This window comes from Sciurus vulgaris, assembly GCF_902686455.1.
Source record: "Sciurus vulgaris genome assembly, chromosome: 4".
NCBI classification, from domain to species: Eukaryota; Metazoa; Chordata; class Mammalia; order Rodentia; family Sciuridae; genus Sciurus; species Sciurus vulgaris.
This window is the reverse complement of record NC_136464.1, coordinates 159,277,477-159,410,628: the sequence shown is the minus strand read 5'-3', so window position 1 is coordinate 159,410,628 and position 133,152 is coordinate 159,277,477. Positions and strand designations below refer to the sequence as shown.

At 39.9% G+C, this 133,152-nt stretch overlaps 1 protein-coding gene across 5 annotated transcripts; it reads left to right on the top strand.

The window, feature by feature from the left end:
- Positions 1 to 13,929: 13,929 nt before the first annotated feature.
- Positions 13,930 to 129,204, top strand: B3GLCT (beta 3-glucosyltransferase). 5 transcript variants are annotated; one of them, XM_079135892.1, is made up of 15 exons: positions 13,930 to 14,516; positions 49,452 to 49,491; positions 56,290 to 56,399; positions 71,901 to 71,977; positions 72,472 to 72,583; positions 78,595 to 78,731; positions 88,777 to 88,840; positions 93,417 to 93,536; positions 96,249 to 96,318; positions 103,286 to 103,399; positions 104,454 to 104,553; positions 111,312 to 111,431; positions 119,671 to 119,815; positions 127,709 to 127,889; positions 128,145 to 128,198. In XM_079135892.1, the coding sequence occupies exons 1-14, from the start codon at positions 14,094 to 14,096 to the stop codon at positions 127,874 to 127,876; spliced, it is 1,800 nt and encodes a 599-aa protein (XP_078992018.1). In that variant the 5' UTR covers positions 13,930 to 14,093; the 3' UTR covers positions 127,877 to 127,889; positions 128,145 to 128,198. The 5 variants fall into 5 exon arrangements, with proteins under 5 accessions (XP_078992018.1, XP_078992019.1, XP_078992017.1 ...); XM_079135895.1 differs by lacking the exon at positions 128,145 to 128,198 and adding an exon at positions 43,553 to 43,602 and having other exon boundaries at positions 14,297 to 14,516; positions 127,709 to 128,020; XM_079135893.1 differs by lacking the exon at positions 119,671 to 119,815 and having other exon boundaries at positions 128,145 to 129,204.
- The last annotated feature ends 3,948 nt before the right edge of the window (positions 129,205 to 133,152 follow it).

Genomic DNA, 133,152 nt, shown 5'->3' with positions numbered 1-133,152 from the left:
AAACAGAATGTGAGTCACAAATGTGAGTCATATAGGTCATTTAATAAGTTTCATAGTAGACGAGTTAAGAGGAAAAAAAGAGGTGAAAATAATTGTACTCTTTGATTTAGCATAATATATCTAAATTGTTGACAGATCAATGTCTATTCAATATAAACATTGAGATAGTTTATACATCTTTAACATGTAAATGCTTTGAAATCAAGTGTGCATTTTAGTCTTACAGCATATCTTAATTTAGAATACTCACGCTTTAAGGATTTCATAGTCCTATGTGGCTGTCCACATAGTATAGCCAGGTCCACTATAGGAGGAAAGGATGGAAGCAGGGTCACCTGGAGAGATTGTTCTTGGAAGAAGCATGTTGCACCAGAGGAGAGAGAATGGCAGAGAGAATGGCAAGGAAAAGCAAGACCAGGTGCAAAGGCACTCAAAGATGAGCAACCCAGAGAAAGAACCGCTTCTGCTGAGGCCTGGGGTAGAACCTGCTGGCCCTGCTCCCTGGAGGGAGAGGGAACGATGGTTAGGAGCAACTACAGGCTTGTCAGGTAACGATCTCATGAAGAAAATAAGCTGCACACACACCCAGCAGGCTCCACCGCCTCGTCACCCCTGGTTACCACATAGAAGTTGGGTGACCTTATCAGTACTCTTCCTCAGGCTAGGCCTGGGGTGGGGAGCTGGGAAGCCCTATCTTACCCCAGAGGCCAAAATTTTCTTATTTCTGTCCTTGCTTGTCAACCCAGATGCATTTGATGATCAGGTGGAGTTCAACCGTCTTTTCATTGCTTTCCTGAGGAAATGTTAGGGGAGAGTCCTGGGTGTTCCTTCTAGGGCTGCGTTTGGTCTTCCGTGGTCTTTACCTTGTGTCTTCATTGATCTCTTCCTTTATTAAAACTTTTTTTAAAAATATGTAATATCTACAAATTCTAAAAATATAGTATGTACGTGTATATGTATGCATATGCATGTATGTGTGTATACATATGCATATGCCTGTATACCTATACATATATACACACCTATGTATGGCTTGATGTGTAACAAGCACACTGAAGAGAAGAATCTGAAAGGAGACCTCCTGTAATCCTTTCCCTGTGACACCTCCCACCTCCAGCAAGCTCCACCACCTCTTCACCCCTAGATTATCAAGTCAAATAGAACTTGGCCATTCTTATCAGCACTGATCCTTGTGCTGTACCCTGGGGTGGGGAACTGGGCCTATGTGTGCTAATACGTTACATCCTCCTCTGCTGTGGTTTAAATGTGTCCTCTAAGAATTCATGTGTTGTAAACTTAACCCCCAAATTCACTTGCTGTTGGTATTGGAAGTACAGCCCTTGGGAGGTCACTAGGATAGATGAGGTCATGAGCATGAGGCCTCTACTGTGGCTTTAGTGAGTGGCTTTATGAGAGGAGGTAAAGAGACCCAAGATAGCATGCTCTGTCTCACCTTGTCATGCCCTCTGCCATGTTATCATGCAGCATGGAAGCCCTCCCCAGATGCCAAGGAGACGTCAGCACCTCATCACATTCTTACCCTTTCCATCCTCCAGAACTGTGAACCAAATCAGCCTCTATTTTTTTGTTTTTGTTGTTGTTTGTTTTTGTATCAGGGATTGAACCCAGGGGTGCTTAACACTGAGCCATATCCCCAGACCTTTTTTATTTTGAAACAGGGTCTCACTAAATTGAGTTGATGAGTTTGACCCTGAATTTGTGATCCTCCTGCCTCAGCCTCCCAAGCCACTAGGATTACTAAGCCTCTATTCTTTATAAATTACCCATTCTGTAGTATCCAGTTGTAGCAACAGAAAACAAACTAAGATACCCTTTGCTTCTTACATGTGACCATGCAACTTACTTTGACCAATTAAATGTGAAAAAAAAATGGTGTGTAGTTTTCTGTGTTTTTTTTTTTTTTTTTTTTTTTTTTTTCACTCTCTGCCACAGAAACTGCTAATGTTCCAGGAAGAGGCTACTCTGTTATCTGGGGTGGGTTCTGGAGTCAAGATGACATGAAAAGAGCTATACCTAATCCTTGATAGTCGTATAGCGTAAGAGAGAAATAAATCTTTATTATGTAAACCTGAGGGTTGTGAGTTCATTTGTCACTGAAGCATAACATAGCCTAACCTGACAGAAACATACATAACACAACCACAAACTCTCACAATTCTAAAAACTCTAGTACATCATAGAACTGGATATTATCTTTACTGGGGAAGGGAATTTTTTCAGATCTTCTCCTCATTTTAAGTCTCATTCCCCACAATGGGTGGAATATTTAGCCCATCTTTCTCCTTTTGCCCATTCCATTTAATTAATTCTTTCGCAGAAGGAGAGCTGCTGATCTGATTGATTAGACTTGAGACTTTCCCTGAACTGTGCTTTGCTAATTGTCTTAAGGGTCAGAACTGATGGGAGTCACATCCTTCTTTGGTTCCTGCCTGCACAGAGTCTTGCTTCTGAGGGTGTATATCCTTGCTGGCTACTTGATTATCTGGACAGGGCCTTTCCTCTGCTCCATGGAGCCACATCCTTTGATTTGGAAGGAAGGAGTGGGAAGCAGGAGTCTTCCTTCAAGACTCTTGGCCTCAGGGAGCCATAGTTATCTAACTTACAGGAGCCCAGCAACGTGGCTGGTGGGTGGTTGGCCTGCCTAGTTTTTGTTCAAGTAGGTCTTTGGCTACACTCGTTATATTACAAGGGTGTCTGACATTTAGGAATAAATCCCCAGAGGGAAGGGTGAATGAATGATCTCATTACCTCAAACCCTAACTTCCATAGGGAAGCTCAAACTTTTCCTCTCAAAGTTTAATCATTTTTGCCTGTTAAATAAAATTGACAATAGATTTAACAGGAGGAAAAAAAAATTTGTTAACCTGCTTCTGTGCATGGGAACCATGTAAAATCTGAAAACTCAAAGAAGAACCAAATGGTTGAGGCTTAAATATCCTCTCAAGAGGGGAGAGGAAAGAGGGGAGGGGTGATGCTGCAGGCAATTCTGGAGGGTCGTAAATTGATTTTTCAGAGAAATGAACGAGCCTGGAGAATACACCATGGCCTGAGACAAAGTTCCCTCAGTCTGGGTGTGGTGTTTGATTTCCAGTGGCTCCCTTGGGCTGAGTTTAATTTTTCTTGATTAATGACATTTCAGTAAGAAGAAGTGAAGGCAATTGTGTTCTTTGGCAGATCCAGCCTCTAGGTGGGTAAGGGGAAAGCTCCTCCCTTGATCTTCTGCTCCTGAGATGCTCCAAGGTGGCATATTTTGGTGTATCATTTTTTGATAACAGTATTCAAGACACATATCAATTTCCTTATCAATATGTTTCCCAAACAAAAGCAGCATTCCAAAGAGCCGACATATGTATTCATCCATATTCTTTTCACCAAGTAGCCTTTAGCAGAAACATCATGTTGTCTTCAGGGAGAAGTGAACAGAGAACAACAAAAAGAGTAAGTGCTCAGTTGAGACCTTTCACAGACATATTTCAAATTATTCTTCTTTATTCAAATTAAAAAGGTTTGTTTGGGGAATTCATTGGAGAGATGCTGGGCAATGAAGCTATAGTGCATGACAGTCGACACAGCCCCCCACGGCCACCGCGCCATCAGGCAGTCACATGGCAAGCTAGGATTTGGTCACCCTCATGGAACTCCCCCATCTAATTATTGACACATTCATACATTGCTGCCTGTGTAGCAGGGTAACTTAACCATAAGGAACACTGTGGAGGACCACAACATAATGGCATTTTTAAAAGATCCTATTTTCTACAAGAATTTCATAGTCAGATGATTCTCATAAGAAAGAGCATTGAGCCTTGAATGCTCAAACTGAATAGAATTTCAGAAATGGGAATTGAGACCATTTAAAGTGTATTTCCATTTTTTTTTTTTTTTCTCCCTTTGATTTAAGACCTACACAAATAACAGGGCATTTGGCTTGTTTGGGGAAAGACTTTCAAATTTGCAAATTAATAACCTAGCTGAGATGGTAATACCCAAACATTCTTTTAAAAAACAAACCCAGAACTGGATTTTTTTTTTTAATAACCTGAGACTGTGAATTGGATTGTCATTTTTTAAAATCGCATGCTGTTCAGAGTCATGTGATGAAATCTCCACCGTCCTGCCCCTCTTGCCTGGGACACGAAAACATCCCTTTGTCTAGCTTACCCACACTGTATGTGTTACCTGTCTGTTATGGTTTGGATGAGAATTGTTCCCAAAAAGGTGTCCCCTGATATTCTTGCTAATGCAGGGATATTCGGAGGTGAAAGATTAGATTATGAGAGCTGTAGCCTAATTAGTACATCCCAGTTTGAGTGGACTGACTGGGTGACAACTGTAGGCAGGTGGACTGTGGCTGAGGGAGGTGGGTCACTGGGGGCATGTCCTGGAAGAGTTCACCTTTCCTGTGGCCCCTTCTCCTTCTTCCCTTTCTCTGCTTCTTGACTGCCAAGAGAAGTCTTGACTGCTCTTCCTGGTACATTATGGACTCGCTGCAGTCTTTTTTAATGGGCTCTTAGATGAGTATCAGTCCCTCAGCAATGCAATGGTTTCTTACTGACCATGTGCATTTAGTATTTGTTACTGTAACAAATACTTGATAAAACAAATTTACAAAAAGAAAAGATTTATTTTGGCTCAGTTTGGAGATTCTGTTCCATAAAGAATTAGCCACTTCACTTTGGGGCCTGTGTTGAGACAACACACGATGGTGGCAATGTGTGGTGGAACAAGACTGCTCACCTCATGGCCAGGAAGCAAAAGAGAAAAGACTGGGCTCCCACAATTCCCTTCAAGGGCACACCCCTATTACCTAAAGATCTCCCGATAGGCCCCACCCCTTAAAGATACCACCACCTCCCAATAGTACCACAGGCTATGGTCTAAGCCTTTAACATTGGATTTGGGGGAACATTCTAGATCTAACTATTGCACTTTAGGAGAAATTAAAGCTTTGGAAACCTGCCATTCAAGGCCTTCACAATCATGGCTCAGCTTCCTTCCTGCCTCTAGTGTTATGTAGTCTAAGGTTTACTTCAAATATTTAAACAAACTGAAAATTGTTACCTTGTGTGGGCAATAGAAAGGAGAATATGTTGATTCCAATCATTTAAATTCTACACTTGCAATGTTTGTCCTTGTTCGTCTTATCTGTTCTATTCCCATTGCTCTCCTTCTGCTTCTCTGTATTTATTAATGGCCCCAAGTTCTTTCAATAAATCATGGCAGCTTCCATGAACAGCACATAAAGTGCATCTCAAGATTTGGGATTTTCTTATTTTTTATCATATGACTCCTCCAAAAGTAGTCACCAATGCATCCAGCAGAGAAACACAAAACAAGGTTTGTCTACTCTTGCTTGAGAGCCAAAAAATACCACAATTTAATTTACACAAGATAATTCCAACATTCACTTGACTTAATGCTGGTAAAATGCTCTTTTTGAAGACTGTACTTTTGTTTGTGAAAGACTGTGATGGCACAGTTATTTTATTGTTATTGAAGTTGAGAAATTATGAAGAAAATTAATTTTTAGGAAAAAAAAAAAAGACATAAAGCGTGCTTTGGCTCTAGCTTCTCCAATTAAAACAAACAATGTCTGTGTCTCCAAGCATTTCTGCTCCAGATGAATAGGACGTTCTCAAGGCCCTGTGACTTCCTTCCCTGAGGGCCTATGCGGCTGCATGCTCTCTCCCTGGAGACTTGGTCCCTCCCAGGGCTAGAGCCCCACTCTTGAGCTTGCTACTATCTTTTCCAGACAGCTTTCCTGCCCTTCTCCCCTGATGTCATCTTTGTTTGGAGCAATACTTTTCCTGACATGATTAATTGTAGTCACACAGGTCTATTTGCCCTCCTGTAAATCTCTCGCTTACTTTACTGACTTTTTGTCTCCTTCATCCTCCCTCCCTTTTTCATATCTGCCAATGTGGTTGCTTCCCTCATTTCATGACCTTTATTCAAATCCCATCTCTCCCCTGAAGTCATTCTTGATCATTAAAGCCAGAGTTTTCTTTCCCCCCATGAACACTGAAAACAATTCATCTGGACTTCTCCTGAGTAATTATTCGTGTGACTCCTGGGTAAATAATAAGGAGCTGTACAACAGTAAGCTGCTGTTCTTGTCCTTTTATCTTTTCAAATATTTCATGAGGTCCTGAAGGGTACAGAATAAATTCTCAGCCCTGCTTTCTGCCCCAGTATTTAGCACAGACTCTTTTCAGAGAGGAAATGGTTTTAGGTTGTGCTATAATTTGGAAGTTGACGTCTCACAAAGGCCAATGTATTGACGTCTTGGTCCATGGGTTGGTGCTATTGGAAGGTGGCAGGGTCTTTCAGAGGTGGGGTCTAGAGAGAGGTTTTAGGTCAGTGGGGGGGGTGTGCTCTTGAAGGGAATTGTAGGATGCTGGTCTCTCTGTCACTCTTTCCTTTTTGTGTCCCTACTATGAGGTAAACAGGCCTCTTTCAACGTATGTTCCCATTATGACTAGGCTACCACAGGCCTAAATAAATGGGGTCAACTGCTGAAAGACTGAAACTTCTGAAACTGTACCTAAATAAACCTTTCCACTTTATAAGTTGATATAGTAGGTATTTTGTTATAGTAATGGAAAGCTGATTAATGTAGGTTGGAAGGGTGGTGTGGGGGCAAGGGCAAGGTGATTGGCAGTACGGTGTTCACCAGTAGCCAGTTCTCCTCTGTTCTGGGCTACAGAGCATAGCAATCTTTCCACCTTTTGATGAAACAAAGTGACCTGTGACACTTCTACTGGTCACTTTTGATTACTGGTGCTTGGCTTTCCATTATACCCTGCCTGTGCAACAATGATTGTGAAGGAGGACTTAGTGAGATGGCCACTAGCCTGCTCGTTAACAATGGGGAACAACAGCTAGGCTGGAGGGAGACCCAGGCCTGCAGCAGACTTGGCCTGTACAAGAAGCCTTTGTTATGTTAAACTATGGAAATTTCAGGGTTGTTACCACAGTATCACTTTGTCCAGCCAACTGATTCTTTTTTTTTTTTTTTTTTTTTTAAATCTCTAATAACTGGGGATTTAATTAGGTGACTGCAAGCCAGAGTGGATTTCTTAAAAATCTGGCACCTAGACTATAACATCTGAAACTGAGCATGGTGTAACCCGGGGGGCGGGTAAGAGGAAGGGTTTGGGGTCAGATTGATCAGAGTTTTCATATTGGCTTCCTCAGTTTACAAGTTCTGTGTCCTGAGCTGATTCTTTTTGATGTTTTTTGGCCTCAGTGTCCCTTCACACCCTGAAAAATTAATGAGGATTCCACAGAGATTTTGCTCATGTGGGCTGTATCTATGAATATTTACTGTGTTAGAAATAAAAATGAGAAATTTCAACAGGTTTATTAACTCATTTTAAATGATCAGTAATAAATCTATCACATTAATATGTTATAGTTTAATGAAAATTATATTTTCTAAGAGGAAACCACTGACTCCATTGGTTTTACAACTTTGTAGATCCCTTCAATGTCTGGTTTACTAGAAGACAAATGGATTCTTACATCTGTGTCTTCATTTTATCTGTTGGGATAAGAAATAAATGAAGACAATCCAGCCTCACACAGATAAGCAGTTCATAAATATTTTAAGAGTCTTCTCATAGAGTTGGGGACATTCTTTGATACTACACCAAAACTTGGGACAATTGGGAGTTTGTTACAGGTTTGTTGCAATGTAGAATCTAAAACCATATTGGTTTCTGTAGGTATATTAAAATCCACTGTCTATCTTAAACTTTGAATGAAATTTTTACCCATGTCTGCTTTTGCAATATCATCCCTAGGTCATCTGGAAAATATTCCACCAAAGTATGTAGATCCTCCAAATGTTGATGCATTTCCTTACACAATATCTGGGGGAAAAAAAATCACATTTGTTAACACCACTATCCACCCAGGAAGCTGTAAAGCTCACAGCAGCAGATACAATGTTTTCAAAATTTTAATTTCACATGAAAGTTTGAATTTTATCATTGGCAACAAATTATATCAGTTGTTTCTTTGAAGTGACAGGCTCCCTTTGCCTTATACTTGAGAAAATGTTTGCCCAGATTCTAAGCCTGAATGATTGTGGTTTGTTGGCTTTTCTATCAATCAAACATGGTGTTCCCTGTACTAAGTAACTGTTTGATTTTCAACTCAAGCAAGCTCACAGGTGTTCTCCTTGAGACAATATCTTATTATGATATGCAGAATTGCCTTTATGCTTACCCCTCAATTCATCATGTAAACTATTAAAATGATGCATATTCAAGGGTCTAATAAACAGCAACATTTTCACTGCTTCATCAAGGACCCTCTTAAATGAACTCCCCTCCCCGCTGCCCTGCCACTACAGGTACAGTTTGGTGTCCTCCCTTGATTAAGCTGTGATTCCAGACAGCATTTGTATTCATGATTGTTTTGTACCATTGGTGGAAATTTCACAGACAGAAAAAAAGCATGAAGCATTTTAGCCTTGCTGTAAAAATAGTTTTGACCTTGAAACCTGGAGAGTTTCAGAGACCCTCTAAGAGAATTGCAGTCCTTAGTGAAGGTCCTTGACCTCCCTAAAATAGGGACGATACTAATAAAACTGTTTTGGAGAGTTAAATGAAAGATGACCTAACAGAAAAGAATGCATGCAAAGCACTTCCAAGAGTAGCCTGTACATAATAAGAGCCCAGACTGAGGCTATTAATCTATGGATATTGTGAGGGTATAGGTATCATTTGTTCTAGTAGTCACGATAATAATCTTTCATTTTTCCCCACCAACTCATTCCTCTGGCATATCTCCATTTTAATTAATTGCTTCATCGGTCTCCGTCTGTGATCTCTCTCTTTGCTCCAGCCGGTATTGATGCACAAGTACAATTGGTTTGGTCTCTGTCGCACTTTGATGGTGATCCTTTCCTTCTGTTTCACTAGTAGGACCTCTGTTAAAGAGTCCAATTTCCACAGTAGGCAGTTCCGGTTATTGGTATTTGGCTTGCCTGAGACTCAGTTTGCTAATGTGTAAAGTGGGAATAAGGATAGTTCCTTTGTGTTTGCGTGGGTGTGTTGAGTAAAATCGTATATTTGAATGTAATTGGCAGAGTGCTTAGCTATAGCATGTATTCCCATAATTTTTTTTAATCCAGTCTTTCTTCTTTACTTCCCCCTCTGTAATCTATCAGAACATGACTATCAAATTAATTGTTCATTTATTAAATCACAAACTGGGTGCTCACGGTGTGACTTCAACACATGTTGAAATATTCTTTGTTCCTCTGAGAGTCCCAGGCAGGACTCGAGATAGGCCTTCAAGGTCTACAGTCCTAGAGTGGAGGACGGGTAGAGACTTGCTGAAACATTCTCCCCATCTCTCCACTGCTGCCACTCCCCACACTGGAAGGCCAGTCTGCTGTGGGCAGCACCTGAGGTCCTCCCCTATGGGGACCTAAGCTGCTTCCCCACATACAGAAAAAGAACTCTTCCTGTCTCTGAACAATTACGCCTCCCAGCTTCCATGCCAACACCCACCAGTCCCTTCTGCCTGGAGTGCCTTTCTCCAGAGGCCAACAGTCTGTCTGCAATGGTCCCTTCTCCATCCCTGCCTTCTCTAGCCCTCTGATGGATGCCCTTTCCCTCTCCCGGTCCTTCTGCCTAACTTTGTTCCTAGACTTCTTCGAGCACTGATGTTGTTTGTATCTGAAACATTTCTCAAAAGCTCATGTATTAAGGGTTTGGTACCCAATGCAGCAGTGTTCAGAGGTGGGGCTTTTAGGAAATGACTGGATCAGGAGGGTTCTAACTTTATCAGTGGATTAATTCATTGATGGAGTCAACATTTTCATTGTAAGGAGGTAGTAGAAACTGCAGGTGGTGGGACTTAGTTGAAGGGAGTGTATCCTTGAGTGCACGCCTTTGGGGATTATATTCTGCCCTTGATCCATGCCTTGTGCGCACGCCCGCTCTCTCTCTCTCTCTCTCTCTCTCTCTCTCTCCTTTCCAACAACTATGAGATGAGTGTCTTTGCTCTGTGACACCTTCTTCCATGATGCTTGGTCTTGTCATAGGCCCAGAAACAATGGAGTTAGCCAATCATGGACTGAAACCTCTGAAACTGTGAGCCAAAATAAATCTTTCCTCCTTTAGATTGTTTCTCAGGTGTTTTGTCACAGTAATGAAAAGCTGATTAACACAGGGACATAAATGTTTGTGTACATCTTGGTTCTCCTAACTAGTTGTGATAGCTCCCAGGAAAGCACAACTTCCTTAACCTGTGCCATGGGAGGATCTCACACATGCAGTTCCTTAGTTACATTTGTCCATAGATATACAAAAAGAGTTTTTATTTATTTTGTTAAGGGTATTAAACAGGATCCTATATCTGAAAGCAGCTGTTGTAAAATGAATAATTACTTATTGTCAATGGCACCAAAAACACCCACATTTTATGTCAGCTGCTGAGTGATCATGCCCCTTCTATTCTTGACGAAATCACATGCAGACAGTTCCTATTGCTTTGTTGATAACACCTGCGGTGAGTGATTCCTTATCTTTAAGAGGATACCTGACTGTAATGGGGAGAACAAAATAGCCAAGTAGATCATTTATTTCTGTCTACAAGTTTCTAGGCGACACCTTCCTCTCATGGAGGGGCTGTGCACTATTCCCTGTCTTTAAAAGAATGGAAAACCAAATTTGATGAATTCAGGTTTCTGGGCTTCTCTGTGGGCCTGCTGTGGTGGTGCAACCTGTGTTTTCTTTCCTGGATTTGGTTCAGGGTTGATAGTTTGGGAGAGTTCCCTGGTTAAGCCTCTGGGTAAAAATCTTAGTTGAAAATCTGGCTCAACAGTGGGTTTTGCCTGTGATTTCTTAACAGCTTTGGAAGCAAAGTGAACCAAGCTTCTTGAAGGCATTGGAGAAACCATGTTAAGTCGTCGAAGTATTTTTCTCAGCTCCTGAAGGGGGATATGGGTCCTGGATCTGCTAGGAGTGATGTAAGTTTTTGCTTGGTCTCTTTTCTTCCTATCTCACTTTCCCCTTTGGAAAATAAAGATCCCCCTGTTTTCTTAAAGGTTAAAGCATCAGGTGAAATGATCAGTTTGTCTCCTGTTGCCCAGGGTGCAGATTCTGGGGATGAGGGAAGGGTTAACCTAGGGTTGAAGTGCTGTATTGTGGGTCTGGTATCACAATGACCTTAAGCCCCAGAAAGCCAGTTTCAGGTATTCTATTCTACCATCAGACTCTAGGCCTGATTTTAGGTCTGGGAGATAATTCTCAAGATCATTCTTAATTAAAAACTACTTCTCACTGTGGGAAGAGAATGGTTCTCCTGGAATGTTTCCGTTGCTAAATTGCTTTAGGTCTGAAACTGAGAGGGCCCAGAGAGGGTGGGAGAGTTGGAACCTGGTTCTTGGCCTTTGTTAGAACCAGGTTCCACATCACAGGTGAGAGGCAGCAGGCCGGCAGGAGCCAACCAAGAAGCTCTGGCCACGCTGCTGTCTCTCCTCCAGCCTAGCATGCTGCTTTGGCCTGATTTGCCATGTGCTTGCTGCGACTCTGCCTGGAATTGGATCCCTTCATTTTCTCAGCCCAGAAATCTACTATTTCTCCTTGAAGACCTTGCACTAAAGTTGCTTCTACTTTTCTGATTCATTCCAAAGATTCATTTTTCTTCTTTGTGTTTCCATCCACCTGTGTGTAGCATTTATTGCACAGTAGTAAAGTCAGTTATGAACATTTTCTCTCCCTAACTGGACTATGAGTTCTGAGGCTCAGGATCATGGTTTATGCTTCTCTCTACCTGCCCCAGAGCCTGTCAATGGGCATGTCAGCCAGAAGTTCACCATCAGTTTTATGAGTGGAGTTCTGCGTTTTGGGTCAAAAGTTAAGTTGTTATAAAGTCAGAAACCATTCATATAGAAAACCTAATTAGATTATCTGGCTATCAATGACATCATGAATGTGTCATTATGTTCTCCTTCTGCATTTATAAAATTATTTAAAAGTTGTGAGGCTGATTGAATTATATTTCTGTAGGGTGTCCCAAAGAGGCAGCATCCTGCTACCCCCACTGTATGGGAAGTGGTGTACTCCCAGGAGCCAGTGTGGGGGCAACACCTGGGATTAAGTAAGTAAACCACAAGAAGACAGCTACAGTGTGCTCTTCTTCATATCCCAATCCTGCGAGTTTGTGAGATTTAGTTTTTCCTACTGAGAGTTGTCCCCTCACAGTGCCTTATTGTCTATCTGTTAATGTTCTCATGAGTGTGTTTGCTCCAAGAAACTCTCTAAACTTGTGATGGAGGGAAAGAACTCCCAGCATGTCCATTTATCATATGCCTAGAGTAACTGAGCAGTGATCCTTTCTCAAACCTGAGTTACAGAGATTTGTAATGTGCTGTTTATCAATGTCTACCATAGAAAGGAGAACACATGGCAAATTTATTACTTAGAGAGTGTGCTCTCTGTCATCCTTCGGGCCTAATTTTCCACACCTTGTTCTGGAATAAAATGATACTGTATCTTGAGGAATTTTGATGAAAACATTGATTAAGTTCCTAGAGTTACTTACTACCAAATGTGGAGTAGGCATTTGGGTTTGCTTTATTTTTAGACTGCTGGGTCTACTTAAACACATCTTGGTTAAATGTTTAAAATCTAACATAGGCAAAGGATATTTTCTTGGAAGAAAGTTAGAAACAATCTAGAACTCTGAACTAGGCGAGTTAGGTTTTAGAATTTCCCCAAGAAGGAAAAAGGGATCAAGGGTCAGTCATAAATTTTAAAAGCTTCAGTTAAAAACAAAATGGAAAGATTCCTACATTTCTTTTCCCTCCCATCAAAATGGTACTTACATGGGGCTACAAACCTTGACTGAATGGGAAAGAATGGCACTGTTGGCATTCACATAAAATAGTTAATGCAGGAAATACTTTCCAGTTTTAAGGAGTAAATATTAGCCACAGGGAGAGAAAACACATTGCCTCCAGACTTCCTTTTCCAGAATCTGGTTTCAGTGTGTCCTGTAGTACCAGTACCTGGGATGCTGAGGTGGGAGGATCACTTGAGCCCAGGAGTTCAAGACAAGACTGCGCAACTTAGTGAGACCCCATCTCAAACACAAACAACCCCCCCCCCCCAAAAAAAAAAAAAAAAACCTCAGCAGCTGTTGTGTGGACAGATGATAATTTCAGGCTAAACTCCCTAATGCCACTCAAGCTTATGGGGTTCAAGTCAACAAACATTTATTCACCACCTACTTCTTTATCTCTCCCACATCCTACCAATAACCCTGGGGCCTGGGGCCTCACTAATATTGAGCAAGTGTGAATGTTGAGGTTTGTGGAGAAGAGACTCATGGTAGTAGGTACTTGGTGGAGTGGCAGACACATGGAAGGTGTCTGAAATATATGATTAAATATGAATGAAGGAATGAACAATGCCTGAGAAGGTCAAGTTCTAAACTTAGGCCAGACGTGTGCACTTGGAGACATGTGAGTGAAGGCTTGAGGAAGGTCCAAAGGCATGTAGAAACATTAAAAGGGGATTCCTAGTTCCTCATTTATAACTGTTTTCCTCTTCAGTGCAGCACACAACAACTGGGTCAGCCTCCTGTTGGGACCATGACTCCTCCTAGCAGGGGAGGGAGTCCCTTGATAGTCTAATGGAGACAGGAGGGACTCCACTATTGAGGTTTTCTGATGTCAATCCACTGCTCTGTATTCCAGTTTATTTTCATCAGACCTTTTGAATAAAATCATACCCTTCCTCTTTCATGACGGTGAACGTTTAAAATTACAGTCACAGAAAATTACCTTACCACAAACATCTTTTAAAAGCAAACTCCAAGCCAGTGGTCAAATTCCATTTAGAAGAAGGTTATTAATATTAAGTAAAATAGTTGAGCTGATTAAAAACACCTTCATCAAAGCACAACATTGCTGCCAACAATATTAAGAGTTGAATTATTGATTTTTTTGTTCTTTTTTACAGCAGTCAGTCCATTATCAGGGAAGAAAAGTGATTCCTCCTGTAATAAGGAGAAAATAGTGACCTATTGTTGGGGACTCAGGCAAGAGGATGACTAAGGTGGGAGGGCAAGAAGGTAGAGGAAGGGATCCAGGTCGGGAGACTGTTGGGGAGAAGGGATGGAGACTGGTGCACAGAGGCAGCCGAGGTCAGATACCTAGTGGAACAGCGGGGCCACCTCTGCCCAAGCCCCGCACTGTGGCCACAGCCTCAGCCAAGCGCACCGGGACGCTACCGCTCCCGGCCACCAGAGGGCGCGACACGAGCCGGCATGGCGGAGCCGGAGAGGGAGGAGGGGAGCCGGCGGAGAAGGGTCAGCCGCGGCGGCAGCGGCGCAGCTCCGCTCCCAGTGCGTCTCCTGTCCCCGCGTCCAGGCAGGACGCACAGCCCCAGCGGCCGGGATGCAGTCCCCCGCCTGCCGCGCCCGCCGCCTCGCGTCCCCTGCGCTGCTGGCGCTCCTCGCGTGCTCCGTGGGTAAGTAGCGAGCAGCCCAGGCGCGCGCGGGCGAGGCGTGGGGCTTCCCGGGCACAGCCGCCTGCGCCCGAAAGGGCACCGGCAGGGAGGTGTTGGGCGGCCCAGCCGTGCCCCGCCGGCGCCGGTGTCCCGCTGCCCCGTCCTCGACGCGCCGCCTTCTCAGCAGAGCCGTCTCTCGGCGCCCGGGCGGGACCCCGGGCGTGCCCGCCCGGTGCCTTTCGGTCCCGGGTCCCCGCCGCCCGGCCGGGCCCCACACTCGCGGCTCTCCGCCTCCTTCCGCTGGGAGCTGGCGGGCTGGCGGGCTGGCGGGCGGCCGAGCAGCTAGGGCGCAGCGCCCACCCCCACAGGAAGCCGAGGGGAACTGTGCAACTGCGAGAAACTTTGAAAGATGGCGACGGTCCCTCCCCCCTAAGTCCTGCCCGAGTTCCGAGCGCCCGCGCTGCGCCCTCGCTGCGCCCTCGGGATGGAGGCGGCAGCGCCCGGCGCGCACTCCGCTGTCCGGCGTCCCTTGCTCTGCGGGGCCTCGGGACGTGCCCTGGCCCGCAAGGCTGTGTTGCCAACTTGGCACCCGCTCTACTCTGATTTTGGGAGGGGAGGACGGCTGTCGGGCTGCGCCTCAGTGTGAGCGGGCGTGGTGTGGGGACACCGGGGGAAGCTTTCGCAAGTCCTGGATCTTCCCCGGCAAATTAGAGAACCCGTCTGAAAACAATGCTTTCCGGTCGCCTGCTGTGGTGGAGGTTTTCCCAGAACACAGAAAAAGATAGCATGACTCCAACAGTGGCAGCGTGAATCGGATTCCTCGGAGTTCTGCTTCCCCAGATGTTGAAGTATAATGTCAGAGAAGCACGCCAAGGCAAGCATATATTAAGCAGATTTTATTTAAAAGTAGTAATACAAAGATGGTGGAATAAGACAGACATCATTGCCCTATGTACATGTATGCTTACACGAATGGTGTGAGTCTACATCGTGCACAACCATAGAAACGAACATTTGTACCCCATTTGTGTTCAGTGAATCAAAATGCAGTCTGTAAAAATAAAATATTTTTAAAAAGTAATAATATAGATGTCTCCTGGGAGGAAGAAGGGGGCCATGGCTGATGTTCTAGAATCCCCAGAAGTGAGCATGCCCTGCATCTTTTATAGGTTAGGGTCTCCTTTGTTCTTTCCCCCCTTATCTTGCGTTGCTGCTTAAGTGACTAGGCCCAGGAGATGCCAGTGACATAGCAAAAAAGGTGAGAAGCAGATGGCAGGGGAAAGGGCCACAGGGAGGATTCAGGCAGGTAGGGGCCCAGTGGGCATTAATTAGCAATTCCCTGCCTGCAGCTTTTTGGGAGGGGCTGTTAGGCAGGTAACCTTGGTGATCAAAAGGACTCTGGAGACATGGACATTCCAATCTCCCAGGGGCAGTTTCCAACTTCCCAGACTCTGATTGCCTCCATTCCTTGATTTGACCAGAATCCCTATTCTACACTAATTGCCTGTTCTCAATTCTGGCTTCGTTTCCCCCCCCCCCCCCCCTCTAGTTTTAGAAACTCCTTACTACCTTCAGGAAATGGATGATGACTGCTCTTATTTCCAGCTGGAAGAAGGTAGCATGGGGCAAGTTCCCTTTTAGAAATCGGGTCAATGGAGGGGTCTGTGGTAGAAGTCTGGTTGGGAAGAACAGGTTGTAAAGTCATCTGGGGCAAGTGCTTCTTTGAGAAAGAAACAAAAAGACATGAGTATTGAAATGAGATTAATACAAAATAAATGTTGCAGCATCTGGAACATGCCAATGAGTATCATGAAGATGACAGCAGCCAATGACCTTTCACCAGGAGGTGGAAGAACTGAGAAGTCGTTCCTATAACAAGACCTAAAAAAGGCTGGAGAGGACAAGGCCTTAATTTGGGAACTTTAACATTGTCAGAGTTGTCAGGAATATAAACATAATATTTAATTTCTAATGTCATTGATGTCCCTAGAAAATATAGTTAAGCTACTTAATGTCATCTGATTTTTGTAAAATATTCTTTTATTGGTATAACCTGTGTTTAGCAGAGATCTCTGTATTTGTTACTTAGGGCTAGATAATCATACTAGAAAACAGATTAAGCCTACCTGTGTAGGTGAGGAAGATCGGTAGACTTTAAACTGACTAAAAATTTCTGAGTCTGGCAGTTTCTCTTGTTATCAGGGACTCTTGCCTAAGAATCTCTCTTTTGTTAGCTTCCAGTCTTTACTTATTCTAGGGGGCTAACACAAGTGTACATCTTAAGTTTTTAAATGCCCAAGAATGGCTGTGTTTTGGTTTTAACTGTTTTGCTTGGTGTTTAAGATCAATCTGGTCAAATTGACCTGTTCCTGTCTGTTAAGAGTCAGCTGAGTTCTCACGGGGTCACTCTTGGAGAACTTGAGAGCAGCTTCCTAGTTCCTTTAGTGCCATTTGCTAGGTAGGGTCTCCTTGATGAGGTGGCTTCTTTTGGAAGCATCAGGGATGTCTCCCTTCTTTCATTGACCCTCCTCTGCAGCAGGTGCACTGATTGGCTTTTCGTCCTCCAGTGGTCTCATTAATCTCCCTGACCAGAAGATCATGTGGCCCAGAGTTGCAAAGCTTCTTAGAGAAGTTCTCTTGTTCCCCGAATTCAGGATGACATTTGGCAAGAGCCAAATGTGGGTTTTCTTGGCCCCTGTATTTTAATCTCAATCTCTAAGTCTGATCTTAAATATCCAGCAAGCTAGTGTCACCAGTCAAAAAGTAAAGAGTACTGGACTTTAACTTCAATGTTTATGACTTTACATTTACCCACTTTTATTTAATTGGGGTCTATATTACCTTATCTGCCCTACAGGTAATGATTTCTTATCTCAAATTAATTTAGGTTGTTTGCTCTTGAAGCAGTACTTCTGCAAAACATTAATCAGGTAACAGTTTTAGAGTTTACGAGGAAAATACAAAATGGAATTAACAACAGTAAAAACATATTTAATTTGTATAGTAGCTATCTTGAATTTTAGCTGAGCTATACATTATATCCCTTGTTGGATCACAGTTATTTTGCAACAAAAAAAATCTTTTGAATATAACTTTAAATAAGCTGAAGTCTGGCTTATTTTGGAGCCAGATATGTAGTAAGGTGGGAGGCAGAGCCTTATCTCAGGGATGGCAGGGCTCTTCACAAATCTTAGGTAAAGTGTCCTAGTTCTGAAGTTGATCTTTGCCTCCTCTTTAAATATCATTTTACTAAGTTTACATGTATTGTTTCCTGAGTCTACATGAATGTTAGTCAACACAATATGGCATTACATCTAAAACATGAATCAAGGAGAGACTGAGAGAGCTTTTAACTTTCCTTTTGTGTGGCAAAGTGGCAAAATGCTTTCAAGTTTCATGATACTAACCTTTAAACAGATCAGGCTCTCACTAACTTTTAGAAATAAGTTTACATTTTTATCCCAGTGTAGAAGGTAATGTAAAATTTTACATATATCCCATTGATAACAGGTCCTGTTATAAAACATTAAATGATATAAATAAGTCTCCATTAAAATTTGCTATTCTTATAAGTTTAAAATTACCATTACAGACAAGTTTAGTCTGGAGAACAGCAGCTTGATAAATTTTCTGCTTTAAAGACTTGTATACCTGGAAGGTATGAACATATTTAATATACAAAGAAGAGTGACTGAAAGGACACGCACAGTCTGAACAGAGTCCGAGCACCATGCCACACACCGGAATCTCACATGAGAGATTTGTTGTCAGTTGCACATGGGACCAACCGACAAGGCTGTCCCCCCCTGGGAAAAGCAGCAGCCTGTCGGTTCTCACAGAGCAGTTTTATAGCCTGCAATAGGAATTTTTAAGCATGTTTAGGGGTTGCATCATGGACTGGGGTGGGGTTGACCTCTGCATTTTAAGGGAAGCTAAGGGGCATTACCTCAGGATGGAAACTTAGGAGCCCATAGGTAAAATGGCAGATCTGATGCCAGTATTCCTCCCTTTTTGTTTTTATAGATAATGGGGGTGGGACAATGGTCTTTCTTCTGTAGCTTCTTCCTACTTGTTAGGGGTGAAGAGTCTCATTCCTATAAAAAGGGGATCAGGGAAGGCTTTAGGTGGGAGCAGAGTTTTGGAGCCAGAGGTGTCAATTGCCTGTAGGCAATTTAGCAGGCATGGTCCTGTTTAGGAAGATCTGTAAGCCTTATACCAACCCAAAATTTCTGACTCTGTTTCTCTTGATAGTTATCAGGCACTCCTTCCTGTTTAAGAATCTCTCAGTCTTTACTTATTCTAGGGGGCTAACATAAGTATGCATCTTAAGTTACATTTAACTATTGTTTCTTTTTTAAATGCCCAGAAATGGCTATGTTTTGGTTTTAACTGTTTTTCTAGGTGTTTAAGATCAAGCTGGTCAATTTGACCTGTTCCTGTCTGTTGTTAAGAGTCAACTGAGTTCCCACAGGAGTCACTCCTGAGAAACTTCAGAGCAGCTTCTTAGCTCCGTTAGTGCCATTTGTTAGGTAGGATCTCCTTGATGAGGTGGCTTCCCTTGGAAGCATCAGGGATGTCTCCTTTTCCAATGACCCTCCTCTTTGCAGCAGGTGAACTGATTGGCTTTCTGTTCTCCAGTGGTCTCATTAATCTCCCTGATTGGGAGGTCATGTGGCCCAGAGTTGCAAAACTCCTTAGAGAAGCTCTCCCATTCCCTGAGTTCAGGATGACTCAGAGGGCAAGAGCCAAATATGGGTTTTCTTGACCCTTTTGTATTAATCTTAATCTTAAACTTGATCTTAAACATCCAGCAAGGCAGTCTCATCAGTCTTAAAGTAAGAGTACTGGGCTTTAACATCAGTGTCTATAACCTTACAGTCGTTTACCCTTTTATTTAACTGGGTTCTATATTAATACTGGAAGTTACCATTATAAACTCTCTGTCCTGTAGGTGATGACTCATTATCTCAGGTTAATCTAGGTTGTGCGTTCTTGAAGCAGTACCTCTGCAAAACATTAACAGGTAACAGTTCTACAAAATGAAATTAGCAAGAGTAAAAATATATTCAGCTTGCATAATAGCTATCTTGAATTTTGACTGAATTATACATTATATCCCCTATTTGAGATTACAACAAAAATAAATCTTTTGAATACAACTTTGGATGAGCTGGAGTCTGGCCTACTTTGGAGTTATTCTAACATGCAGTGAGGTGGGAGGCAGAGCCTTATCTCAGGTAAGGCAGGGCTCTTCACAAATCTTAGGTAAAGTGTTCTAATTCTGAAGCTGATCTTTGTCTCTTAAATGTCATTTTACAACGTTTACATATCTTGTTTCCTGAATCTATAGGAATGTTAGTTAGCACAATATAACATTATATCTAAAACATGAATCAGAGAAAGTCTGAGAGAGCTTTTAACTTTCCTTTTGTGTGGAAAAGTGGCAAAATGCTTTCATGTTTCACAATATTAACTTAAACAGATCTGGCTCTCATTATCTTTTAGAAATACATTTACATTTTTATCCTAGTGTAGAAGTTATCATAAGGTTCAGATCCAGTTTCAGAACATTAAATGATATAAATAAATCCCTAATGAAATTAACTATTCTTATAAGTCTAAAATTACCATTACAGACAAGTTTAGTTTGGAGAGTAGCAGCTTGATAAATTTTCTGTCTTAAAGACTTGTATACCTGGAAAATATGAAAAAATATATAAAGAAGAGTAATAATGCAATTATCTTGATGTTTTTATATTAACCAAGTTTAACTTTTAAAGATAACTTTAGACTCTGTAATGTAGTATAATACTCTAACAGTTTTTATTTACCATAATTGTTTAAGCCCTAGTTTTAAAGATTAATTGTTAATAAAACTTAACACAGTGTTAAGAGTAAATTGGTGCTTTTAAGAAATCCTTGTCAATTTAACATATGGATTAAACTTTGGTTTATAGCAGTACATTAGTATTTGATCATAGGGAAAAACCTTAAATAGCTTTAACTGATTGTCTAACAAGCATATAACCAACTTAGTTACATACAAACTTGTTGAAATTTGCCCTTTACTTACACACAGACTTTCTTAGCACTTACTTAGACCCTCATGTATTTCTTACCCAGAAATGTTTTCTTTTCTCTTCTACTAAATATATTTCCCTACCTGGAACCTTCTATTTTCTTTCTTATCAATTGACCCCCTTTTTGTTCACATTCTGAAACAACCCTTATGAAATTTCTGAATTTAGATGAATAACTCCATTTTAATAAGATGAAATACTTTATGTTATTTACAGTACTCTAATTGAAGCACAGTTGAAACTTTTGGATCCTTTGTACATAGAATCACATCTGTTTGTTTACCAATTTATGAAAACAAACAATGTTCAAGTATATCACGTCATGGAATTTAAGAAGTTAAGAGTACTTGGTGTTATATTTAATAGTAGTATTTTAACTTTGTAAATTAATCAGATGTCTCTAATAAACACATTTGAGTAATCCCATATGTGTCAAATCTACTTATTTTACTACGAAAACCAAGATATCAGACAAGTATATTGAACAGTATCTACCATCTCTTTCCTGTTGAAGAAAAGTCCCGGAAACAATGAATTAGATATTTTATAGATATCAACATTTTATTGGTTTGACCACCTAGAGAGACTTGTGAGTTAAGTAATTTTAAAAACATTTTACCTTTGTTTACTCCATTTAAATTGAACCTTTTCAAATCATATGAATTAAAGGTATCTGGATCCATTTTTAATGTTAATTCATGAGCACTTGTTATGTCAATTTTGATAAGTACATGATATATGAATGCATGCACATATATAGACAGCATGATATACACATAACACAAAAGCAAAGGCCTTGTAGTTTTTATTGGTGAATCTCCATTGTAATGTAACAGATGTTCAAAAACTGTAGTTGAGTAAAAAATAGGACTGATCAAAAAAGTCATGAACTCAAAAAATACAGAATTTAAGGAAAAAAACCAGAGTCCTGGAAAAATGACACAGCTGTTAATTATTTAGTACAGCACCATACAACTTATTTTTTAGTTTAGCTTAGTTGGAGTTCAGGTAAAAGACACTTTTTCCTTTTTTTTCCCCTTGGGTTTGAGACTGGTCTACTGAACCTACAGGGTTCTTCCATTCACATTTCAATGTTAAGTCTTGACTGAGATCTGGAAGGAGCTGAGGGAGATTACTGGTTCCAGCAGAAACTTGATGCCTAGGGCATTTTAACTTTTTTTTTTTTTTTTCAGTTGCTAGTCAGACAGGTTTGCTTTTGAGAATGAAGCTACTATACTAAGCTCCTTATTGAGATATGCCATTGGCCATTGAGCTGGTTTGTTCATGTTTGCCTATCTAGTATTTTGGGTGAATATTTTTTAGGGTTCTTTTTCCTCTCAGTGACAAACAGGTTAAATCTTGTTCCATCCTAAGTATTGAACCTGTTGATGGCATAATTAAGTTTTCTTCTTTGAGGTATCATAACCCCTGTCATCTAAGAAGTTTAGGAACTCTGTCATGGCCTTTTGACATTCTTCCCAGGTGGAGGCACATAAAAGGATACCATCCACATATTGGCGAACAATTATAGATGTTTTATCTCTAAATTTTGCCAAATCCTTAGCTACGGTTTGTCTGAACAGGTGAGGGCTATTGCCAAATCCTTGAGGCAACTCTGTCTAGGTTAATTGGGATCAACTATCTGGATCCTCAAAGGCAAGCAGATATTGCAATTGAGAGTCTAGGGTATATAGGAAAAGGCATCTTTTAAATCTTACAGAGTAAACCAAGCAGCAGCTGGAATCTCAGATACAGAGTACGTGGATTAAGAGCTACAGGGTGGAGGGAAATTACTGCTTCATTAATTATTCTAAGCTCTAGGCTAGGCAGTTGGCTTTTAAACTCCTAAAATGGGTGAATTGCATGGGCTGTTGCAAGGCATTAAGTTTCTGTCATTTGAGGTTTCAAATGATCTTCAATAAGCCCTTTTTCTTGTCTTTATGCTCCCTTCCTTTCTTTTCCTCTTGATCTTTATTATAAAGAATGGAAGGTGCAAGCTGGAGGAGATCATCTAAGGATTGATCAGGGTCATGTGACAATTTTTGTAATTTCCTCTAAATATTTGGGACCGAGTGAATGATAAATTTATCTTTTAAAAGTAGGTGGCCCTCTAAGGATTCAGGATCTAGGGTGGTGTGTTTTCTTATTGCCTTTCTGAGTCTCTTCATGAAAATAGCAGGATTTTCCTGAAGGCCTCATAGAGTAGTTTTCTAGGCATCCTGCTTACCATTTGGATCCCAGTTAGGGTGGTTTCTGGGAACAGCCTATGCTCTAGATGGTTAAGTAATAGCATACTTTTTTCCAGGTGAAGTCAAATACCTGGCATAAGTTTTGAAACATCTCAATATATTTATTTGTATTCTCCAAAGACCTCCCTAAATTTATTTTTATCTGTCTTATGTTGGGGGAGCCCTTAATTTTTTCCTTAGTAGGTGATTCCTTAAGGCTTTCTCCTCTCATGATAGAGATTTTTGAGGCCAAGCCTGGTAACATTTGAAAGGCACTTTTCTTGATCATTTGTAATTTTGCAGTGTGCAGGCTAGTGGTGAACATGGCAATACTGTTGACATCTCCTGAGTTTGAGCTTCCATATGGTCCAGAAAAACCCATCTCTCACCACTTGGCTTTGTCAAAGTTATTTCTAGCCTTCTTTGGCAAAGTGCTAGGGTCCTAGTTTGCCCTATACTGGAGACTCTTGGAGGATTCAGACTTAAGGGCGTTACTGCTTTCCTCCCTGCCTCTAGAAACTCGTATTTATGAAAAAGCCTTGACAAAAGTAAAAATTGTGCATTTTTGCCTATTTTTTTTTTTTTCCCTGTAGACTAAAGGAATCTCCTGTGGGTGAGGGGACATATATTGGTTGTTAGGCGTATAATGTCCTTTTCTTGGAGGGTCTCACAGGAGGGGTTGATTTTAAATGTCTCCCTCTAGTAACTTCAAGAGAACACAGTGAGCATATTTAAGCACAGGAACAGTAATGGGGAGATTCTAGAGAAACTAGTGAAGGCTAACTATGTGAACAAAGGGAACCTGGGCATTTTCTTACTAATCATCCGAGACCTTTTCTTAATCCTACAGTTTGAATTCCTAATATCAATGAGGGAAGGGGAACATCCAGGAGGGAGTAGATGTGGGGGAGTGTTGTAAGGCCCAAACAGAGGCAAGGTAATTGGCCCTTTCCCTCAGTGTCATTTGTCAACTGATCATCCTAGATGCCCCTTAGGGCAGTCAGAAGGGGGAGTCCAGAGAAGGAACCTTTGGAATTCTCTTGGGAGTAGCCCAGGCCAGAAAGCCCCACAGTTGTTCCAACCCTTCATCTGCATCCTTGCATCCAAGGTAGACTAGGAGTAGGGACTACTGACGTCAATTGTGCTCTGGGCCTGGACAGAAAAGTAGGAAATGGTTTCAGCAGGACTCAACATGCCTGGTCTGCATAGAGCAGGTGATCAGGAACTGCCTGGACCGGGAAACCTCTCACCTGAGTCTCGAAGGATGGCGGCTGCACTAGCTGCATTTAAGTAGCCAACAGGTACCCCTTTGGCCCTCCAAAATAAAGAAATGGGAAGATGCACCTCAAACAGATATGGGGTGCAGGGAGAGAGAAGCTTACCTTGGTGTAGATCTCAGTGAAACCTCCAAATCTGATACTGCCATTTATCTGTGACGAGTTCTGCTTCCTCAGATGTTGAAGAATAACATAGAGAAGCATTCCAAGGCAAGCATATATTAAGCAGATTTTATTTAAAAGTAGTAATACAGACTTCTCCTGGGAGGGAGAAGGGGGCCATGGCTGATGTTCTAGAATCCCCAGAAGTGAGCATGTCCTGCATCTTTTATAGGTTAGGGTCTCCTTTGCTCTTTCCCTGGCTTGTCTCTCCTTGCTGCTTAAGTGACTAGGCCCAGGAGATGCCTGTGACATAGAAAAAAAGATGAGAAGCAGATGGCAGGAGGAAGGACCACAGGGAGGATTCAGGCAGGTAGGGGCCCAGTGGGCATTAATTAGCGATTCCCTGCCTGCAGCTTTTTGGGAGGGGCAGTTAGGCAGGTAACCTTGGTGATCAAAAGGACTCTGGAGACATGGACTTTCCAATCTCCCAGGGGCAGTTTCCAACTTCCCAGACTCTGATTGCCTCCATTCCTTGATTTGACTGGAATCCCTATTCTACATTAGCTGCCTGTCCTTAATTCTGGCTTCAAATCTTCCACAACTCAGTTGTAACATTGTTGCTACTTTGTAGTATAGAAATAAAATGCCTAAGCAGAAATACATATTACCTCATTTGAGAAACAAAGAACTACTATGTAGCAGGAAATTAACAAGACTATGTAAAGCTCTGCTCCCTACACTAAACGCTCAGCCTTTGAATAAGGAAGGCTGGATAAGAATCCACTGAGTCTCTGTTTGCACAGATAAAACACTGCTTCCTGCTGAATGCTCTAGTGCCCCCTGTGTCTGTGCAGAGAATCCTTCAACATTTCTTGTGGGCTCATCCTGGATATGGAGAAGGTGATTTCACCTCCCTTGTTGGGGTGGCCCTGGGATGCAGGGAGAGGTGACCTTGCCTGGCATCAGCAGAGTGATTGATCCACAGGAGACAAGCCTTCCTGGTGTGCCAGAGTAAGAACCCTGGGAGTACAAAAGGACCCTGGTCCCAGGAACCAGTGCAGGGAGCAGTATCCATGGGACATACAGGTAGGAACCCGGTTTCAAGAAGTAGACTGCCTGTAAGTGGCAGAAGAGGACACTATTCACCTCCCACAGTTGCTGGAATAGTCTTGATTGTTCGAGATGAGGGTCTGGAGACACATTTGAATGCAAGATGAGGGTCTGGAGACACATTTGAATGCGAGTAAATGGTGACCCAATGAGATGGGCTGAGCCTGAAGTGAGTGTGGAGTCCTGATCTGTGGTTCTGTGGCAATACTCCAACCTCTTAGGGCAGCACCAGGCTTTCCGAGAGAGCTGCTGGCCTGTTCCACATCAGAGGTTTATACTGACCTGCCAGTGCTAAGAGCTACCTGAAATCTCCCCACCAGGAAGACAGCTGGACATGGACAAGGCGATTGGTCCCCTCTCCCTACTTCCATGTGTAATTGTCATCTTTTAGGGGGAGAAAATGGGTCGTAAATAGAGCAAGCTCATACCCCTAGAGTGTGTGGTAAAGCTTTTTTTGTTGTTGTTTTTCTTAGTATATTTTTTAGTAGTAGATGGACACAATACCTTTATTTTACTTTTATGTGGTGCAAGGATCAAACCCAGGGTCTCATGCTACCACTGAGCCACAACCTCAGCCCTGGTAAAGATTATTTAAAAGGGATACTTCAGAGCCTATGGATTTAAATTGACTCCCAGAAGACTTCAGACCTTCTGTGAAATAGATTGGCCTTTGGAGTAGGTGGGCCGAGGGATTACTAGATAAAGAGCTACATGAGCAGGTGCCCAAATTAATTTGAGACCAGAGAAGGGGAAAGTGTCATTTTTAAATCCAAGCTGCTGTGGACATAAATGGTTGGGTTTTGTTGTTGTTGTTGTTGTTGTTGTTTAAATTTTTTAGATGTTAATGGACCTTTATTTTATTCATTTATTTATATGTAATGCTGAAAATTGAACCTAGTGCCTTGCACATGCTAGGCAAGTGCTCTACCACTGAGCCACAACACCAGCCCCATATAGTTGTTTTATCTGTTCTTGTGTTCTGGGATTCTGCCAAGTTCCTTCTTAGTGCTCAAAGATAGGAGAGACAAATGGAGGGGGTGTGAAAAGGCTGGCCAGACCAGGTCCTGGACCTCTTAAGGATGCTCAGGGGGTCTGCATTCTGCCTTTGGACAATAAAGGCATTGCCCTGAGATGCAGGGTTAGCTCTGTAATTTTCTGCAAATACCTGATCTGAGAGCCTGAGGGACTCAGAAATTTAGGGATGCCCTATTTCCTGTGGGGTTTTCCTCTTTGCTCCAGTTGGGCATAAAGTGGAACTGAGCCATGACTCTGAAATACAAGACTACACTTGGGAGGGTGGGATGGGGAAAAGTCCAAGAAACTGCCAGTTGAGGGGTTTGCACCTCTAAATGAAAACAAAACGAAAACAAGAAACTCTAGTCTAGAGAAAGAGGCTGCTGGCAGGGGAAAAGATAGTGCAATTCCCCCAGATGACCCTCTGAACCATATGTTAAAGTATTAGAGAGAGTTCTAAGATGAAAGGAAAAAAGAAACCAAAGGATGATATAACACTGTGGTTTATTTGGATCCTAAAGCCTTCAGCATTCCGGCTCAAACTTTAGGCCTCCTGAAGGCCCAGACTCCCTGACTTCTACCTCTGGGCATGATGCCAATAATCATGGAGAGGGGGGAGAATCTGAGCCAGCTGCAGTGGCTCCCATTTCTCCACCTGCTCTGTATCCTTTACTATCCAAACTAAGGAAGGAGTTAAAGCAACGCCAAAAGGGTATTCAGATTTTATTTTCTGGGGAGGAGCAAGACATGAATTGGAGGACAATAAAGGCAGCTTGGGAGTAATTATGGCCATATCATTTTTTTCCTTCAAAACCTCTGTCTTGAGCTCATGGTCTCTGTGTTGAATTTACATTTGGTCCTGCATGCCTAAATTAATGTGTTTTGTTCCAACTTGAGTTAGTCCTCTGTTTTTATTGTTGTCTTTATTCAGAGGTCAATTATTCAAAGAAAAGCTATAAAATCATTGTTTCTTGTTGGTTTTTACGTGTATTTGTGTGCATCTGTGTATTATATGTTGTGTCTACATATGCCATGTATGTGGTATCAAAATTGGCTTATAGATAAATGAGTAATCATAGATTTAATAAATGGATCCAAATACTTTTTAGTTCATCTGACTTAAGCATTTAAGAAAAAGTTCAATTTAAATTAGTTAGATAAAGAATAATGATGTCTTTAAAATAACACACACATTTTATTAGGTGGTCAAGCAATCAGTAGAGCGTTGGTTTCTATAAGATGTTTAAAGTGTAATATCCATTGCTTCTAGAATTTTTCTTTAGCAGGAACCAATGGCTTGTACTCTTAACTACACTTGTCTGATAGCCTAGTTTTTATGAGTAACCTAAAGGTAACAATTAAAAATGAATAAACCAGATTAAACATAAATGGGATTAGTTTTCAGAAATGTTTTTGTTAAAGGAGGCATTTGATTAATTTACAAAGTTAAAATATTAAAACATCAATTGCTAAGTATAATTCAGGTACTCTTAATTTCTTAAATTCATAAGGTAATATATATATATTTGAGTATTATATTGTTTTTATAAATTGGTAAATGAAAAAAAGGGGAGATTTAAGGTTGCTTTGTTTCTTCATCTTCACTAAAGCAAGATTACTAAAAGTTAAAGCTCTAATGCTCATAATTCTATATGCAAAGAGTATAAAAGGTTTCCACTGTGTTTAATTAAAATATTGCAAAAACCCACAAATATTTCATCTTATTAAAATGGAGTAACTTGTCTAAATTCAGAAATTTCATAAGGATTGTTCCAAAATATAAACCTAAATATCAGCAACTAAAAATATATAAAAAGTATGGAAATACATTTTAATATTAAAAATGTTTCTGGAGGAAAAAAAGTATTTTGTATGGTGAAATAAACAAGTGGTAGAGTGTCTAAATAAGTTGCACAAGGTTTTTGGAGGATAAATCTCAATAAATTTTGTGTGTGATTAAGCTGGCAATCATGAACACAATCAGTTAAATGTATTTAAGGGTTTTCTCTCTAAGGTCAAATATTAATGTATTGATATAAACCAGAATTTAATTCTCTCTGTGTTAAAGTAATAAGGATTTCTTAAAACATTGGTCTGCTCTTGTCTATAAGGATAATTTCTTGTGTCTTTTAGATTTTTTTATTCAGGAGAACTAATCTTAAAGGAATTAAGGTTTGTATAACTCTACTTAAACAAACAACTAGATTTTAGGTTATTACATTACATTACAGATTCTAAATTTTTCTTTAAAACTTAAACCTGGTTAATCTAAGGACATCAATGTAATTGTGATTCTGTTCCTGGCTTCTTTATATATCAGATGTATTTATGGCCTCCAAGTATACAAGACTTTTTTACAGCATTTTACCAAGCTAGTGTTCTCCAAAATAGAGTCTGTAATAATGGTCTATTTCAGACTTAGAAAAAATTACCAATTTAGTGATTTATTTATATCATTGATATTTTGTAGTCAGATAAAAATGACTGTCATCAATAAGATATGTACAATCATATATATAATGTTATGTATAATATAATACATATGTATATATATACATATACATATATATATATGATTTTTGTGTTACTCCTTACACTGGGTTGGGAATTTAATTATATTTTTAAAAGGTAATAAGGGAGCCTGTTGCCACTTTTACAAAAAAGAAAGTTGGGAGCTCTCTTTGTTTTTTTTTCTTTTAATTAATTTTTCAGAAAAAATGATATATTGTGTTAATTGATATTCATATAGCCCAAGCAAAAAATATGAAAACTTTATAAAATGACATCTAAGAGGCAGAGATAAGCTTCAGAAATAAAACAGTTTACCTAAGATTTGTCAAGAGACCACCTCACCTGTGTTAAGACTCTGTCTCTCACTTTATTCCATGTTAGGATGACTCCAAAGACGGCTAAACTTAAGTTCAAAAGGTGGATTTTTGTTGTAAAGATTATTGTGATCTCAAATAAATAAGGGATGTAATATATAACTAAGTAAAGGTTTGGGATCATAAAAATTGTGCTTTGTTTGTAGCTATTATACAAAGTACATGTTTTTGCTCTTACTAATTCCATTATGTATTTTCCTTGTAAACTTTATAACTGCTATCAATTAGTGGTTTACCAAAGTACAACTCCTAATAGAACAATCCAAGTTAATTTGAGACCAAAATGTCATCACCTATAGGAGAGATAGGACATAAGGCTGACTTCTAGCCCTAATACTAGTCTCAATTAAATAGAAGCATTAAGTATAAAATTATAGACACTAAAGTTAAAACCCAGTACTCCTATTCCAGGACGGGTAAAATTGGCCTGTTGGATATTTAAAACCAGAACGTGGAGACTGAAGTTAAAGAAATAAAAGGACTAGACAAAAGCAGCTATTATTCTGGCACTTTCATTTTAAGGTCATCCAGAATTCAGGGACCCCTCTATGGGCTTTGCACTTCTGGTGAGTCACTCTGAACTTCTGATCAGGGGGATCAAGAGGACCCTAGAGAACAAGAAGCCAGCTAGTGCTCATGCTGCGAAGAGGAGGGTCATTGCAGAGGGAAATGTCCCTAATGCTTCTGAGGAAAGCCACCCATGGTCAGCAAGATCCTGCCTATCCTGGCAGATGGCACAACTGGTAAAGGAAAGTAGAGGAGCTAAGAGACTTCTCACTAGTCCTCAAGAAAAACCTCCTGAGGAATCTCAGCTGACTCTTAACAGTAGGTAGGAACAAAATCAATCCTGACCAACTTAGTCTTAAATACCTGACAAGAAAGTTATAACCAAAGCTTGGGTAAGGTTCATGCTAGGCTGCTGCAATTGGTGGCAAAGGGGTTGAAAATCACCTGGAAGTTACAATAAGCAAACTGTGTCAGGAAACCCACCTACACTGGATCAACTGTTGCCAATTGCTATGTTAATGATTATGTCTAGTCCTACTAGACAGACAGGATTCTCTCCTTATGAGATTCTTTATGGGTGCCCTCCTACCATTATAAGAGCTATGCCTGAAGATCTAAAAAAAGGAAATTAGGTAACATTACTCTGAGGCAGCAGATGCAGGCTCTAGGCTAGAACCTGACAACTATACACCATTGGGTTAGAGAACATCTACCTGTGAGCCTGACCACATATGCCCACCTCTTTAACCAGGAGATGCTATTTGGGTGAAAGAATGGAATGTCCACTCCTAAAGCCCCTTTTGAGGGTCCATTCATTGTCATTTTGTCTACCCTAATGCAGTAAATGTGGCCGAGGTGGCCCCTTGGATTCATCACAGCAGAGTGAAACCAGCCTCTTATGATTAGGAGTACATTCCTAATCCGGCTGCACCATGTACACTGATCATCCAAAATAAGCAAGCTATACCTGAGAGGCCCCCAAGGACTGCAGCCCTGCTTTTGTCACTCTGGAAGCTGAGTAGTATAGGCATGGCAAAAGCTTGAGGAATCGACCGCCGACTGCGATAAATGAACCACGCTTATTTTCTATGTTGGTCTATGTACTGTGAGGCTTGGGCCCTGCCAGCCTTTACCCTCTCAGTTGCCACAGCCTTAGTTTCCACTGTAGGGTTAGCAGCCACTGCTCCATCCAGTTGGCACTGGGTTGAAAAGCTTCTATTAGCAGTCTTTTACCTCCTTTTGCCAGGATGCTTTGTTACTCTTGCTTGTGTTTGATCTGGCTCCCACTTATGGACTTGAGCCTCTCACCTATGACCCATGCTGTCACATGACTTGACCAGGCCAAGTGATAGCCACAACCCTACTTTATCATATCCATTTCTCCTATCAGGAAACTATTTTAGGAATCTGCAGGCTGGCTCAAAAGGTCACCCACATCCCAGTCTAGACCTGGAAAGGTTGGAACCGCAGGGAATTATTTGGAGGATGGTTTTCAACTTTGGAGGGAATTTAAGAGTCTTCTAAGTATTGTGGTTTTAATGTTAGGGGTCTGCCTTCTCCTGCCTTGCCTGTTACCCCTGGTTATAAGATCTGTTTCTAGTTTCTTAGAAGCTCTGGATAAAATGAAAACAACCACTCATGTCATGATATTGTGGAGATGTAAACTATTAAATCAGGATGATACTCTTTGACCCTGAAAGGATCTGAGCATCAAAATGGAGAATATGGTAGAGATTTTCTCAGGACATAGAAAAAGATAACATGACACCATCAGTATCAATGGGAAACTTCCCACAACTTGGTTGGAACACGGTTGCTACTCTGTAATGCAGAAATAGAAGGCCTAACCAGAAACATATTACTTCATATGGGAAACAAAGAACTACTGTATAAAAGGAAACTGACAAGAGTATATGAAGCTATACCTTCCTATGCTAAATGCTCAGCCTTTGGATAAGAATCCACTGAGCCTGTGTTGGCAGGAATAAATTCTGCTTCCTGCAGAAGGCCCTGGAGTCTGGTGTCTGGTGAGAATCCTGCAGAACTGCTTCCCTGACGTCCATTCCTTTTTCCAAACTCCTCACAAAGGCCTTTAACCCTACCTCTTTCTCATAAAAGGATGTGATAAAGTTGTTTAAAAAAATCCTTGTGATTGACTTTTACCATGTGATTTGTTCAAGTTGGAAACTTGGCTGAAAACTTATTTCCTTTCAGAGTGTTATAATGATACTGTTCTTTCGCCCAGGCTTGCTTGGGTTTCCAGGCTCTGAAAAGGCTGTAATTACAAATTTTTAGAAATGGCAGAATGTAGCAGTTTAGGAAGAGACATAGCATTATTGCACACTGCTTTTGTTAGCCACGGGAACCTTGACAATCCATTTTTATGTGGACTGAAGTTCTCCAAATAGGGGCCTTATTTGCTGCTTCTGTGTACCCCAGACATTTCTATAGGTGCTCAGTAAGTGTGGGAAAATCAAGTGATATTAGTTGGTAATTGTTCACACACATGATAAATTTGCTGACTCTAATTAAAAATGTTAGGGCACCTTGGACAGAGAAAGTTGTAATTGATCATCTTTGGTAGAAGAAAGTGTTGTTGGGTGCTAGCCCCAGGAGAAGGGGAAGTTGAAGATTTAGAAAATTGACTAAGTGACTGCTGGCCGTATGAGTTGGCTTATTGCCTGAAAGTTTTGCAGCTCACCAAATGAGTGGGTGATAGCAGAAACTGGCGTTCTATTTACAGCACTGCACTTAATAAGGCTGTACTGGGGATATTATGTTTATACATGATATACACAATATATATGCTGAAATATACATTTGCATTTCTATGCTTTTTATTACCCTTAGGGGAATATTTGCACTGTCCAAACTTGATATTACACTGAAGGACATTCAGAATGAACTAAAGTGTCAACATGTTTCTAGAGATGTCGATTAGCCTTGTGAAGTTGTCAGATAAGCACAATAAATAAGACATAAAACCCATTAAAAGGTCCCTGTGAAACATTCGGGCTTTGTGAACTAGCTTTTGTGGGTTGGTAGAGGCAGGAGGCTGTATTCTCTGGGGCCTGAAGTAAATCACAACTACGTTTTATTGAGGTTTACTTTGACGTTAGGGGAAGGGACATTGAAACATAGGAAAACAAAGAAACATATAAGGATATTGTGAGTGTGGACTGATGATTGTCTTAAAATTTTGCTTAAACAGTGTAACAAGAGTTCTGAGATGGGATCAATTCTGAAAGTTTGTAAATACCTTAAATATTCCCTTACAAAATTGGTCCAGCCAAGGATAGTTTCTTGACAGACTGTAGCTTATCTATCTATTTATTTATTTTAGAAAAGTCAAAGTAGAAACATTTGTTTTAAATCCATATATGTATACTGAAAAAATTCACTGCATCTTCTGTCCTAATGTCTGGCAACAGTTCTGAAGGCAGATTTATTCAAGCCTTTTGGTCACTACTTATTAGCTGAATGACTTTAATGCCTCATTTGGGGGCTCTGGATGCTTAGATAGGAGGATTGCAAGTTCAAAGCCAGCCTCAGCAACAGTGAGGCACTAAGCAACTCAGTGAGACCCCGTCTCTAAATTAAATTCAAAATGGGGCTGGGGATATGGCTCAGTGGTTTAGTGCCCCCCCACCCCCCCAAAAAAAAGCCTCATTTTCTCATATAAAACTGAAGGCTTAGATTGATTAGGAACTTGGAAACTTTGCTGTCCTTTACAGTTTTAACAAACTGATTCCATTGTAGCTAACTGCCTACCCAATAGCTCTTTGTCTCCTTTTTCTAATAAACCTCAATGGGATTATCCTGGGGTTGAGGGAAGGGTGGTGGAATGGTGTTAGTGGTGGCAATGTAAAGTATTTCCAGTCGCTGTTGCAAATGGGGCGCCTAGTGACATATCCATAAACATTATTGGATAGAATAATCCAATAATCCTGCTGGAATACAGGCCTTTTTCTCTTGTTTCATCCTCCTTCTCCTCATTTCCTGTTTCATGGATCTGATGGCTGGAGCTGGGGAGGCCATATTGTGGCTGTGCGATGACCTTGAAGACAGAGCAGTAGGAAGGATGATAGAGCAGAAAGAGAAGAAGCCTGGGTGCCGGGCAGATGTGGGGCATCATGCCAGTCCTGTCTATCACCTATTTCCATTGCGTGAGATTCTACACAGCCAAAAGTCCTAATTGCTACATCTGCGAAGAAGCTCATTCAAACCAATGGTAAAATAATAGGTATTAGCTTTTATCTTTCACATCCCGGTCTCCTTTCTGTGTGAGCCAAGATTGTATTTCTTAGCACCTGCCAAAATTGGGAATGATTTTTTTTTTTTTTTTTCGTTCTGAGCCAATTCTTGCTCAGATTCCTTTCATTGCAGTGAGTCAGAAGTTTTAAAACAGCAAGAGTCAGACCTAATTCCAGGCTGTTGGTTTTTTTCAACCCTCCCTTTATTTCTGAGGCAGTACACAGATATTACTGGTACAAATTTAATCTTATAGGTGTATTCTTTGTCATTCTTTGACCCAAAAGTTGGCGTAACCCCTTTGATCCTGAACTTGATCCATGGGGGTTTGCCTGCAGTTGACGGTCAACATCTGGGATGCAAGGATCATCTGCTGCAAGTGGGGAAAAGGGGTAGGGATAATATGTTTGTACCCTTTTTAAAATTTTCTTGGAGCTTTATGTTTTGGGCCCAATACTGGAGCATGCCCTGATAATGGACCTCATTTAAAGCACCAAGGTCAAGGAATTTTGCTGCTTCTTAGATACATTGTAAGCAAGTAAGCAGGCATGATGTCTAGGCATAAAGATACTACTTATAAGGAATTTTCAACTGTTTTTCAATTTGTACACATAGGAAACGATGTGTAATCTGCATTTGGCATTGTTCAGGTTCCTGCTTAAAAATAATGTACAGGAGTTTCCATAGGTTAACCCCATCTTCCCATGATGAAGGAAAAGTTGTGGTGAGTGTGAAACTTATTGTGCCTATTATGTTTGAGGGTCTCCCTTGCTACCATGATTTCAAAGTACTGTTCACTAAGCCACATGCAGAGAAATGCCATTCTTATTATACAGACTCATTTGAATTGCTAGATAAAAAGAACATTAAAAGAAAAAAACTACCCAAAGTTTTCTTCATTCTTTAAAAAGTAATTGTCGAGGACCTACTATGTGTCAAGCATTGGGATATTGCTGGATCTAGTCTGTCTTCCTCCTTGTGGAGTTGGCAGTGTAGGAGGGAAGGTGACATCAAACAGTAACTGCACTGAAACTCTCTGCAGCTTCTGGGGAAGATGCTTTGAGAACATGTTGCAGGAAGATCTATGACTTTTAGCAAGTCTGGGGTAGGGGTCTACCGAGAATGATCTTGCACCCCAGGGAACATGTGTCAATGTCTGGAGACCTTTTTGATGTCATTGGGTGGTGTGGCGGGTTGCTGCTGGCTTCTAGAGCCAGGAGTACAACTGGGTGACCTACAATGCATAGGACAGCTGTCCAATGAAGTGCAGGGGAAAGAACATGCCAGCAGAGGGACCCAGCTAGGTTGTGAAGGAATCAAGTGGAGAAAGGACAGAGGGCCAGAGAGTTTGAGAAAGGGGCGGGCAAGATCAGTAGGTTGGATAGGACTTGCAGGCTGGTTAATGACGTTGGCGCTGTGTTGAAGGGCTGTCATGGGACAGTGTATGACTTGGCTTGATGAAGCTCACTCTGGTTGTCCTGTGAAATGGGAGTTGGAGGTTGTCAGTATGGACGTGGAGAACCGTGAGGAGGCTGCCAGAGCAAACTAGTTGAGAGATGATTAAGACTCTCTAAGCCTCTGTGATGGATTGGGTGCAGTGGGCTGAGAGAGAGGGTGGGGGCAGGGATGAGTCATGGATTTCTGTCAGAGCTGTCGGGTGGATAGTGTGCTGTGTACTGACATAGGCACTAACGAGGAGGACCAGATTTTTAAAAAAGTTATTATGGTTAAATATGCAGAGCATAACATTCATTCAGCCTAATAAATCTTAGGCATACAATTTTGTGGCATTAAGTACCTAGATATTTTTTCTCAGATGTACTTTTAATTTTGGGGAAAGTGAGGCTGATCAGTTCTGGACAAGTTCAGGTTCATACCAGATGAGCTGTTAGATATTTGGGTCAGGAGCTCAGAGGAGAGGTCCTGCTGGAGAGGTATTTGGGAGTCCCTGCACTAGGTGGCAATGTAAGAAAAAAAAAATTATTATTTTTTTTTTTTAGGAGAGCCTTGATTGACAGAATAAATTCACTTAAGTTTTATTCCAAATATATGTGTACCAGAGATTTGGTAGAAGTTGGGGAAGAAGGCAGCCTTTTTCTGTATAGTGGAAAGCTGAGAATTCAGACAAAAAAAAAAAAAATGAGTATTAGTCTCATCAAAGAAGATTTGCATGGATTTGAAGTGTGGCAGGATCATTTCCTCCTAGGGATGTAACTTATCTTCACTCCTAAAAGACTATGTTAGGAAATGGAAAAGGTGATAGATTTTAGTTTACATCATTACTTCCTGTAAGAAGCTCAAGGCTTTTTATGCATCATGTTGAATTTATCTTCTCAGGATCCTTGAGGGGGTTTTGGAGGAGATTGTACTTTATTTATGAGATAAAGGAAGTTAAGTGGACAAGGCGTGCTATGAATATAGCCTTGTTAGTTCCCTCGAGCCCCTGCCTCACTGTCTGTCCCAATGCTAAGATTTTGTAGTTGGTTACATGAGCAAAGGGCTCTTCAGCTTTGAATGTACTGTTCTGAACCTGAACGTACATCAACTTATTTGATTCTTATTTCATTTTACCCTCTGCAGGGAGACAAGCAGGCTCAGAGAGTTTGAGTCACTAGCCTGCAGTTGCTGAACTACTACATGGCACAGCTGGATTTGAACCTAGTTGGTCTGAGTCTAGGCTCTGTGTTTTGGCCTTGTGCTGTTCCATATCTCATAGTCTAGCAAGGCTGGGGTCTTGGGTCTCTTAGACGGTGACATCTTTCTATTGCACTATGCAGCTTGAAGGACACAGTTCCTGGAAGGAACTTGAAAATTCCTTCAAGAACTATGTTCCCTCCTGCTTCTTTCCCTGCCTGGCCATTCCTTTTTGTCTTCTTATAGTTTTGTCCCTGAGATGTTGTGGTCCCCTGCCCTGATCTTGACTTGCATGCTGTACCTGCATGGACACACCCAATCTTGTGACTTTGTCCTTTGGTACTGTGGAGACATCATTACTGGGACCTTTTACTGCACTGCTCTGTGCTGGGCTCCACATCTGGAGACCAGCTGCAATGGGAGACTTCCACCTGAACATCATCAGAACCTGGGGAACCAAACCAAGCTTTCCCACACACCTGCTCACCCGCCCTTGGATTAGCCTGTGTGTGACATCCCCGTCAAGGAGTCCTCTGCCTTCCACCCTCAGCAATATGATTTGTGTCAAAGACTATAGCTTCTGTATCTTCAGTCTCAGTCATCTGTGCCTGGACATTGCCCCACCTCTGATCAGGCCTGGATCTGTCCTTGCCTGACTGCAGTAGCTTCTTAGCTGGCATGTTTGTGTTCTTTTTTGTCTCCCCACATTACCTCCAGAACATGTTGAGGACACACAGCTCAATATGGTATTTCCCTCTTTGAGTACCTTAGATGATTTCCCCCCACAATTTAAAACCAGATTCCCTAACACTAACTTCTTTCATGATATGGCCCCTGACACTCTCAGCCTCATCTCTAGTCCTTGTAAGCCCCCTTAGATGTTCCCACCCCAGTCACTCCTGAGCCCCAGGCATCCCTGTCATTGAAGTCCTAGGCTGTCGGGGGAGGGGTGGTGAATTCAGGGAACTCCAACAGATCAGGTCTGGCCACTTGCCTCAACAATCAAATGGAAAAAGTAATGGTGAAATAGGGAAGGAATTTAATCAGTATAGCAGGAAGCAAAGGGATCAAGCATCCTTAGTCCTGAACAGATAAGATTTTCGGGTTTAAATAGGGGAAGGAACAAAAGTGGGGAGGGGAGTGGGGAAGTATGCACAGTTAGGCAGCCTTGTTCAAACTGGGATCTGGTTGATCATTTTCTCAGGTCTGGTTCTGATGGCTCCAGAGAAGTCATTTTCACTTGAAGGGACAATCTGGTTTCCATCAGGAGCTGACTGCTCCTGCTGAGGGGGGCAGTCTTGGTTGCTGTCATGGAGTAAATGTTCCCCTCAGAGGGCCAGGCCCATCACGGGGTGATCTGTCTGCAAGGCTTGCTGTTCCAAGAATCTTGAAAACATCTTATTTCCTCTTATCTTGGTGCCTTCAGCCTTAAAGGGGGAGGATTATCAGCTCTAGACAGACACTTTTAAATAATTAACATGTCTACCTGCAGAGTTGAGAAGGAATCTGACCCACAGTTTAAGGCAGAAAAGAGACAGATACAAAATGAAGGCAGAGATGCCAAGCTTTAAATTACCCATCAGAGACGCCTTCAGGCCAAGTACGGAGTCAGTGCTTTCAGCAAAAGCAGCCTCTAAGCCCCTTACATCTGCACCCCAGCCACTCTTCTCAGGTGTCCCTGTCCCACTCACTTCCCCACTCAGGGGTCCCTGCCTCCCCTCAGCTTTCCTTTCCTGGTGACACCTTTCTTTTGCAAGTGTTCATGCCCAGGCACACTGGATTGTCTGCCCTGCTTTCTGTGCAGAGGTCTGTTTCCAGGACTCCTTGGCTTTGCACTTGAAGTCCCTGCTGTACCTGCATGGGATCTGCTGCCTCAAGCAGGGCATTGAGCTCATGCCATGCCCTGCTTCCCTCCCCGGCAGCCTCCCCTCCTTTCTGCCCCCTGCCTGGGGAGGAGCCCCTCCCCTCAGACTCCCTAGTACCTGCCATTAGAATGAGCTTCTCTCCACTTGGTTGTTGACTGACTGGCTTCTCTCCTGCATCAGCCAGTGAGCTCCTGGGGAGCTGCACATACATCTCCAGCTTTCCCACTTCTAGCATAATGTGTGACACACAGTACACGCAGTGACTCTTGTCTGTTGAACTCAAATGAAAATCTGAGTGAATAATGATAATGACAGCTGCTGACACCTATAGCACTTAGTGTGGGCCAGGCCCTATTCTGAATGTTACACTTGCTAAACCATTTGGTGCTTAGCCACCTTGTGGGCTGGTCCTGTCATTCAGCCCCAGCGTGGAGTGACAGGGTCCTCCACCCCGTGGAAGTGGATGGAGCTGCTCCCCTGTGGGTTTGCAACTGCAGGGTCAGTGGATGAAGGGAAGAAAAGCAGGCTCTATCCACTGTCATGGGGTCTCACTTTCTTCCTTCCGCTGTGGATTACCTTCAAAGCATGTAATTGGAAACAAGCAAACTGGTCTTGGGCCACATGTGCATCCTGGAGCTTAAGGCCCCTTCTGGAGGAGAGGACCTGGAAGTAAACCTGGATTGCTCCGGGGAGGGGGAGCCCCTGGAGGCTGGAGCTGCACTGGGTGAAATGTTTTGTAAGTAGGTCACAGAAAAGAAAGTGAAGCCAAGGGCTTCTTCCCACAGTGCTTTAGAAGAAAAAGTCTGTGTGGCATCCTCGTGAGAGCCAGAGTCAGGCTGGGGCACCTGCTGCAGGTTTCCAGGATGTGTCCCTGTGAGCTTTGGGCTGGGTGGCAGAGCCACAGCACTAGGTTTCAACCTGCCCTTTGGCTTTTATTCGGGGTACACAACCACCTGAACCCTGATGGGCTGATAGCCATTTTCCTGGTCATCTGCATGACCTCAGCTAAGTTGGATGCTGAGCGTTTTATACCTCATTTAATTTACAACTCCTCTGAGGTGGAGTTATTTGGTACCTTTGTGAGTTCTTTTTTGTGCATCGCATTGGTTTCTATGTAGATGTTCCTGGGAGAGTTTGGGAAGACAAATCAGGAGAACAAAATCGAGTCAGGAATTAGGAAGCAAAATTATCTTCCCTGAATGGAGACAGGGGTCCCTTGTTCCCTCTCAGGAACCAGAAAAGAAAGTTGATTAGTGTTGCTTAAATGCATTGCAATTAGCTCCTCGAGTTTTCTTACACTCTGGGGTTTAGACTAGTCTGTAAATCTTAGTCCCAGGTTAGTTGTAAAATTTTGATTTATCCTTCTGGATAGGTGTGCTAACTCATTCGTCGGCTTGAATTATTTAGAGTTATCATGAAAAAGGTCTGATTTCTATTGCCTTCCTGATTTGCACTTTAAATATAGTTCCCTGTCTCAAGTCTCCAGAATTCATGTTGGAAATAGAATAGAGAAAATTACTTTTAAACAGCAGTTTGGCATATAACAGCGTGATTTACCTTGGAATATTTCTCCAACTGCTTTTAAGGCACTAACACCAAGTTTGTTAGAATTTGAATCTGGAAATTAGCATGAAACCAAACAGCAAACATTGAGCCCCAGGTGGTCATTGCGTGTGCTCCTTTGATTTGGGGGCCCTGAATTGGGGGACTCTTCTCTCCCTCTGTCCCTCATTGGATAGCCCAGGTCCACAATGTTCAATTCATAGCACGTACACCCCGTCTCTTTTAGCACTGGGTAGACTTGAATTTTTGAGAAAAATCAAGTCTATTATATACATAAGAAATATATGACATTTCAAACAGACTTGAAATTAACAATTCAGCCTTCCTGACAACTTATAGAATGAGAATTACATATAAATACAGCACACTTACAGTGCCAATGCTTCATAATCTTATACTGTGATTTATACAGCTTTTCTTTATATTTTATATATCCTACCATGCTCATTTGATTAATATACCTTAAATCTGCACTGCTTCAGGATATAGAAATTTAAAAAGAGGAATAAAGCAAGCACAATGACCTATCTCCTCTCACTTTATGAAAATGAAAACATTATGTATGAACTAATTTAAGAAATTTAAGACTTACACACTTTAGTAGCTAGAACTAAACATAAGCAATAAAAAATTCAATAGATTTTGTTAGAATTGTAGAAAGGAACAGGAACAAGTTCTTATCTTCCTTGCAATTTTTTCTCATTTATTTGCACCATTTCTACTTCATTTCCATGGAACCAGGATTTTGTTGGTAGGAGTTCTTCAAATGATTCATTATTTTAAGATTAGATTTATTAGTGGCATAGCATATTCTGTATATTCAGAAAACATTTAGGTCCTTGATGATTTCTTTTGTTTGTTTGAGATTTTGTAAATTTAACAATAAAACCAAATGGTACTTTAAAAAAACATTCCTTTGACGATCATTCTTGCTTCATAGGAAAGTAGCTGATGGATCTCTTATGTCATTGCTTTAAATATTATAGAATTTGTATCTATCATGAGAAAAGGGAGTTTGTAATTTCACAGCAGAATGAAAGGGATAAATGACGGACTTTTTTTTTTTTTTTTAAGGATTTTTAAACTCTGCATCTGTGTATTTTGGGGATGGAACTAAAATCTAGTTTAACATTAGCTTGGTTAAGCCTTGTCTAAATGAAGGAATGGTGTCTTGATTTCGACCAGCAGGATCGGTGGAACTCACTTGATTTACTGGCAGTATCTTCCCTCTGTGTAATTCCTACTTTAAACACTTCTGTTGTCAAGTGATATTAGCTGCTTACTTATGAAAGGCAGCGTGTCAGTGATTTTCAGTACTGCCATCTTTCCTGCCCCGTGCTCTACATTCTGAGGCCAGGGGCTGTCGCGTGGACATAGCCATCTGACCTCACCAAGAAGTCAGGTGAAAGTCAACCCTAGTTATTAGATGATGTCGTGGAAGCTGTTAAATTGGAGAAAGCAATTTTACTTGCTTAAAGAGGAAATTCTAACCCCTAGATCTTTGTCCGTGTTTGGAGTAGGGATGGATTGGGGGTGAGGGAGATTAGTTTTTGAATTAAAGTCATGTATTAGTCTAGCCTTACTAATTTGAATTTCTACCAGTTCTCAGAATATTCTGTCTTTTGAAATTCTGTGGTACTAAGTGATGTTACCATGTTGCAAACACCCCCCCCCCCATGCTTCTTATTTATTTATTCATTTTTAGTGCTAGGGAACCATCTTAGGGCCTTGGACAAACTAAGCACGTGCTCTAACACTGAGCTAAGCCCCCAGCTCCTGATGTTTATTAAATAATTCTATTTTGATATCTTCTTGAGGGTTTTATATGTGCAGAGTATGTTAAAGGCAAATGGAATAAAAAAAACAAAAAATATTAAGTATGCTGAAACAATTTAAATGGCATTTGAGGCTACATCTCTCCTCTCTTCTTAGACCTAGATGAATACGTATTTGGGTTTTGCTTTTGCTGTGTGTGTGTGTGTGCATGTATCCGTGTGCATGCATAAGTGAGAACATGGATCAGACTCTGGCGAAAATAAGTTGGGGGGGGCACTAAACGCCTTCATTTTGCTGAGTCAATGCTAAGGTTTTAGGAGTAGGCAGCCCTTAAGCCATGTGAACCCAGGGCTATAATGAAGATTTGCATTCATTCATTCAAAATCATTGAGCTTCTATGTACTGTGTTCTTGGTGTATGGGGCAATAGTCAATAAAACTATTTCTGGATAAACTAAGATAAAAAGACACATGATAAGTCTTTGATGAGAAGTACAGCAGAGTGAGGGGAAAAGCAGGGCGTGGAGTCGGGCATTTATTATTTTAGACCAGGAGGTCTCAGGAAGGCCTCGCGTTCCATCTGCTCGTATCTTAATTCCACATGCAGAGGTTTATTTGGCTTGCATTTCGATTTCACCCTGCCTTTTGAAATGTCATTCTGGAACTGGAAACGATTGAACCATGTTAGTCATTTGCTTCTTGGTGCGAGTATGTTTTAGGTTATTTCCTTTGAGCAAATGTTCATGGGAATTTGAGGCAGTAGATGTCTGGGGGTGAGGAGTATTAGGTGGAAGGGATCCAAACGGGTGGCGTTGTCTCTTGCCTCTGAGTGGGGTCTCCCTGCCCTCAGGGCGCTGTGCCTCTGACACTTCTGGTGCTAATTACTGCTCCATGGTATCGCTGCTCTGATTCTGCACCTTGGCATTGCCCGTTCACTCAGGAATGCTGACTGGAGAAAGCGAAGGCTTTGCAGCGCTTTCTGTTTGACTGTTCAGGAAAAAGGCATTGTACAACGAGGGTATTATCTTTTGTTCATTAACCTTCTTGACTGTTTGGATTATCATTTTGCTTTATATTTTTAATGCAGAACCCAAGCGTGTCTCTAGGGAGATCTTTGTCTATTTATGGGCTCTAACTCAGAACATTAAATCATTCTGAATGGGGAGTGATTTTAATTCCCCTCACTCCTGCCCTGTCACCTTAGTGGGGGTTTTGTACACTCTCCTTGCTCACTAACAGCAGCATCTGTGTTGCACTTCTAACCCTGTGCCCCGCCCCCCCCCCAAAAAAAAAAAAAAAAAAAAAAACTTGCTCCAAATTTAGTTCTGTTGCCTGCCAGCTTTGGCAGTGATGGCAAGGGTAGGAATTTGTACTTCCCTCTGGATTCTTGGGAGTTTTCGTTTGCTTGTGAAGGCACCAAAATCAAGATTTCTAAGAAATATTTTGCATACATCTGTGTGTGGGGCGGGGGGGTGGGATTGGGGTGGTTTATATCCATGGACGCACAGATTTTAATTTCTTTGATGTAGTATTTCTTTTTCTTGGTAGTACAAGCATGTTGACTTCACATCAATGAATAATTCTAGGTATGAGATGAAAAAAGCACACAATACTAGTTTGCAGAGATGCAGCTGCTTAAAAATGAGCAAAATGTATCTTGTTAAAGTCTCTTTTTTCCCCTCATTATAAAAAAAACTGTTGAATGTGAGAGCAAACCTAAATTGCTATTTTAATGTAAAAATGTTCCTTTTCTTTTTTTTCCCCAGCTTTTGCTTTGGTGCCAAAAGGTGTAAAGAAAGAGGTCAAGCAGTTTCAGGTACTGATTCTAACGTTCTCGTCTACCCCTCACCTCAGCGACTTTGCATTAAATGGAACTGTAAAGGTTTTGTCCTTCACTAGTTAATGTGTTTATTTCTTTTGTTGTATAAATTAATATAATGTTGATCCACATAGATTTAAAGCCCTAACAGCAGCCTACAGGTAGACTTGCTTAAAAATCCTTTAATAGTTACATAAGATCCGTTAAGTTTCAAAATCATTTTAGGATAAAAGGTGTTTGGCATGGCAGTAGACATTTTAGAAGTCTTGCTTAAGTACCATAGTTTTTTCCAGTCTTACTATATCCTAATATTGGATTTAGTTTTCCCAGTCAGTGAAAGGACTTTGCTTAGTTACAGGACTGTCAAAAGCCTGATTACTGTCACCTTGAAGGTGGCTCCTTGTGGGAGGGGATGCTGGGTTCTCGACCCCAAAAGCAACTAAGCTGCCATAATCTTTGCATGCTCAGAATCAAAACCAGCCTGGGGGGCCAGCGGAGAGGGAGCAGCACTTACCAACTCTCAGAGCTGCTTTGCTTTGATCACTGGTTAGTTGCATTCAAGAATCTCATCGAAATTTTTACTGTTTGGGCTTTGCAAGGGACCAGTGAAGCACATGAAAAAGAGAAACAGCATTTCAAAATATGATTCGCTTTTGTCATATTAATTATGGTTTTGCTAAGTCTGATTTACCCCACAATTGATATAAATGCATTTATCAAGAGTATCATCTCTTCTAACTATCTGTGGGGTTCTGCCACAGGGGAAATAAAATCAATAATGTCTTATGATTTTAAGACTTTTTATGGTTAATAAAGCATTTTCACACACTTCATTTAATTTGATCTTCTCAATGATTCTGTTATCGCAAAGTAAATATTTCCAGTTATAACAGAGATGATAAAGCCTTAGAGAAGTTAAGTGATTTTTACCAAGGTCACATGATTATTAAGAAATGAAGTTAAAAGTTTCTGAATCCTTGAATTTTTCACCCTTTACCATTTTATATTACATAGTCATGTGCATTATGTGTTTGGTAATTGTGAGGGTTATTTAATGACAAATTTACTCTATTTTGCCATATAATCATTGCAGATTTTATTTTTTTCAAAAAAGTGTGTTATAGCCATTATGTGAAGCTTTTTGAAAATGGATTGTGTGGTATTACTTAAAAATAATTTATTACAAAACTCCCTTTTGTTGAAGATTAGGATGCACAGAATACTTGTGAACAAATAATAATAAAATTGTATAGACCAAATCCGTGCATATCATTTCTTCATGATAGGTTAACAAACATTTTTCCAGACTGAAAGATAAAAAATTTAACACACGAGTTGTTATTGATTTGCACATTGTAGCTGAAATACTGCACTTGAGAAAATTTACTACAGTGCTGCAAATTATGGACTTAGAAAATTTAATCCTCTGTGTCTGAAGAATCACGCTACTATTTTGTTATCTGCTGAAACATTCTCAGTGCCACTCATTTTAGATGTGTGTACCTTTAGTACTGCAGCACCCTAAAGAAACCAGGCGAGAGGCCCTTTCCTAATGCACTGACAGTGCGCATGCGCTGAACATTCTAGGCTTGCAGCGCGTCAGAAGACACTTGTGCATCCACGTGCCACTGCTGATCATGTCGGTGCACTGTTCACCTTTTAAGGGGACAGAATTAGACCGTATGATGATTATGTGAAGAAAGGTTATAAACCAATTTTTGGACTAAAAAACAGAGGTGTGATGGTTATGCAGTGGTACAATTACATAGTGAAATACGGTAAAGTTCTACCTAAGGATTATTAATAGGGAATTAAATTTTGTTTAATGAATTTAGAAATTATAGTATAGTTTTTTAAGTATAGGTTCAAGCTGTTTTTCTGATGAGAAACTGTATATATATAGTTTGCTTTAAGTGCATACATAAATTTAGAGTCCTATAAATGAGTCTTATATTTTAATGTCATTTTTCCTGCAAAGGTATTAATGTACTTGAAAGATGTCATTAACTGCACCTATGCGTGTGCTTTCCAGCCAAAATAACTGTTGCTCCCATGAGCAGAGGCTATGTATCGTGTCTATTACATAATCACTATACCTGAAACTGGGAGATGGAGAGGAATTAGTTTGTACAAGGTTGTCCAAACCTGTACTTGAACCTGGAGATAGAATTTAAGGCTCTGAACATTGACTACTTAAATTTTGTTGTCATTAATTCATCACCCAAGCAAAATTGACCAAGATCTGCCCTGCTACTGTTGCCCAAGGCAGCTGCCTCCGATTCACCTCACCTCATGTTTGCCTTAGTCAAATGCCCCATGTTAGGCTTTTTGTCCAATGCAGGCCACCCTAGGTGGGGATGGGTTTCTCATTCAAGCAATAGGTACACTCACTGATGGCATTGGCTTAGACTCCCTATCAAATTCACGAGAGCTGCCAGTGACCTGATGTGCATCTGTGGCCTGACCTCTGGGCTCACTCCTCTCTCAAGTTCCTAGTGTTTGGCACCATCTTGGATTCTGACCCATGAACAGTTTCAGGGGAGCCTGCCCACCCAAGACTGAACTCCAGGCTGTAGGTGCTGCCTCAGTTGTGACTATCCATCTGCCTTCGGACTGCATTGCTGTAGCCTGTGGTGGCATGTGGTTTTGCATCCTGTGTGGCATGAGGTTAATCGAGTACACTGGAGGCAAAGTGCCACAGTTCATCTCTTCTCCACCACGTTGTGGGACTTAGCCTCCCTATGTCTCAGTTTTTTCATCTGTAAGATGGGGTAATAGGTTCTACTTCAAAGGGCTGTTTGGAAGGGGTGTGTGTGTGTGTGTGTGTGTGTGTGTGTGTGTGTGTGTACATATGTGAGTTTACAACTCAGAATGGTACAGATCCTAATTAATTGTTTACCTGATAACAAGAAATGTCCTATGTAACCTTTCAAGAGGTTGCTTAAACCTCTCTTCTGCCTAGAGAAGTTAAAGTAATGAAGAAAAAGACCTTACTACTTTCATTAGTTAAATTTCTTTTTGTGGAGGTAGTTGAAGTCACCTGAGCTAGTAATTAGTGGAGGCAGAATTAGAAAACATGTCCAGCTTATAACTGAGTGGATTAATTTATTCAAAATCCAGAGGGGGTGGTGATGACAGGTGGAAGATGGCACCTTATTTCTCTTTCCTCATCAGAAATTTCATATCAAAAATTTTTGAGCATGTTATACTTTTTTTTATGAAGAAGTTACAAATTAAGGATTGCATATTTGGGTTGCATGTGTTCAAATCTGTTGTGGCTTAAAAACATCAAACCCATGTGAACGAGTGACATGAGTGTCTTTTCCTGGTTCGAATGGGAGCTGTTGGCAGAGTGAATGCATTAATAACAAATGTCTTTCCTATCTGAATGGTAATTCAGTTGACTTATACAACCTTGACTGTGAGCACATTCTGATTAATATTGATAGTCAGTTTAAGAAATGTGGCAGCAGAGATAATAAAACAAACCATGTGTTTCTTTCTTCTTAGAAAGAACTAAGCCTATCCACCAGGGGCACTGAAGACAGAATTTTAAATGTTCTGTCAGTTTGTTCATTTAGTCTAATTTTCCATCTCAAAGGGGAGATGACTCAAGCCCATTCTGGTTCCATTTCAGTTCACCTACTGCACCTGTTCCTTGGGTATTTTATTTTTACAGTTTACAAATTGAGTCATTTGAAACAGCTAATCATTTCCTAGCTATTGTGTCAGCCAGTCTGAGCTACAGTGCTTAATAACAACTAGAGAGGTATATAATTTGCGTTGCTGTTCTTAGATTTCACGAAGTTCTCTGGTGGAAAGTTCAGCTGGTGTACTAGTTTGTTGAAGTTAGTCTGGAACCACTGCTTTCTGCCATTTTTCATCTTTTGACTTGTTGTTCAAGGTGACTTCTGTTGTGGACGTTACCTTTAGCTTACTCTCAAAATATGTTCTGGGTGATGCTGTGCATGCACAGTGGTGTGAGGACTTGACTTTCATCCTGGTTTTTGGCTCGTGACTTGGGCCCTGGGAAATTCCTGTATCTTCCTTAAGATAAAGGATTGTCTTATTGGGGAAAGGGCAGTATTGGATTTAATCATCACCAGTGCTGTGTCTAGAGCTAAACATTTTACTTTTCTGTGAGTTTTATCTGGCAGCTAATTTTGTGGTTTTGCAAGAAGCAGGCAGCTTTGGCCCAAGCACAAACATCAGGTTAATGGCGGGAGACAGTGGTGCCCAGGAGCCAAGTCCAGTGCTCCTGCCCTACAGCCGGTGCTTCTGGTCAGGTATGGCATTTAGGGTATTTAGTGCAGGGAGTCCATGCCCACTAACTTAAGAGCTAACCTGGCTTTGGCTTTGTACATTCAAAGAAGTGGGCTAACTCTCCAGGCTTTTAAAATAGGTTCTTCCAAAAGCATTAAGTGTCATTAATCCTGAGATCTAACAAATGAGCATCTAACTATGGGCTCCTGTCTGCTCACTGGCCTTTCTAGTCTTGACACAAAGATAATTTCATGAAATGCCATCCAAAGTCATCATTTCCCTATGTTTAGCTGTCTCTCCTCCCTTTCTATTGTCTCTGCCCCTTTGGCATTCTTAAAGGACACATTGCTTTGTGGCTGTATCTTGGCTTTTAAGGTGCTCCCAGTTTTGATGGCGGAGGTTCACAATCAAATCTTAGTGCAGTATATGAAGAAAATTGAGGGCTATTTGCCAACATCCAGGTGTCATGATTATAGCATATGGCTGTTGAAAGTGGAAAAGAGCAATTAGGAAAAAAACCCCTTTTTAGTCTGCTGAGAAGACAACAGAAATGGCAGATTCAACTGCTGATACCTTGCACTTTGTCAGGGAATCTTTTGAGAGTTTCTCCTTGAATTACATAGGGTCAGAACCAGGCATTTTTGTGGTAGCATCCAGCTTCCCGTGTCTGGAGCTTGCCAGCTCTGAGGTACTTCTTTTTTTTTACTTGTGACTGTGTGTGTTGCTGTAACAGAATACCTGAGACTGGGTAATTATTTATAAAGAACTAAGGTTTATTTCTTATAGTTCTGGAGGCTTTGAAATTCAAGGTGGGGGACATCCAGTGAGGGCTTTTTTGCTAGAGTCCCTGGTTCCATGGCAGAAAGCAGAAAAGCAAAAGAGCACGTGTGAGAGCAGAGAGGACTGCACCCGCATTTATAACACACTCACTCTTGATATTGAACCCATTGCCACACTAATGACATGAGCCCGCTTGTGAGGCTGAGCCCTAATCACCTGTTAAAGGTTCCATCTGTCAACACTGTTGCACTGAGAGGAAGTTTTCAACATGTCCTTTTGGGGGAGCACATTCAAGCCATAGCCACTGCCATCGGCTGGCCTCCTCTGACGCCCTGTGCAGGCCCCTAGGGTTGCCTCTCAGGAAGTGGAGAACATGGTGGGAACCTTCTTGGTGACAGTGGGTCCAAACCCCTAAGAGCTTGTCTTCCTGAGGAATGCCCTGCCAGGAATGGGACTAGCCCTGATCAGTTTGTGATGCTTTTGAGTTGACAAGGATTCTAAAATTAACTTTCAAAGAACATCATCCTACACAGGAGGAAAGAGCTTCAGCTCAATTAAGGGATCCACCCAGGATCATGTAAGAGAGGCGCAGTCCCATTTCAGAGCTTCTGGGTGGTGCAGAAATACTCCATTGCTGCTTTCCCACTACATTTTGGTCTTATTTCTTTAGGAAAGTGTTTCCAAGCTTCTGTCTTCAAGTCTTCCCCCTAAGTGTTAATATGTACCATACGTATTTGTTCACTGTATTGCTAACTCTTGCTATTCAATGAGATTTATCATTTTCTCTTTCATTTCAAATACAGGATTTGAAGAAAAGTGGCATATCAAGAAAAAGTGACATAGGTAAGTGATGACTTTTTTTTTTTAAACTAAGAGTATTCGCAGGTGAATTTGTGGTACATTATATTTCATAAAGTGGATTTTTCTTTCTGTTTTTATTTATTGGATACTTTTTGTTCTTCATATATTCTTTGGGCCAGCTCAATATTTACTCTCATGCAGAGGTAGAGAGAACACTTTTCAGACAGGCATATTAGCACATGTGTTAGAGGTAACAACTAATATGTTAGATTTAATTCCCTCAGTCATCATTCACTGAGCTTTTCATGAGGATATAGCATCATGCCTGGGTGGGTGCTGTGTTGGGGGATGCAGAGCAGGATAAGACATAAGTTTCTGTTATTAGGGGCTGTGTTAGTTCATTTTTTGTTGCTACAACAAAATACTGAGGATGAGTATTTATGAAGAAAAGAAGTTTATTTAGCTTACAGTTCTAGAGGCTGAAAGTCCAAGAACATGAAGCTCCATTTGTTCTGACTCTGGCGAGGGCCCCCTGGGCTGTGTCAGATCATGGCAGATGGCATCATGGCAGGGATGAGTAGGACAGGGAAATGTCACATGGCAAGACAGGAAGCCAGAGAGATTCAGGGGTCAGGCTCTCTCTTTATAGCAGCTCATTCTCAGAGGAATTTCCTGGGGTCTCAGGAGAACTACATTAAACTCTTCTGAGGGCAGCACCCCCAGTGAACTAACCACCTCCCATTAGGCTCCACCCCTTAAAGATCTCACCACTTCATAACACTGCCACACTGGGGACCAAGCCTCCAGGGCATGAGCCTTTGTGGGACACATTCAAAAGATACCCACACCACAGCAGAGACTCGTACTTAGTGGGAGAAGAGGACAAGCTGTGGCCAGGCTCCACACTTATCTGGTGGATAGCTGTGTGCCTTTAGGGGTCAGTTCAGTCACATCCATCAGACTTGTCTGGAGGATTCTGGCACAAAACCTCTCCTCCCTCCTTGGTAACACACCGCCCTTCTGTCACAGCCCCTCCACACCTTTGTTGGGGCTACTTTTTAACACACCTCTCCCCACCCCTGCATGTGGTAAGCATCCTTAGGGATGTGACCATGAGTGAGCCACTTTTTAGTGTCAGCCTGTGTGTGGACAGAGGGTGAGCTGCACCTCTGTGAGTAGGGGTGGGCCTGTCCTCCAGGTGTGAACTTGGTCATTGTCCTTCATCCCAGGGAGGCCATGGAGACCTGGAGATAAGTGTTGGATAAGAAGGAACACTTTCCTTTCTAGGCCTTTCCTTCCTGAGCCTGTATTCTGAGGCATGCAGAAGTGCAGGAAGTCACCCCCACCCCTGAACATGGAAGGGGAAGGTGACCTCTGCTGGAGAGGTGCATCTGGGGCCATGGGCCTATGGGGCATGGTTTAGGGTCTGCAGGCTCTGAGAGCAGCTGCATTAAAAAAAAAAAAAAAAAAAAAATATATATATATATATATATATATATATATATATTTATATATGTATATATTTGTAGGTGGACACAATACCTTTATTTTATTTTTATGTGGTGCTGAGGATCCAACCCGGGGCCTCGTGCGTACTAGTTGGGTGCTCTACCACTGAGCCCCAACCCCAGCCCCGAGCAGCTGCAGTTAAGAGGCCTTACCTGTTCATTGTTTTTTTTGTCTGTTACGACACCCTGGATGGTTCAGCTACTCCTTCCCATGAGGAGATTTTCTCTCTGCTGCCCTGCCACCCCTGGTGTTTTGGGTATTTGTATGTTTGTTTCATGGGAGCTGTTGGGTCTCCTCACAGTGCTTGGTTATTTAGAGAACTAATGAACTGAGTCTGCAGCATGGGCTCGAAACTGCCCAGAGGAACTTACCCTGGACAAGGAAATTGACGTTCGTGCAATTGCAAATTGCAAGTCATGGTGATACTTAACTTGGTATCAGTTCCTTTGAAAAAGACCCAGGGGGATTCTTTCTCCCAAGTCTTCTGAGTACCTACAGGAACAGAAGGCTACTAAAAAGCGATACAATCGTAGTCACTGTGTCACCAGAAAAGCCTAATCAGTCGACTCTGGCTTGCAGTTACTCTCACTGAGGAAGACAGAGTGGGAGTGGCTCTTCCCGTGAGTGTCTGTATGCATGTTTACCCCTCGTTTTAAATCACAAGGCTACTTGTTATTCACCTTTTAGCAGAAGAACCTGTATTGATTTCTCATCAGAAAAGCACGGGCATGATGAAATCCATTCTCCTAGTCATTTCGAGTGCTCAGCCCCTCCCAGACGGGCACTTGGCAACAGAAGACATCATTTCTCTTCCAGCCTCCCTTTTCTAACTTTACCCTTGGCCCCCATTGTCTTTCCTGAATCTTCTGTGCTGCCCACTGTTGGCTTCAGAACCTCATTGGTCCTTTCCGTACCCTTGACTAATGTCTTTATCTTCCCCTTCTTCCGATTTGTCACCTGGATAGTTATGGTCAGGCACTTAACATGCAACCATTTATTGCACATTCTTGGAGGAGAATCTGTCTTGGGTTGTGCCGGTGTTTGCTGAAGGCAAGTTGCAGTGAGTTCAGAGAAGATTCAAAGGAAATAGTGTGATCATCTCGCTTAGCTGTGTCAACTGTGCAGTGGGAACCTGAGGGTCCGGTGGCAGAAGGGCATCACCAGTGGCTGCCCAGATGAGCTCTGGGATCTGGACTTGGCCAGAATGTGATTCAGCTGAGGGAGGGGCTGGGTGTATGTCAGAAAATAATTCCGGAGCTGATGTAAGAACAGCAGGGGTTTAAGCATGTAAGCTCTTTTTAGCTCTTTTTAGTCCCGGCCTGATTCTTTTCTGGAGTGGGTTGGGGGTGAAGAGCACGTCCACGATCTGTTGTTCATTTTTGTCGGGTGCCCCCTTCCTCTCTAGCCTGGCCCTGAGATCTCTTCTACACGTGTCCGATTCCTTAGCCGCTTCCAACTGTTCATATTTTCAGGTCCTAAATTCGACCCTGTTCCAAGCCTTCACTGCTCTATCTGCAGGAAAGGCCTCCTCTGTTCCCACATACACTTTTTTGACCTGTCCCCAGGATGTAGTGTCCTCATCCCCTCCTATTGGCAGGCCCTGCTGCCTGGGGCCACACTTAGCTCCTAAGGCCCCTGCCCAGATTGAAGGCAGTTCATCTGTATTCCAAGCCTCATAGCACAGCATACAAGTCCTTCAAGATCTGATCGGCCTGCGTATGCCTCCCTCTCTAACTTTATCACCCAAATGTTTCCTTACTCTTTTCTCAGAGTGCCTTCCAGATTCTCTGGGTACTCGGGAATGCTGCAGAAATAAAGCAGGCTGTGGGCTCTGAATGACCTCTCTTCTTCATCCACTAGTGAAGTACTTCCCTGTGTGTGTGAGACAGCAGAAAACTGCAGCTTTTGAAGGGAACTGTGGAAATCCTTCCTCCCAGAATTGTTTCTTGACTCAGCCTTACCTGCTTCCCATGCCCCCGTAGTACCCTGGGCTTGGTTCTGGCTTTCCACCTACTGGTTTGGTTATTACAGCCTGTCTTCTGAGCTGCAGACTCAGACACTTCATTGCCATGACTGTGCCCATTCATCCAGAGCCTTGCACTTAGTAGGCACTTGGAAGATGGTTGACTGAATGCATGTAGCCTTCAAGATCGGAGTACCTGGAAAGAAGGGGTCAGCGTGATCTCTTGATAGTTGTGTTAAAAAATGAATGACAGATAACTCACAGGCATGACTCAGATATATGAAAAGGGGAAGAATTTGCTTTGTTCCTGTAAAGTCTCTTCCCTGTGTGGAAGAACTGTGGTCTTTGTAAGAACAGTGGGAGCTTTGCTGAGCTGGTAGAAGTGGCAAGAGTTGGTTACCATGGTGCCCACAGGGTCAACCTTTTGACAGATGGATCTTCTATTCTTTTAAAGACTTTATTATGAAGTAATTTGAACACATGAAAGGACACAACTAGTAAGATAATGAATATCCATGTGTCTTCCACTTAGATTAAGAAATACAGCATTACTACTACAGCTGAAGCCTGTCAACCATTATCCTCATTTAGTGTTTATCATTCTCATATAATCGTTTATATTTTCACATGATATATATGCATACATACAATATATATCCACTTGACGTGTATTTCTTCTTAATGTTTTGCAGACTATTGACTTATATAGTTATTCTTTTGCAACTGTTTTTTTCCCCAAAATTTTCTTTTTGGTATTCATGTACAGTATTTGGGTTGATACATATAATGCTGGTTAATTTTTACATGTAGTGAGCTGATGCACAGAGGACTAGTTAGTTTTTATTGCCATGTAGTATTCTGATTTATGTATCTTGTTGGTGGATATTTGGGTCACTTTCCTTTTTTTTCCTTTTATACAGTGCCACTGTGAACACTTTTTAATATGTCCTTGTTACACACATGAGAGATTTTCGAGGATGATTAATAGGAGTGGAATTTCTGGGTCATGTGCATCTTCAACCTTATTAAATATTGAAAAAAAATTATCCCCTGAGGCTTATTTACTCCATTCTTATAAAAAGAGATCTTTATAACTTGTATTTTGATACACCAGTTTATATTAATGTTTTAGATATAGTGGATTGAAGATAACATTTCAGTTAAACACAAGACATCCCTTTAAGCTTTATCAATGTGTTTGGTGTGTAGAGCCAAGAAGCTGATTTAAAGTAGAGAAGGGTAGGTAGATGGGTGTTCGTGTTTACCTAAACTCCTGAAGGGAAGGAATTAGGTCACATTCAGTACGTTGCTCAGCATTCCCTTTTAAATGTTTTATTGAGTTTTAACCAAAGAACATTTCAGATTATTTTTAGGAACTTGATGGCTCACTGTGGAGCCATCTGTATGAATATTTGAGTGGGTGAATAAAGAATGGAATCGTAGAACCAAACATAAGGGGGGAAAAAAAAAGACACAATGAAATACAATTAAAACCAAATTAGGCTGGGCTTGGTGGTGCACACCTGTCATCCCAGCGATTTGGGAGGCTGAGGCAGGAGGATCATGAGTTCAAAACCAGCCTCAGGAACTTAGTGAGGCCTTAAGCAACTCAGTGAGACACTGTCTCTAATAAAATATAAAAATGGGCTGGGGATGTGGCTTTGTGGTTGAGCCCTCTGGGTTCAGTCCCTGGTATCAAAACAAAATTGGTGTCCCTAAGCAAAGGTGTTAAGGATATAGGCTTGTGGTGGGAAGAAGGTCCCTATTGGTCTGCTACACACCTGGCTGAAGGACATAATTTATGTGACATCTTCTTTCTGCCCACAACCTTGTTTGGTGGCAGGTGCTGCCACCGTGGCTGTTTCTATCTATTTCTGTGTTAAGAGTTCAGAACCTGAGAGGCACAATGTGCTTCTTAGGTGTGTGGCTTGAGCAGCTGCTTCTGGCAGGACCTCTGGGCATTGCCCCAGCTCGGCGGGGCACAACATCCTAGAGTTTTGCTTGCTGTTGCAAAAAATTGGGTCCTTTTAGAGTGGGCCCTTGTGGGCCAGCAAATGCTTCTGGGGTGTGGTTGTTGGTGGGCTTCTAGGTGGCACTTTTGGCCAGTGCCCTGTTGCTGTGCAGATTTTGCAACCATTTTCCTGGAGAGAACCTCTAATCTGGCTGGGTTCCTCATGATGTAGGATAGGGATTATTGAGGCATTTATTTGCAAATCCTTGTGAACTTGTGGGACATATGTATTCAGTGTGTGTCACTGTAAAGGGCTATCCAGAACATTTTTGAAATAGCATATTAGTTCAGTAGGGCTGTGTTATAGTTTGGGTATGAACTATCTGCAAAGGCCCATGTGTTAAAGACTTGGTCCCCAGACTATGGTACCATTGGGAGGTGGTGGAACCTTTAGGAGGTGGGGAAGGAAGTTAGGTCACTGGGGGCATGTCCTTCAAGGGAATAGATGGTCCCCATCCCCTGGATGTCATGTTGCACTGTGCCACCAGAGGCTCAGAGCAACAGGGCCATGGACTGAAACCTTCAAAACTATGAGCCAAAATAAATCTTCCCTCCTATGTTTGTTTTCTCAGCTATTTTGTCACATTTACAGCAAGATAACAGAGGCTGCATAACAGCGTGTCATAGAATGGGTGGCTTAATCAGTCTAAATTGATTGTCTCCCAGTTCTGGAGGCTACAAGTCCAAGATCAAGGTGTTGACCTCGAGTTCCTTCTGAAGGCTCTGAGGGAGAGTCTGTCCCAGCCTCTCTCCTGGGCTTGTGGATGGTCACCTCCACGTGTTTCACATCGTCTTCCCTCTGCATGTTCTCTCTGTCCACATTTTCCCCTCTTATAAGGACGCCCATCCTATTGGATTAGGGCCCACACTAACGACCTCATTAAACTGGATTACCCCTCTAAGGACTTGGTGCCGTAGGGTCACATCTGGGTACTGAGGGTGAGAATCCTTTAGCCCATGTCAGCAGCAGCACACTGCAGGCGTCCAAGGGCGTCATTTGGGGGCTCCTTGTAAGCACTGGATTTTCAGTCACCAGGGAAGTGGTTATTCTTGTCACTTTCGAACTTTGGCAGATGCAGGAGCACTTTCTCCGTGTGTTACCACAGTCTTGGTCTAGTACGGTGAGCTTATTTACGTGCTAACTTCTAGGAAATTCATCTCAGAAACCAGTTTAAGAGGTTTGTCTCTGAAATTTTATATAAATAGATTTCCCCTGCTGAGAGTTCATTGCCTGAAGGATTATCTTGTAGTTGCTGCTGTTTTTCCCCCTACTTATTTTCTAGTTTATTTCAATCATGATTTTAAAATACCTAAAATTTTTGTTTTGTTTTTGTTTGTTTGTTTGTTTTGGTTCTAGACTTAAAAGAAATTGTATTTGTCATCCAGAGCCAAAGTAATTCTTTTCATGCAAAGAAAGCAGAGCAATTGAAAAAGATCATCTTAAAAAAGGCTGCAAATCTTACACAGGTACGTAGAGATGTTTGGAATGTCTGTAATGATGTATTTCTTCATACATGTATGTTTTCTCCAATACCAAATCTATAGAAAATAAATACTATTTATTTAGATGGGAATAACAACTCATCTGACTCATTTTGCTTATTGAATATTGACTGTTGTTGAAAATGCTCTCATTAATTCCTAATGCTCAACGCATCATATATTAAATTATTGTGTGTGTACGTATGTATATATATATATGACACATATATGTATTTAACTTAGAATTATATAATTATGTAGGACTTTGTATAGCTTTACCATGAAGCCTGATAAAAAGAAGTTGAAGAAATGACTTTTTAAAGACAGGTATTAAAATAGAGATAATTAATATTCAGAATTCTCGTAACAAGTTTTAAAGGCAATTTTCATGTTGAAATAACATTTTCATTAATCTTAGTGTGTTGCTTTCTCTGTGAGCCTCTTAATCTGTTTTTTAATTGGATGTCATTAATTGAACTTTGATTTGATTTATAATGTAATATTCCAGAAGGATTATGGAGTGGAAAATGTACGCATACAGGTACATTTTAATGACATTTAAAATAGACATGAACTGAATCTAAAGTTGCTATGAATAATGGTGAGGTTTGAGACAAAGGAAGATCTACTTTCTGGATCAGTAGTCCCCCTTTATTTGTGGAAATGTGTTCCAAGACTCCAGTGAACGCCTGAAACTACAAATAGTACCAAACTATATACTATGTTTTCCCTATTTGTGCATATTTAGGATGAAGTTTAATTTGTAAATTAGGCACAATAAGAGATTAACAACAAAAATTAACAATAAAATAGAGTAATTACAGCATTACACTGGAATAATATTGTCAGCACCACTATTGTGGTGCTTTGGGGCCATTATTAAGTAAAGTAAGGGTTAAGGAACACAAACACTATAATACCACAGCAGTCAGTCTGATAACTGAGTTGACTGTTAAGTGATTAGTGGGCTGGTAGCATGTATCGCAAGGATACCCTGGACAAAGGGAAGATTCATGTCCTAGGAAGGACCAAGCAAGACAGCCCAAAATTTCATCATACTACTCAAAACAGTGCACAATTTAAAACTTCAGGAATTGTTTGCTTCTGGAGTTTTCCATTTAACATTTTGAAATCGAGGTTGGTCTCCAGTGAGATCACAGATAAAGGGGATTAGTGTATTGCCATATAGGTGCTTTCTTCTTTAGCCAAGTGAAAAAACTTCCTTCAGGTCCTTTGTACCAGGTTGCTGTGGCCTTCAAGACAGTATTTGTTTGTATATAGATGCTACCTCTTGATTTTCTTAGGAAATAACATTTTTGACAAGATAAATGCATGTTTGATTGCTTTCTTCTCTGGTGGGGGCTGTAAAATAAAGGGTCAGAAATATCAATGGAATTAAGCAGCTTTAATGATATTTGAGAGCAAGACATTGCTGAGAATGGGTTTATTGTATCTTGTCTTTAAATGCTTGATGTATAAACTTCATAAACTTCCCTGCATCCCTGCAAGAACAGGTTCTCTGGGTTGCCTTATTTGGAACATTATTTCTCTGTGAGAGAAAAGAATTATGTGGTTTTGACAGATTATTTTTTGATAATCAGAGATCAGATCAGCCTCATAGGTTTAAAGTTCATCTTTGTTCAGAAACCTAACTTTTGAAAATTTTCTTTAACTGGGTCTTTCTGATCTCATGAGAGGGGCAGACATACAGCAGCCTCAACTGGCTGACTTCCATCTGTTCTGGTAGAGGCACTAAGGGGGTGGCCAAAGAGCAGGGAGGCACTAGGATCCTGAATAATCCCTTAGTTGAGTCCAGGAAAGCATGAACTGGATTTAACTCCATTGGACCTTGGCAACTACCCCAAATTATATGACCACAATTACACAGTATGGACTTGTCAAAACTCAGGCATTACTTATTCATAAATGAATTAAGGGCACACTTTTCCCTGTGTGCCTGCCCTGTGTGCCTGCCCATTTCCTGCTCCCAGAAATACCTTCCATCTTGCGGAGAGTCATATATAGATTAAATATCATCCACATTTAATTAATCCATAGTAATAATTTGCTATTAATGTGTATAACATCCTTTGCCAACAAAACTCAACTGATTGAATTTACCCCTATTTCTCTGTTATTTGTCTACTCTTTTCTTTTTCTTCTTTTTTGTGTAGATGAGTACACTTCATTGACTCTCTACCTACCTTTCCCCTTCACTCATCTGGGAAGGTTAATTACAGGGCACCTTGGAGCAGGATAATGTTCCTGGGACTTGGTTCTCAGTAGGAATAAGGCATGCGGGTACATTTTGGTGGGAAGTAATAGAAATTATAAAATAAAATGTTCTTTCTTTTTTTCCCCTTAGTAAAAGGACACTTGGGAGGGTAATACTGGGGGCTGGGTGTGCCTACCATTATTTGGAGACTTTGCAAACTGTAGGCCCTAAGGTGTAAGATCTCTGGGTGATTAAAACTGACCATAGACCCTGTGGGAGGGTGGTTAGATGTTCCCCTTGAAGCAGAATCTGACAATTTGTCTTCAGGAATGGAAAAAGTGTGTTGGTTGGAGCTTCTTGGTGTCTCCCAGTAGTTTTGATTTATTAGTTTTTTGGTGCTGGGGATTGGACCCAGGGCCTCATGCATGCTAAGCACGTGTTCTACCACGGAGCTTCACACCCAGCCCCTTCCAGGAGTTTAGAGGCAAGATGTCAGGCAGCTCAGAGGGAGTGGATCCAGAAGAGCAGAGGGGACCTTCAGTGTTTATTCCCCTGATGTTTCTGCCCGTGGATCCCAGCTTCATCTCCTGTCACTGAGGCCTTTGAACTTTATTTCCCAGTCATTTCTAACTTCCTGTGGTCCCATGATCACCTTGCTGTGCCTCTGTGGCTCTGCCCATGTGGAGCACCATATCTTCTTCCTTATCCTCAGGAAGCCTTCCTGTGTTCCTTCTTGACCTGCCCTCAAAGGATTTCCTCGTGGTTCCACTTCTGTATCTTGTACAAACTTCTTTTGTATACTTTTCACTTTGTATCATTGCTTGTTACCATTTTGTCTTTCCTACAAATGTTGAGAGCAGAGAAAACAATGTGTCTTATTAAGTTTTTGATTTCTCAGAACCAAACACAATGTGTGTACTTAGCCTGAGTTTTCCGTGAATGTTAATTGAATCGAATCCTGAAATTCATTATCCCTTCTTCCTCAGAGCTGCTTTCTTTTCTATTGTAGGAGGAGTTCCTCCTCACTTCTCTTCCAGACAGTAGGGAGACCTTTGGTCATGCACAGGCACACACATGTACCCAGGTGTACACACACACACACACACACACTGCATTAAGTCATAGGTTCTCTGAAGGCACTTACTTCTTTTGATCTCTCCACAGCACCTTAGACAAAGTAAGCATCCAATATATGGCAGTTGAATTGCAAAAAATTCCCTTGACTGCTTCCACACAAACAATGTAATGATGGCTTAAGGAACGCAGAAGATTTGCTTCCTGTCTCCAAACAGTCCACTTGGTGGGAAGGCTGGGGTAGGCACTTCTGCTCTAGGTTCCTTGCTTTGGGATCCTTGGATATCTTGTCCTTATCCACCCTGCAGGGTGTGGAGGACAAGGAAGCGACCTTGAAGTTGTATGTGTCACTTCTCATTATGTAGCATTGTCCAGAACAGAATCAGGTAAGTATATCAAGGCTGGGAAATGCAATGTCTGGTGGCTTTGGGTCCAGCCAGAACTCAGGGGGTCTAACCACTAAAAGGTAAATGGTAGGATGGGTCCCAGGGAAAAAACTGATGTCTCTGCCAAATTTAGGATTTTGTTTACACATCAAGAACTCACCTAGTTTGTAGAAGAATTTATCTATGCATATCTCATTCATTTGGTATTTATAGATTTACTGTGGGCAAAGTACTGGGAAAACAAAGATCAGCAAGATAAAGTCCAGGAGAGAAGACAGGCCCATCAGCAGGTAACCTTACAGCAAGGTGGGAGTGTAGGGATGGAAGGATGCACAACAGAGGGATCCACACCATAGCTGGGTGGGGACGTGGGCAGCTAAAGAGGAGATATAGGGCTTAAGGAGGGACTTCGGAGAGCTGAGTCCTGCATATCAGGCACCAGTTAGGCTGAGGTCAGGGATGGGAGGGGACAACAGCAGGTAGGACAGCCAAGCGAGAGCTATGGAATGTGAGGACCTGCCATTCTGGGAGAGTATCAGCTGGGAGTCAGCCATGCAGGAAGCCAGCCTGGGAAGGTAAATGGGGCCATGGTCATAGAGAAACTCTATGTACCCCAGGGGGCCAGGCCTTTCTCAGGGCTTCCTAGGGGGCACTACTGGCATTTTGAGGACCATCCCTTTGATGTGTGAAATGTTTAGTGTCTCTGGCTCCTGGCAGCCTCCAGTCACTCTTCCAGCTAAAGTGACCCCTGGTTGAGTCTTACTGCTAGAGAGAGCCGTAGAGGGAAGACCTGGTTGGACGTGTGTCTGAAGATCAACCTCGGTTAGCTGTGGGAGGATGGTATTAGGAGAGCCAAGGCCAGGGTAGGGGCTTCTCTCTGAGTCTGTCAGATTAGCCAGGGGCAGGGCTGCTCAGGTGAGTGGCTCCTGTTGCTGGGCCTTCACCATGACCAGTAGAGAAGCACTGGATCTGGCTAAGGGGTGGCTTGGAGGTCATGTGGGCTGGATGGTGGCATTTAGGCGCAGGCTGGAGGAGAAGGAAGGAATGGCTCCTAACTAGGACTTAGGGGAGGTAAGGTAGTGCTGCTAGGTGAGGCTGAGGGTGGCTTTGCAGGTTTACGGGGGCAGGGCGGGGGGTGGAGCTGACTGCAGGTATTATCAGTGACCAGAGGCTGGGTAAAGTTTTGGCCAGGAGCTGGTGGACTTGAGGCTCAGCAGCACATATGGGTAGTATCTGGAAGCTTGAAGGCAGTGGGCCCTGGGGAAGATAGGTGTCTGGGGGTAACAGGTGTCTGGAGGAGCAAGGGCAGGCCTCCTGGGAGGCTGAGGGACAGAGAGATGCAGAGAGAAGGGTAAAGTGTAATGCCGGGAACCCCAGGTTCAGTCTTTCAAATAGTGTCCAGTCCTGTGATGTTCTCCAGAGAGGCCTGTTAGGGGTATCTCAAGCTGCCCATCTGACAGGACTATCTCTTGGGACTCCTGCCTGTGCACTTCCCTCAGGAAGCATCACATAATGAGTGTGTTGTTGCTGGTTTGTGTTACTGTCATTATTATCTCCCTTTTAATTTTTTAATTGTGGTTCAAAAGCACATATCATAAAATTGACACTGTAAGTGTGTAGCTTGGTAGCATCAAGTACCTTCGTGTTGACAACACATCTTCAGAACTTTTCATTGTGCATCACTGAAACTGAACCCATAAAACAACAACTAGCTGTTTCCCTTTCCCACAGCCCTTGGCCACCACCATTCCACTTTCTGTCTCTGTGAGATGGAATATTTAGGGTCCTTCACAGAAGTGGAGCCATACAGTATTTGTCCTTTGATAATGGTTATTTCACTTAATAATGTCTTCAGGGTTCATCTGTGTTGTAATGAATGCCTAAATATCCTTTTAAAGCAAGGTTCAATGTGAGTCTGGGATTGTGACTCAGTGGTAGAGCACTTGCCTGGCATGTGTGAGGCCCTGGGTTTGATCCTCAGCACCACATATAAATGAATTAATAAATAAATAAAATAAAGGTCCTAAAACAAAAAGGTTCAATGTTATTATTCTTATTTTGGCAGACTATGTTGTTGTTGGTAACCTCAGCCCACCATGATGGAAATTTTTATCTTCAGATACCAGGTTTCTGGGGTGCCCTTCGGTATTCTGCACAGGCTCCCTTATGGTTAACTTTGAGGTTGTGCATCTGTCCTGACTTCAGACTGCAGAGGGAGGCAGGATCTGCCTCCTGCTCTCTTTTACATTTCCCATGGCACCTACTGGAATGTCAAACACAGTGTTAGAAACTGTATTTCCATGGGTGCATCTGTCTCCGGTTTTAAAACTCAGGAAAAAGCTTCCTTCCTCAAAGTATTTTTCTTGTACTTTATTCTGTGCTTCTGTTCAGTTTTGGTATGCATGCACTATATTGTCTTTTATTTTTATTTACACTTTGCAGTTTGGACAACCTGTTGAGTTAGATTGCCACTAGGTGGCGATATTGATATTACTTTTAAAGACAGGTAATTAAGTATAATCATTACGCAACCCCCCCAACATTTAATTTTTGTGATAGTAAATAGAATCTATACTAAAGGGATAAGGAGCCCTCCCTCTAATTATAAGATAGTCTGTTGTTATTCCAAAATTCTTTGCTCGCGTGGAAGTCAGCTGACAGACTTGAGCGCTGGGATTTCAATCATTCACGCAATTCAGAGTGCGCTGTCATGGCCTAGGTAGTTTCATATTTGGATCAAGTCTTTAGGAAGTTGAAATGGCCAGCAAGATTTTAGAATTTGAAACTATGCTTGATACTCCATCATTTTTCCTCTTTATAGAACTTTTTATCATGTGATTCAAAGTCTAGTTTATTCCATGAACAGCATTTTGGAGATCTAAAAAATTGTTGACAGTTAACATAAGGACCTGTAGACAATTCTTGGGGGGCAGTGATGAAATTCCCTGCTCCAGAACTGCATGAACATAGAGAAATAAGTTCAACTTGTGAGAAATAAGTGCTGAAACGCATCAGGCGTGGGGGGCAGCATCTTATCGAGACTGAATGGCTCCCTAATTGAAATGTAACTGGGCCCTTTTTCAAGAAATTGACATGAGTTGATGGCCCAGTCTGCCATGGAAGCCGGGATAAGGGAAATCTAAGAGGCAGATACTGGCTTCTCCAAGGAGCACCTCGATGCCAGGGTGTGTACTTCTAAAGGGTGAGATATATGGGGCTCTCCTGTCACTGGGGTCCTGCATTATGAAGCCTTCTGGCTGCAAATTTTGGTTTCTCCATAGATTTGCATTCAAAAAAGTGGCTGGGTGAGGGGGGAAATCAGTAGTTAATTTTTACCATTTGCATGTTTATTTGATAGCTCAAAATATCTATGCCTCCCACAATACCAGATGTCTAGAACTGCTGTTTATTTATTCATTACTCTTGTCAGGTTGCACTTGACTAGAAAGTCTGCCAAAAAATTAAGGTGCAAAAATTTAATGGTTTCTGTGATTATGCATCTGCTTCTAGCTATTCTCTTTGCTTTGGCAAGTCATTACCTGTGCCTGTTTTGCCTGAAGGTGCTAAAATGCAGTCTTATTATAAACACAAACATTTTCCATCATTACAAGGTGAACAAAAAACAGGAGCCTAAACTAACATTCTATCTGAAATTTGAACTCTTCTTGGAGTTATTTCCAAAGTGGTGAAACTTTTCCTCATTTTCTAAGATAGTTTGGGTCAGTATAAGTTGTCATTCCCATCTCCAGTTTTGAAGCTTATAATGCAGTATATAGTCACTTTGAACTTTGTATGTTACATATTTTATGTTTTTCTCTAATTACTAGGTCAGCAGATTTTACTATTGTTCTATATGGAGATTGCTGTTCTAGATTACTGTGGTGCAGAGGGTTAAAAGGGAATCTAGAAAGAATATTCTAGTTCAAGAATTACTTATAAGACAGACTGTACCTTTTTATACTATAAATGACTTAAGTGGAAATTAAAAGTATAAAATAAATGTATTAAAGTATTTATTCAGTAAATAGTAATTGAGCATTTCCAGTTAAATTAGGCACTTTTGTCTACAGGAAAAGGACATCTGTAGCCAATACACAGGGCCCTTGAAAATCTAATACATACTTGTAGTCATTAAGAAGTGTAACACTTTGTAAAAGTATGAGTTGATATCATGCTAATTGTGCATGTGAAACCAGAAAGGATAAAGAAAAGACTTTGGTGAAGTCATGTTGGAAAGCAAAGGAAAAACAAGTGGGTTGTGGGTTTAGAATGTATTTCTGGAAGGTAAGACCTGAGTTGTCATGGAGGTCTACTTTTTGGATGCCAAGTGGGACTGGAATTTGTGCAGGCCCCATCTGCCTGGCTTCACATGCATAATTCATATGGTCTGAACTCGCATTCTGACATGGTGCTACATGTTTTGACTTCAAATATGTGTCACAATTCTCAAGAGCCCCACAGATTTTCTTCACAAGTCCTCTTACTATAGAATTTGTATGGACACCATTTGCAGGATGCACAAAGTATGTGTTTAGAGCACGTAGTGATCCTTTTAGGTGAGGGTGGAAGAAAAGGAAGGTTGAGGAGGTGGGGTGTGTGGTTGATGAATAGGGTTCCCAAGTGCATGTCTTTGGATAGAAGAAGAGAGATTTTGAAGAAGGGCCATTTTTTTCCTGAGTTCTTTTCTTCCCTCCCTCCATTACAGATGATGAGGTAATATGAAATTATAAAGATTGACCGTTTTAAGAGACACACAGACAAAAAGCAAATTGGAGGTGAAACCTGTCAGCAGAGTTTGTGGGACACTCTTCTAAGAAGCCAGGCCCTTGAGTTTATTTTGTTTTAAATGTCTGTTATGTGCACAGCATCTGTGTGCCAATTATGATTTGATTTCCATTTTTCGAATGTAACAAAATTCCTTCCTGAAGGGATGTTAATGTGACAGCTTTTATTTATTTATTTTTTTCATGAAATGGGAGACAACAGCTCAGTCTTGGGGGATGGCTCTTTAGGGCGTCTCGAATTTTCTTTGGAGTGGAAAGAAAGGCTGTCATCTGAGTGTCCTTTCTTTTTCCTTCTTGTCCTCCACTGAGATAACCTTTCCAAGAGCTTCAGAAGTGCATGAATCACTGCCTAAAATTACAGAAACCCATTATTGTTCACCAAAAGAAATTCACAATAAGATTAAACTGGGAACGATGAAGGGAAGAGGATGAAGAGCTTAATTGTGTGGTTTTGGTAGGCACTAGTAAAACAATGATCCAGCCACCCTTTGGAGTTTCTGAATTGTGAACTTTAACCTTAGCACAAGGCGAAGGTCATGCTTGGTCAGGAAATTGTATTGTATGGGGACAGGGAGGTAAGGCACTATAGCGGGGAGTTGGAGAGAGGCAGAGAACAGAGCGTGGAATTAAGGCGGGACAGGGGGAAATGGGCGGAGCCATGGAAACATTATGTTTCTGTTTTTTAAGGCAATTTGCCAAAATAGAAAAAAATTTCAAAAGTGGGGGATGCTTCCAGGTTTATTTGGGGGAGGGGGACAGGGGATGAGGGGCAAATATTAGATGACCTGTTCAGCATTAGGACAAATGGAGCTAACCTAGCTGCTTAGACACCTCTCCATCCTCCCCACCCCTAAGCATCTAACTTTTGAGGGGAACAGACATTTCTAATTTTGTTGCCTTCTATTGCGAGGAGACTTCTAATCCTTATTTAAAAGCTGGCAGAATCTCAATCTTACAAATAAATTATACTTTTTTGCTTGTTCGCACAAAGTTTTGGAAATCACCATATTCTGGAGATGAGTTAGTCAAGCCTTGGCTCATTAGATTTAAAAAAAAAAAAAAAAAAAAAAAAAAAAAAAAACCCTCATTTCCATAAAACAAGCCAGGAGAGCTGGCAATACTTTAATAGATTAGTGTGAAGAAGCCTGAGAAAGATGGCCTTCTACTTTCTATTTTTAGAAATTTGCTTTATTGGGAGACAGTGTGAGATACTTCATTAAAAGGTTAGCTTTGAGAATCATGAGTGTGATTTATTGCCTTATCTTTTTGAGGCTATCATTAAACTTTGCTTTAGAGATGAAAGCAATTGAATATTTAATTACTTCTTAAAAGTTCTTTTCGGGAGGGATACAAATTGTCAGGTGTTATGTAGTCATTGGTTTTTTATTAAACTGGATACTTTATTATATTGCTGTTGAATGAGAATTTATTCATGTATTCATTTAATAAATAACTGATGAACATTTACTTTGTGAAAGGGCTTGGGCAAGATGTCCCAGGAACAAATGGATAGTTTTTACACATCTTTTCACTAAAATAACACTGTGTTTTTTCACATATACAACTAGCTTTCTTAGAAACAGTTTCTGTACATGTGTCTTTATCTAGAATATTCTGTGCAGCACAGGAAACAGAACATTGCAACTCAAGGTAGGTTTGCCCAGCAATGATGAAATCTTCATGCTATTTGGAAGACCATGTCATGAACATTTGTCTCTTTTTTGGCTGCCCAGTCTTTGAACCCCTTCCTTATCATGAAGACCCTTCCTGTGAGTCTGGAGGGAGCTGGAGCTTGGCCACTAAGGGGGCAAAGGCCAGATTCTATCTCCCTTAGTATATGGAAGGGAGGTCCTGTGATCCAGCATGGTTAGTTGGATGTTGTCAAGCAGGGTTTTAAATCTGGAGCTAAGGACCCAAAGAAGCAGGTCACTATAGACCTCTCCTCTGGTGGTAACATAGGTGGCTAGTGGTGATGGCGGGTCAAGTTAAGAGCCAGAGGATGCAAGTGTGCAGAGGAGGCGGGTGCTTCGTGCAGGTGCGGATGGGACCTGGGGTATGATGTCCAGCAGGGGTGGCCTCCCCAGGCTGTGGGTCACTGTAGACTGCCATGCCCTGTTCCAGGTGCTGGGATGGCACTTGCCTTCCCTCCAGGATTCCCACTCTTGTCAGGGGAGCATGGGGTTCCATCAGTTGCATTGCTGCCTGAATCAGTGCAGACCTGAGGACACAGTCAAGGACACCTCCACCCCTGCCTCAAAAGGCAAGCAAAGGTCTATGGCATTTGAACTAAGTCTTGAAATAGTTAAGGGTTTGCAGAAGTCCTTCCTTAGGCAGCTGTGAGAACTATGGATGGAGGCAGTAAACCAGGTGGAGGGGTGTCCCACCCAATGTTAGTGAGGGGATGAAAGAAAGGAGGATGAGCTCCTCTGGAGTTTGAGGCACTGGCGAAGAATCGAGTTTATGGGGCTGGAGTTGGGAGTAGAGACAGAGTTGGAAAGTGGAGTCAGAATCAAAGCCTACTTTTTATCTATTCTCATCAGCATCATTTTTATTTCACATTCACTTTGTTGCCCTGTGCTCTGCTGTTTCCAAGTGTGAGCTCATTTAACTGCGAGTTGCCGTTTTCTTCCCAATTTGCTGAGAGGAAGCTGAGACATAGATTAAGTAATGTACCCACGCTCACATCACTACCAAGTGGTGGAGCCGGGCCAGTGTCTGTTGTGATGGACTCCAAAGCCTGGTCTCCACACTGCTGATTGAGCTGGAATCACCCACACAGCAGATCTGCGCAGCAGATGTATGGAAGTGATTCCTTGTCAGTTAGTAAACTGTGACCTGTTCGTCCCTTTGCCTGGTATGTCTTTATAGCATTTGTCCCTGACATTGTCTGGCAGATTTATTTACTATTTGTCTCCCTCATTAGAACATGAGATCTAGGAGGACAGGGACTCTGCCTGTTTTTCTTTTTCACAGCTGTCCTCTGGGTCCCTAGAACAATGTCTGCCACATAGTGGCTGCTCAATGAATATTGTAAAACAGTAGGAGCTGTCACACCATTACCATGCGCTAAGTGCTTGGCAGGTATTAACTTACTTGATCCCTGTGACTCTTGTTATCTCATTAGAGAAGGAGATAGAGCCACAGCTGGGTTAAGGAACTTGTTCAACATCACAAGCCTAGAAAAAATAAGAGCTAGGATTCAGATGCAAGTACTTTGTCTTCGGAAACCTCATCCTTAAATGCTAAGCTTTACTGTTTTTCTGAGAGAATGAATGATTAGTTAAAACAGATTTATATGAGCTATAAAAATGTACTTAGTAATACATTTCAAAGTAAATAGTTTGTAGAATAAAATTTATAAATAATGATGCAATATTTTTCTTTTTAGGAAGGACAGTTAATAATTAAGACGGGGATCTGGAAAAAGTAAAACATTACATATATTTTAAACGTAGACTCAGATTCCTGGAAAGTGTATGATTACAGCATCGCTTATAATCTACTGGCCCATAAATGAATACTGGATTTTAAAGGCTAGTAAATCTGTCTCAGGTATGTTCCAAACAGCATTTTACACATCCCTTATCTTCATAAGATGTACTTACCTCTTATGGAAGAAATCATAACAATAAACAGATGTTAATTTTCATCATAATTTATTTGTTAGTTTAAAAGCTGAGTTCAGTGCCTAAAAACTATATGATAGTCGGAATTTGGAATTACAGTTTAACGGGAATCAGTCTTGAAATAGAAATTCAGTCTTGTAGAACCTCTGCCTAATATTTAACAAATGTATTGTCTTTTGCTTTCTAATTTAGCATTCTATCTGAATGAGACAGCCCATAAACCCAAATTCTTCTAAGTGTAGAGGTTAAATTAAGGTAAGCCCATGTTGCAAATACTGGTAAATTGTCTACTGACTAAAGGAGAGATCAACAGCATAAATCATTGAATTCTTTCAAAAAACAGGCAGAAGACAAAAGTGGTTCAGAGTCAGTCATGCCAAATACTTAAAATTATGTATGATATTTTAAATATTTGTCTGTTTTAATCCGTTTTCAAATGTTCACTTTTTCCCTGCAGTCAACATTTTCATTTGCTTTCCCTTTTCTGTGCCCAGCCCACATTTTATCATTTAATTTCTAACCCCTGTGTGCTTGCCATGGTTAGGGCATATGTCATGGGTGGAATTTTCCCTTACCTTTTAGATTTGAAATAATAGCAAGCTGGTGATTAGCCTTCATTTAGATTGACATCAACTTTTTACGGCATGCAGCGTGCCTTTACCATCTTCTATTCCAAACGGCTCTTGATAACGTGCATACAACATTTTCTTACTCTTCCCTTGGTTTTGTCATTTGTAACTCTACATCACCTATCCAGTGACTTACCGAAGACACTTGCTTTGAAGCTTAAATGCTGCAAGATGGTGACACAGCACCTTTTTAGGAGATCTCAGTCTTGTAGAACATTAATGGCTATGACTCCACGTGGTAAGAATTGAGATCAAATCATCTGATAGAAGATTTTATTGTGACCTTTTTGATTATTTATCTTGGAGGCACTAGTACATCTCAGTATGTGTGAGTCTGTGTGTGTGTGTGTGTGTGTATGATAAGAATAAAAACCCTTGGGCCTTTTGAGGATTAGTAGACTAAAATTTATTTATAATTAAAATGTCCATAGTTTATAGTAAACCAAGACTAGGATTCTGAGTGTGAAGGTAGAACCTACTTTGTGTTTTTGAGGGCTCACACACCTTTGGAACCTGTTCTTGACAAGGCATGCAAGTTTTTGGAGTGTTTCTATTTGGAGATACAGGGAAAACAAACTTGGTGTCCCTTCTTGTGTTCACAAATGGAAGCATATATGAAATCTATTGTATGCTTTAGTAAACAAAAGGTAACAAAGCCAGGGATGATTTTGATTCACTAATAATCCACAGGGTTTATTTCTTTCTAGTATTTGACTCCTTTGTTCTGACGAAAGCATTGTGGCATTTTTATTGTTGTGGCAAAAGTTATTCATAAACCTACCTCTTAGTCTCTGCCAGGAAAGAACCCTTGCAGTGGAAAAAAGGAAGCCAATTAATATCTGACTTAATACCTGTTAATATTATATGTGTCTGTAACTAGGATGTGCAACACTTGTTTGGAAGTCAAATTGTGAGTTGCATTCATTTTCCCTCAGTTTCTAAAAAATGCTAACTCTGTTTTAACTCCTTTAAAGGATACTTAAAAATATATCTCATCCTTCTATCATCTTGACACAAACATTTCCATTTTCTGGTTCCCTTAACTGCTATTCATATATGAATTTGTTTTAATGTTGGAGTCATGTCTATTTTTCCCATTTAACATGAAGATATTTCCACTGTTATAAAATTTTCATCATAATTTTAGTTGCTACTTTGTAACTCATTAGCACTTACTTTGTGTAAAACTTTAAAAAGTACTTGCTATATTTCTTTTCTTGTCTAGTTTACATTAGCATTCACTCATCGTTATTTCAGGTTTATGCAAATGGTAATATCATTAGTTTCTTTACACATGATTGTTTGCTCTTATATAATCCTTCATGAATATATATGTGTGTGTGTATATATATATATATATATAATGTCTGCATATATATATATAGCAAGTTTTAAAAGACAATGAAAATTGTTGCATAATTCAGAAGTGACAGTAGAAAGGCCTGAATTATTTATATCATCCTCTCTTGGGTAACTGCTAATTTATCCTTTAGGTTTGCTTTTTTCTAACGTGCCCCATTGTTTGTCTGATTTAACCTTGATTACTGTTTTTACATTTCATATTTGTACCTGAAAGTTGAAATGAATACTACATAAATGAAAGCAATGAGGTCTATTTGATATTCAGTTCCAGTGATTTATGATAAAAACTACTCTTTTCTAAAGTAATAAATATATATAAGCTTGAAGACTGGTGTGGGAACCACACTGGTGCACTAATATTTTAAATATTTAAGCATTTACTCTTAAATTCTGTCTGTAATGACGGTTACCAGGAATATAATATTATAACTAGCCAAAAACACAGGATATAATACAGTTTGTTAGAAGAGGAGGTTTCGCCATATCAGATATGAAGTTCTGACTTTTGCCTTTTATAAAGACTTGAAATATAGTGAATAGTGCTTTACTTCAAAGCTTAAATCCTTAAAATTTCACTCTTTGTATATATGTATGCATATTTACTTATGTAAACCACAACCACAGTTGTGCCTTATTTCTGAATCTTAGTTCCTTCTATATTTATAAATTTGAAAATTCCAACATTCTGTTATCCCTTTTTTTTTTTGCTTGAGTAATTAAAGATTATATATCTAGTATTTAGATCCAACTTTTCATTTCTGTGGTGCTCTCAAGCACTTTTAAAGATCATTTTTAGAGCACTTTAAACAACTACTTTAAAAAAAAAAAACTTGAGATAGATTAGATATTGTATCTTCTTGTTTAGCCACAGGATTTTATTTAGCATATTTTACATATCTTGTGTATAAAACAAAAAAAAAAAAAAAAAACTGTTTTTGTGCCTCTGAATCATCCCTGACTGCTTCCCTAGAGCTCTTCCCTTTCTAGTTACCTTTGCAGATCTGCAAATTTCTGGTTAATGCTGAGTGTCACTGAAGACCCTCCTCATCGGTCTTGAGCACTGTAGGGTATCTGGGTGGCAGAGTAGTTGTTTGGATTCAACCAAGATACTTGCAGTAACTTCTGAGAAAACCAGAAAGAACATTGTGAAGAGTAACATGTTGGATCTTTAGATGTACCTGCATCTTTTTTGTGAGGGGGGGGTGGGGCGAGGCAGGAGACTGGTCAGTTGTATTCTTTTCTTTGAACACTGCAGTCAAGAGTTTGATCAGTTGCATTAATTTGCTTTTTTTTTTTATTTTTTTTTTTTCGGTACTTGGGATTGAACTCAGGGCCTTGTGCTTACTCTACCAACTGAGCTATATCCCCAGCCCAGTTGTACTAATTTCCTTTGTTCCTTATGTTTTTTAGGAACTGCCCACAGTCCTCCTTCTTCATGAGCTGGCTAAGCAGGAAGGTGCATGGACCATACTCCCACTGTTGCCTCAGTACGTGTGTTTAACTCAGATGTGTAAAGAACTGACATTTCAAGCTGACCGCTTTTGTGCTCTCTAGTTTTTGAATTAAGAAGGTGTTTTTCCTCAGTCAATAAGTGAAGTAAATTTGAATTTTACCTTTTATGATTACCATATTAAACAGATTTCATGATTGGTTCTTATTCAGGCATAACTTTTAATTTTAACTGTGCTTCATTCTTAAAAGATGAAATGCTTCAAGTTGATATTTGAAAATTATTCATCTTCTGAACTGGTATTGTTATGGAGACAATTAACTTTAAGATCTCTAGCTGTTCTGTAGATGATTGGTGTCTGACTTTACTATAAGTTGAAACTCTATACAATCAGGACAAATATAGAGAAAAAACCCTCTAGATGTCTTACCATTCTATTTGAACTTCATCCATTTCCCACCTACCAGTTTTAAGTCTTATTGTAAACTCATTTTACACAAACGATGACTGTAACTTATTTCTTTGTGTTAGCTTTTCTGGAACATATAGCCACAATTCATCATGGATTTTCTTCTGTGAAGAGGAGACAAGAATAAAAATTCCAAAACTCTTATCTACACTTAGACGGTACGATCCATCTAAGGTAAGTACAACTTCAATGCTAGTATTTATACTTTCTGGCCAGTGCTTTGGAGAAAAGTTTAATTTTGATTAAGAGGTATTTGAATCTAACAAAGACAATTTAAAATGAGAAGGAATCAAGGAATAGGTAAATATCTGGAAGCTATGTTAAAAAATTCTCTTTTGGCTTATGGAGAAATGGAATGTATGGTGAGCCCATACATAGAAAATAGAAATAGAAAATACAAAAAAATCTATTTATATGTGTTAGGAATTTTAGAGTCAAAAAAAAGCACACACAGAAGAGTTCGGAAACAGTTCCCCCTAGAAATAAACCTTAATTGGTTATTTTTATCTTTATCAGTCAATGAATATATGTATTAATTTATATAGAAATATTTTTGAGTACCAATAGTGTATTAGGCACCATGGAGAGCAGGAGCTAGAGTAAATCAGACAAGGGTCCTGAGCACATGGAGGGTACAAAAGAGCAGGGGACTTTAGTGAATCAATTACAGTTCAAAAAATCATCTATAATAAGGGGAAGCATAAGATGCTGTTAGAAGCGTACAACAGGCTGTTGAGCCTAATCTGGGAGGGTCAGAACAGTAAAGGATGCTTACTCTGAGTCCTGTAGGATGAATAGGAATTAGCAGAAGAGGGTACCTTTCTATTTGAGAAGGAATGATGTGAGAAGTCTTGCATTAGAGAGACTCAGTGAAGTTCACTACCACTTTCATATTTTTAGGCCTTATTTTGGGCAAGTTTGATAAGCAACTGGATCTTGTTTACCTCTGAATCCCTAGCCTGAGCAGAGTGTTGAACATTTAGGAGTGGTCAGTGACACTTTGTGAAGGACTGAAAACCCTAACATACCAGCTTTCCTTCCAGACTGTGTTCAAAGGCTCAGGGGATTTAGAAGGCTGCCCTGGAGACATGTCAAGACTTAATCAAGTCAATTCAGCTCTCTTCAAGAACCTGGTTGCTTTATGGGATCCTTTAGACTTGGGATAAGCAGAGTGGGACCCTTTCTGGTACCATGAGATACCTGCACCACCCAGATGACCACTCTAGAAAAGAATGTAGCTTAATGAGTTTCTGGGAAATGAGGGCCAATTTTGGCTTCCTGCTTGGTGTGTTAATGTAGATGTGAGGAAGGGCAATTGGGGTCATTAGATTGAGTTCTCCAAACTGGAAAGTCTGTTACTGTAATAAAAACAACTGATTTTGATGATCTTTAGATGGAAGGATCCATATGATTTCTGTTTTTGCTTTTGATTTCTGGGACGTTATCAATGTAATTAGATGAGAAGGTTGTTAGGTGAAAAAACAAAGTCTTCAAAGAAGAGAAAAGTTACAAACCTGACTCGTCCAGTCTTTTCAAATGATGTCAGTCAGCATCTCTGTACTTGGTCGCCATGTTTTATGTAAATCCTTCCTTAAGCTTCTGTGTTTTGTTTTGTTTTGGTTTGGTTTTATTGACTTGAGAAAAACTCCCCAATCTTTTTTAGGATGTAGGCGTTTCAGCCTTCTCCTGGTGTTCGCTTCACCTGCAGATTATTTTTCCATTATCCATGGCTCTAATTCTGTACAGGGGATGGTGACTCACTGTGCTTTTTAATGGAAATTGGATGATAAATGTAAAAGTTCAAAGCAAGTTCATGAAAAGCGAGTACAGAACAGAGGTGAAATGAGACGTTTTCCCCATCTTTTCTTAACTCTGCCGTCTCAGGAAAAAAAAAAATGTCTAGGATGTTTTATTTCTTTTGAAACTAACATTAAGGAATAAAGATTACATAATATTGAAGTTAGCTCAAACCTGTGTGGTTTTTTAAACCCTTTTTTCTTTTTTCCTAAGATTTTACAGTTTGCACAAAGCAAACCTGACTTTGCTATTGACACAAGTAAGCCACGTTAAAACAATAATTATGTAATTTGTTAGAAATCAGGCATTTTGTTTGCTTCTGATATTTTCCTTTAATATCTTTCAGCCATTCTTACAAAGTTGATACTGTTTATCCAGTATTTTAAATATAAAAAATAAATCTTTATTAAATGACTTCTAGGTGGCTTCTGTAATTTTTCCAATTCTTGTTTGATGTCTTTCTTTTTTTCCCATAGTACACTTTTCATAGGTGTGTGTTTTGATGAAGTGCGTTGACTTTTTGGATTTACTTATTTAATTATTTTTGGTACCATGGATTTATTTTTTAATAGAGGTGAAATGTTATATAGTGCCTATCATTGTCCTTTCTGTGAGGCCATTAAAGTCATTAATAAAAATGGGGAGTGTGACTCTTTCCATAAATTCTATATTAGTTTCTTCCTTAAAATTGTGTATAATAACCTGCACAAAAATAATGAAAAACAATCTTACATAGTTCATGATAGCTGAACACGGCAGTTAGGAGATAAAATATGACAGCATGTTTTACATAAAATTAGGTAATGAGAGGTTTTAATAGTGAAAGATTAATTAATTTGGAATGAGAGGTTTTAAAGATGAGTAAGAAGGGTGCTAAAATATACCAAGGTATTTATTTTCTTTATAGGATATAGTGGCATGGTATTTTAAATGGGGTGATTTTCACATTGGTGAATGTTTGATAGTTTTGATAAAGAATTATGTTATTGATTTTTTTTTTTTTTAAAGCTGTTGAAATCGTCTCAAGTTGAGGTTATTTGCCTTTGATCATTACTGGGCATTCTTCTAACCCGGTAATGACTTAATTATCCATAGACAAAGTATCAAGAAGAAAGTCATCATGTGCATTTGTGAATCTAAACCTACAGTTATGTTAATAACTGTCACACATGTGCTGTTAATGTCCTGTTGCTGAATTGACCAAAACTAGGACTCTGGGAGTTACTTGTGATATAACCACAAGCACAATAAGGCTCTTAAAAATTATTTAAAGGTACTTAAGCACCATACCCTCCTGCTTTTATATTTTTACAATGAATAAAATAAGGTGGCATTTGATGAATCAGAAAGAAAAGACACAAAACTTTTCAAACTTAGGGTATAACTTGATTTATTATGTTTTAGCTTCTTCAGTCTCTCCCCAGGACTCCCTCCATTCATTTAACAAAAAGCTCCCAGGCACCCATTACATGTTAGAGATACTAGAGAGATAACAGTGAACAAAATAGACAACATCCATGCCTGCAAGATAATATTCATGTTTCAGGGAAAATCGTGGTCAAATGCAAATAAATATAGAATACATTAGTTGGTAATAAGTGCTATGGGGAAAAAGCTGAAGGGGGGAAAAGAGATTGAGAGTGGGCTCATGTAGGATGTTCAGGGAGTACCTTAGGGATCAGGGCTCATTGGAGCAGAGTCGAAGGAAGTGAGGGAGTGAACAGGTGTTCCCCACTCCTGTATCAGACTGTCCACTTATATCTCTGCTTATCTAACAAACCTCAGACTTGATATTTTCAAAACTGAGTTCTTCATGCCCTCTTGAGCCTCTTCCATCCTCAGTTCTTCTATTCTCAGAAATGGCATCACTGTCTGTCAAGTTGCTCATACAAAAACCTAGGATTTATGATAGTTTCCTCTTTTTTTCTTCAACTCCATGTTTGTCTGTCAAGCTAGATCTACTTCCAGAATATCTCTGTCATCTGTCTTCTCTCCACATTTAATACTTCTACTCCAGGCCACTGTCATCTCTTGCCTTGACCATTAGTAGAGCCTCCTAACTGTTCTCATATCTGCTCTTACCATCCTAATAATCTAGCTCCTCTATAATTCAGATCGTACCACTCACCTGCTCAGAAACTTCCAGTTGTTTCCCATTCCACTGAAGATATTTTCACTGGGTATGGTGTTCCAGGTGGGCAGTCATTCTTCAGTCACTGTAAGGATGTTGTACCATTGTCTTCACCTCCCATTATTTCACTTGAGAAGTCAACTGCGTATCTTATCTTCGTTGTGTTGAAAGAGATGTTGTACGCATTTGCCTTCTTCCTTGAACGTTCTTCACTAGCTGCTTTTTAAATTTTCTCTATCTTTGGATTTCAACAATTTTACCATTATGTGCTTGTGTGTGGTTTGCTTTTGTTCATCCTGTTTGGAATTTATATAGCTCTTGAATCTATGGCTTGATGAATTTTATTAGTTTTAGAAAATTTTAAATGTTTTCAACTATTGCTTCATTTCCCTTCCCTCTCTCTTCATACCATTGTTTTCCAATTTCATGTATTTTAGATCTTTTCAAGGTACCTCATATGAACTCAAGTACTTTTTTGTATTTTCTTCCTTTTGATGCCTTAGTCTGGATATCTTTTACATACTTGCTTCTAGATCACTAATCCTCTCTTTCATTGTGTTTAATATCCTTTTGAGTTCCTAACTTCAGTTCTTGCATCATTCAATATATTTCCATTTGACTCTTGTTTATAAATTCTAGTACTTTGGTACAGTTGTCCATCTTTTCATCTACTTTCTTAAACATATTAATCATATTTAAGGTTTTGCTTGATAACTGCAAAATTTACCTGTACATCTGTATTTTTCACTTTATTGCTTTGTTTTTGATTTGGCCTTGTTTCTTTTCCTGTCTTGTACTTTTTGACCAAACATCACATATTTAATGTGAAAAATTAAGAGGGCTGTGAATGAGATGATAGAACTTTTCTTTAGGAGAATATAATATTCTTCTGTATCACAGGCCTGGTTCAGATAAGTCTGTTTACAAATCATCCTTACTCCTGGCACCCTTTCATCTGGTAGAGTCTCCCCAGCACCATAGACTTCTGAAAGCTTTGCTCAGCTTTTTAGCCTCTCTACTTCTGCTTCCTGTTTGATTCTTATTTTTTCACTTTGTGTGCATGTTTGTGTGTATGTGTAGTGTGTGCGCACACGTAGCTAAGGTAGTTGAGGAAAAATTGTCTGCTGAATCTTGATCTTAGACTCACTCCCTGTAAGTGTCTTTAGTAGTCCCCAGCACCAGCTTCTACTTCTTCAGTCCAGTAAGGCTGCAGAAGTTTACAGCTGTGACTTTCTTCTGCATGCTATTCACAGTTCAGAAGCCAGAAAGTTCCCTTGGGAAAGAGGAGGCCAATCTTGGGTTCCCACTGATGGGTTTTTTCAGTTGTGAAACCTTAGCCCTTCACGTCCTGTCTGCCTTTGTTATTGTCAAAGATTTGTTGCCTTCAATCCTTTGTTTAGGTATTTCTCCAACGTTCATACCTGTTTTTAGTGGTAGTGTATATCTAATCCAGGCTATTCTGTTGTGGCCAGAAGTGGAAATCTTTTATTGCCCTTAGAATAAGTCTCATGCTCCTTTTCTCTCATACATAAAACCCACTCTGGTCTGTCTTCTTCCTGTCTGGTTCAGACCATGTTTCCCAAGCCCAGTGTATGCTTGCCACCCTACATGTATTTTATCATCAAGGACTTTTGTGTTAAACATCTCAATTGCTCTTCCTCAGATTTTTGCACCGTGAACTCCTTGATATTGTTTTGTCTCTATTCATTTGTTACATGACATGTTTCCCATTTTATCCAGGGCACCAGTCAGTCAATTGCTGTATTTACTTGTTTAATTTCTATCTCTCTGCTATGGCATAAGCAATATTGCTGCCTGTTGGAGAGTCTCAATAAATATTAATTGAATGAATGAATAAATAAGTGCATAAAAGAGACACTGATTCTCAAAAAAATCTTTCAGATCCTTCTTTGAAAACCTCATTAGAGCATAGGAGCTACTGTTCTCTTTGCTTTAGTATTTTTATATGGAATATTCTATCAAATACCACTTTTATGTATTTATGGTATAATGATGATTAAAATTTTGTTCATCCTGATATCTGATCCTGAACTATTTTTAATATATAAAGATTATGATATATTCATTGTCATACTGGTTTAATTATATTTTTGTTCCAATTCTGCAAAAGTACATAATCTGTGTTAATTCTATCTCTCAAGATCTTTAATTAACTAAAACTAAAAGTATGACTTTGCTTTTGGTAATTCATGAAATTTTTTTTTAATAAAATGACATTTTATATTTTTTCTAACAGGAATGGTTTTTAGGAAAAGCATTACATGATGAAGAATCTTCAGTAATTCACCACTATGCCTTTTCTGAAAATCCTACGGTTTTTAAATATCCAGACTTTGCTGCTGGTTGGGCCCTTAGTATTCCACTCATAAACAAGTAAGAATTTATTACTGGACCTTTTTTTTTTTTTTGGTATGTGGATCACCTTTTATTTTGAATTCTGTTTCTGATGGATCTCAGCATCTCCCTTAAATGAGTTTTCAGCCAGAGGCAGTGGGTGGCAGAGTAGAAAGAAGGGACAAGGAGCCAGAGCCCTGAGGGCTGTTGCCTCAGGTCTGTCACTTACCAAGGAGAGCACGTAAGGACCCTGAGAACTGAGCACATGGCAGCGTCATTACTATTTCGAAGGGACTTTGTTCGCTTATCAGTATTACTTTGATTTTAAGTAAGAAAATGAATCAGTAACATGCTGAGGTTGGGAACTGATGGCTTATTGTGTGCATGGTTATGCATATTGAACATGGGCTGGGCAGGAGGGACAGCCAGCAGAAGGTGCTATTGGTAGTCAGGCCCAGGTGTGTGTGTGTGCATAGCTGCAGTTATACTTTGATAGCTGTGGAAAGTGAAGATGATTGAGTCTCAGTTCAGGAGAAGGGTGGTTGTTGAAAGGCCCTTCTTACTCTGGGTACTTTGGATTCATTATGTATTTTTCTCTTTAGAGAATGAAAAGTTGATAAAATACTTGTGACCTTTATATCTTCAGAGACGAAGAGTTTTCATTTCTCATCTGCTGTCCTGCTTCTAGAGCTTGGGGTTAGAAAAACATTTTTAGCCTACTGTATATAGACAGAGTGGTAGATTCTTTGTTGTTTGTGACTGGCCAAATTTTTTCTCTGTTTTCTTCACTTTCAGAAGTTCTGTGGAGTATAATATCCTTCTTCTCAGGAATCCACACAACCATCACTGTAGCAAGACTTCCTATGTAGAGCCAGGGGTCTAGTTCAGGAGTAGAGGGCTTGCCTAGCATGCATGAGACCCTGGGTTCCATCCCCAGCACCACTAAAAACAATAGCAGCAAAAACCTATTTTTTTTTTCAATTTAAATTTTTTAAACTGACACATAAATACATAAAATCATATGTATTAATGGGATACTATGTGCTGTTTTTTAAAGCACTTTTATTAGTTGTTGATAAATCTTTGTTTATTTATTTGTGGTGCTGAGAATCGAACCCAGTGCCTCACACATGTTAGGCAAGCACTCTACTGCTGAGCCACAATCCCAGCCCCCCAAGTGCTATTTTTATATTTTATTTTACATTATATGGTGTGTAATACTTAAATCAAGTTGTACATGTCTGTGGCCTCAAACATTTATCATTTGTTTATAGTGAAAACATTCAGATTCCTTTCTTCTAAGTTTTTGATATACAGTCCATACTTATTGTCAGGAGTATCGACTGAATTATGGGTCCTGGACTGTCCTCTGACAGAGGCAATGCCCCTCTGGAGAACTCTCGGCACCAATCGAGATAGCCCAGTTGCCATGGTGATGCCCTGTTCAATGGGAGGTTCTGTGCAGCCATGGGGCTTTTCAGTTCTTGTCCTGGAGGTTCAGACGCCAGCCACTCAGAAGTGGAAAGTTATGGGCACAGCTGGTGATCATCATCGGGTTGCTCATACTTATGACCTCGATTCTGCTTGCTTTGAAGAAACTTTCTCACAATAAATCCCTTTGATATTTAAACCTATATAATAAACGTGCAAGCTTGCTTGTAGTCCGTCTTCCCCCATCAGGGGTTGGCTGAACCACGGGGTCCCGGCTTTTTCTCTATTTGTGTGTCCGTTTGTCTTTTCTCAGTCCCCTCTCTGCTTGGCTTGGCAACCTGAATAAACGGCTGGCCATGTAGGTCATGGCAAATTATATCTGTAGTCACAATAACGCACAGAACTTCTTGCTCCCATTTAACTGTAACTCAGCACCCACTGATTAACCTTTCCCTCCCCCTCCTTCCCCCTGTCTCTGGTTACCACTGTTCTAGTGTCATCTTCCATAAGATCAACTTTTTAAGATTCCAAATATGAGTGAAATCATACATGTCTTTCTGTGCCTGGCTTATTTTAGCTAAAATAATGATCTCTGGTTTCATGTTGTGGCAGATGACAGGATTTCATTCTTTTTTATGGCTGACCAATATTCCATTATACCTATGTACCATAATTTTTCATCCATTCATCACTTGATGGACGCTTAGGTTATTTTCATTTCCTGGCTGTTGTGACATATAGTGAACTTTCAGCTTTTTCATGGGATGAATCCCACTTGATCATGGTGAATAATTCTTTCAGTGTGCTGTTGGATTTGGATTGCCAGTATATTATTTAGGATTTTTGCATTAATATCCATCAAGGATATTGGCTTGTAGCTTTCTATTTGGTGGTGTCCTTGTCTGGTTTTGGTATCAGGTGATGCTGATGTTTAATGAGTTTGGGGAAATTCCCTCCTCTATAGTTTTTTAGAACAATTTAAGAAAAATTGGTGTTAGTTCTTTATATATCAGGTAGAACTCAGCAATGAAGCCAATCTGGTCCTGGGCTTTTCTTTGATGGGAGACTGGATTACTGATTCCATCTTGTTGCTTATTATTGGTCTTTTCAGTTTTTCTATTTCTTCATGGTTCAATCTTGGCAAGATATACGTGTCCAGGAATTTATTCCTTCTTTATTATCCCACCTGGGTTTCCTAGCCTTTCTTGCATTTATGTGATGTAGATCCTATTGGAAAGTTGTACCACGTAAAATTTTTTTTGGGAGCCGAGTTATGTGGGAAGGAAGCAAAGCACAGGGTCGGATGTGGTTTGAGGGGTTGTGGCAGGGGAGGGATTTCGGGGGCTGGCAGCTGAGGCAGCGGGCTTCTGATGTAGCAGCTCCCCGGTGAAGCTCCTTGGCTGCTTATTTCTGTGCAAATCTGGGTTTCGTTCTTGGAGTCTGAGCCTAGAGCTTCTTAGATATTCCAGCAATTTTGTGAGCCATCTGTATGCTTGAATAAATGAGGCTTATACTTCAACTAGCCAGAGTGGATTCTTTTGTCTCCCACAAATACCCTTGATCCTGCACCCTGTCCTTAGGCTGCTGGGCAAGGAGGCCTTTCTCAGCTGGGGCCAAGCATGCCTAAGAGAGTCTGCCTGGTTTCCCTGCTCTGTTCTTGGGAGTGTCAGGAAGGAAAGGAGGGAAGACAAGAAGAGAGTATCGTTCCCTCTCATCCTCCACGGTTTCACCTGGCTCTGCTCTCTGGGGGAGAGGGGAAGGCCTTTCCTCCACCTGCTCAAGTCGTACTTATTCTTACATTAATCAGCTTTGGTTTGCTGCAACTTGTGGTCCAGGAGCTCTCAGGACCCTCTTTTGCTGCCATGCCCCCCAGCCTTGTGTTTGAAGCCCAGTTTAGTGACCTTCTTTTCAGACTGAACTCTTAAATAGCAGAGCTCTGAGCTGCATGTCGTAATCCAAAGCACTCTGCCTCGTCCTTCCTTGCTCTCTTGACTTTGCTCCATAGCACAGAAGGATCAGGACTGACGTCTCCATGGGAAAAGACCTGCGTGGCTGTCACTTCTTTGACTTGGGGGTTTATAAGCACTTTGTAAGCTTGTTTGTCTCCTGTCCCCACAGTCCAGTTATGTCCCTGTAGAAGGTCCCAAGCACAGCTTCCCCTGCCCTGTGCAGAGCACACTTTCTGCTTCTTCCTCCAGGGTTACCAAGCAAACCTGTGGACCTAGGCAGGCCACATGCAGCATCCTTGGGGACATAGCCATTTCTCTGAGGCCAGCACACCTCCTTTCTCCATCCCTGCCCTCTGATCCACTAGGTCTCTCCTCCTGAGGACAGATCCTGGTTGTCTAGAGTGTACTGCCCGTTGGTTTCCCCATCTTCCTCTAGCAGACTATCTTAAAAACCTCTTGAGGCTGAATTCAGTTTTGAGTTAGGTGTAGAAGTAACTGTTTGTGCTTCCCTTTTGAGTCATTTTTTTTTTTTTACCATGTGGTTGGAAGTAATCTTTTGACCCCATCTTTGATTCCTAGGATCCTCTTATAGGACTGTTCAACCCAACTTTTATTGCCTGACTTGCTGGCGTGAGACCATGGCCTTTTCTACAAATCCTCGGGGGTCTGCCTCTGCCCTCACTCCTCATCAGACTTGGAGGCACCAAAGCCCTGGCTGGTTCCGTTGGCTCTGGCGGATGATGGCTTCCTAACTACTTCACATTCACCCACATGACTAGCTGCCCAGGGCTTTGCCAACCAGGGTCGTAGGTTGTACACTGACCCAGGTGTGAGTCTTGTTTTGTGGCAGAACTTTTGTTATGGGTTCCCTGGCATGCAGCAAGGAAGTCCAACAGGAGACCACAGGTTCATGACTACCTTCCTCATGTTCTCCAGGTTGTTGAACATATGTGTCGACAAGGGACGTAACCAAGTGCACAGCTTCCACAGGAGGCTCAGGTCTCTTTGTGGCCAAACTTACCAGTATTTTCCACTGAGATAGGAGCGAGAACTAGGGGCCTCATTGCTGCAGCAGGGTGGGTAGGTATCTTAGTCTGTTCAGGCCTCCTGAGCAAAGTACAATGAACTGGTGGCTTATAAATTACAGGTTTGTTTCTCAGAGTTCTGGAGGCTGGGAAGTCCTAAACAAGGGAATCTGCAGATTCTGAGTCTGGTGAGGGCCCCCTTTCTGGTTCATTGATAACACCTCAGGTTGTCCTCATGTGGCAGAAGGGTCACACCTGCTCCCTCAGGCTTCTTTTATTAGAACACTCTTGCCATTCATGAGATCTCTGTCCCCATGACCTAATCACCTCTCCAAACCTCAAAGCCCCACCTCCTAGTAACATGACTGTGGAGCTTATATTTCAACATATGGATTTTATGGGGATCCAGACATCCAGACCCTAGCGATAGGGAACTATGGCTGAGGAATTTAGGGCCAAGAGATAATCTTTTGCATGAAGTTCAGAAATTTCCATCACTTCCCTCGTCACTCCAACATCATAGAGGAACAAGGTACCAGATAAGCTGGATTCAATGTCATCTGCTCTTCACAACACTGAACAGTCATCAGTGAACTATAGCATGCTTGTAGTTGATTAATACCTGTGGTCTTTTCTCCCTGTTTCACCTCCCTGTTCCCTGTCAGCAAAAACAAAGTAAAATTTTAGATTCTACCATAGTAAAAGGTTCAAATTCCAGTTATTTTAGACCACGTTTTTTTCCCCTGATGCAGACAAGTAATCAAATAAAAATGATATAACACCTCTGGCATAGCCACTGTCTCGTGACCAAGATATGTTTTTAAATGATTTTCTCTTTAAGGTTATTCTTGATAAGAAGGTTATTCTTCAATAAGAAATTGGTATCACACTTATTACTAAAGGGGGGCAGAAAAATCCCCATTAGTCCCATCAACTGAAAAATTTTCCTACTTGTTTTCTTCTTAGTTCTGAAACTAGGGCACAGACTTATTTCCTCCTGTTATTAAGAGCTATATTAGCTGGCACGCTTTTGGGTGCAAGTAACAGGAAACAACTCAAACTGGATTAAGGAAATGTTATTGCTGTAACTGGAGGTGGTGTCTCTGGTTGGTTAACAGCATTATTAAGGACCCAGGTTCTCCCTCTCCTCCCTGTAGGCCACAGTGTCTGTTTATCCTAAATCTGGTTGCTTTTGTGGTTTCAAGATGGTAAGGACTACATGTTTCCTCTTTCTCTCCACCAGCAGAGAGCCTCTCCTCCAGTGGAAGCTAAGCCCTTATCCTGAGTCTGGTTGGGCCATTTTAAGGCACATACCAACCTCAGATTGACAATTATTAATTGCCAGGGATTTCAGTGCTTTGATTGGTCCAGACTTTTCAGGTTCTGATCTTGAAGCTTATTTAATTGTTTGGCTTACTAATTAATGAAAATCAGAGTTTGTTTAGGAAGAAGGAAGGGGAAACTGCATTGTGTAGGCAGGGAACAATGCCCACTGTTGGAACACTGACTCCTTTTGTCTCCTCTTGTCTCCTCTCCTTGATGTTATACCCACTTCATAGATAAGGCAACAACTTAGAGATACTAAGTATTTCTTTTACCTAAGTCACCATGATAACTGGTTACTTAAACACATTTCATGACGCATACTTCCTTAGACTTTTTCCTAGGAGAAATAATATCTGGTTTAGTGATCCTACATCAGTGAGTTTTAAATTAACACAGCTCAGTGTTTCTAGTAATCCATCCATGTGATGATCTAACATGCCCTGATGCTCTATCCACATGATCTCTTTTTAAAAAATTTATCTTATTCTATTATTTTGATTCATTGTACACACATGGGATACAACTTTTCATTTCTCTGGTTGTACACAATGTAGAGTCACGTCATTTGTGTGATCATACGTGTATATAGGGTAATGATGCTTGTCTCATTCCATTATCTTTCCTTTCCCCAACCCCATCCCCATCCTTCAGTTCCCTCTACACAATCCAACGTTCCTTCATTCCCCCCTTCCTGCCCCCCATTATGTATCATCATCCCTTATCAGAGAAAACATTTGGCCTTTGTTTTTTTTTTTTGGATTGGCTTATTTCACTTAGCATGGTATTCTTCAACTCCATCCATTCATTGCAAATGCCATAATTTTATTCTTCTTTATGGCTGAATAACATTCTAGTCTGTATATATACCACAGTTTCTTTATCCATTCATCTACTGAAGGGCATCTAGGTTGGTTCCACAATGTAGCTATTGTGAATTGAGCTGCTATAAACATTATATGGCTGCATTACTGAAGTACGCTGATTTTAAGTCCTTTGGATATAAACTGAGCAATGGGATAGCTAGGTCAAATGATGGGTCCATTCCAAAAAAGCATCTTTGGAGAAACTTTAATAAATTTCCAATAGATGATTTCTTCAAATGTATGGTATTACAGAAAATTGTTACTGGGTTTTTCCATTGTTTTTCTATCTTGCCTGGATTCTGTCAGTATTTCTTGTGCTGTTGACTGGTTCCCAAGTAAGACTAGAAAAGTTACCTTGGAAGTTTTCCTGTATTGAGTTGAAGGGGCCCCGTATCTTTTGCACATCCTCAGTCTCGCTGGTTGTATCATTATAACTGTGCTATTGGGGGTGTGGCTTAACCGCTTCTAAATATTAGGAAAACTGAGTTCCAAATGTCATATATACCAGGAACTGAACATTTAGTGAGGAAACACTTTATCTCCCTTCCAAGTACTAACCAGGCCCGATACTGCTTAGCTTCCGAGATCAGAAGAGATTGGGCGCATTCAGGGTGGTATGGCCATAGACCAGAAACACTTTAAGTAGAATTTCTGGCCTTCATTGTTTGTTTGGTATTGTTTGTTACTAAACAGACCCTGTACTATGATGCTTGGTGCATTCGAAAATGAAAAATAGTTCCCAACAGTAGGAGATGCCTTTTATAATAGGTGAACACCTTGCACATTCTTGGGACTTGTATATACTTGTAAGTTAACTGACTTAGGCCCTAGGCGGCACTAGAAACTGATTTCATGATGTTGGGGTAATCCCAGTTGCTTTGGTGGACTCCTTGGGCTGTAAGAGGTAGCCACTTAAACCTATAGGGTGTGTTTTTACTTGTTTTCTAAGCCATCATTGTATGTCTCAAAGAAAGTCCATCAGTGGTTTTTATTTTTAATCCCTCTGAGCTTTTCCCTCAAAAAAAAAAAAAAAAAAAAGAAAAGAAAAGAAAAAAGAAAATTCAAGAATTGAATCAGAAAGAAACTTGAAAAATGAAAGAGTATATTTAAGGTAACAATTCAAAGGTTGTATTGTCTGTGGGGAAGGGGAGTATGAAATAACCATCTAACAATGGATGTCACATGCCACTTGGATTCTGATTACCTCTGCATCCCTTGTCTCTGGCAATAAGCCTGGGTATGACATTTTTTATCTTTGGAGTCAGAATGAGCTGAATACTTACTGTATGTGGTCTGATTAGATTTCGAAGGCATGTGGTGTGAATCTAAATCCCAAAGTTACCTTGATAAAGTTTATTTGTAAAATCTGGCTCCAACTGAATAGGATTCAAATTGAAATAAGATCCCATTTGCCAGAGCAGATTTTTTATCTCTTAATATATATCAGGAATGTATTGGAGGATGTAGTTTCTCTATGAATTCTCACCCACTCATACTGACAGATCTGTGGGCAGATATTGAGCAGGATTGTGACAGATATACCACCTGGGCCTTCTTTTGTTGCTACCTGCTCCTAATACATTCGTATCAACCATGAGACAAATGCTTTTTATAACTAAACTTAAATTATAACCTGTATCTTCCTCCTTTATCTTCTAATCAGAAGTGAATTTTTAAAAATAAAAAATTTGAGTTCACCGATACATAATTATACATATTTATGGAGTATCGTGTAATATTTTGATACATGTATAATAATCATATCAGGGTAACATGGCATATCAATCACTTCAAACATGTTGTTTCTTTGTGTTGAAACATTCAAAATCCTCTCCTAGTTATTTTCAAATACAATTAATTATTATTGTAGTCATTGTGCTGGGTTATAGAATATCAGAACTTAATTCTCCTATCTAATGTATTTTTAGACCTGTTAACCAGCCCTTTTCTATCCTTCTCTGTCCCCTACCCTTCCCAGTGCCTGGTAACCACTATTTTACTAAGAAGCATTTTTATTTTTGTTTTTGTTTTCGTTTGCATTGCTGAGGATCAAACTCAGGGTCTTGTGCATGGTAGGCAAGCATTTTTGCCCTAGCTCTCTAAGTGAATGTTTATAAAGAAAAAATTTTGCATGTCCCAAATGGAATCAAATGTGACGGTAAGCACAGTAAAAATTTTTGAAACTTAGTACTACTGTTCCTTTTAAACTACTATTATTTCTTTGTCTGGTTATAATATGTATCAGGAGATATGTAATTACCCTGGTGGTAGTATTCAGCTCTGTGAACAAATATGAAACCATATGGCATTTAGGTGACTTTTGGTAAATAGGTACTTCTGACTTGGCCAGCTCGCGATCAAAATATATATCACCTGTTCATTCAAGGAGCCTGTTAGTGCTCATTCTCTTCATGTGGGTGGGTAGTGCCATTGAGCGCAGCACAGAGGGATGCGTCCATGACAGATTCGAATGGATGTGGTAAGGCTGTGTTTTGTCTGGAGCAAAGGAATGGTCCATTCTGGTGGGCAGGTCTTGAAGCTTCCCAGGAAAGCCACCCTTGGGTTTGGTCTTGAAGAAGAAAATGTTGTTAAGTGAAGAATGGGTATGGGGCTGGGGAGATAGCTCAGGTGGTAGAGTGCTTGCCTTGCAAGCACAAGGCCCTCAGTTCGATCCCCAGTATCTACGGCAAAAAAAAAAAAAAAAAAAAAAAAAAAAGATCAGGTTGGGTTTTTCAAGACTGGCCAGGAATGAATGTAGCTTCTTTTTTTATTTTTAGTACCAAGGATTGAACTCAGGGGCGCTTAACCATTGAGCCACATCCCAACCTTTTTTTTTGTTTTGTTTTTTTTTTTTTTTTTTTGAGACAGAGTCTAAGGTGCTCAGGGCCTCACTAAGTTACATGGGCTGACTTTGAACTCACAGTCCTGCCTCATACTCCTGAGTCACTGGGATTACAGGTCTGTGCCACCACCCCCAGCAAGGACTTTATTTTATATAAAAGGAACAGTGGAGGATTTCTTTTAAGCAAAACACTCTCGAAAAATGGTGTTATTCTTCCTTGAAAATTCATGTTTTTTCTCCCTAAGACCCCACTACCTAATAATTCATTAGGATTATTAAAATTTTGTAGCAACTTTTGTTTCTTTGTCATGCACACTTTTTTCTTTTCTTCTCTGTCAGTATTTTAATGCCAGGCTTATCACAGGCAAACTTCATAGCTTTCTTAAGTTATGACATTTCATGTTACTGGCACATGTGGAAATAATAAATAATGAATGCTACGTCTGCAGCAAGCCTTGCAGTGTGTTCCCACCGACAAACCATTGCCTTTCTCTCAGTCCTTTCTCTCAAGGAAATTAGACTCTTACTTTTATCTTAAAATTTATATTTTTCTCTGTTTGCAAATATTAGAAAGTCTCAGGAATGTGTTATTCTCGTTGGAAACTTCTTCTGATTAAAAAAAATAATCAAGTTGTCTCTATTTTCTAGGCTCAACAAGAGGTTAAAGAGTGAACCCCTAAAATCTGACTTTACAATAGATTTACAACATGAGGTATGTCGTGGTTGGTTTGATTAAAAGTGTTAGAAGTCAAGAATTTGTGTATTTTGATATAAAAGCTATTTTGTATCCCTAAGAGTGCATTTTTCTCCACTCTCACTCATTTTCTCTCCACTGAAGTAATTTGACAGCACTCCAGTGAATGAGGTTCTTCTATTTTTAAGCTCATTTAATTATTTAGGTAGAGAAGAAGTGGAAAAGATTGCATCTTATGATTCATGATCTTTGTTTTTAAAGTAGGTGGATGGGTCCAGAGGTGAATGTTTTAAAGTATGCAAAAATGTCATTCAAAGAACTTGTCATCTTACTTGGTGTTTGGTTATAACTTTGCTGTTATAAACTGAAAGTTTGTGTCTGTGCCCCCAGATTTAGATGTTGAAACCTAATCCCTAATGGGGTGTTCTGTCATGAGGGTGGAGCCCTAGGAATGGAATTAGTGCCCTTATAAAAGAGACCCTGGTGAACCACTCTCTCCTCCTCTCATGCGAGGTTGGAGAGAGAGAGACCATCCATGAACCAGGAAGCAGGCTTTTACCAGACACTGAACCAGCACCTTGATCATGAACTTCCCAGTCTCCAGAGCTGTGAGAAGTAAATTTCTGTTGCTTATTAGCCACCCAGTCTAAGTACCAGTCCAAATAGACGAAGACCTGTGACTTTGTTGTGTGTCTGTACTTGGTTGTCTGGAACAGAACTGAGCCAGCCAGTCCCAAGCAGGCAGCTCTGGTGTGCACCCATTGTTCCTTTGGCATTTAGTGGACTTCTGTGACGAGTTATCTGGGAAGCACCTTGGACACCCATAAGAATGCCCCTTTTGGCATTTTGTCCATGGGCCTAAAACAGACCTGCTCTCCCCTCGGCAGGAATCTGCATCTTAGGCCAGTGAGGTAAATCTTGATGTGTTTTTCAGTCCAGCAGTACTGGCAGCCTTCCAGGAGAGAAAGGGGCACACCCCAGACATTTTAACCTCTTGGGTATTTCTAGATGATGAAAGGGCTTTTGAGAGAAACATACTTTTTTTAAAAAGTCACTTTTCTACAGAAAGGAAAGAATGAGTTGATAAACAGGTCTGTCTAGATAAGTTTAATGAGCAGTAAGTTATAGAACAGATACTTAAGCTTGAGAATCTATCAAACATTGAAGGGTATTTTGAACATAGGTGAAAGGCATACAGATCGATTAACAAAATCCCTGTGAAACCTACCTGGCTTAGAGAAAATGTCATCACTCACCCATGGCTACCTGTACACTTCTCCCCAGTTGTAGTCCCCTTGAGAAATAGAAGAAAGATCATATACCCCCAAATTAGAGACTATATACCATTTATGGAAATTAAGCCTGAACCAGGCTTCAAAATAAACCTAAAACTATTTCAAATTACTGTTATGTAGACTAAAATAATACTGCTAGAAATCAATAACAAGAACACAGTAATAGCACATGGAGGTATATTTGGTCATAATGAAAGAAAAAAATTTTAAGTGGGTCACTCTTAAAAAAAAAAAAAAAAAAAAAAAAAAAAAAACCCAGAGTAAGCACTCTTGAATTCTTTCCCCCTTTCTTTTCTTCCTGCTTTATGACATATGAATATATTTCTGAATAATATTTTGCTTGGTTTTACATCCTTTTGGACTTTTTATGAACAGAAATGCAACAGGAATATTGTCCTAATTTGAGATTTTTTTCCCCCACGGTGACCTACTTTAAAAAAATACATTTTTTTATTGTGATCCAATATATTTGTGTGTGTTGTTATTGATGTCTAACTTAGTATTATTGAAGTCTATATCACAGTCATTTGAAATATTTTTAAGTTTACTTTATGACCTAGTTCATGTCCAGTTTTCATGAGAAAAGGATGCATATTTTCTGATTTGGGTGTATAATATTCTTTATCAGTCTGATCGAAGATGGTATTAATTGAGCTTTTCATATATTTCCTCTTCCTTCATTGTTTCATTTTGTTTTGTTTTGTCTGCTTGATTTATCATTTACTAGGGGAGCAATGTGGTCATTTTCCGTTATAATGGTGAATTTGACAGTATGTCCTTGTGGAACTGCAGGCTCTTGCTCTTTGTACTGTGAGGGTATGTTATTTGGTTCATGCTATTTTAGAACTGTTACATCTTCTTAGTGAATTTATCATCTGTAGTGATGCTCTTTGTTGTAAGGCATATTTTGTTGACATGGATATTTCTACACTTACTTTCTTTTGCTTCATAATCATTTTTCATCTTTTTTTTTTTCAACCTTTCTGGGTCCTTATCTTTGAGGACATGCTCTTTTTTCTTCTTCCTGGTTTGATTGTCTTTAGGCCACATAGCACATTTATACTTACATTGATTGTCATTACTAATATATTTGAATTGATTTCTGTCACTTTATCTCTCCCCCCATTTCTCCCTGGTTTTCTTTTTAAAACCTTCTTGCCATCTTTTTGAATTTTTTTTCTTATTGGTCCACATTGTTTCTGCTTTACTATTTGGAAACTCAGTCCCTCTGTCTTTTGTACTTTATAGGTTCAAATGTTTTAACATGCATTCTTAACTCAGCAATGGCTGATTAGTATCCAGAGAACTGAAGGGCCTGAGAGTAATTTAACTCTGATCGTGGCACTGTTTATATGCCATTGCCCAATGTCTCTGTGCCTTCTCCCTTTGTACCCTGAACCTTAGCTGTTGTCATTGCTTCATGCAGCCAACCTTTGCATTACCTTCATTGTATGTTTGCCACCTTTGGTACCATCCCTTCTTGCTTTGCAGACTTTCCATATGGGATCACCTTTATTCCTCCTGTAACTCATATTTAGAATCTCTTTTAATGAGGTGGTAATCCTCTCAGTTCTTTTTTTCTTTAATATTTATTTTTAACTTCATTCCTGAGCTACGGTTACATGAGGTATACACTTCTAGGTTGTCAGTCATTTTCTCTCATCTCAATGATGTGATTCCATTGCATTATGGCTTCTGTTGCTGAAGAGATAAGAAATCAGTTCTTAAGACTCATGTGGTTCCTTTGTGTATAATATGCTATCTTCTGCTTGCTTTTAAGATTCTTGGATTTGGTATTCTGCGGATTCACTATGACACCTGTAGGTGTGGACCCTTTCTTCTAATCCTGCTTAGGATTCATTAGACCTCTCTAGACTAGGATTGTTAAGCAAGTTTTGATAATTCTCAGCCATTGTCTTGTGAACTATCTTCTCACCCCTGTCCTCTTTGTTCCATTCTCCTGGACTTTAGATGGACCCTAGAGGCATGGACTTCTCTTTTACATTTTTCATCTCAATTTCTTACTGTGTCACCTTTTAGATTATTTGAGCAGTTCATTCTTTAATTCCCTGATTTTTTATTCAACTGTATGTAAAATGCTATTTATCCTAACCATTATATTTTCACTTTAATTATTGTTTTTATTTCTAGAAACTCTATTCAGTTATTTTTCAAATTTGTTTCTTTGCTTTGTGTAATCTTTTTAAATAAGTTGCTCATGTTTTAAGGTTTTTTTTTTATAAAAATGCATTTAATATAGTACTTTGATAATCTGTAGTTAATAATTCCATATCTGAAGCCCTTGTGTGTGACTTAATTGTGTCTGTAGGCTCTCTCTCATCATCTCGTTTCTTTTTACTTATTGTTACTTTACTTGTTATTATTTATAGTTTAGTATTTACTTATATTATAATATGATTTATCATACTTTATTATGCTTTATACTTTACTTATTATTCTTTTTACATATTTCCTCTGGTACTCTTGTTTTTCTGGAATTTTGTTGTAGCAGCCCTCTGGGGCCTATATTAAGGTTGTTCCTTAGCACAAGGATTGACACTAGCTTCTGCTTGTGCGAGTACAGTTTACTGACTTGGGAATACTTGGGTCCATTTGACATGTTTTTAGACCTCACAGGTTCACAAATCAGAGAGGCCTACCTTTTGGTCACAGAATCTCCTAAGAGAGTTGGAGAGGACTTTTCAACCCCACCTAGTTCCAAGGCCCTAGCTCTGGGTGGCATTTACTGCCAGCTGCACTCCACCTGGAGGGTACTAGTCCTCACACTTTTCCCTCCATCAGAAACTCAACATTTCCAGAACTTTCCAAAGGTTGGTTGACACTTATTGGGCAAAGCTACCCTGGATGCTTTTCCCCTGGGTTCTCACTACCATAGTTTTGTCTTCAGAGGCTCCACACTTTGGGATCAATTTAGCAATACATTTAAAATGATTTTAAAGACATTTATCCAACATTTTGATATGTTCTCAACAAGTTGGCTGTTCAGTATAGGTAATTCCTAGACTGCAGGAAATCCGAGCCACCATTTCCTTACCTTTGTCTCTGTGATCTTTTGAAATGTGTTCCTCCTTATAATAGCTATTGACCACTTTGATTTTTCTATTTCTTTGGAGACCTGAATATTGACTCATGGTTTACCATTGAATATCGACACTTTGATACAGTTTGATCTAATGCTGTCCCGAGAAGGTGTATTATGCTTACCCTAGAGATATTTTGTTTCTTCTTGTTGGTTTGGCTGAGTTCCTTCCTCATGGCCGGTCTCCTGTCTTCCACAGATTGCCCTCTACATCTGGGACAAAGGTGGAGGACCTCCCCTAACCCCTGTGCCTGAATTTTGTACAGACCATGTGGATTCCCACTGTGCTACCAAATTCCGTTCTTTTCTACCACTTTGTGTAAGTAATGGAAGAAAGACTTCCTTGCAGATCAAAGGGACATTACATGCTGTGTATAATATTGTCCTAGTATACTTTAAATACTGTCATTCATTTGTGTGTGTGTGTGTGTGTGTGTGTGTGTGTCTGTCTGTCTGTCTGTCTCTCTCTCTCTCTCTCTCTCACCCAGGACCAGGCCTGGTCCTCATGAGTCATTTGTCTAGAAATAACAACCCTCTAGCTCAGCACTGTTGTATCCCATCTTCCACACGGGGGAGAGAAGAGAGGCCTGGGGGAGAGGCCAGGGCCTGTTGAAGGCGGCACAGCGAATCGGGAGGGCAGGAGGGCTGTGCTGGCACCCTCTCACTCCAGGCCTTTCGCATGGTGTGTTGGCGTCATTTCCTCTTACAGCACAGCTTCTGTTGGGTGGCATTTTTATTCCATGTCATGGAAAGGCAGTTTCAAACATTTTTCTGGGCAGGTAGGCCTTGCCTGCAAGCCCCTCCCCTTTCCTCTCTCTCAGCAGGTAACCCTGTGTTTGATCTCACCTGAGACTGTTTTAGTTCACTTTTCTGCCACTGTGACTCAAAGATCTGACCAAAACAATTTTAGGGGAGGAAAAGCTTATTTAGGGGCTCATGGTTTCAGAGGTTTTAGTCCTTAGACAGCTGGCTCCGTTCCTTGGGGTTCAAGGTGAGGCTAAACATCATGGAGGAAGAGTGTGGTGGAGGGAAGCAGCTCACATGATGATCGGAAGGCCAGCCGAGAGAGAGGTCTCCACTTGCCAGATAAACATTTATATCCAAAGCCATGCCCCCAATGCCCTGCCTCCTCCAACCACACCCCACTTGCCTTCAGTTACCACTCAGTTAATCCCATTAGGTGATTAGTTTGCCAATTGGGTTAAGATTCTCATATACCAATCACTTCTCTGAACCTTCTTGTATCGACTCACGCATGAGCTTTTGGGGGACACCTCACATCAAAACCATAACACTATCTGAACTTTCCATGTCAGACCTGTGGTTCCGTCCCCAGGATGAGCCTGAGGACCTGAAACTCACTGGGTGGTTAATAGTTTTTTCTCATGAGGGAAAATATACTTACCACACTGGTGGTGTATGCTGCTCTTAGGTCAGTCACCCAGAAGGGTGTGTGTGCCATCTTAAAAGATAACACACATAGTGCAGTGCGACCATGGAGGGAGTCCGCACTGTTTACAGTTCCATTACTGGATGGTACTGGAGGGTACCAGGACCACCTGGGGCAGGGCTGGAGGAAAGGTTGAGGCTGAGCTACAAGCTCACTGTTCCAGAAACATTCTAAGAGTCAACTTGATAGGAAAATAGGTTTCATTCAACACTACCTTTGAAGGAAGATAGAAGACACTTAGTGTTTTAAAAGTTCCATCTTCAGCTGGGTGCAGTGACCTATGCCTATAATCCTGGAGACTTGGGAGACTGAGCCAGGAGGATTGCAAGTTTGAGGCCAGCCTCTGCAACTTAGTGGGATTCTGTCTCAAAATTAAATTAAATTAAATTAAAAAGGTGGCTGGCGAAGGGGGACGTGATGTGGATGTGGCTCAGTGGTTTAAGGACTCCTGGGTTCAATCCCTAATACCAAAAAAAAAGTTCCATCTTCAAAATCTCCGAAGGTGCACAGAGCTTCTAAAGGAGAGGAGACAATGAAGTGCGACAAAGGGCAGGAAAAGTACCTATGTGGATGTAGTTGCCGGGTGCTGCAGAGGCCTGGTTGAGGTGGGGGAATTTCACTCTCAACTCCCCTGTTGCTTGAGTGTGTGTGTGCATGTGAGTGAGTGTGTGTGAGTGTGTGTGGAGGGGGTTGTTGCAGCCCTTTAGCTTCCATTCCCAGCTGAGGAAATTGTTCTTAATTGTTCATCTTGTTTACAAGCCGGTCTTGCTAAATGCAATGCCTGCTTGCTATTTAATGCTCCTGGTACTCTGAGTGACATGACAGGACTAGGGTAAGGTGTCACTCTAAATCAGCCCCAAATGATCAAGGAACCATGTCTGAATGTTATTATGGGCCTAAGAGAGGAAAAGAGGGGTCAGAACACCTGCCCCATGAAGCAGAAGGTGACCTCTGCTGTGTGCTGTTGCCAGATGCCCCTGGGAGCCCCTTTCATGTGCATGACCCTCCCCCCAGGTGTTTGAAGTGATCTACCTTTGGCAACGGGCAGTACATCCTTGCCTTAGACCTGGGCAGCCAGTCAAAAGGACATAAAAATAACTTTCAACATCAAACTAAGACCAGGCCAAGAAAAGAGTCATCTCTTATTTTGTACTAAATCATCTGCCTTCTTTTTTCTTTTGTCAAAATCTTCTTTCTTTTGGGGAAAGAAAAGGAAAGGCAACTAACATTTATTAGTCACCTGCTACATGCTTAATTAATTAGAGTAACAAGGACAGCCATAAGGGGCTACTATTCCCATTTTCTAAATGAGCAGACAGAAGTTCAGAGAGCTTTAAGAGACTTAAACATGGCACACGATCTATTAATGATCCAGTTGTGACCTAGGTCCGGAGACTAGGCTGTAAGCTGAATGACAATTTGGGTTTCGTTTTTGCTTTTGTATTTTGTTCCCTAAAACTTTACCTTGGATATAGGTTTGACGTTCCAGACACTGGTTAGTTTGAATGCTAGCACATCTAAGATCTAATGTGGGCATGAGTTATGATGACCCTGACTCATGTATTTTTTTCTTGTTTGTAGGGACAAGCAGTGAAGAAGGAGGATATTTTTGTTGCAGTAAAAACATGCAAGCAATTTCATGGCGAAAGAAGTATGTTTTGGGTTATTCATTTTTATTGAACTTTTAAATCCAAACTGCCTTTGAAACAAGTACCCAGGTATAAAATCAAGTAAGGAGTGGAAGGCCGAAGTGTTAGCAGTTACTTAATCAGTATTCTTTATCCTACCCCTTCAATCACCAAGATCAATTAGGAAGGCCAATTTTGTATTGAAACATGACTGGCCAGAGCCCTTCTAAATACCCTTTAGAGTAGCATTTTAATTGGAAATGGAAAAACTCAGCTGTGGTAATCTTGGAAACAATATGTGAATTTTGTGTGCTCATTTTGTAAAACAATGGCCTATTGTGTTCAGGCACAGTCTCTGATCTGTATGAAGATTATCAGAGAGAGGGGATTTCAAATAATGGGATGTCAACAAGAATATTTTCTTGAAGACTCTGCCTTCTTTTTATACTTGTTGGTACTTCTTTTAATAAAGGTATGGATTTGCTCATGAGTAGATTTATTGGAAAAAGGAAACCGCTACTTTAGAAACAGTGGCCCTTCTTAAGGATATCCTGGCATGCAAATGAATGTTATTTTGATTCTTTCTTGGTGTCATTACAGAATTGTGCTAGTTATGGTGCTAATGTTAAAAAAAAAAAAAAAAAAAACTAAATATAAATAGACCTAATTTCTCTCTTTTTACACCTCACTTCAAGCAGCACTTTTCTGATATTGAAAATTAGGCAGTCTTTTGCATTTTCTAATTTTAGCATATATTTTAGTTTTTTTTCCATGAAAAGACTGTCGATTTCACTCAGGGTGTGATATTTATGTAGGAGAGGCTTCTAAACCAGCTGTCATGTTCATAGGATGGAGCAGCGGGGGAAATTCACTTACATATTTTATGTGATAACATTATGCATACAAATTATATTTTAAAGGGTAAGATATTTTCCAAACAAAGAAATATTATAATTTGGGATTATAGTATTGCCTAAGACATCAAGATCAATTAAAATCTTACAATCAGCAATCTCTTAAAACATGTTAACCATATTTGCCTAAAATAGTCATATCAAATTTCAAATCCTATTAAATCTGACTAAATGTATGCATTCATTATGCATGGAGTTCTAAAATATTATTAAGATTAAAATAAAATTTTTGCTTATTATACATTTAATCTAAATTCTTTTTTTTTTTTTTTTTTTTTTTTTTTGGTGGTGCTGGGAATTGAACCCACGACCTTCTGCTTGCAAGGCAAGCACTTTATCAACTGAGCTATCTCCACAGCCTTTCATTTTGTTTTAAAAAGCTTTTTTCAGAGTCTGGAAGGGCTTTGTAGGATGACTTGTGAGAAGAATCTTTAAGAGAAGGTGATTGGGAAGTGAGCTAGACTTATTTTTGTTTTATTTCATTTTGTAGTAAGCAGAAAGAGTTGATTTAGTTGATCTTGAAGTTGCTCTGGAATACTTATTATTTTTGTCATGGAAATGATAAGAATGATGGTGTTGGGGGGGTGGGGAGAATTTTCTCCTTTGAAACACATTTTTTCAGATTACAGTGAAACAGTAAAATTAGGGACCCTCTCTGTTGTATTTTTCATATTCTCCAGAAATATAAAAAAGTTTGTTAATTTAGTAATTTTGAGTAATTTAGTTTTCTGATTCCCTCATTTATGTAAGGTTGACATAATCTTTTCAGGTGTCTGTGAAATAATATCAAAGATCTCTAAAAATTACAAAATCTGTTAGAAACATTAGAAGTAAACCTCCCAGATATGTTGATATTTAGCTGTTCATGTGTATCTGGGGGTATTGAAGCTTGAGGTCTAACAAGTATTATGAAGCTTTTTTTCTTTTCTTTTTTTTTTTTTTTTTTGGTACCAGGGATTGAACCCAGGTGCACTTAACCACTGAGCTACATCCACAGCCTTTTTTTTCTTTTTTTTAAATTTTGAGACAGGGTCTTGTTAAGTTGTTTAGGGCAATTTAAGTTACTGAGGCTGACTTTGAATCTGTGATCCTCCTACCTCAGCCTCCCAAGTTGCTAGGATTATAGGTATGCACCACTATGTCCAGCTTATGAAGCTTTTGTAGTTGAGTTTCTATCACAAGACATCTGTAAACTTAGACGTGTGTAAATTTGGAAAGAAAGTCTAAGGTGCAGCATTAGGATCTTTAGTCTCCATTTTGCTGGAGTGAAGCCTGCCAGGCTAGTGGGCTCTAATCTAACTAACCACTAACTCCCCTAAAGAATGAATGATCCAGTAATCCTGTCAATGCAATGCCAATGCTGAAGTAATGACTTCAAACTGCCAACTTCATTTTACATTTTCTGTTGTGTTTTTTCACATATATTCGATAATCTAATTTCATGTTGACAGTTTCTCATGATGTGATCATTGTTGGGAATTATCATTTGATATTATAGGGAAAGCTGAGCATGGAATGATCTGTAGCTGATCAAATCCTAGAAGCCTATTGAGCAGGGGGGTCAGGACTCAGATTTCCCGGCTCCTCTGTTCTTTCTACCGAGAGCAGCTATGCTGTTATCTCCTTGGATGTATTACAAGCTGACCCTTGATAGGGTGTCTTTAATATTCATGTCAATGCCCTGCTGTGTTCAAGGTCAGTTTGGACTTGGCAAGAAGCTAGGAAAGTTCAGACCTTTCGTTTTCAGTGGCAAGGAATTGAAACCTGCATGAGTTCTGCAGTACACGCGGGGCTGGGACAGGCTGCCAGTCTTCCAAGCACATTAGTGCTATTGTCTAGCAAAAGGTCTTGGATGTTTTTTCTTTTTCCTATTCTCTGTGCACTCTGGTAGAAATACCTGAAGTAACATCAGGCCAAATGGCACTGGAGAAAAAAAAATAGAAAAGAAACTGTATTTATCTTTGAAAAATTGAAAGTGAGCCATACTGTTAGTGTTGGGCGCACACTTCTCTTTGATTAGCATCAATGACCTCCCTGGATGAGGATGAGGTCAAGGAAAAATACATGTGGACTTCATGTTTTATACTCTCATGGACAAATCGATAATAAAACCAAGTTCCAAATTTTTTAAAAAAATATTTTACATATTATTTTGCTTTGTTTTGCCTAACCATGAAACACCAATGTAATGGTGTTTGTCTAGATTCTGATATAAATTAAATAGAACAATCTTAGAACACAGAAAAAAGATGCATTTTATTTTTTGGTTCCAGAACTCCAGAAAGTAATACTGGAGTAGCTTGTAACATTATATGTAAGCAAGAAAAAGATCTCTGGAGTTCTAATATGCAGCTGGATTACATCCCCTGGAGTTATAGGTTTTCACTGCATGGTGGCATGAGCTGTCAGAGAACTTCAAGCTCGTTCCTGACACCACAGGGTGCGTGAGTCTCACCTACCTCGGGGTGGACACTGATTCTGCTTATTGGATGGTGGGTCGTGAGCTGCTCTCCTCCGGCAGTCTCGCTCTAATTAAAGATGTTAAATTGCTATTTGCTCAGTCTTCAGTTCCTTATCACAGCTTCCTGAACTCTTAAAAATAAACACCTTATTTCTTTCCCATTTAAAGAAAATACAAAACCCATTTGCTATCTTTACTGCTGTGATCTTGTCTAAAAGAGGCATATTGGAACTAATTTAATAAGAGGAATGTTTGGTTGCTGGTGTTCTCTTTGATCAAAGAAGCTGCGGGTACCAGGCACACTATGCTTATGTAAAAGGTGAGGCTTGCATTGAAGTGCAGCCAGATGAAAGGCCATGCTTGGGTCAGAAGAGGTGATTGGATGAGTTATGGAAGAATGGAAGGAGAGTCAGGTGTTGTCTGGCTGTGTTCTTGCCCTGGATTTTGAATAACCAATGTTCCAAATTGCCTAAAAATGTTGCTTTCAATCAGCCAGGAGGGATGCTTTCCAGTCTTAAGTATACCTCCGTGTTAAAATGAGGAATTAGAGAGCACCCACCTGTGTGTCCCTGGCTCTCCTGAGAAGCACAGCCTGGGTTTTGTTTGTGGTCACTGAATCATACAGAGGGACATGGGTCCATTTGCCAATTGAAAGTAGCAGAGTCCTCTAAATCAAAATAGCCATTCACATTTGATTGATTGAACATTTTTAAAACATTCAAGTATCAAATTCATTTTCATTCATATGATACAGTTTTGCAAGTGAATTTGCCAGAGGTAAAAGCATGTTTCTGTACCTCACCGTGAGACACATCTTCTGCTTGGAAGGTTTATGCCATCTGTGCAGCTAGGATTTTTTTTTAATAGTAAAAGTTTTACATTGCCCCTATTTTAAGTTATCCTGTGGCAAACTTTCTTGAAAGAGGCGTTCATCACTATTTTATTATGTGGCAGGAAGTATGCTTCTCTTTCTTGCAAACAAGATATATAGCTATCATGAAGGGGTTTTTGGTTGTTATTTTTTGGTTTTTGGTTTGTTTGTTTTATTTTAATATCTTTAGGACTGCAGTGCCTCAGGTACAATATGTTGTCAATAGTAGAATGAGCTCATTTTAGAATTAACCAGAACTAATAAAATAGGCCAATATTCTAAAAGTTTATTTAGAATCAACCTTGGTTTAAAATAAAGCTATAATTTGCTATCACAGAAGACTGCACTTAGCTTCAAATTCTTTACAGCTAGAAGCTATATTGATAAGGGCAGAGTAAGGACAAATTGTTTAATGCTTTGGTATTATAGAATCATACCATATCTTATAGTGTTAAAATGTTTGGCCTGTTTTTAAGTGGCTTATTTTTAAATGATTGATAATGATGGTACCAGCCTTGTATCAAAGGATGTATTGTCATTATTAAAAAAAACCTTTCTTTAAACTAGTTTCTAAAAATAGTCTTAAGCCTTATACCTACAAAATCTGGACCTCCTTCAACTATTTACTGAGCAACTACTATGTCCTAGGCATTGTGTCAGGTATTGGGGAACAATTCACACACACAGTACCTCTTACCATTATGAAATTTCTATTTCAAACTAAAACTAAAAGGAAGCAGTTAGGTAGAGCAGAAAACTAACTCACACTTGATTTTTATTTCAATTTCATTTAAATCAACTAGTTGAGAAGAAACACCTGTTCTGTTTAATAAAGCTCTTAGAGTAAGAAAGACTGGAGGCTAAAGGCTGAGGAAATTGAAAGCAGAATTTGCACAGCCTGCAGGACCCATGCTGAGAACTGAGGAAAGTTCTTGACCTTACCTCACAGCTTCTTCCAGCATTATGCAATGGACATTTTACTCAAGAGAATGAAATTTAGAGACTGCAAACTGCAGGATACCTTTCTGGGGTAAGCCCTCTTACTTATTATATGCAAAGCCAACTGTGACTTTATTGCCCAGGTTAAGATTTTTGTTGTGCTGGAATTTGGAAGTAGAAGTGTGAGGTATTTTTTAAAAAAATTCTTTTTCTTGGTCCTCCAGCAACTTTCTCTTTTATTTAGTGCATCTTTGACCATTTGGGCAGGGAGAAATCTTTATAACTAAGGGCCTTTCTGTAGTTGCAAAAAAATCACATTTTAATGTTTAAAAATATTCAATGGATAATTTGGTGATTATTTTATAAATATCAAATTCATAATCAATTTTCTTTCATAAAAGTTGATGAATAGTGGATTTTAAAAGAATATACGTTTGTATTTTGTATATAAATGTTATCTGATCTGGGCTCTGCTGATTTACATATCTAAACATATCTAAACATTTAAATTTAACATTTAAATTTTACATTGCACTGACAGTTTTTTGCATATTATTGGCTTTGATTTGGGCTGGGAAAAAGGAAAAGAGATAAGAACTGATAGAGTATCAAAAAGGGAAGTGAAGATTTGCTTCATTAGTTAAAGATTCTTAAATTAACACAGTATAAAATCTGTTAAAACAGAAGCAGAGCTGGGTGCGGTGGCACATGCCTGTAATCCCAGCAGCTCAGAAGGCGGAGGCAGGAGAATTGCTTTGAGACTAGCCTCAGCAACTTAGTGAGATCCTAAGCAATTTAGTAAGACCCTGTCTCAAGATAAAAAAATAAAAAGGTCCAGGGATGTTGCTCAGTGGTTAAGTGCTCCTGGGTTCAATCCCTAATACCAAAACCCCCAAACAGTAGCAGAAATCCCTTCTTAAAATTCAGAGATGCTCAGACAGTAATTAAAAAAAAAAAAAATTGAAGAAAATAATTGCTTGGGTAGTCAGGTGAATTAATATGAACTAAGGATCAGTTTACACCTAAGGTATGCAGACAGCTACCCTTGAGATTCTAAACCTAAAATTTAAAAATCTGGGAAAGTTTTCCATTGTTTGTGTTTCTTGTAGCATAGAAAAACAATTTTTTTTTTTGTTATTGACAAGAGTTTTAAAGTCTTCAGTGACTCTCAATTTTGTTTCTTTAACATTTTTCAAAAGCATAACACTGACATCAGTCATCACATACAGCTTCTCAGTGGTAAGGCTGTGCTCCTCCAGGGTTTGAGTAGTCCTGTTGGAATCTTTGGTTTGGGGCAGGCAAAGCTTGAAAAGGTTCTCCTGTGCTCCACCGTAAGAGGACGAATTTACCTCTCAGCCAGAACCACAATGAATATTCCAGTCCTTAAAAGTATTTCTGTTTCCTACCTGCCCATAACACATTTTAAAAATCCATTTGTAGATAGATTAAATGAAATAGCCTATTGGGAAGGAGAAACATTCGTTAAAATTCACTGAAACACAACAGTAGTATTAGACTAGAAAAAGTGTCATTGTATAGAAGAAAGTGCATTTATCACAGGAAAAGAGAAGTACGTGATTTTAGGGGACATTGAGGATCCTTTAAGAAGACAGTTTTAGTTGTGTACTGTTAGCAGCAAATAGCGCTGGCACTTCTCAGTTTCAACAATAAGCCCCCGCCTTAGGACACCTGAAGAGGAGGAAGTCACGTTTATCCTTCTTTGCAGGTGATCATGCTGCCATTTTGAGTTTTCAAGCTTCCCATTATTACGAGGCCAGTGACTGTTATCTCTGTCAATTTTTTAGTACCCATCATAAAGCTGACTTGGGAAGGACAGGCCGGTCTCATCGAGTACTACAGTGACTATGCAGAAAGTTCCATCCCTACTGTGGATTTGGGAATTCCCAATACAGACAGAGGTGAGTGCTTAATTCTTGCCACTCCCCTGAAATATAACTCCCATTCTGTAAACATAGCAAATTCGGATAAAAATAAAATATTTTTAAGTACTGTAATTTTTACCTCTTGTCAATTTTTTTTCTTCTTATTCCTCCACCCAACATTTATACCCATAGATGCAGATGCAGTCTCGTTTCTCAAATTAAAGACTCTGTAGTACAAAGGAAGGCCTTGCAGTACATTTTCAGTCTGTTCCCTGACTGTGATCGAGCACGCGTCAGTTCCAGTATCCAGTAGAGTTGAGCAGTAGGTCTTTCATTCCGTCAAGAGTTCACCTCAGCCATAATGGGGTGTACAAAGCTAATTTGTCATCTTCCCACAGAGAACCTCCATCCTCCCAAGTCCATGGTCCAGTTCACATCTCTTGTGCATCTGAGTAGCACCTGTCCCTATTCTGCCTACATTACTTTTGCATTTGAAATACTTTTAGTATTTCGATTGGTAAGCTATTGGAAGTACACCTGATTTTCTCTTCAGATGGCAGGTTTTCTAGTTGAAAACTTATTTTTAATTTTAAGAAAAGGAAAGTAGACATTTGGTCACCTCGTTATAAGATGCTCTTTATCCATCTTAGTGTTCATCTAGTGTTTTCCTCCACATTTTTTAATTTTTGTTTTTTATTTTGGTTCCCCACATCCTTTTATGAATGAAACAAAAATCACAGCCTGTAATTGTGTGAAACCTAAAACTTTCTTATTTATCTGGACTGAAGATACTAATTTTCTACTGTAAATTATCAGTGTCACCTCATATAATCCCCCTGATCTTTCCCAGTTTCCATTTTCTTATGTGTGAAATGAGTGGCTTAGACTTCATGATCTCTTGAGTTTCTCCTTGTTCTCTGTGTCTGTGAAAATTAGAGAATGCTACTTTCTAGGAAAATTTCCAATTTTTAAAGTCCATGTTAACATCCAAGCTTATAATTACTTATGACAGTTTTAAAACTTTGAAAAAATGAATTCACATATGTTAGAGAAAATAATGCATTTTAAGTTTTCTTCTTACTTTTCCTAGGTCATTGTGGAAAGACATTCGCCATTTTAGAAAGATTTCTGAATCACAGTCATGACAAAATACCGTGGCTACTCATTGTGGATGATGATACATTAATTAGGTAAGGAGCTATTCTCATCCTCGGTGCTTTAAATTCTACAAATATCCATATTTGAAAGCTATGGTGCCTTTAGATCATTTCAAGACACTACTTAAGGAGAGGGCAGCAGGAACCTGCAGGCTCTTGGTTGAAGAGATGGGGCTGAGAGACTCAGGAGACGGCTGTTAGAGTTTATAGGATGGAGCACCAGAGAGGAGAGAGGCCTGGAGACTGATCAGCACGTCCATGTAAAGAAGCTTTCAGAACAATTAGAGGGAGCAGTGGTAGACACCCACACCCAGGGCTGCGCTTGGGGCCTGTTGCCATGATTGGCAGAATATTGGGTAGAGGACACAGGAGAGTTTAGTTTCAATAGTAAGGACTAGTTAACCCTAAACACAACACCCCTCTAGTCCCACCTAGCAAATCTGAAAAAGAGGGGAGATGGAGGTATAAATAAATCTGAAATAATCTCCTAGTCTTTCATCTTCTACAGATGAAAATTACATTGTCTGAGGTGAAAAAGCCACTGGATGGGAGTGACAGCAAATTAGACGTTGCGGAAGAAAAGGGTAAAATTCAAAACAGGGCAGAAGAAAATGGCGAACTTAGAAGCATCGCAGTAATAACTATCCAAAATGAAACACAAAGGTAAAAAATAATTTTAGAAAATGAACAGAGCATCCCTGAGCTGTGAGACAGTTTCAGATGGCCTTGTCTGTGTGGAGTCCCCAGAGAGAAGGGATACATAACAAATACATAAAGAAATATTTTCCACATTTGATGCAAATCATAAACCCACATATCCAAGAAGCTCAGTGAACCCAAACACAAAAGCAGAGCAGTAGTTACCTCCATGACTGCAAGAAAGATGTCCTCTTCAATAACATCTCACGTAGTGTTTATTGCACCTGTAACCACGTCACATCTGTCATCAATCTTTAGCCATTCCAGTGGAAACTTTGCCACACGATCAATTGTTACCTCTCCTTTCAAAACTGATATCCTCTTTGGTAACAATGGACTCTCTAAATTTTCCTAAGCTCTGAGACTGAACACTCTGCAAGCTTCCGGGCCCACCTTTCTTCTCCATGAAAAACAACAGCCACGGAAATAGGGTTTCTGTTATCACAGAAACTGGAGCTTTGACTTCTAGAAGGTCAACAAGAATTGGGGGACTTGGAAACATGCCCTGACTGCAAAGTTGAAAAATCACATTTTTTTAAAAGAAAAAAAAAGGTGGTCAAAACAGGGAAGAGAGGAAACTAGAATTTTGTGCACTCCAGAAAGGAATAGAAGACAGATTCATATCAGCGATTATAACTAATCATAAAACACCCCAAAGTGAACAAATTCAAATGAAATTTTAATAAGAATTATTAGAATCATAGGTTTGTCTTTTTGCCAGTTGCTTATTTCACTTAGTATAATATCCTCGAAGCTCATCTGTGTTGTAGCACATTGTTCAGTTTCTTTCTTGTTAAGATATCGCTGCATGATATCTCACTGATTGGATGTACCACGTTTTGCTTATCTGTGCACCTGTGGATGGACACTCAAGTGACTTGCACAGCTTAGTGAATAATGCTGCTGTGAGTGTGAGTGTACAGATGTTTCTTCAAGAGCCTGCTCTCAGTTCTGTGGGGTCTATAATGAGAAGTGGCATTCCTGGATCATAGGATAATGTAGTGTTGACTTCATGTGAAAATATAATCACATTAGGAAAGGAAAAAATATAACTAATGCACATCATTTTTGAAGACAGTATTTAAATATATACCTCCAGTCAAGAGTGAGCAGAAGGGAGCAACTACAAACAAATCCTGATTTTTTTTTTTTTTTTTTTTTTTTTTTAGTATAGGCCTGATTTTTGAAGTGGTGTGGCCTAAGCCATTCTGAAATTATTTAGATTATTAGATTATTATCAAATCTATTGAATAGATGTTGATATTTTGGGGTGCCGTCTTCTCACTGTGGAAGGGAAATATGAATAAAGAATAGAGCAGGTCAAGGGAAAGCTCAATGGGAAGAGCCAGAATTGCAGGAATTTGAATTCATTATTTTTGAAGAGACTCATGATTTCTGAATCATCTGTGTGTGTGTGTGTGTGTGTGTGTGTGTGTGTGTGTCTGTCTGTGTTTTCACATATTTGTTTCCTAACTTTTTCTACTATAAGAGGCTAGAAGCAAAGACATTTCAGCTGTACTGGGACACTGTTACCTGGAGTTCGTAGTACTGCTTTCCTCACTGAAAGGAACCAGGGCTTCTCTGAGAAATGGCTAATTCCAGGGTCATGGCAAGGCAGGCACAAGACTCACTCCAGGACATCTTTTTCTATCAGCAAGTTAGGAAGTACTAGAAAAAAGTGGGAGGGTGGTAAAAGGAGGAGGAGGAAGAGGAAGAAAAGTACATGTCATGAGGACCCTGAAGGGAACTTGAGTGGGTTCCACTGGCCAAATCTGGGACGTCAGTATAAGTAAAGACAATAGTGAGTTATGAGCTATTAAAATTACAAACATGAGTTCATCCTTATAATAAACAAATACATAAATGAAGAGAAGGGTGGGTCTTGTTTGCAGGGTAACAATGAGTTCTGGTTGACAAAAGTGCAGGGAGGGGTGGACCTGGAAATGTCATCACTTAGTAACCATCACAGCAAGGTCTGATTCAGGCAGGACTCACTAACGCATGCTACACGAGGACCCCCCAGTGAGGACTGGGTTATTTCCATATGGCCGAGTATCTGCCCAGAGACGCTTGGAAATGGTAGGGGAAATATGGATACTATCCAGTGGGGAAACCAGACAGCGCCTTACTTGGATGATCAAATAAATCTTACCAAGGACGGGAAGATGGACATTGTGTGCCACACACGATGTCACTCATGTCATACTGTAACTGGGCTGTGTAAACATCAGACACACCCGACATGCGAATGGTTCTCTTGAGGAAAGGTGAGGGTCTTGTAGCATTGACAACTACCAAGGTTTCAAAAGACAAAGCAGAGCTATGGAACTGGTTCCAGATTAAAGAAGGTTAAGGTGATATGATAAAATACGTGCAATAAGGGATCCTGGACTTCATCCTGAACTGGAGGGGGGAGGGGGATGCCATCTATGACATTATTGGGTCAAGTTGTAAAATTAGACTCTAGCAATTAACTTAGTGTAAGCATTGTGTCAGTGTTTAAGTGTTTTAAATATTTTTATTAGTCATTGATGGACCTTTAGTGTATTTACTTATTTATATGCAGTGCTGAGAATCAAACCCAGTGCCTCACATATGCTAGGCAAGCGCTCCACCACTGAGCCACAACCCCAGCCAGTGTTTCAGCTTTGAGTTACAATCAAAAGTCTGTCTTTGTGTACAAGTCCATACAGACACCTGCTTTCCTTTCAGCTAAAATGCATAGGAACAGAGGAGCTGGGACATGTAGCAGGTGGAAGTTTAATAACTCATTGTATCAATGTTAATTTCCTGAAGTTGTTCACTTTTACCATGCTTAGGAAATACACATGGACATATTTTGGAAGAAAGGGGCATAATGTATACGACTTGCTCCCTAATATTTCAGAAGAGGGAAATAAATATACATATGTACATGTATGTGTTGTGGGAGGGTCCACACATACAGAGTAGATAGAATGACAAAACAGGTGGAGTAAATGTTAACAACTCTTTGGGTAAGGGATTTAAGAGTTCTTTGTCCCAGTCTTGTAACTTTTCCATCATCTTGAAATAATTCCCTAGGAAAAAGTTCAAAAATAATTAACTAAATAGGTCAGGGTAGAACATCCTCTTTATCTTAAAGACCACTATTTTGCTGTTAAAAATCTGTCTATAGTACTGAGAAACATCAGCATAGCTCTTGCTAAAGAGCATCTCCATACTGTTTTTCTTCATTTCTGTGCCTCAGAATTGCCTGAGATGGGAACAGATTGTTCAATGGAGTTCTTTTCCTGGATCAGTAGCCAAATCTCCATAGATAGAATTGGAGATCTATCTGCTTCATCCACATTTCCACTTGTTAGTGAAGATGAAGTACGTGATAATCATCAGACTCCATTTGTGATCCTTCAGCTTTAAAGTAATATTGTGAATATGGAACTAGAGTCATAAGGAAAAGAAACCCAGAGGAGATGTTAAATTCTGGTTATTTTAACCTTACAATTGCAGAAATCGAAGGTTTGGGGTCAAATTGACAGTTTCACAATATGCAGGAGGAAGAGAAATATCACAAAGCTCTTTTTGTCAGGTCCAGAAGTAGACATCAGTTTGCCTTAGAAAGCTTTGGCGTTTTGCAGAACCTTTTCCAAACAAAGGCTACCGTGTCCTTAGAGATCTTTAAGAGTATATTCTGCATCACAGAATAGCATCAGCATACTTACTTGCCTTCCTCTGCAGAGCTATTTATCAGATGACTTCTTGAAGGCTGATTTCAAATTAGGTGCTTAGAATGTTAAATATGTATATTGAAAATAGCATAGAGTCCAGGGATAGTGTTCTCTGGTCACTCAGAAACTGCCAACATTTTCAGAGGCTTTGACCTTCAGACAGATGATAAACCTGATCTGCAGACCTGTAGACCCTTTAAACACCAGCATTTGTAAGAGTTTTTTTTTTTTTTTTTTTTTTTCATACATTAAATGTTTTCTTCACTTTCACCTTCAACTTTATCAGCTGGGGTATGTCTGTAGGATGCATGAGCGTGAATAGAAAGGGGGACCCTTTTGTACCTCCCCACTTGTTACTGGAGGGGGTCCAAAGAGGTCCCAGTGAAGAGAGACTTCAACTCTGGATAACGGGGTCCTTGACAAATGTCTCAGAAAAGAACTTTTAAGATGTGTCAGATAGAGGCATAAACAGATTTACTAGGGAAGCAAGGAATACACATTCAAAGGGGAGTGCAGGCCATCTTAAGAGTGATAGCAGCCTTTGGGGTCTCAGGCTCTTCTTGGTGAGAGGTGGGCATGGGAAGGTATGTCAGAATGACATCAGTTTGGTGATCATAAGACACTTTACGGTGGTCTGGCAGTTTTCAGGATCCTCAGTCACGTCTTCTTTATTATCTGATCAATAGAGAATGTTGGAAAAGTACCCAGTAGTATAAGTTTCATATCTCCCTTTTTCTAAATCTAGTCTAAAAATACATATATGAGTAGGCTCATTAATAGTGCACAGGGCAGATTTTATAAGTGGGTGAATTTTCAGTAAGATCAGAAGTGAAGATTTATAGGTTTCCCAGAAATTTGGGTGTGACAGGCCTGGGGAGTCCAGGTATGAGGAACTTTAAGGCTTTCGATTCTAGTTACAGCCTCCTTGTCTTCCTTTTGTCTCCTTTCTACCTATCTTTTCTATTCTACCTCATTATCACTACCCCATCCCCTAACAGAGCAAAAAAATTAGTCTTTAGAAAACTGGCGTGCTCAATGTTAACACTGCTTGTGGGAAAAGCTTTCATGGTTAGTAATTTAGAGAAACACCTCATATCAACCCACCTCTTGGACTCATGATGCTTATGAATCATAGGCTGAGACACGCACTAAAGTTTAGCCCATTAAAAAATTTTGCAAAGTTACTGACCATGGAAAGAAAAATGTAAGGATTAGTGATTAATATCATGAGGAATGCTGAGACCTGGTGATGTGTGACCTGCAAATCTCTAGGTGCAACAGTAGGAGGACTTTATAAGGTGTTTCTAAATGATAAAGTTCTTAAAATGGGAAAACTTGACTTTCTTAGCATCAACCTTTATGACTGCTTTGAAGAGTGATTTTTAGCGGGGCGCAGTGGTGCACACCTGTAATCCCAGTGGCTCAGGAGGCTGAGGGAGGAGGATCATGAGTTCAGAGCCAGCCTCAGCAAAAGCCAGGCACTAAACAACTCAGTGAGACCTGTCTCTAAATAAAATACAAAACAGTGCTGGAGATGTGGCTCAGTGGTCAAGTGCCCCTGAGTTCAATCCCTGCTACCACCCACCCCCGGAAAAAAGAAAAAAGAGAGAAAAAGTGATTTCTAGTTTTTATTTTCCTGCGAAATCTTTATTTCATCCTTCCAACAGCTATAGTTGCAGGCATTGTTCTGCCCAGCTCATGAATATTCGTACTGCCCTTTGTGAGCTCTCATTGTCGACAGGAAACAAAGACTGACAGGGGGCAGAGGGCATTTGAAGAGATGTGCAGAGACAAAAAGTTGGTGCCCTGTGGTAGCCTTATTGAGGGAGACATTGGTATGGGTGGGTGTGCATCATGGATTTCCAGGAAAGTCTCACTACCCCAATTCCGGTCCATCCCTGCCAGCCACATGCTGGGCATAGTTGCCCCTGAACACATTCATTCATACCTCAAAAGTTCCTGTTTTGGACATCAAGGACTTAGAAAACAGAAACCACAGAAACAAAGTCCATCTGTACAGGTGCAAGGATTGGTCCATACTCACCTGCAAGGAGGACGGGTAGAAGTGGCCCCCTCACTCCCTTCACCTGCCACCTACTCCCCACTTTGGGCAGCCAGGCCCTGGCAGGGGCCAGTTCAAACTGGAAAGCGAGCCTCTGGTTTCTCTTCTGCTTCCAGTAATGTAGAGTGTTCATACATTTTTTTGGGGGGGGGGGGGTCTTTTTTAAAATCTATTTTTTTCCATAAATCTCCAGAATTTCATCCCAGCATTTTCCTTGTTATAGTGCTAATAATACAAAGAAGGATGTAAGAACGATGAAATATTTATTTTGAGACTACATATGAATTAAATAATTATTACTTATGTTCCCTTTGGCATCTCAGCATCTCCAGGCTCCGGCACTTGCTTAGCTGCTATGATTCCAGTAAACCCGTGGTCCTGGGAGAGCGCTACGGATATGGCCTGGGCACTGATGGCTACAGCTATGTCACAGGAGGAGGAGGGTAAGCATGGCCTTTTGCAAGTACAGTCAACTCTCAGGGTTCATGGGGGATTTGGGTCCAGGACCCCAACACAGATGTTCAAGTCCCTTATATAAGATGTAGTATTTGCTTATAATCTATGTACATCGTACTGTATACTTTAATCTCTGGATTGCTTATAATATCTATTACAATGCAAATGCTGTGGAAGTAGTTTTTATATTGTATTGTTTAGAAAATAACAAGAAGTAAAAATGTCTATGTCACCAGAAGAGGTCCGAAGAGTTCCCAGATAGGGGAACCTCAACTCAGCACCAGCGGGTCCTTAATGCAGAAGAATTTCAGCACTTCCGTCAGAGACACAGAGATTTATTTAGGAAAGAAATGCATATTTAAGGGAGAATGCAGACCATCTCCAGAGTGAGAGATGCACTTTGGGGGCCCCATCTCTTCTTTCAAAGGAAACTTGGTAAGAGGTGGTTATAGGAGGGTGTATGGGAATCATGTCCGTCTCAGGGATAGTTTATGATGGTCTGCTGTGGTCTTCATCAATAGTTTCTTAATCTATCTCTTGGCTTAATCTGTTGATTAGTGGGTTAGTTATCAGTGCATAAGGTAATTGTCATAAATGAATAAATTTTCAGTAACTTCAAGATTTTCCAGAAATTTGGGAGTAGCAGACCTGGGAGAGAAATAGGTCTCAGGAGTGACAGGCCTGGAAAGATATGAGGAATCTTTAATTAAAATCATATCTCCTTGTCTTTCCTTTATATGTCCTGTCTACCTATCTTATTTCTTTTATCCTGCCTTGTGTACATGCTCAGTATAGGTACATTTTTAAAAAATGTTTTGATCTGTGATCAGTTGAATCCATAAGTGTGGAACCTGCAGATACAGAGGGCTGAGCTTTCCTCTCCACAAGGCGAGGTGAGTCTCGGATCTATACTGACAATGTGAGTGCTCCTTAAATAGTAGTTGTCACTCACTCCAATAGGAAAGTGGAGATTGTATTTGTGAAATACGAACATGAAAAGAATCTGCAATAAGGAACAATTTACCCCTTGAAGAGATAATATAAAAATATATTTCTAAGTAGTTGCTAGAAATGTCCCTGTAATAACTATTGCTTCTAGACAGTCATCTACTTTGGATAGTCTGTTGAAATGAAAAAAAAAAATTACTCATAGATTTCAATTAAAACAATAAGCCATTATACTTTAATATTATTCTGTGCTTAATAAATCACATTTGGAAAAAGAGTAGTATAGAAACTTAGACTTAGGCAATTAAATAACATTTGTGTAGGATTTATAGGTTTTAAATAACAGTTAAAAATCAATCTTTTTAAATGAAGCACCTGCCTCATCTCTTATGGGGAAGGATTTTAATTTGATTTGTATGGGTAAATCAATTGAGCAGTTAGTCGTTTCTATTATTGCTGTAGTCTTTGCTACTAGGGTGTTTAGGGAGAATGTTAGCTTGTCTTCAACTCTAGTCATTTGAATTCATTCAACAGATGTTTCTTGAACGTTCACTATATGCCGGTCAGCATTATATCCAGTGATTATATTCTTCTGCAGGGCTAGGACCTTTTATTCCTCTTTTGTAATCCCTTAGATTAGAACACTTCTGTCTTAGTCCATTTTTTTCTCTTGCTATAACAAATATCTGAGGCTGGGTAACTTATATTTAGCTTAAGCTTTGGAAGTACAAAGCATAGTGCTAGCACCTGCCCAGCTCTGGTGAGGCCCTTCAGGCTATGTCACAACATGGTGGATGGCACCATGGCAGGAGTATGTGCGAGATAGAAAGATCCCATATTTAGTCAGGAAACAGGAGATTAAAGGTCAGGCTTCCTTTTTTTTTAAATAATAATTTACTCTTGTGGTAACAAACTAGGGGTTCCCTTGAGAATGAAATTAATCTCTTCTGAAGACAGTGCCCCTAGTGACCTGATCACCTTCCCCCAGGCCCCACTTGTTAAAGTTCCGCTACCTCCCGACACTGCCACTCTGGGAGCCAAGCTTTCAGCACATGAATCTTTGGGGGACACATGCAATTTATATCCACATCACAGCAGGTTCCTTCTGCAGGTTCTGCAGTGTCTTATTGCAGGTGTTCTGGTTTGGTCTAGCTCATCGGTGGTGAATGCAGCATGGTTGTGAAGGTGGGTCTGTTGTGATAGTTGAGCCTGAGGAGGAGAGCTGCTCTTTGTGAAGTAATGTCATGTGTGTAGTGGAGGACACTAGCAACTGGACATGGGGGTCCAGGGAGGACTTTCTAAAGGCCAAGGAGGGTTGAACTCTTTGTTAAAAAAGAGTTCAAGCTGTTTTCAGCAATACAGTGGTGTATGTAGCTTTCTGGGTGAGGTATTAGGTCCAATTAAGGATGAGGGCATGACATCCATTGAGCCAGAACTTGCAACTTTTGGAAAGGTCCTGTTATCTGTGCATGAGTTTATATGTTTCGTAGCACAATGATGTTCATGTACTCTAAACAAAGAATTTTTGTGTGATTTCTGAGAGCACACTGTTTCATCGTCCTTCTTGCTTATTGGATTTAACTGTTATTTCTGAGACCAGCACCTGAGACCTTCTGAAACCTCACTTTACCTTACCTAACCAGTGTGGTCTTTTATGACTGCAGGGGGTGCTCATTCACTCCACTAGCCTGGGTGTGCCAAGCACTGGCCACGCACAGATGAACGCCCACAGCCTCTGCCCTGCAGGAGCTCACAGGCAGATACATTGCATAATTGCCACTGCTCCCTTTCTCATGCCTGTGACAGGCCCTGCTTGGCCACCAAGGTGGCACCTTTAACCTCTTCTGCGTTCAGCCTCTACCTACCTGGCTAGTAGGTATTTCCACCACCTCCTGTTTTCCTGTCTTACAACTTCTTCCCCCCACCATGCATCTTCCTCGTTCACTTGGGAACACTGCAGGCATCGCCTACTCTTGGTCCCTGTGTTTCCTCAGCTCCTTATTGGTCCTTCTACCTAATTCACCTTGCCAAGGTCTCCTGGGACCACACAGTGGTTGCATCAAATGAACCGTTTCCAGTCTTCATCTTATTTCTCCTCTTTGCAGCCTTTGACAGAGCTCAGTTTAATTGAAACACTTCTTTCTCTTGCCTTCCAGAATACTCTTCCAACCTTTTTTATTCCTGTCTTTCTGATTGTACCTTTTCAGGTCTCTTTGTCTATCCCTGTAAAGTCTGTCTTTCTCAGCCATCTTTTCTAATCTCCCTTCTCTTCTCCTTCTGTGTTCTTCCAGGGTGATTTTATCCACCCCCATGTACCCAGATCCCTGTCTCAGCCTAAAATTCTCCCCCGCTCCTGCTGCACAGATCCACCTACCAAAGGACACCTCCACTCAGTGACTCACAGGCACATCACCTCCCATGCTGCACTCATCATTTCTGACTTCAGCTCCTAATCTGGTCCTTTGCCATTGGACCCTCTTAGGGAGGGCACTAGCACGTGCGGTTTCCTACCCCTGGATCCTGCAAGTCTGCTCTCACCCTTTCTCCTCATCTTTCCCCACTCTCCAGCTATGAACTGAATTCCTGTCTTGTCAGTTTTATCTTCTGAGTCTCTTCAGTACTTCTTTCCACCTCCACCACTCGTCACGGCTGCTACCATCTCTGCTCCAGCTGCCTGCTCTCCCTCTTTCCTGTCTTAATTGATTCCACACAGTTTTGCACGCTGTAGTTAGAGAGCCCTTTCTAAAAAGCAGATCTCATCCCATCTTCCCTGCTCACAAGCCATCCGGTTTCGCTTCGCCTTACTTCCCCCTCAAAGATGCAAACAATTTCTTAACATCTGGCATCTAAGATAAGGAGATGGCCATTCAGATTTCACCAAGGTCAAACTGGTCTTGGCACCTAGAGATCGCCTGAGGGGAAGCCTCTCTGGGTGCTGCTGAGGCCACCGCTGCCCAGCAGAAGAGTCTGGCAGGGCCTCTCTGACCTGGCCCTGGTTACCCCTGAGAGCTGCATGGCTCACCTGGTGGGGTTTCCTCCCTAGAAATTCGTTAATCCAGGTTTCCTAGTGTCCAGCTCTCTTCAGTAATTTCATAAACGAATCTGATTTTTACTTTATTTGTGCTTCATTGCATTACCACAGCATGGAAATCTCTTGGTCCTTGTATAGTCTAACTGGACCTAGAACTTTTACCCTCACCTGTAGGACAAAACCTTACCAAGGCCCCTGGTGGTCTTGGCAGATGTTCTACCATTCTGGCTCTCATCCGAAAGAATTCATGTGGAACTTATTGCTATTTCTCAGAAACACTTACTTTTCCCCACTCCTCCCAACGTCTGGCATCTGCTGGTCTCTACAGTTCCAGCTTTCTGTCTGCCTAATTCCTTCTCCTTCTTTTGGACTCAGTATAGTTATTATTTATCTTCTGGAAGCCTGCAGCCCAGCCTAGTCCCTCAAATCTGGGTTTAATGCCTTTTTAATGTACTTTCATAGCATATTATGTAAACTGTTATCATTTAATTGTCTATTTACTTTCCTATTTTCTACTTTAATTACGAATTATTTGCAGGTAGCACCTGTGTCTAATTTCTCATTATATCCCCACTTCAGAGCATAGGGACTCACTTTGGTCAAGGTACGGTAAATAAATGAATAAAGGAACATACAAAAACCAGGCATTTGATTTTCACATAAGTAATATGACCCATGGGTTTTAAAAGTACTGTTATACAGGCACAGAAACATTCTTCATGAGATTTCTTGTTCTGCTAACCTTTGATAAAAGTTGCATATACAATGCGAAATAGTTCCTCGGGCTTTACAGTAGGGACTTTCTGATGTTCTAGCTAGAGAACCAATGTGTTTTTTTGAAATAGCAAGTTGGGATCAGTGACTAGCAAAATCTGTTCAGAGACCGTAACAGCACTTTAAAATAATGAAGTATATAGCGGAACAGAGTAAATGGTATCAGAGTGCATCACACATTGTAAGGGTAAGTATTGTTTGGTGAAATTTTGTTTTGGTTGCATTCACACACATACTACACACATACACGCACACACACAACACACATATTCCCATACACACGATACCCATAAATGGTATGAAGTTCTGGTTTTCTAATCATGTTACAATCAAATGAGTTCCTCACGATCATAGCCCTGAGCCCAACTCCCCTCCCCTATCCTAGGCCCCACATGGCAGGGTGGGTCGGAGGTGTGGACTGCAGTGATGTGGGTGTGTGTGTGTTCTGTGTTTGGAAGGTACGACCTTTGCAGTGTTTGAATGCAAATGTCTCCTTTCTCCTTGTGGCTTGCTCTGTGGAAGTTTGGCTGTTTGGAAAGAATTAGTCAAATGTCTATTTGTTTATCTACATGAGTTTGGGCAGGAAGCTCTGCTTGGGAAGGTCACAAGCCTCTTTAGCAGGCTTGGGGACAAATGACTTCACCCTTGGAAGAGGCCCTAGGCCTGTAGTGTTACCCAGAGAGACAGTCATGACCTGCTCATCTGCTGGAGGCTGGAGGACAGGTGTGGTTTTGATGCCTGGCATCTTCTGTGTCTGCTCATCTGTATCAATAGGCATGATGTCAGGTGAGCCCTAGCCTCCCACTTCATTTCTCCTCATTTTTAAAATTCATGTATAAGTAGTAAAGGCAATGAAACCATTAACCTTGCAGCTTTTCTTGCTTCGTTCCCCACCCCAACCCTTGTGCTGGGGATCCAACCCAGGGCCTCATGCATGTTAGGCAAGCACTTTATCACTGAGCCACATGCTCAGCCCCTAATCTTGTACCTTTTTAACATCTTCTTAATATTTAAAAGGTGGTAGATAGAGAAGACAGGTGCTCTTTTCTACCATAATATGATTGGTAATTTCTCCTTTGGGGAGACAACTTGGTTTGGAAAGAACTCAGGGCATACTAATAATTCAATATTATAAAGGCCCATGTGCACATAGCTGATGTGAATAATTAATGCGAGACTGTTCTGTGTGAGTAGGCAAAAGCATAAACTAATAAAAATTTCACGCTGACAGTTTATCTCCCTGTGAAGCTGGTTTTTCAGAGAGCAGACCAGAATCAAAGGCTGTCTTTTTCTTTCTCATTCTACCAGGAGCTGGCGAAAGAAAAAAAGAAAGCATTATTCACTGTGTTCTGTCAGCGCTTCCCTCACACAAGCCATTTCCCCGGGGCTGGTAGGTTGAGGCCAACACGGGGGACTCAGCACAGGTGTTTGACTCAGCCCCAAAGTTATGTGACCCGGAAAGTGTTCACTGGTGGACAGTAGACTTTCCAAGAGAAAGACAGTTTCTGCCGGGTTTTCAAACTTGCAGTTTCCCTTTTTTGTGTGGTTGACTGGATATTTCTTCTTTCTGTACAGTTCTATTTCCTTGTACCATTTTTAAATAAAGAACCTGTGTTTTCTCGTGTAGTCACATTTCATTGTGACATCTGGTATCTTCATAAGGGCAAGGGGCAAGTATTCTGTATGGTTGCTTCCTCAGTACTTGGGTATGAAACTGCATTGCACTGGTCTCGGCTTGGTGAGGAATTCCTATTGTTGAATCGGGTTGTATTCCAACTCAGTCCTTTTTCCCTTCCTGCCAGACTGACTCAGAACTCTTCTTCCCTTGGGAAGATCTTTGCAAAGGCAGCTTTGTTCTCACTTGTTTGATACATCAAACTTTTACAGAGTGCTTACTACCTGTGTGCAAAACCCTATGTTTGGCTCTGGAACATGTGTATGAATTTCAGACAGTCTTACCTTCAAGAAAGTCTCTGGCGACTGGGGATGAACTTGTGAACCACATTAGTCCTTCAGACCTGTCAGCTTTGGGACTATTTCAACAGATGAATGGATAAAGAAATTGTGGTATATATACACAATGGAATATTCTTCAACCATAAAGAAAAATAATATGGCATTTGCAGATAAATGGATGGAATTGGAGAATATCATGCTAAGTGAAATAAGCTAATCCCAAAAAACCAAAGGCCAAATGTTTTCCCTGATAAGTGGATGATGATATATAATGGGGGTGGGGGGGGCGGGGGTGAGAGAAGAATGGAGGAACTTTAGATTACTCAGAGGGAAGTGAAAGGGAGGGGGGTATGAAGAATGGTGAAATGAGACAGACATCATTACCCTATGTACATGTATGATTACACGAATGGTATGAATCTACATCATGCACAACCATAGAAATGAAATGATGTACCCCATTTGTGTACAATGAATCAAAATGCAGTCTGTAAAAAATAAAAAAAAATTTTAAAAGATTTATTACTATCATAGGACCAAAATGGAAACCAGAAACCAATCGATATTTTTAAAAGAAGAGAATTTATTGTGGGAACTTGGTACAGAGTGTTAGAATGGGCCGGAAGACTAAAAGAGAGTTGGTTTTCCCTAGAGAATGGTAACTGTGGAAATCTGCTGTTGCCCATGACGCTGGAGGAGCAGGGAAAGCTATTCAATGGGTCCATTTCTGCAGCGTTGCTGTGCCTGCTGCTGCCACTGAATCACAACCCTGCCTATTGCCAGAGCATGCAGCTGCCCCTGTTGCCTGCCTCTGCCACAGAGATCAGGACACGAGCAGATGGTCTCCTCTAGTATTGGGCCCACTGTTGTCTGACAGAAGCAGGACTCAGCTAGCTGGAAAGGATTTTTCAAAGTTTTTAGCCCCCTGCAATGCTGAAAAGAGCACAGAAAGCCTGGAATGGGCTGGAGTCCCACCAGAAAGCCTGTGGGTTTTTTTTTTTGTTTTGTTTTGTTTTGTTTTTTCCCCTCTTTCTCTCCCTCCCTCCATCACCTTAAGGAAGCTTCTGTAAAATGGAACCACTTGTACAATGGATGGCTTTTTCAATCACCTTTCATCTCCTTGTCAGTCTTGACATGTAAGATTCAGTGTTTCTGAGCCCATCTCTGTGATGGGAACGTTGGCAGTGTTTGTTTCTGATCTCACTAAGGATTCTGAAGCTCCAGGACTGTTCTGATTTTCCCAATGTCATATTACAACAAGAACTTTGCATAGTATTCGTTTGCAGGAAATACATCTAAAGTCGCCTAGTCGGTAGATGAACATCTCTTAGAAGTGATTTTGCTTTTCACAGAAGGCACAAAACCATTTTCCCAGAGTCACTACTAAATGGAAGTCAGCTGATCTGTGTCTCTTACCTTCCTCAGCAGTGTGGCCTCTGAAGCATAGTTCTGTTTAGATTGATGGGCTCTGTGGAGCTGCTCTAACCCAGTTCTCTGTCTGCTCTGGCTCCCACTAGCATGGTCTTCAGCCGAGAAGCCATCAGGAGACTTCTCTCCAGTAAGTGCCGATGCCACAGCATTGATTCTCCTGACGACATGGTCCTGGGCATGTGCTTTAGTGGGCTGGGCATTCCAATGATACACAGCCCCCTCTTCCATCAGGTGAGAAAATGGGCTTTATGCTTATTGCACGGGGAAGGGGAAATCTCCTTTCCCTGGTAAGGACTCTGCTTCTTTCTCTTCTTATGTTTTGGAAATGATCTTAAGAACAATATTGACAGGCTCCAGGGGACATTCATACCTAACCCGTTTCTTCCATGTATACCATGAAGATGGAAAGCAAATACATCTGGGAACCCAAATGGTGCTGGGCTAGTGTCTTTGCATGTAGGACCAGGGAAAAGCTTCTCTCTCTTTCTATTTGTTTTCAGTTAAAAAAAAAAAAATTGATGACATTTAAAAAGTATTGGATGCTATCTAAAATAGAACAGACCTAATTTTGTTCTACTCGTCATCAACTGTGTGTAATTCTACACTGCCCTCAGGTTTTACACTATCCATCTAGTTTTTGATTTTACCAGGAGTTCTCCCCTTCTGTTGTAATTAAACCAAGTGGCTAACATAATCTCCAATATGGTATCTGAATATATTTTAAGGGCTACAGAAAAGAAGAGATGATGTTTACCAGGCATAATTAGTGGTTTTAGCTTCACCATATGCATTTTGGGGTTGGAGAAAGGAATCTTTCTGCATTATTTTTAGTAGTATTTCATGAATCTAGTCAGTAAATGTCCTTTTATTCTAAGAATAATAGCAGGTGCACACAAACTAAAAATAACCATAGAGCTATGCCCATCCAAGGTACTCCTTCAAGAAATTCAAAGCTTTTTAAAACCTGAAAGTCTTTTAAATGCCCTCCCCATCCACTTAAAATATATCTGTCATGCTTTATTTAATAACTAGTAGCAAATGCTATCATTGCAATTTAGAAAATTGAGCATGAGAGAAATAGCACTTGAAAAACAACTTGAACAAAGCAAAGAAAGCGTTTGCATTATGAAGAAAGGCAGACAGACTCCATTTCTATGTCCTTGAAACAGTAAGGGAGGATAAAAATAGTAATAAAAAGAAATTCATGGGAAACCTCCTTGCTGGTACCAGTATGAAGGCACTTATCCATCCTTTAGAGGTCTGACCCATTTTAAGCTTATGTACTGTGTTAGGTTGACTCAGAAAAGGAAGATATTCTCTGTCTCTTCCTCTCTTGCTCTATCTCATGACGTTTCACTCAGAAAAGGAGGGTTAATTAAATCTGTTGGTGTGTAAGGAAAGTAATTTGTCAAGGTTGTAGTGTGACAGGTCTTAGATTTTTAGGGTTACCCTTTTCTCTTAGAAAAGAACACATTAGTAAATAAACTAATAAGGAGAAAAGAGAGAAGGAAAACAATCTAATCCTTAAGCAAAAGTCCTTTGAAGGCAATTCGAAAAATAAAAAAAAAAGTTTATTGTTTCCCACACTTTAAAACTCTTTCTTTAATTCACATGATAAAATTTAAACCTTTCCAAAATCATGTTTGAAACCTATCTTCCCCACAAGAGTGCTGAATCTTCCGATCCTTAAGCCTCTTTTAGAGTTCAACATGATTTAGACAGTACTTTCCATTTGTAATGTTTGAACACAGATCCAGAGAGCTTATTTGTTCATATTGACAATGAAATAAGAGGCAAAGAAATAAAGTCTAAGATTCCTAATGAGTCAGAGGGAGAGAGATTATTTGGAAATAGCCTTGGTGGCACTGTTACCTGAGTCACAGTCCTTCAGTTTCCAGTCAGGGTATGTTACTGTGAAATCACAGATTCAGAAGGGGACTCTAAAGATGTCTGTACAGCCTTTCAATAAAAGCAAAGTATCTAGAGTGCACGGTTTTGTTCTTCCAAAGTTATTTGCCACTAATGGATATGGTGGTGTCAATGATATTGAATTTTCTGCACAAAGTACAAGCAAGCTGGACAAAATTGTCAAAATATCGATTTCAGGACTCTGAAAATCAAATAAAGGCTAACAATAAATTGAGAAACATTGATTTCTGAAAAACTGCTGCACTTCAGGGTAAGAACAGTAGATCTGGTCTTCTTGCCTGAAACCACTGCCATCCTTAACTTAGAGCAGCAGTTTTGCCAAAATGGACCTGGTTGGAATAAACAACACTTTGCTGCCAGAGGGAAAGGACTTGATTTGGGAATGGGAGATGAATACCTGTAGATGTATCAGCTAAAATTGTCACTCTTTGTTGCATATCAACAAGAAGCACCTGCATCTTCACTGGTCTGAGTTTGCAGTCTGAACTGGGTGAGGGTATATTAGCCAGAAATGTAACATCTTAGGCCCTAGAAATAAGAGTAGTTACATGGTTAGATAAACTCCCCACGCTTATCCCCAGCCTGTTAGAAAACTGTGCAGGCATGTGAGAGTGGAGTGGAGTCCAGCAGAAAGCAAAGTTTGAAAACTGTCTGAAGCTGTAGGAGCGCTTTCCAGCCCACACACAGATGGGAGCCCTGTAGGCTGGAGATGTTTAAGCACAACCTCTGTGTGCATGTTAGTCCAAGTTACTCAGGGACAGAGATGACTTGATTAAGGACAGGTCAAAAATTAAAAGTAAGAACTCTAGGTAATCAGCAGTTATACATTATAGGGAGATAGAGTCCATAGTATAAGTCCAGGCAGGTTACTTGAAAAGAAAATCAATAAAAATGAATCCAGTTTGTGAGTTGATATAATTTACTATCTTAAATTACAAGTTTCTCTCAGATAATCCTGAAACATACAAAGAAATATACTCAGGAGAAAATGCCATGAATAGAAACTAACTCTGAGTGGGACCAGATGTTGGATTTGATAGTGGAATACTTCAGAGCACTAATAAAAGTATAGTCACAGAATTAAAGGAAACTATTCACAGAACTAAAGAAAACTATGATGACAATGACTTAGTAAATAGGAATTCGTGATAGCTAAGTAGAAACTATGAAAATGAACCCAATGAAGTCTATAGTTTAAAAAAAATCCAATAACTGAAATTAGAAATTATATAGGTGAATTTAACAGTATACTTGAGATGGCAAAAGAAAAATATCAGTGAATTTTCTGACAGATCAGTAGAAATAACCCAATCTAAAGGAAATTAAGGACAAAGACATGATAAATCTTAGAGTGTATCAACATTCATTTAATGGCAGTCCTAGAAAGAGAGGGTAAGGAATAGGGACAAAAAACAAAAAACTTTTTCTTTTGAAGAAATAACAGCTGAAACTTTTTAAATGTGGTGAGAAAGAATATATGGAGCCAAGAAACTCAACAAATTCCAAAGAGGGTAATGATGAAAAGAATCACATGTCAAACTAATAAAAGACCAAAACAAACTGAAAATCTTAGAAGCAACAAACCTGATCATCTTGTAAGGGAAAATAAATGTGATTATTAGATGATTTTTCATAAATAGTGGAAACAAAAAGAAAAGAATCAGCTATCAACCAGTAACTCTATACTCAATAAAATTATCCTTCCAAATGAAAGTGAAATAAAGACATTCTCAGATGAACAAAGAAAGATTTCTTTTGCTAGTAGACGTTCCCTACAAGAACAAGCTGGAAAAAGGCCTTCAGGCTGGAAGGAGACGACATCAAATGGTAACTAATATACAGGTAGGAATGAAGAACATGGAAAAGGATTTTGTTGCTAAATATGAAAGATTGTGTGTGTTGGGGGGTAGGTGTGTGTTTGCATGGATGTGTGTGTGTGATCAAAAGAAAAGGAAAGAACATTTGTGTGTGTGTGTGTGTGTGTGTGTGTCTATAAATTATGAGAAGAAAAACGTGTATATAAATGCAAGGGAAGGAGTTTGAGCTATGTTGTAGCAAAGTTGATTTTATTAAAATTGTCTGTATTAATCTGATAAATTACAGATGTATATTGTCCCTGGAGCACCTTTTGAGAACCACCATTTGACCCAGTTATCCCTCTTGGTATACATCCAAAGGATTTTAAATTAGCATACTATAGTGACGCAGCCACAGTTCACAATAGCTAAGCTATGGAAACAACCTAGATGCTCTTAAACAGATGAATGGAGTGGTATATATATACACAATGGATTATTACTCAGCCATAAAGAAGAATACTTTATGACATTTGCCAGTAAATGATTATATCTTTAAAGTTAGTTTTGTGTTTGCTATAGAAATAACAGTAATGAATCTTTGACATATTAGGTTTCTATTGGTCTCACGAGTTGTAATTCAATTTCTTCAGTGACTATATATGTTTAAATAGGTTTTCTACTTCTTCTTGAAACAGTTCTGTTAATGAGTATGATTTCAGAAATTTTTCCATTTCATTTAGATCATCTAATACGTTGGCATAATTTCAGTAATGATATCCCCTCTTTGGCTATGTGTGTCATCTCTCTTTTTTCTTGGTCAACCTAGCTAAACTTCTGCCAATTTCATACCAAAAGTCATACCAAAATCAGAGCAGTCTTCTCTACTAAAACCAATAAGTTGGTGCTAAAATTTCTATGGGAATGCAGGGCAATATTTTCAAAGGTGATCAAAATTGGAGAATTTATACTAACTGATTTCAAAACTTACTATAAAGCTATAATAAGACAATGTAAAATTAGTATAAAGTTAAACATACGTCAATGAACTAGGATAGCAATTCTTAAAAATAAGTCCTTCCATTCATGGTAAACTGATTTTTATCAAAGATACTAAGGCAATTCAGTGGCAAAAAGGAACAAATGGTGTTGGAGCAATTGTATATCCACATACAGAAAGGGCACTTCGAACCTTACCTTAAACCATGCACAAAAATTTAACTCAAAATGGGTCATAGTTCACAATATGAGAAGTAAAGCTTAAACTTTTAGAAACTTAGGGATAAAATTTGTTGTGACCTTAATTTAGGCAAAGATTTCTTATGACATTAAAAACATGACCCATAAAAGGAAAAATTAGTAAATCAAACTTCATACATTGTTTTATTCTTTAAAGACATTGAAGAAACAAAACCAAGCCACAGACTAGGATAAAATATTTACAAATCATATATCTGATAAGGGACATGTGTCTGGAGTATAATGTCCTTTTATAACTCAATGAGAGGGCTGGGGAGATCGCTCAGTTGGTAAAGTGCTCGCCTTGCAAGCACAAAGCCCAGGGCTCAATCCCCAGCACCGAAAAAAAAAAAAAAAAAAAAACTATCATGATTTCTCATTAAGAAATGAAATCTTTCAGTTTATAGTGGTCAAAAGATTTGAATAGACATTTCACTAAAGAAGCGACTGACAAATAAGCAATGAAAAGATTCTCAGCATTATTGATAATAATACAAAATTAGAAGCAATCAGCATGTTTTATCAACTAATGATTAGGTGAATAGAATATGGTATGTTCATGCAATGTAAAATTAGTCAACAGTACAAAAGAATGAACTACTGGGCTGGGGTCATGGCTCAGTGGAAGAGTGCTTGCCTAGCATGTGTGAGGCACTGGGTTCGATCCTCAGCACCACATAAAAACAAATAAAAATAAAGGTTCATCCAGAATTAAAAAAAAAAAAAAATATATATATATATATATACATAAAAAGAATGAATTACTGATACATGAAATACTGATACAGAATGAAAAGAATGAAATACTGATTCAGTACTAAGCCAGGAGCAAAATATTCACACAGTGTGATTCCATTCATAAGAGAAAGGCAGCACTATAGAGATCAGACAAATCAGTGGTTTCCTGGGGCTGCCAGTAGGAGTGGGGATTAATTGCAATTTCACACAAGGAGATCGGTGGTGGTAAGGAAATTGTAATGTTCTAAAACTGGTATTTGGTTGCCCCCCCCATCCTTTTGTTTGTTTGTTTGCTTGTTTGATTGTTTTTGGAAATTTACTAAAAGTCTTTCAATTACTACTTCTGTATGGTGTGTAAACCGTTCTTTTTTGTATGTATTTTAATCTCTATTCGTTGAACAGCTCATTGCGCTCTAAAGAAGGATAAAGATGTTTTAATTTTTCCCAGTTTATGTCCTTGTACAGTTGAAGCAATCGCTCTCTCTGGCACACAACTGCCTGCCACATTCCACGTTGTGCTTCCCCACCCCTGTGCCTACCTGTTTGGGATTTCCTTTTGGCACTGGGGACACAGAGATGTGATAAGAGGTTATATAGACTTCTCTGTGTTATGGATGCTTCTGTGGATGGATTTCATTTTTCTAATTTTGCCTTATTCTTTTCTGTGACCTCATGCATTGAAAACAACAGCACATTCCAGTGCTTAATGAGCCAACTGTTCACAAGTATACATGGGCTTGCTGAGATGCTGTTAATCACTCCTGGATCTGCATTGATGAAGGGATCCATCCCCCTCCCCCATTAGATGCATTAGTATCTCCAGAAATTCATTTCTGTGTGTAAAAAACAAGCCAGAATTTGTTCCCTTTGCTTTTACTTCCTTCTTCTGAGACCATCATGGGAATTATCCTAGAACTAAATTAAGAGTCTATTTCCCTTTGGTTTTCTTTCCTGCCAGTAAACTCTCAGAGGGCCTTACAAATAAGCATCATATAATATATGAATTCCTTCAATGAATATTCGAAACTTCCTCAGTGCAATTAGACTATATTCCAGGGTCTATTTTTATTGAACTATCTTCCCTTTTAAAATTCCCTTCTCAGACATTTAACTCCATCAGCTCATAGAATTCTTAAAGAGCAATGCAGTAGCCATTGTGAGCCATCTTCCCCTTGCATTATTTTAACTTTTCCCCAGGTCTGAGCTGGGTCTTTGGGCCGCTCCTGGGAGCGTCCCAATGAGGCTAGGGTTACTGAGGCAGTTTCAGGTGAGCCACTGGAGCAGTGGGCCAAGGATAGGCAGCAGGTGGCCTGGTGTAACCTAGGATGGGAGCTGGCCACCTCTTTCTTGTCCCCATTTCAACCTTTGCTAGTCTTAATACTTCCGAGAGCTCCAGTTTCCTCATCACAATAACATTCTGTCCATCTTGGAAGGTTTCAAGGATTCAGTGAGATAAAATTTAACAAAGGTAACCTGTATACCATTTAAAAGAGTTTATTTAAGTATCCACAATAAAAATGTATAGGCAAATTAAACTAAAATACTAGCCTAGAGAAGACTTGTTCTTAAAATGTATTATATGTATTTTTAATTGTCAAGATGATTTTACTATTGATAAACAATGAGTTACTCTATAAGACAGACGGGCCATATCAATTTTATAAGCAAATTAAGAACATTGAAAGAAAATAAATACTTTGCTTAGAGCAAACACACTTATCTAGTCATGATTTTCCTTCTGACATTATTGTTTCCATCTTCAGTCTCTAAAACAGTCTAGGTTATATCTGATCCTGCTCATGGTTTTTAAGTTCTGGAGAACTTTGAAATGATGATAATACAGAAAAAATTTAAGGACCTCTTGAAAAGTGTTTGGGGTTACTGACATTTTTTATTCATATTTCTGGAACTAGGATGATATAACTTCTCTCTGATGAACCCCGTGTTTTCTTTCTTTGGAAGACATCACTTCATTATGGTAGAGAAATAGATAGGCTGGGGAACCCTGATGACTCCTTGGCCCAGGGCCCCACATAACCCGCGTGTGGTGGGGTTTCCTGAAAGAGACCTGAGAATTAGTCTTGCTGCTTTTTTTCCGAGCTCATAGGACTTAAGTTAAATGACTTACCAAGGTAAACTTTTTGTGTTTATTGCCATGCTTAAAGACTCTCCCAGAGACACACCTATGGGACATGCAAATAAAAATCCAAGCATTTGGGTTATTAAAGTAATCAGAGACACAAAAGCAAGGAACTTGGAGTTACAAAGAAGATAGTGGAAAATAATAATCCTTCGTGCTTTGGGATTCCCATAACCAGTGTCAAATATTGAAGTGAAGCAGTCACTTTATAAATTCAAATGTTACTCTGAAACAATTATTTTTCGATCACCAAAAGAGCATAATTCTCTGTTCTTTGTGCAGGCTCGGCCAACAGATTACCCTAAGGACCTACTTTCTCATCAAGTTCCTATATCATTCCACAAACACTGGAACATTGACCCTGTGGAGGTGTATTTCACGTGGTTGGCACCCCATGAGGAGGAAAATGCCACGCAAAAGAAACAAAATGGTTTTAGAGAAGAGTTGTGAAGCATGCTGGCCAGTGAGTGTGGATTGGGTAGGGAGCAGAAATGGAGACCTGACATTGTCCCACTGTACTGAGCACACACTGCTACGGTGTGCCACATGGCATTGGATACTTTCTGACTTTCGGTGCAAATCATGTATATGGCATTTTTCGATGGCAGAAAAGAAGGACTCATGAGGGAAAACAATGTTGTTGTTTTTTCTGAGGAAAATCATGTGTTTTTTGACTTATGCAATTATTGTCATACAGTGATTACCGTGCATTTTTCAGGCTGTGATACAGCAGCTTTACTATCATGGGAAAATAAATGGTACCGGAAGTTCCTTCCTGTTCATTCTCTTCATTACATGAGTTTCAGTTGGGCATGGCCCTGGAGAGAGCTGATTATCGTTCTGTATAAAGAAGAGTGAATGTCATTTGATGTGGATATTGCCAATGATATGAACTTTTAAACTGTTTTATTAAAGATGAAAATTAGTTTCTGGGAACTCAGTAGGAATAATGTATTAAGGATCATTCATAAAGCATCATAAAAGTCTAAATCTGAAATTCCCTATAATCTATGTAATCATGGTTGTTTTACCTGTTCTTTTATTGTTTGTACTTCATAACAAGAGACTGTGAGGTCTGCTAGAGTTTGCTATTTCTTGAGAAGTTCGTCTGTGCCCCATTTTTACCCCCAAACCCTGTCTTTTATGGTAACAAAAGAATTGGGTGCTGACAGAAAAGCGTTCTCAGTGTTTAAAAACAAGGCTAATGTGTTTCATTCAAGTCAGCAAGCTCCATGTGAGTCTCAGGAAGTGACTGATGTTTGAACCTGATGTTTTATTCTAGTTTTTTCTCCTCTACTGATCTTAATGATTCTCTTCTGGCTCACAATAAACATCCCTAGCCCCAACTGGTGCCCCACGAGACCCTCCTGGAAGGACGTTATGGTGATTTATCTGGGATCTTAAAGAATGAAATTTAAACATAGCGTTTTAAAACACCTTAATTTTCAAATCATATCTTCACTATATATTAATTTAACATATTCAGTATTGATGTACAAAAAATACTCTATTTTTAATGTTTGAATTATATAATTCAGTTTTGTAAAGGTATTTGCATGAGATTTGATTTTAATATGTTAAGCTTATTTTGGTATAACAGAACACTCTCTTCTTTTTCTTTATTTTTTTAATAACGGCTAATCATTAACTTTGTTATAATGCTTTTTATATAGCTCAGCACAGGGTTTTAAAGTCATACCACCCAAAGTACCTTTGTGTCTTTTATGCTAATTATTTTTAACAGGAAATTTATTTTAATTAAACTAATTTAAATCGTCGGAATTGATATCTGATTTCAAGCTATTGGGGGGAACTTCTGTATGTTTTTATTAGTGCATTATACACATACATAATAGTACCACTCATACTTGAGTGGAATATAATTTGCTCTATTACAATCCCCACTCCTTCCACTTTCCCTTCACTCCTCTCACTTTCTCTCCTTGCTCTGCTGATCTTCCTTCTATTTATTTATTGTTTTTTCAATTGGTGCTTTAGAGATGTATGTAAAGGTGGAATTCACCGTGGTATATTCATATATGTTCACAGCATAATTTGTTCAATTTCATTCTGTAGGGATTTCAGGTCAGTCAGTGCACAGGGGAGCGAAAATCCTTCGAGTCAGGAAAACTCCTCAGGATGACAATCGGTGCCCTGTTTGAATGGCTTAGAAATGCTCAGCAACCCCTCTGTCCTTGAGGCCTGGAGACATGATCTTCTTATAATAACATTTGGTACTAGTGGTCTCTGAGAAGCAAGCAAGTTATATGATCTGCACACGCGCAAAGCTACCTACACTATGTAACCTAAGGTAACTTGATATGACCCTGGAATAGAGAATAAACTGAACTGGCTTTCCCACAGAAGCCACTTCTTGCTGTTCCCCTCCTGTGTACTTGTCCCTTTATTAGCTCTCCTCTTAGCCTTTATAGCTGGACCCCGATTAACCTTTACATCATTCAGCAGGTTCTTCCTCTTGGTCCCAGCTCCCTCACTCTCCTCAATTCCTTTCGTCTACACTGCTAATCTCTCTTCTGTTTTCAGAGAATATCCCCCCTGCTTTTCTAATTCCTTATTTTTCTCTAGCTTCCAAATATGAGAGAAAACATTTGCTCTATGACTGTCTGAGTCAGGCTTATTTCACAGAACATGATGTTCTCCAGTTCCATCCATTTACCAGCAAATGCCATAATTTCATTCTTCCTTATGGCCAAATAGAATTTCATTGTGTTTATGTGTCATTTTTTCTTCATCCATTCATCTGTTGACAGGTATCTGGCTAATTCCTTACGTTGGCTCTTGTGAATCGCACTGCTATAAATACTGATGGGCCTATATCACTATAATATGCTGATTTTTAGTTCTTATAGAGAAAATACCAAGGAATGGAATAGCTAGGTCAGTGGTTCCATTACTTATCTTTGAGGAATCTTCATACTGTTTTCCAAAGTGGTTGTACTAGTTTGCAAACCCACAAACAATACATATTTTCTTTACCAAAACCTTACCAGCATTTATTATTACTTCTTTTCTTTTCTTTTCTTTTTTTGGGGGGGAAATATCTGTTTACTTCTTTTAACCACTTATTGATTGAGTTATTTGTTTTTCGGTGTTAATTTTTTTGAGTTCTTTATATATTCTACATATTAATCCACTGCTGAAAGAGAAGCTGACTGGCAAAGATTTTCTTCCGTTCTGTAGGTCATCTTTACGCTCTTATTTCCTTCGCTGTGCAAAAGCTTTTTAATTTGATGCCATCCCACTGATTGATACTTGGTTTTATTTTTTGAGCTTTAGGGGTCTTGTTGGGGAAGTTGATTTGTGTGCCAATATGTTGGAGTGTTGATGCTATGTTTTCTTCTAGCATTTGCAAAATTTTGGACCTAATTCCTAGGTCTTTTCCTAGGTGCTAAATTTTGTCAAAACCTTTTTTTTTTTTTTTTTTTTTCTGTATCTATTGAGATGAACATATTCTTGTCCTTAATTCTATTTATGTGGTAAGTTACATTTATTGATTTTCCTATATTAAACCAACCTTGCATCCCTTGGATGAAACACCCTGGAACATGATGTAGAGTCTTCTTAATGTGTTTTTGAATGAGGACTTAATATTTTATTAAGTATATTTGTATCTATAGTCATCAGTAATATTAGTCTATAATTTTTTTCCTTGATGTGTCTTTGTCTGATTTGAGTATCAGAGTAATATTGACTTCATAAATGAATTTGGGAACATTCCCTCCCTTTCTATTTTATGGAATATTTTGAGGAAGATTGGCATTAATTAGTTCTGCTTTAAAGGCCTGGTAGATTTCAGATGAAAATCCATCTGGTCCAGGGCTTTTCTTTGTTGGAAGTCTTTTAATTGCTACTTCAATCTCAATGCTTGGTATTAGCCTGTTTTTGTTTCTATATCCTCTGGGTTCAATTTGGGTAGTCAAATGTGCCAAGAAATTCGCAATATCTTCTAGATTGTCTAGTTCAATGGGATACAGTTTTTCAACATAACTCCTAATGATCCTTTGAATTTCAGAATTGTCTGTGGTCTTATCTCCTTTTTCATCTCTAATTTTGTTGATTTGTGTCTCCTCTGTCTTTTAATTAGTTTGGCTAAGGGCTTATCAATCTTATTTATCGTTTTGAAGAACAAACTCTTTGTTGCTTTTATTCTTTATTCATATATATTTTTTAATTTCATTAATTTCAGGTCTGATCTTATATTTCCTGTATTCTTACTTCTTTTGGAATTTGTTTCTTTTTCTGGAACCTTGAGGTATAGCATTAGATTATTTGTTTGAGGTCTTTCTTTTTTGTAGACACTCAATACTATAAACTTTCTTCTTAGAATTGCCTTCATACTATCCCTGACATTTTGATATGTTACAGCCTTGTTCTAATTTCTTTCTAAAAATTTTCTTATTTATCTCCTGATTTCTTCTGTGACACATTCCTCATTCAAAAGGGTATTATTCAGTTTTCACATGCTAATAAGTTTTTTTGTTTTTTTTTTTTTTTTATATAGTTGTTGATTTCTAGTTCCATTCCATTATGTTCTGATAGTATACAAGGAATTATTTCTATTATTTTGTATTTGCTAAGACTTGCTTTGTGTCCTAGAATATGATCTATTTTAGAGAAAGTTCCATGTGAAGCTGAGAAGAAAGTAAATTTGGTTGTTTATAGATTAAATATTCTATAGTTGTCTGTTTGATCCATTTGATTAATAGTATTTTTAGTTCTGAAGAGTCAGCTTAGTTTATATCTGAGTGACCTTTGTGTTGGTGAGAAAGGTATGTTGATATCACCCTGTATTATTGTATTGGGATCTGTTTGAGTCTTTATATTGCATAGGGTTTGTTTTATGTACATAGGTGTGTTGACATTTGGGGCATAATATTTATAATCATTTAGTCTTGTTGGATGATTCCCTTAACCAGTGTGAGGTGACCTTCTTTGTCTCTTCCAATTAATATTTTTCAAATATGAGAGTAGTTATCCCTACTTGCTTTCAATCTTCATTTGCACAGTATATCTTTTTGCATCCTTTCACCTTCAGACTTTGGATGTCTTTGTCTGAGTTTTTTGCAGACAACATATGGTTGGGTCTTATTATTTGCTGCCATTTTGATTTATTTCTAATGTTTAATTCTGATGTGATTCTCCTTTAATTGATTATTATTCTAGTGAGACTCATCCATTTGCTGGCTTTGATGTTTGTGTTTTTCATTTCTTCTGTGTGTAATATATCATTAAATGTTTTATAGTGCTGGCTTAGTGGTTATAAATTCTTTTAGTTTCTGCTTATCATGGAAGGTTTTTATTTCATCTTCATTTCTGAAGGATAGCTTTGCTGGTTATAGCAATATTGATTGGGATATATTATTTTTCAGAGCTTGGTATATTTCATTCCAGGGCCCCCTGGCGTTTTGAGTTTGGGTTGAGAAATCAGAGGAAATTCTAAGGCTTACCTTTAAATGTGACCTGCCATTTTTGCCTTGTGGCTTTTAAAATTCTATTTTTAAAATGAATTCCATCATTATGTAAAATTATAATGTACCAATGAAAATATGGTAAAACAAAATATAATTCTATCTTTGTTCTCTGTATTAGATATTTTAATTATAATGTGTCTTGGTAAGTATCTTTTTTGGTCTTATCTCTTTGAGGTTCTAAATGTCTCCTATATTTGGATTCCCATCTCATTACTAAGGTTTGGAAAGTTTTCT

Coding starts and splice junctions, on each gene's coding strand:
- B3GLCT (XM_079135891.1), top strand. CDS start 14,094: ATGACTAAGGTGGGAGGGCAAGAAGGTAGAGGAAGGGATCCAGGTCGG. Junction 72,584..78,594: donor GACGGTACGATCCATCTAAG/GTAAGTACAACT, acceptor TTTTTCTAACAG/GAATGGTTTTTAGGAAAAGC. Junction 96,319..103,285: donor GCAATTTCATGGCGAAAGAA/GTATGTTTTGGG, acceptor TCAATTTTTTAG/TACCCATCATAAAGCTGACT.